This window comes from Mixophyes fleayi, chromosome 2 (assembly GCF_038048845.1).
Source record: "Mixophyes fleayi isolate aMixFle1 chromosome 2, aMixFle1.hap1, whole genome shotgun sequence".
In the NCBI taxonomy this organism is placed as follows: domain Eukaryota; kingdom Metazoa; phylum Chordata; class Amphibia; order Anura; family Limnodynastidae; genus Mixophyes; species Mixophyes fleayi.
In genome coordinates this window covers 196,757,765-196,887,196 of record NC_134403.1, presented here as the reverse complement: position 1 = coordinate 196,887,196, position 129,432 = coordinate 196,757,765, and the positions used below count along the sequence as shown (strand labels likewise).

General features: G+C 41.6%; 1 protein-coding gene across 3 annotated transcripts; it reads right to left on the bottom strand.

Moving 5' to 3' along the window:
* Window positions 1-39,728: 39,728 nt before the first annotated feature.
* Window positions 39,729-100,519, bottom strand: YPEL2 (yippee like 2). Of its 3 annotated transcripts, XM_075195289.1 has the most exons (8): window positions 88,560-91,291; window positions 88,335-88,460; window positions 88,157-88,240; window positions 87,923-88,066; window positions 84,430-84,742; window positions 46,262-46,305; window positions 44,059-44,167; window positions 39,729-43,472 (listed from the first exon to the last, which is right to left on the bottom strand). In XM_075195289.1, the coding sequence occupies exons 5-8, from the start codon at window positions 84,544-84,546 to the stop codon at window positions 43,383-43,385; spliced, it is 360 nt and encodes a 119-aa protein (XP_075051390.1). In that variant the 5' UTR covers window positions 84,547-84,742; window positions 87,923-88,066; window positions 88,157-88,240; window positions 88,335-88,460; window positions 88,560-91,291; the 3' UTR covers window positions 39,729-43,382. The 3 variants fall into 3 exon arrangements, with proteins under 3 accessions (XP_075051390.1, XP_075051391.1, XP_075051389.1); XM_075195290.1 differs by lacking the exons at window positions 88,335-88,460; window positions 88,560-91,291 and adding an exon at window positions 100,393-100,519; XM_075195288.1 differs by lacking the exons at window positions 87,923-88,066; window positions 88,157-88,240; window positions 88,335-88,460; window positions 88,560-91,291 and adding an exon at window positions 100,393-100,519.
* Window positions 100,520-129,432: the final 28,913 nt, after the last annotated feature.

Sequence of the window (129,432 nt, the reverse complement as noted above, 5' to 3'; positions counted from 1 at the left end):
AGGCAGCACAAACAGGTGTCAGACACTGGCGCAGAAAACCTATTGCTCTGACATAGGATAAGTGTGAGAGCCATTCTTATATAGGAGAAGGGGATTCAAAATCCCCGCCTATGGTGTCATGACCACAATGAGCAGAGCCACCTGCCTGAATGTTGACAGCATAGAAGGTAGTGGTCGGGAGCTGGAGCGTGGTCCAAGTAAATTTTCTTACAAAAGACCGGGTAATTAGAAAATAAATTGCCTTTATTCGCCGATGACATGCTGCTAATGGTCAGGAAATCTATCCCTGAAATATTGAACACAATACAGATATTTGGTTTATTTGCTGGCTATAAGATCAACTTACACAAATCAGTAGTACTTCCCCTCTCAAAGCAAAAACTGCCAGCATACAACAGGTACTGACCCAAACAAAGCATAAACTTAAATACTTGGAATGTACTGTATATTCCAGTCTTCCAATCATACTTATATAAATGTAACTATAGCTCAATACTAAAGAGCATTACTAAGACACTCAAGATGACAAAGTTGTCATCTCCGATAAAGCTGCTTCCATTCTGTATCTCTAAAACAGACACCTGCAGATGAACAAAACCTTTCACACAATTTCTATGGCAAAGTAAAAAGCCAAGAATCAGTAAGAACAAATCACACCTAGACAAGAAACAGTGAGGCTTTGGCTTCCCAAATATTAAAGCTTTTGCTCATTCAGCCATGTTTAGACACAGTGGACCCGATTCATTAAGGAAAGTAAGGCAAAAAAATGAGTACGTTTTCTCCTGGACAAAACCATGTTACAATGCAAGGGCTGCAAATTAATTTATTATTTTGCACACTTTTCAAAGTTACTATTTTTTTTGCTTTACTTTCCTTAATGAATCAGGCCCAGTATGTTTCAGGATGGCTATTAGGACAAGATTACTATGTCAACCAGGAATTAGAAACAGAACTGTTTGGCTCTTTCTCTGCAGCCGCCTTACTACACATACCCACTACACATATCCAGCAGGGGTGCAGCAGGTGCAGTGCACTGGGGCCAGGGCCAGATTAACCCCAGGGCTTTCTGGGCTGTAGCCCAGGGCCCTTGGGTAGCTGGGGGGCTCTAAGAAAGATTTCCCAGCATCCTTATATAATTTTTTCTCCCCTAATGCCAGCGTTCACTGTCAGTGCGGGCGTGGTGCGCCCTGCGCTGTCAGTAGGGCGTTGTGCGCCCTGCACTGCTTAGTAAGAAGGTCTCGGGAGACTATGATCTCACGTGACCTGACTTCACTAAGCAGTGCTCAGAGACCACACCCGCATGGGTGTGGTATCTGACAGGGCAAGAAGACAGAGGTGTTGCCCGGAGTCTGCAACGAAGAGCCGGAAAAGAAGAAAACAGAAAGTAGGTAAGTCTTTATTTTTCAACAAACTGAAAAAAATTGCAACAAAGTAGAAATGTTATACAATAGCAGACAAAGGCAGAGAATATGCAGGAAACAAATATCTGTACAACCATAATACAAAAAGATAGAGAATAACCTTACAGAGCCTGTTTTGCTTAATAATTCAAAGGGTTGTATATGCTACTATCATACATGAAGGTGAAGGACAGAACTAAGCAAAAGCATTCTACTGGCCATATACATATCATACAATTGTATTATGATCACATTTTGAAGACAAAATATATCAAGCCTCCTTTTTACTTTTGCTGCAGGTGGATAAAACCATCTGATTCATTTGAGGAGACTATTCTACCTTCTCCAGTAATATCCCTGTTAAAATATTTAGTTTTATCCTCTTTTAGTAAGTATGTCATGGGAGTAAGAGATAAAAAACTTCCATAAAAAAAAGTTACAACACACCCAGGCTGCAGTGAGCTTCACAATTCATACAGAAAAAGATAAGAGGAATAAATATTTGCAGATATCCCAGAGAGATTACATTGTCCAGGGGCAGGTACAGTAGCTGGGGTGTTTATGACCAGTGAAAACCATCACCACCACCACTAGGTGGAGGAGGTGGGCTGCACAAGTGACAGTACAGGTGACAGGAGACAAGCAGGGACATTAAAGGGTGGAGGGAGAACTCCCATTGCTCCAGCTGCCGGATGGAGACAGAGAGAGGAGCAGGAAGTGTCCGCTGGGTCCAGGACACACAAAATAAGTGACAGGGAGTAGGAAAGTTCAGAATGGTGTTATCAGTAGAGCCCCCCTCATGCTGACCTTTCCTGGTAACTTCTACCAGCCCCTCCGCTATTTATGAGACGGCTATCTGCCCCTCTGCTGTCCACCAGTTTTCCCCAGCCTCTTATTGCCTTACTTCGCAGCAAACATCCTGGGGAAAGGCATATCTATAGAGCGCCTCCTAGAAATCCCTCAGCAGACAGACAGTGCAGTTAGATTGGCCGCCCTCCACAGTGACCACTGTGAGGAAGTCAACACGCAACCGCCAGTGTGTGCGGCTGCATGTTGACATCTTTTTTTTCCTACCTATGATCGGGTGAAGAGGAGGAGCGGAGCCTCCGGAGGTGATACATTGAGGCTGAGGGGGAGAGGGTCATGTGAGAGAACATGTGTGTCATTTTGAGGAGGGGGAGAGGGCATTTTCTTTATTGCTTTTTGAAAATACAGAGTAGGTATATTAAAATAAACATTTATCAAGTGACTTAAGCCTAACTCGATATTACTGGGGGGACCCCAGTACTATTGGATTCAGCATAAGTCACTTGACAAATGGGGGCCTCACAGTACCCCAGGGACCTACAATGTCTTAAGCTGGCTCTGAGCACAAGCACAGAAAAAAAAACATTTTGTTGTTCCCATTCTGTTTGCCCAAAATGGGAAAAATAAAACACTAATTTATTCAAATATTTTATGGGAGTGTAGAAAGGTCACTAGATTCTGAAATAAAGTCTTCGCATTCATAAATGTGACATTAAGCTAGAGAAAGACCAGTACAGATGCTTTTCTGTAACTTCAACTTGAAAACAGATTTGCTGCATAGAGATGTAAAACCTGTCATAACTGTCATTCTTACAGTCGTAAAGAAAGCGATCTTGTGGAAGTAAACTTCTCTATCATCCTCCTTTTTGAGTGAGATAAAACCAGAGCTTCACCACACTCTATATTTTGATGGAAGGGCAATATTCCCAAATATGGATATAACGTGTACAAAATATTTATTTTAAAAATGCAGAAGCATTAGACAGTGTGATGCAAACTAAAAGCAAGTAGCTCTTTAAGTCCACAGATTGATATTTATATAAACAAATTTGTGAAGGAGATTGATGAGACAGGTGAACAATGCTCATATTTTTACTCATGCACAAATTACTTATACTGCTCTTCTGGCTAGGAGTCTTCAAACCAATACAAAAAAACAATACAAAATAGCCTCTGCCTTTCACAACACACGATACGGTTTACCCAGCATATATCAAGAAAATTCTTTGTATCTATCATTGTGAACTGCTTTACATTAATGTTTTTCTTTAACTTTTCCATTTGTTTTTGTGTTAAGAAAAGGATTTAACTTTTGTTTAATTATCCGGATCTATTTATGAAGCGCCTAAAACCGGCAAAAGTGCTCTTTCAGTGCTTCACCCCATTTAACAAAGGCTTCAGCAACTTTCAGCTGTTTAGCACTGTCCCCATAGACCTCTATGGGGACAGTGAACTGCATCAAGTGGTGAAAAGCTTTGCACTAAATATTTACCTTTTTCAATGTAGTGTGATCCTGCCGGAGAGGATCCACATGCTCCTCCCCTCCTTAGGGGAGCGTTGACTTTACTGCACATGCCCAATGAAAATTGGTGCATATGCAGTAAGTCAACTCTGTTTCTTCAATGGAGCCATTGCCTTACACAATGAAAGTTTTATTTCAGTGAGGGATTTTCACTGAGTATCGTACGACAGGTATTCCTGAGAAGCAGCGGTACATCTTTCTGCATAGCTTCGATCAGAAGCAATACAGATCCTTAAGTACTGCTGTCCACTGCCCACTTATGATAAATAGTCCCCATAGGGCTAGATTTACTAAACTGCGGGTTTGGAAAAGTGGAGATGTGTTACGATACTTACCATTCCACGCTCCCCCGCCGCTCTGTCGGACCCGGAAGCCGCACTACCGGGTTTAGCGATTACGTGACCGCTACCTAGGGCGGTCACATGATCACCACCAGGGCGGGGAATTCAAATGGGACTCTGCATAAAAACCTAGCTCTGACACTTGGAGAGTGTCAGAGCAACTTACCAGTTCCTGGCTCCTGATTCCTGTGTCCTTCCTTGTTCCTGCTTTGTGTGTGTTGACTCCCAGTGTACCGACCCGGCTTGTTAACTCTTCTGGATTCCATTGTCCTCTGTGTACCGACCCGGCTAGCTGACCTCGCTTCTGTTCTTGTGACCCGTGTACCGACCCGGTTTGATTGACTCCAAGACCGCTTCCTGATTCTGTCTGCATTGCCTGCCTGTGTACCGACCCGGCCTGTCCGACTACTCTCATCTTGCTCCTGCTCCGCTGTACTACACCTTGGGGCAAACCTGAGGACCGCTACCTGCGACTCCTGGCAGCAAAGCCCATCCCGCCTTGCGGCGGTTCTTGGTGAATACCGGGGAGGTCGTTAGACTCCGCACCTCAGGTAAGCCAGCGTTAATCAAGGTTAGTAGAGAATCCAGTAAATCCGTTACAGTTTGCTCTGACCATGGATCCAGCGGCTAAAGATCTACTGGAGCATTTAGTGGGTAGAATGGATAAACAGGAGGCGAACCAAGAGCAACTTTTAAAATTCCTTCAGAGCTTATCTACCCGGCTGGACGTTGTTCAGAACACCTTAGTGGCTACCGGACCTCCATCACCAGTGAGTGCGGCTCCGGACCCCCCTCCTGCAGCAGCAGCTTCTTCCTCCCAACTTCGGATGCCTAATCTGCCTAAGTTCGATGGAGACCCTAAACTTTGCAGAAGATTCCTGAACCAATGCTCCATCCACTTTGAACTGTTGCCAGGGAATTTTCCTTCTGAAAAGGCTAAAGTGGCCTATGTGATATCACTGCTCTCTGGTCAAGCCTTAGCGTGGGCATCCCTATTATGGGAGCGGAATGATCCTATCCTGTATAGTTTATCCACCTTTTTGTCCACTTTTAGGAAGATTTTTGACGAGCCCGGAAGGGTTTCCAATGCTGCTGCTGGGTTTTTGCGTCTCCGCCAAGGAAACCAGTCTGTGGGTCAGTATGCGGTCCACTTCAGAACTATGGCCTCGGAACTCCGCTGGAACGATGAGGCTCTTGTAGCTACATTCTGACAGGGTCTTTCAGATCGGATTAAAGACGAGCTGGTGTCTCAGGAACTCCCTGCATCTTTAGACGATCTCATCTCCCTCTGCGTTAAGATTGACTTATGTTTCAAGGAGCGTAGTTCTGAGAAGGAACAGTTCCGACGCAGTATGATCCGTCTAGCCCCCAATTTCCAAACACCTGTTCTTCCACCCGAGGAACCGATGCAATTGGGAAGGACTCGCCTATCGGCCGAAGAGAGAGAGAGAAGATTCCGAAACAAGTTATGTTTATATTGTGGAGAGAGCGGGCATCTTCTGAACTCTTGTCCCAAACGTCCGGGAAACAACAGAGCCTAACGTGTTCAGGAACTGTGTCGTTAGGCCTCCTTATTTCTTCTCCCTCAGTTCCTTATAATAATGATTGTGTCACTATTCCCATTTCTTTACAGTCTGGACAACATACCTTTTCTCAATCCGCACTCCTTGACTCCGGAGCAGCTGGGAATTTCATTTCGGCTGCCTTGGTAAAGCAATTCTCTATCTCCACGCTAACCCTAGAACAACCTATCTCCCTTTTAGCCATCGATGGGGGAAGAATCCCTGAAGGATCTATCTTTTTACGCACCTCTCCTCTTCGTCTTTAGATTGGAATCCTAAATCAGGAGAGTATCTCCTTCTTCGTCATCCATAAAACTACCAATCCTGTTATCCTTGGACTTCCGTGGCTCCGTCTCCAATCTCCTAACGTGGATTGGCAGTCCGGTCATATCTTATCCTGGGGACAACATTGATTTAATCATTGTCTATCAAAAGTAGTTCCCAAGGAGGATCCCAAACGCCACAGGAGGGTACCCTTGGCACTTCTTCCTGAACCCTACCAAACCTTTTCCGATATCTTTTGTGAACAAGAGGCCACGAAACTCCCTCCACATAAAATTTGGGATTGTAATATAGATCTTATTCCTGGCAAACCAGTACCCCGAGGCAGAGTTTATCCACTTTCCGTTCCCGAATCTAAGGCCATGGAGGATTATGTCCAAGACAATCTCAGAAAAGGCTTTATCCGGAAATCCTCTTCTCCTGCTGGGGCAGGCTTTTTCTTCGTAAAGAAGAAGGACGGGGGCCTCCGCCCTTGTATTGACTATCGAGGCCTTAATGCCATCACCGTAAAAAATCGGTACCCTTTACCATTAATCTCAGCATTATTTGATCGGATAAAGGGGGCTACCATCTTTTCTAAATTGGACCTCAGAGGAGCCTATAACCTGGTGCGCATTAAGGATGGGGATGAGTGGAAGACAGCCTTCAACACCCGGGACGGTCACTTTGAATACTTGGTCATGCCGTTTGGGTTATGCAATGCCCCGGCTGTTTTTCATGGCTTCATGAATGAACTCTTTCAAGACCTTTTATACCAATGTGTGGTCATCTACTTGGATGATATCCTCATCTTCTCCCAAGACTTAGTATCACATCGCAAACATGTCTTGGAGGTTCTGTCCCGCATTAGGAAGAATTATCTATATTGTAAATTAGAGAAGTGCATCTTTGAACAAAGGCAAGTTCCCTTCTTAAGCTATATCATCTCTGGCACTGGTTTGCAAATGGATCCTACCATGTTAAAAGCCATACTAGATTGGCCTCAACCCTCGGGCCTTAAGGCTACACAGCGGTTCCTGAGATTCTCCAATTACTACCGCCAGTTCATTAAAGGATACTCTACTTTGGTGGCTCCCATCACTGCCTTAACCCGTAAGTCTGCGAATGCCAAAATATGGTCTGGAGAGGCCATCCAAGCCTTTGCTACCTTAAAATCCTTCTTTTCCTCAGCACCCATTCTTCAGCAACCTGACTGTTCTCGCCCGTTCATTCTAGAGGTGGACGCATCATCCATAGGTACAGGAGCAGTTCTTTCTCAACGAGACGCTACCGGTAAACTACGTCCATGCGGATTCTTTTCCCGTCGTCTTCTTCCTGCTGAAAAGAACTACGGTATCGGTGATAAGGAGCTCCTGGCCATCAAATTGGCTCTTTTTGAATGGAGGCATCTTCTAGAGGGAGCCCATTTCCCCATCACTATCTACACTGATCACAAGAACTTGCTATATCTACGTACAGCATGCTGCCTAAATTCTCGACAAGCAAGATGTGACTTCAACATTTCCTTCCGTTCTGGATCTAAAAATATCAAGGCAGATGCTCTATCTCGCTCATTTGATCCTGCTGACTCAGAACCCTTGGAGGAGAATAAATTTATTCTGGACCCTAGTCGAATATTGGCAGCAACCCATATCAAGAAAAGCTGTCCTCCAGGCAAAACCTTAATTTCTGCACCTCTTCGCATCAAACTTCTACGATGGGCTCATCGTTCCCTCTTCTCGGGTCATGCTGGTATTCGCAAGACTTGGGCCCTGTTATCTCGCAATTACTGGTGGCCTTCCATACGGGAAGATGTAAGAAAGTTTGTGTCTTCATGTTCCATATGTGCCCAACACAAAACCCCCAGGAGGAGGCCTTATGGTCATTTACTTCCATTACCAATTCCTGAATACCCATGGTCACAAATCTCCATGGATTTTATCACTGACCTACCTCCCTCCAAGTCATGTACTGTGGTCCTAGTAGTCACAGACCGCTTTTCGAAAACTGCTCACTTCATTCCATTGAAAGGTCTTCCATCTTCCTCCTCGTTGGCTGATATTTTCATCAAAGAGATATTCCGCCTTCATGGTTGTCCTCATCACATTGTCTCCGATCGAGGATCTCAGTTTATATCCAAATTCTGGAGATCCTTTTGTCATAAATCTGGGATCAAGCTTGATTTTTCCTCTGCATATCATCATCATCATCATCAACATTTATTTATATAGCGCCAGCAAATTCCAGTCTAACGATCTCACAGAGAGAACCAACCAGCAGTTAGAGAAATCTTTAAGAATATTCATATCTGCCAATCAAGACAACTGGGTGGACCTCCTTCCATGTGCTGAGTTTGCCCATAATAACCATTTCCATGAGGCTCTCTCTAATTCTCCTTTTTTCGTTCTCTATGGCTGTCATCCTAGATTACCCACCTTTTCCCAAATTACTGCTTCTGAAGTCCCAGCAGTGGATGTATTATTTCGTAACTTCGCACATATCTGGGAACAAACCAAATCAAGTCTCAGAAAAGCCATCTCTCGTTCTAAGGAGTCCTATGATAAAAAGAGAGGAGCCGGCCCTAATTTCTCTATCGGGGATAAAGTTTGGCTATCTACACAGAACATTCGATTAAAGGTTCCCAGCAAGAAATTTGCTCCCAGGTTCATTGGTCCATTTTCCATCTCAGAGATCATCAATCCAGTAGCGTTCAGATTAAGCTTACCACATTCTCTACGTATCCCAGATGTTTTTCATGTATCATTGCTGAAACCAGTGGTTACGAACAAGTTTTCCACCCCTCCTAGGGCTCCTCCCCCTGTTATTATTCAGAATCAGGGTGAATATGAAGTAAAACAAATCTTGGACTCCCGTAAAAACAGAGGTGGTGTACAATTCCTAGTAGACTGGAAAGGTTACGGTCCCGAGGAACGCTCCTGGGTAAGAGCAGTCGACCTTCATGCCCCCCTTCTACTCAAACTCTTTCATAAAAGATTTCCCTGTAAACCTGTATAGGTGTTTGGAGTCCACCTTTAAGGTAGGGGGTACTGTTACGATACTTACCATTCCACGCTCCCCCGCCGTTCCATTGGACCCGGAAGACGCACTTCCGGGTTCAGCGATCACGTGACCGCTACCTAGGGCGGTCACATGATCACTACCAGGGCGGGGAATTCAAATGGGACTCTGCATAAAAACCTAGCTCTGACACTTGACTCCCAGTATACCGACCCGGCTTGTTCGGCTTGTTCACTCTTCTGGATTCCATTGTCCTCTGTGTACCGACCCAGCTAGCTGACTTTGCTTCTGCTCTTGTGACCCGTGTACCGACCCGGTTTGATTGACTCCGAGACCGCTTCCTGATTCTGTCTGCATTGCCTGCCTGTGTACCGACCCGGCCTGTCCGACTACTCTTATCTTGCTCCTGCTCCGCTGTACTACACCTTGGGGCAAACCTGAGGACCACGACTCCTGGCAGCAAAGCCCATCCCGCCTTGCGGCGGTTCTTGGTGAATACCGGGGAGGTCGTTAGACTCCGCACCTCAGGTAAGCCAGCGTTAATCAAGATTAGTAGAGAGTCCAGTAAATCCGTTACAAGATGTTACCTATACAAAACCAGATTCTAGCTTTCATTTATTTAGTGCATTCTACAAAATTACAGCTAGAATCTGATTGGTTGCTATAGGCAATATCTCCACTTTTTCAAACCCGCACTTTAGTAAATATACCCTATAGCAGGGTTTTGCAAACCCAGTCCTCAGGGCTCCCCAACAGTGCAGGTTTTCCGGATCACATGTGACATAATTAGGAGCACCTGTGGTTCTGCAATGAATACACCTGTGCTCCAGCAAGGAGATATGGAAAACCTGCACTGTTAGGGAGCCCTGAGGACTGGGTTTGGGAAACCCTGCCCTATAGTGTTTTTCCTCTAATATTGTATACTTTAAGAATGGAGAATAAACTGTTTAATCTGTTTAGGACATTGTTTGTCATTAATAACATTACCACTTGTTCAGTATGCAATCACATGTATACTGTGCTCTCAATGTTGTTGTCAAAAAATAATACAGACTGTTTTGTTATGAAGAAAAAAGTCAATAAATAATTTTTTTTTTAAAAAAAACCCTAAAATAATAAAATAAAATGAATTATTTTCTGAAAATAGGCTTTACTTAAATAAATAAATAAATAAATAAATAAAGCATTTATAATATAAAAATCATCCTGAGATGTTGGTAGCATTATAAGGGATTGCGACGGTACATGTACGCCCGCAATCCTTCTAAAATAGGCTTCCCTGTGTTTTGCTGGGGGAAGCTTTTGCCGGATGGGGGTAACCTTGTGATGGATAGGACGAAGCTCTATTTGGCATATGCTTTTGATTGAGAAATAGAATTTCTCCCTATAATAAATAGAGCCCATAGTCTGAAAACCTAAATGGCATTTAGCAGTTCTGATAATTATTCCGACAAGTAATTAGGTATTAATTAATAAAGTATAACGAAAAACCATAGACAGAAATAAAAACTTATGTCATCTTACCACTCAAATATATATATACATATATATATATATATATATATATATATATATAAAAACATTAAAACAAGTACTATGGGAGCAAAAACAAAGAACCACTCCAACTTTTACCATCAGTCAGTAAAAATCCTATCCAGACTTTCCTTACTGTGCTCTCAAACAGCTCCAGATTTTCAATTAGGATGTGATGCCTTGCTTTGTAGCAGCTTAATGTTAATAATGAGCAAAGATGCACTTTCTAGCCTAATGAGACACCATATTTTAATTACATCCATCAGCATGTCAACTTGGATAATTACTGTAAGTCTAAAATCCCCAAGCAGGCAAAATAGATGGGCTGATAAAAATAGCTGAACATTTTACTTCTGGCATCTGTGATGCCTAGGCAAGAGAGAGAAGTGTGTAATGTTATTTTCATTATATTCCATGCTATGGTACGAATGAATGTGCTCATTTCACACAACAACTGATAAAATCTGCATTGTACTCACCAATCTCTCCTCTACCTATAGTTAATAAACTCGGCTTTTCTTTGTTTCCAAACAGACTGTTTTATAAACGACAATGGCTGGATTCCACTATCCAAGATTGAGTACTCAGAAAATCTGCTGCTCATGGACCAATTGGCATTACACCTAATCCAAACATTTTCTAGTTTCTCTCCCAAATAGGTCAAATTTGTCCAGGCAACTCCGATCCGCTTAAGCTTATATGCTCCGATTCAGATGCATTGCGACACATACATAAATATGGGTCCCTATGTGTTTCAGTCCCTCTGTAGTATGTCTTGTGACTAGAGATGAGCGCACTCGGATTTATGAAATCCGAGCCCACCCGAACGTTGCCGATCCGAGTCGGATCCGAGACAGATCCGGGTATTGGCGCCAAATTCAAATCTGAAACTGAGGCTCTGACTCATAATCCCGTTGTCGGATCTCGCGATACTCGGATCCTATAAATTCCCCGCTAGTCGCCGCCATCTTCACTCGGGCATTGATCAGGGTAGAGGGAGGGTGTGTTAGGTGGTCCTCTGTCCTGGTAGATCTCGTGCTGTGCTGTTTAGTTCTGTGCTGTGCTGTTTAGTTCTGTGCTGTGCTGTGTTCTGCAGTATCAGTCCAGTGGTGCTGTGTGCTGTGCTCTGTCCTTCTGAGGTCAGTGGTGCTGCTGGGTCCTGTGCTGTGTCCTGTTCAGTCCAGTGGTGCTGTGTCCTGTGCTCTGTGCTTCTAAGGGCATAGTTATTTCCCCAATATTCCCCTGTGTTTAAAAAAATAAAAAAAAGTTATTTAAAAAAATACCAAAAACTAATTTAATTTTTTTTAATTACCACAAAATTTGCACAACCAATCCTGCAGTATAAGCCCATTGGTACTGCAATATTACCAAGTTCACACATTCTGCAGTATCAGTCCAGTGGTGCTGTGTCCTGTGCTCTGTCCTGCTGAGTTCCGTAGTGCTGCTGGGTCCTGTGCCGTGTCCTGTTCAGTCCAGTGGTGCTGTGTCCTGTGCTCTGTGCTTCTAAGGGCATAGTTATTTCCCCATTATTCCCAAGTTTTTAAAAAATAAAAAAAAAGTTAAAAAAAATAAAAAATTAAAAAAAAAAAAAAAATATATAATAATTATAACCAAATTTGCAAAACCAATCCAGCAGTATAAGTCCATTGGTACTGCAATATTACCAAGTTCACACATTCTGCAGTATCTTGTGCTACATATAATGGAGACCAAAAATTTGGAGGATAAAGTAGGGAAAGATCAAGACCCACTTCCTCCTAATGCTGAAGCTGCTGCCACTAGTCATGACATAGACGATGAAATGCCATCAACGTCGTCTTCCAAGCCCGATGCCCAATCTCGTAGTACCGGGCATGTAAAATCCAAAAAGCCCAAGTTAAGAAAAAGTAGCAAAAAGAGAAACTTAAAATCATCTGAGGAGAAACGTAAAGTTGCCAATATGCCATTTACGACACGGAGTGGCAAGGAACGGCTTAGGCCCTGGCCCGTGTTCATGACTAGTGGTTCAGCTTCACCCACGGATCTTAGCCCTCCTCCTCCTCCCCCCCCCTACAAAAAATTGAAGAGAGTTATGCTGTCAGCAACAAAACAGCAAACAACTCTGCCTTCTAAAGAGAAATTATCACAAATCCACAAGGCGAGTCCAAGGATGTTGGTGGTTGTCAAGCCTGACCTTCCCATCACTGTATGGGAAGAGGTGGCTCGGGAGGAGGCTATTGATGATGTAGCTGGCGCTGTGGAGGAACTTGATGATGAGGATGGTGATGTGGTTATTTTAAATGAGGCACCAGGGGGGGAAACAGCTGATGTCCATGGGATGAAAAAGCCCATCGTCATGCCTGGTCAGAAGACCAAAAAATGCACCTCTTCGGTCTGGAGTTATTTTTATCCAAATCCAGACAACCAATGTATGGCCATATGTAGCTTATGTAAAGCTCAAATAAGCAGGGGTAAGGATCTTGCCCACCTAGGAACATCCTCCCTTATACGTCACCTGAATAACCTTCATAGTTCAGTGGTTAGTTCAGGAACTGGGGCTAGGAGCCTCATCGGTACAGGGACACCTAAATCCCGTGGTCCAGTTGGATACACACCAGCAATACCCTCCTCGTCAACTTCCTCCACAATCTCCATCAGATTCAGTCCTGCAGCCCAAGTCAGCAGCCAGACTGAGTCCTCCTCAATACGGGATTCATCCGAGGAATCCTGCAGCGGTACGCCTACTACTGCCACTGCTGCTGTTGCTGCTGTTAGTCGGTCATCTTCCCAGAGGGGAAGTCGTAAGACCGCTAAGTCTTTCACAAAACAATTGACCGTCCAACAGTCGTTTGCCATGACCACAAAATACGATAGTAGTCACCCTATTGCAAAGCGTATAACTGCGGCTGTAACTGCAATGTTGGTGTTAGACGTGCGCCCGGTGTCCGCCATCAGTGGAGTGGGATTTAGAGGGTTGATGGAGGTATTGTGTCCCCGGTACCAAATCCCGTCGAGATTCCACTTCACTAGGCAGGCGATACCAAAAATGTACAGAGAAGTACGATCAAGTGTCCTCAGTGCTCTAAAAAATGCGGTTGTACCCACTGTCCACTTAACCACGGACATGTGGACAAGTGGTTCTGGGCAAACGAAGGACTATATGACTGTGACAGCCCACTGGGTAGATGCATCCCCTTCCGCAGCAACAGCAACAGCTGCATCAGTAGCAGCAACTACAAAATGGCGGCTCGTGCAAAGGCAGGCAACATTGTGTATTACAGGCTTTAATAAGAGGCACAACGCTGACAACATATTAGAGAAAATGAGGGAAATTATCTCCCAGTGGCTTACCCCACTTAGACTCTCATGGGGATTTGTGGTGTCAGACAATGCCAGTAACATTGTGCGGGCATTAAATATGGGCAATTTCCAGCACGTCCCATGTTTTGCCCACACCATTAATTTGGTGGTGCAGCATTACCTCAAGAGTGACAGGGGTGTGCAGGAGATGCTTGCGGTGGCGCGCAAAATTGCTGGACACTTTCGGCATTCAGCCAGTGCCTACCGCAGACTAGAGGCACATCAAAAAAGCATGAACCTGCCCTGCCATCACCTCAAACAAGAGGTTGTGACGCGCTGGAACTCCACCCTCTATATGCTGCAGAGGATGGAGGAGCAGCAAAAGGCCATTCAGGCCTACACAGCCACCTACGACATAGGCAAAGGAGTGGGGATGCGCCTCAGTCAAGCGCAGTGGAGACTGATTTCCGTGTTGTGCAAGGTTCTGCAGCCATTTGAACTTGCCACACGAGAAGTCAGTTCCGACACTGCCAGCTTGAGTCAGGTCATTCCCCTGATCAGGCTGTTGCAGAAGCAGCTGGAGAAAGTGAGGGAGGAGCTGGTAAGCCATTGCGATTACACCAAGCATGTAGCTCTTGTGGATGTAGCCCTTCGTACGCTTTGCCAGGATCCGAGGGTGGTCACTCTTTTAAAGTCAGAGGAATACATTCTGGCCACCGTGCTCGATCCTCGGTTTAAAGCGTATGTTGTGTCTCTGTTTCCGGCGGACACAAGTCTACAGCGGTGCAAAGACCTGCTGGTCAGGAGATTGTCCTCTGAAGAGGACCGTGACATGCCAACAGCTCCACCCTCATTTTCTTCCACATCTATGGCTGCGAGGAAAAAGCTCAGTTTTCCCAAAAGAGGCACTGGCGGGGATGCTGATAACATCTGGTCCGGACTGAAGGACCTGCCAACCATTGCAGACATGTCTACTCTCGCTGCATTGGATGCTGTCACAATAGAAAAAATTGTGGATGATTACTTTGCTGACACCATCCAAGTAGACATGTCAGACAGTCCATATTGTTACTGGCAGGAAAAAAAGGCAGTTTGGAAGCCCCTGTACAAACTGGCTCTATTTTACCTGAGTTGTCCCCCCTCCAGTGTGTACTCGGAAAGAGTTTTTAGTGCAGCGGGGAACCTGGTCAGTAAGCGGCGAAGGAGGTTGCTTCCTCACAACGTTGAAAAAATTATATTTATAAAAATGAATAATCAATTCCTCAATGAAGTACAGCACTGCCCTCCAGATACTACAGAGGGACCTGTGGTTGTGGAGTCCAGCGGGGACGAATTGATAATGTGTGATGAGGAGGAAGTACACACTGTAGGGGGAGAGGAATCAGAGGTTGAGGATGAGGACGACATCTTGCCTCAGTAGAGCCTGTTTAGTCTGTACAGGGAGAGATGAATAGCTTTTTTGGTGTGGGGGCCCAAACAAACCAATCATTTCAGCCAAAGTTGTTTGGTAGGCCCTGTCGCTGAAATGATTGGTTTGTTAAAGTGTGCATGTCCTATTTCAACAACATAAGGGTGGGTGTGAGGGCCCAAGGACAATTCCATCTTGGACCTTTTTTTTTTGCATTATATGACCAATCAACAGTCGTTTGCCATGTTCAAAAAGTAAAACCAAATTTAAAAAAATTCAAGAAATTAAACCAAAAGTAAAATGCCCTGTCATAATTTAAAACAAGAGGTATTGACGTGCTCTAAAACTACTGTATTGTTGTTTATATTTTATAAACACTACACTTGAAAGCTTGAGTCTTTCAATAAAAAAGTAACTGTCCATTGCACGAATATTTGCAACAGGGACAATTTTAGGGTTAAGAAAGTCAACTAATAACACTTCGACGCTGTCTGTCTTTATAAACACTACACTTGGAAGTTGGAGGAGGTATTGTGGCCCCGGCACCAAATTTACTACCGGGGCCACTCCACTGTGCAGTCCATATTTAGGTGTATCAGATATTAAACAACGGTGACAGTTGATGCCCAATTTTTTAATTATATTGTGGCCTCGGTACCAAATTGTGTACCGGGGCCACCACACTACGCAGTCCATACCCTTTTTTGGTGGAATTCTGACACGTGGAGGGTTTTTTAATTATATTGTGGCCTCGGTACCAAATTGTGTACCGGGGCCACCACACTACGCAGTCCATACCCTTTTTTGGTGGAATTCTGACACGTGGAGGGTTTTTTAATTATATTGTGGCCTCGGTACCAAATTGTGTAGCGGGGCCACCACACTACGCAGTCAAGATAGATAGATGCGTATCATAGATAAAGTACATTCAGTGGTGTGGGGCAAATTGAAAAATATTCAAAATGCACTGACATTATCAAAAACAAGAGGTTGTCACACGCTAAAACTCCAACATGTATATGATGGAGAGGATGGAGGAGCAGCCGTATGTGTAGTGTAATGCAGACCTGTTGAAGGTTTTTTATATATTTTATTGTGGTGCCCAGTGCCCACTCCTCTACGCAGTCCAGATACATTTATTGGTGCGAATCATAAAAGTTCAGGGTTTTTAATATATATTGTGGTGACCCACTCCTCTACGCAGTCCAGGTACATTTATTGGTGCGAATCATAAAAGTTCAGGGTTTTTAATATATATTGTGGTGACCCACTCCTCTACGCAGTCCAGGTACATTTATTGGTGCGAATCATAAAAGTTCAGGGTTTTTAATATATATTGTGGTGACCCACTCCTCTACGCAGTCCAGATACATTTATTGGTGCGAATCATAAAAGTTCAGGGTTTTTAATATATATTGTGGTGACCCACTCCTCTACGCAGTCCAGGTACATTTATTGGTGCGAATCATAAAAGTTCAGGGTTTTTAATATATATTGTGGTGACCCACTCCTCTACGCAGTCCAGGTACATTTATTGGTGCGAATCATAAAAGTTCAGGGTTTTTAATATATATTGTGGTGACCCACTCCTCTACGCAGTCCAGGTACATTTATTGGTGCGAATCATAAAAGTTCAGGGTTTTTAATATATATTGTGGTGACCCACTCCTCTACGCAGTCCAGGTACATTTATTGGTGCGAATCATAAAAGTTCAGGGTTTTTAATATATATTGTGGTGACCCACTCCTCTACGCAGTCCAGGTACATTTATTGGTGCGAATCATAAAAGTTCAGGGTTTTTAATATATATTGTGGTGACCCACTCCTCTACGCAGTCCAGATACATTTATTGGTGCGAATCATAAAAGTTCAGGGTTTTTAATATATATTGTGGTGACCCACTCCTCTACGCAGTCCAGGTACATTTATTGGTGCGAATCATAAAAGTTCAGGGTTTTTAATATATATTGTGGTGACCCACTCCTCTACGCAGTCCAGGTACATTTATTGGTGCGAATCATAAAAGTTCAGGGTTTTTAATATATATTGTGGTGACCCACTCCTCTACGCAGTCCAGGTACATTTATTGGTGCGAATCATAAAAGTTCAGGGTTTTTAATATATATTGTGGTGACCCACTCCTCTACGCAGTCCAGGTACATTTATTGGTGCGAATCATAAAAGTTCAGGGTTTTTAATATATATTGTGGTGACCCACTCCTCTACGCAGTCCAGATACATTTATTGGTGCGAATCATAAAAGTTCAGGGTTTTTAATATATATTGTGGTGACCCACTCCTCTACGCAGTCCAGGTACATTTATTGGTGCGAATCATAAAAGTTCAGGGTTTTTAATATATATTGTGGTGACCCACTCCTCTACGCAGTCCAGGTACATTTATTGGTGCGAATCATAAAAGTTCAGGGTTTTTAATATATATTGTGGTGACCCACTCCTCTACGCAGTCCAGATACATTTATTGGTGCGAATCATAAAAGTTCAGGGTTTTTAATATATATTGTGGTGACCCACTCCTCTACGCAGTCCAGGTACATTTATTGGTGCGAATCATAAAAGTTCAGGGTTTTTAATATATATTGTGGTGACCCACTCCTCTACGCAGTCCAGGTACATTTATTGGTGCGAATCATAAAAGTTCAGGGTTTTTAATATATATTGTGGTGACCCACTCCTCTACGCAGTCCAGGTACATTTATTGGTGCGAATCATAAAAGTTCAGGGTTTTTAATATATATTGTGGTGACCCACTCCTCTACGCAGTCCAGGTACATTTATTGGTGTGAATCATAAAAGTTCAGGGTTTTTAATATATATTGTGGTGACCCACTCCTCTACGCAGTCCAGGTACATTTATTGGTGCGAATCATAAAAGTTCAGGGTTTTTAATATATATTGTGGTGACCCACTCCTCTACGCAGTCCAGGTACATTTATTGGTGCGAATCATAAAAGTTCAGGGTTTTTAATATATATTGTGGTGACCCACTCCTCTACGCAGTCCAGATACATTTATTGGTGCGAATCATAAAAGTTCAGGGTTTTTAATATATATTGTGGTGACCCACTCCTCTACGCAGTCCAGGTACATTTATTGGTGCGAATCATAAAAGTTCAGGGTTTTTAATATATATTGTGGTGACCCACTCCTCTACGCAGTCCAGGTACATTTATTGGTGCGAATCATAAAAGTTCAGGGTTTTTAATATATATTGTGGTGACCCACTCCTCTACGCAGTCCAGGTACATTTATTGGTGCGAATCATAAAAGTTCAGGGTTTTTAATATATATTGTGGTGACCCACTCCTCTACGCAGTCCAGGTACATTTATTGGTGCGAATCATAAAAGTTCAGGGTTTTTAATATATATTGTGGTGACCCACTCCTCTACGCAGTCCAGATACATTTATTGGTGCGAATCATAAAAGTTCAGGGTTTTTAATATATATTGTGGTGACCCACTCCTCTACGCAGTCCAGATACATTTATTGGTGCGATTCATAAAAGTTCAGGGTTTTTAATATATTGTGGTGACCCACTCCTCTACGCAGTCCAGGTACATTTATTGGTGCGAATCATAAAAGTTCAGGGTTTTTAATATATATTGTGGTGACCCACTCCTCTACGCAGTCCAGGTACATTTATTGGTGCGAATCATAAAAGTTCAGGGTTTTTAATATATATTGTGGTGACCCACTCCTCTACGCAGTCCAGGTACATTTATTGGTGCGAATCATACAAGTTCAGGGTTTTTAATATATATTGTGGTGACCCACTCCTCTACGCAGTCCAGAAAGATACCTCGTTGCAACGTTTTGGACTAATAACTATATTGTGAGGTGTTCAGAATACACTGTAAATTAGTGGAAATGCTTGTTATTGAATGTTATTGAGGTTACTAATAGCATAGGAGTGAAAATAAGCCCAAAAACTTGATTTTTAAACTTTTTCTGTTTTTTCCAAAAAAAATCCGAATCCAAAACCTTAAATCCGAACCGAGACCTTTCGTCAAGTGTTTTGCGAGACAAATCCGAACCCCAAAAATAATGAAAATCCGGATCCAAAACACAAAACACGAGACCTCAAAAGTCGCTGGTGCACATCCCTACTTGTGACTGGTTGTAATTTCAGGTAATAGGCCCTCAATACCTCTTATAGGGAAGCTTAGTAGTTCTCATTGCCTTATAGAAAGTACTTAAACCATGAACCATCTAAGTCTTGTAACACAAAATTCTTTATTGTCCCCTATTGTTCCTCATAAACAGTGTCTGGTAAAGTGTGAATATAGATGTGTTAAAAATTCATGTGGCCAGGATTTGTTATATTTACTAGGATTTTGGGTGTAAAGCTAGTGGTACCACATATCTGAATCCTGCAATGCCCCAAGGTAGTTGGAAGATACCTTGGATTCTACCATAGCATCCTAAAAACTTGCTGTTGCTTGCTTTCAGTCTCTTAATCACATGCATTAACCTTCTCTTTAAGTCTCTCCTCATCTGTCTGCTACCTGCTATAAATTCTTAAACTTCTTTCACTTACATCCTAAAGAGTAGGGAGGTGATAGCAGAAGAGTTAGGAGGAAGATTGATAGTCTTCAATAATGAAATGAGTATTAAGGACACGCTTGAAGCATTGGATGGAAGAGGCTAATCTGATTGGGCTTGGGTGATCATTCCACAGAAGAAGAGTAGCCCAGGCAAAGTCCTGGATTCCTGGATGTGGGGTTGGGGAAAAGTAATCAGTGGTAGTGAGGCTGCTGTTTATGGCAGAATAGAAGGGACGGAAGGAGTGTGGGTTGGAAATGTAGGGGGAGGAACATTGAGGGCTTTGTAGGTGATGATGAGGAGTTAAAATTTAGTTCTGAATATATATCAAGAGGGGCATGCCTAGATGAGGGTGACCATTTGGGGTAAAGAGGGCCCTTTGTTCTGTCCTTGCTGTTGCCATCTCTATTCTTTCTATGGTAATCTCCACTGCCTCCTTGGTGTCACTGAACATTGTGAACAACAGTCCTCACTCTTTTTCCAGCAGTGAGGATGGCACTAGAGAAAAACACCAGACTGCACACAGTTACTCCAAAAGTCTCCTCTAGAACCAGAAGAGGAAGGACACTCTGTTGAAATAAATGGTGAAGGTTGGTTGTCAGCAGCTGTTTTAGAATTTCTAGAGTGACTGGTTCATGTTTTGTGTTTCTACCTTCTGCTTTCTTTCCTTGTTCCAACCGTGCTACACCACTGATAGCTTCACAGTCATGCCAGTCGCCATTGACTGCTTTATTATTGAGACTGATAATGCTGCTGTCTAACAATAGCTATCCACACTTTCCCCACCAGCAAATACGATTCCGCTACCTTACCTATCAACATCATCACCATTTATTTATATAGCGCCACTGATTCCGCAGCGCTGTATAGAGAACTCATTCACATTAGTCCCTGCCCCATTGGAGCTTACAGTCTAAGGGCCTGTAAGCTCAACTTTAAATTTCAGTGTACAAATAAGCTATCAAGTATTTGCGTGCTACATGAAAAAACAGGCAGTATTTAACTTATGTGCAAAACAGAACACTCATTTGCACCCCTTGCAATGTAACATGGTTTTGTCCAGGAGATTGAAATAAGAATCCTCTTCATTTAAGATCCTTAATGAATCAGGACACACACACACACACACACACACACACACACACACACACACACACACACGTTTTTTTGTGTTCCCCATACATCTTAGATTGGAAGCTCATTTGGGCAGGGTCATTCTTGCCTTTTGTTTCATGTTATTGTTAATTGATTGTGTCATGATTGGCTTAATGTACAGTGCTGAGCAATATGTCAGTGCTTCGTAAATATAAAATAATAATAGCATAGTTGCCTGCTCTCCCTGCAGCATGCTCTGTCTCTGCATATAACCTTTTCACAAGCTTAAAAGGCATGTAAAATTGTTCAGAAAGGCTAGTAACCATTGGCTTCTTGTTTTTTTGTTTTTTTTAAAAAAAACCTTGCTGTAGGATATTGCATATCTGTGTCCTTTCTAATTATCATCATCACATGCATTTATGCATTTTGATAAAAGCTTTAATCTCTTTATAGAATATCAGTGTCCATTAGCGGTTATTATTAGACACAGTCTCTGTAAACACTGTACATGAACAGCTGATATAACCTCTCCTTGCTGGATTGTTACTGGCATAGTCAATAGACTTATCAATTATTCAAATGTTGTTCTTGATTCGACTATAAATTGCCATACTCACTTGTAGAAAGGTTAAAGGAAAGATAAATAGATACAAAATGAGAAACAATCTTAGCCATTGCACATATGTGAAACGATGGGATGAAGTACTGATAACAAATAGTTAAGTAAAACTTCTAGTAACAGCACATCCTAAGCTTTACATTTCATAAAGATTTTCTAAAAATTCCTAAATTGGTGATGGGAGCTAATTTCTCCAGAAAGGTGTACAAGAAAAGCCCCTTCTCACCTTCCACAGAAGGGCGTCTACTTTATGGGTATTAATTGAGAGCATGGTTTGTTGCATTATTAACTCCTTAGTGTCAAGGCACAGGTCACCACAGGATCAGTACACTGCATCAGGAAACTCAGCTCCTGAAGCTCCATCATTTACCAACCGGGATCAACACCGAACCACATCCTCCAGACGTCACCTACCACACCCAATTGCATCCAACAGGGCCTATTTTCATAGTACAGTGGCCCAAAAGTTTTGAGAATGACACAAGTATTGGTTTTCACAAACTTTGCTGCTTCAGTATTTTTATATCTTTTTGTCAGATGTTGCTGTGGTATACTGAAGTAAAATTGCAAGCATTTCATAAGTGTTAAAGGCTTTTATTGACAATTACATTAAGTTTATGCAAAGAGTTAATATTTGTAATGTTGTGTTGGACCTTCTTTTTAAGACCTCTGCAATTTGCCCTGGCATGCTGTAAATCAACTTCTGGGCCACATACTGACTGATGGCTGCCCATTCTTGCCTAATCAATGCTTGGAATTTGTCAGAATTTGTGGGTTTTTGTTTGTCCACCCGCCTCTTGAGGATTGACCACAAGTTCTCAATGGGATTAAGGTCTGGGGAGTTTCCTGGCCATGAACCCAAAATTTTGATGTTTTGGTCCCCGAACCACTTAGTTATCAGTTTTGCCTTATGGCAAGGTGCTCCATCATGCTGCAAAAGGTATTGTCCATCACCAAACTGTTCATGGATGGTTGGGACAAGCTGCTCTTGAAGGATTTTTGGTACCATTCTTTATTCATGGTCAGAGTCACTGATATCCAGACCATTGATTCTGCAAACTGACTTTAGACTTCGGATGTAGAACAGTGTGAGTCCTTCCAGGTGCAATGTCTCTTTTACGTCTATCAAAACTGACAAATTTTACATTGAGAAAAGCACTCTTTGGGGCCTGAACATCTGGTGCAGGTAAACTCCTGATAAAGTCAGATAAGTGGAATTACTACAGAGGCCCAACCGTATGCCTCCGTGCACTCGCAGGGAAAGGCTGCTTCTTCTTTGTGATCAGCCTGGCAACAGGACACACCTTCCGCATCCCATTGCCAGGCACCACGCCGCCTCTTCCTACCCGATCTCTATGTGTCTGATTGCTAGATAACAGGATGCTTCCCTGACCCTACTACTCGCCCCTTCACATTAGCTGCCCTATTTAAACCTCACTTTGACACTTCTTCAGTGCCAGATCATCTATTGCTTTGAGCTCAGGTTTGATATGTATGTATATATATACTACATGGACAAAAGTATTCGGAACTTGACTATTACACCAACAGGGTGTTACGACTCTGCCTGTTCTTTGTATCTAGCAGCAGTACCTCATAGCACCAGAGGTGCGGCTGTTCTGTTCCTGAACTCTTCTACATGCCTGAAGGAGTTAATCTCCTTGCATTATGCCTAATTAGAACTGCACCTGTCGCACTGCTTCAAATACCTGCCTCAAGCTGTGCTCTGTGCAGTTCATCCGTTTATTCCTGGCTGCTGCTGCCCTGTTTCTGTGTTTGCTCCATTACTTCGTAATCTTCTGTTGGCTTGATTCCTGAACCCTGCTTGTTTGCCTGTTGCCCTGACCTTCGGCTAGACTTCTGAACTTTGCTTATACTTGTGTTGCTCAGACTTCTGCTTGGTCACTGGACTCTACTCCTCTGTTTGTTTCAGGGAGACAAGGTTTGACAAAAGTCTTAGTCTTAAGTTTGCTATTTTCGATTTCCAGATCAAGAAAATCAACCCTAGTTCTGCTTGAATGCGCAGTGAAATTCAGATTGAGGTCATTTTGATTGATCTAGGAATTGAAAGTGTCCAGATCTTCCTCGTTACTTTTACAGATACACAGAATATCATCTATGTATCTTTTACAGATACATAGATCGTCAATGAATGGTTTGATCTATGTATTCTTTTGTTTCCCTTCACAATGTATCCTTGATGTCCATATCATAATGCAATGATGGATATATATCGAGAGTGAACTATCAGAATTTGTTATCATTAAACTTTCGTGATTTTGAGGCTAATTTGCATGTGTAAAGAATGCGCATCCAAGCCTCAATTTGAAATAGATCTTCTCCGCTTTGTCTATCGAAGGAGTAATGTGACATCTTCCAAGCCTCTTTTTCGTGGAGGATTACACACACATGATCGGAAGGATTGGAGTTTAAAAGGAACGCCGGTTCTATTGCCCGCCACCTTGACAAAGACTTCTGTTGTGGAATCTAAACGCGTTGGACGGCTGGTGCTGTAGTACCTGCTACTTTTGGGACTTATTGTACTAACCATTGGGAGGATTGTGGACCCGGGTAACCTACTTTGCTCCTTTGTTATGTGCATTGAACTAAAGAAAATTCTTGGTACGCATATAGGAGGACACTAGTTCCTGCTTTTATTGGTTTTAGACACCTCTGGTGTTATTTATTTACTAAATGGTATTATGCTGTGTCTGTTTCATCTTATCATTCATGTGTGATGATCGTTGGAGATTTCTGGAAGCAAGTGACATGCACTCATGATTTGATGTGATTTGATGCGCTTTATCTACGAGGAATCTTGTAAGCAGATCCCCTGAGGGGACCCCTTCACGTGGTTCATGATTTTTAGAAGGCCACTTAGATAGGATTCACCTGGGAGAGGGTCCATTCCCACAAACCATATAGAATGTATCTGTTTACACCACTGTCATTGTTACCATATGTCACTGTTCAAATACAAAGTGCAGCTCAGGAGCCAGGAATGAGGTGAAAACACACAAAGTTTATTGCTGGAATAATAATCTGATGGTGTAATACTGAATATACAGGAAAATGCAGGAATAAATACCGGGTAGATGGCTGATGTAGGAAAGTGGTAATATGGAGAGCTCCCAGATAGCAGGTAAGCATTGATATGGAGAGATCCAGGCAGCATGAAACCACAAGCACAGCAGAGGGTAGGAACAACCGGATGGGACAACAATAACCAGCAATGAATGCTGGGAGAGACAAGTATAAGAAGGACACACCCAGGTGCAAGGAATAATTAGTGAACAGGAAGGTTAACTCCTAAAGCACAAGAGGCAGGCACAATTGCAGCACCTTTGCTGATCAGAGGTACTGCTGCTAACACATAAAATGAACATAAATACTGCACAGTGCAAAACAAACAGGGACTGCAGGATGCAAGCAGCATTCAAAAGGGAGATGATGCAAAGCAGATGGAGGCAGAACGTGACACCATACTACTCTAAGTATATATTTTTACAGTTTTGTTTTAGTACTCCTCTTGGAGAAATGTTTCTACTGTAAGGGACCATGTTTGTGCTTGATCCACTTAGCGCCATAAGGTAAACTTATTTTTATTGAATGAATTAGTTGTTCCCTCAAATATGCAAATCCTCCCAGTATTGTAAAGGTTAGCATAACTGGGCACGAAATTGCTACCCATCACAGTCCTCTGGATTTGTTTATAGAACTGACTTCTAAACCAAAAATTGTTATGGTCCAAAACAAAGCGTGTAGCATCAATAATGAAATCAATTTGGTTAGGTCTGATTGTGTGTTGATTGCTTCATTTACATGCTTACATCCTGCTTCATGATTAATCGCTGTGTACAATGAGGTCACGCCACAGGTGAGGAGAATATATTCTTTCTTCCATTCCAAATCATTAAAAACCCTTAGAGCATCTGCAGTGTCTTTCAAATAGCTCTGTTAGCTTTGTTTTACCACAAGCGGTTGGAGAAAACAATCAATGTATTATGAAAGGTTCGATGACAAAGATCCAACACCTGAGATAATTGGCCTATCAGGTGGTTTGTGTAAGGATTTTTGCTTCTTAGGTAAGATGTAAATAACCAGGATTCTTGGGTGTTTTCTCTAGAGAAAATCACACTCTTGTTTCTTAATGATGCCTTCTACTGAGGCCTTTATCAATAGGTTATGTAGTTCCCTATTGTAGATAACAGTCTGATCACATGTCAGGGGTTCATAAGTCAAATCGTCATTCAGTTGCCTCGTTATTTCATCCACATAGTCAGATTTGTTCAGGATTGCTATCCCTCCTCCTTTTGTCTGCTGGTTTTATCATGATATACTTGTTTCCCCATAGTTCTTTAAGGGCTCTTTTTTTCTGTGACTGTAAGGTTACATTTTCTTTGTTTGTCACTAAGGGAGAGTTTTTCTAAATCATCTATCAATCTTTTGAATGTATCTACATACAGTCCCTTTAGGTGACTGGGAAAAAGTACGCTCCCCATGCACACCAATGAGCCTTGGGTGTCCATGACTCTGTTGCCAGTTTACCGGTTGTCCTTCCTTGGACCACTTTTACTTGGTACTAGCCACTGCATACCAGGAACACCCTACAACACCTGTCACTTTGGAGATGCTCTGTATCAGTCATCTAGCCATTACCATTTGGCCTTCCTCAAAGTCGCTCAGATCCTTATGCTTGCCCATTTTTCCTGCTTCTAACACATCAACTTCAAGAAATGATTGTTCACTTGCTGCCTAATGTATCCTACCCCTTGTCAGGTGCCATTGTAATGAGATAATCAATGTTCTTCACTTGGTTTTAATGTTTTAGCTGTATATATATATATATATATATATATATATATATATATATATATATATATATATATATATATATACTGTGTAACTGTTCCCCTGGATTGTCTTCTGGTTTTGACCCCTGCTCCTTTCCTGACTCAGAGCCGGATTTAGACCTAGGCAAGATACTGGTTTCCAGCCCCTCTCCCTGAAACAATCCATAGCACTATATTTGTTTTTAGCATAGCATATATTAACTTTTAACACCTACTAGAAAAGATAGTGCAAACAATCTTTTACCAAAAAATCTTAACTTTGTAAATCCTTACCTAAAACAGAGTGCAAATAATGTTGTACAAAATTATTTCATTGCTTTAAATGCTTTATATCAGACAAATTGCAAACAATGTTAAGTTTTCACTTATAAGAACTATAGAAAAGAAAAAAATGTCCACACCTTCACCACAATGTGCCCTACTTCATCATCACTTTTATCACTTTTGTTCCTCCTTCACACAGTTTCCCCTTTAGTACTCTGTACCCCTTTTACCATCACACTGTGCCCTCCATGATAAATTTGCTCTTCTACTGTTTGTCCTCACATTGTGTCCTCCATTATTTGTTCCTCCACTTTTGTTACCCCTCACACTGTGCCCTGCATTATTTGTTTCTCTCCTTCTGTTTCCCCTCACAATGTGCCCTACATTACAGGTTCCTCCCCTTCTGTTTCCCCTCACACTGTGCCCTCCATTTTTTATTCCTTCCATTCTCTTGTTCTGTCCCCTTTATCATAGTATGCCATTGTTGTGCCTACCCTCCGTTACTTTACCTACCTTTCTATTGCTTTCTCCTCCTCTGTCTTCTTGTTTATTCCTCGCTGTTGTTGTCCATCACGCAAGCAGCTCCTCTCTGCTCCTCAGTGAGTCCTCACTGAATATGTTGTCGGGCGTTTATAATAAATTTATTTATTTCTCTTTAGTATGCCTGACTACTCTTTTGCCTACTCCCTGGTACCTGCTCTGGCTGCTTTGGTTTTGCCTGGTTCGTCTACTCTCCTTTTCGGTTATCACCAGCTACCTCCCTAGAACTGTCTATGAGGGCTATGACCTGCACGCTCCATGCAGTCAAGCCCATTCTTCCTTGCTGGTTTCCCTGGAAAACACCAGGGGCGTGTTAGACTCGGCAGTTTGCAGTTCAGTTTTGTCAATCTAGCAGACACATTGCCTTATCAGTCCTGATCTTCTAAAGAATTTTTCAAATCATAATTACTGAAATAAAGACATATTAATGAGAGATCCCAAGTCAGAGTCATTTGGCTCCAGCTTAAATGCAAACCACTTTGTTTTTAAACCAGTAAAAGAATTCTACAGCTAAAGAATTATGTTGTGGAACTTGCTCATGTTTACATATAACACAGATATGGGAGTGTGTTGCTCAGGAATAAGCTGCTTCTATTTGCATCATAACCTGTGTCTGACGTTCCTTCTCTTTTTTTCCCTCCTTCTCTTTGGAAGGGATTGATTAGAAGAGTGCCTGGACATCTGAAAAAATATAACCCATTTGTCTGTGCTGTTCAGGAATATTAAGGGAATTGAGATTTTTTAACTTTCGCCTTTTTGTTGATATTCACTGGAAGTGGTCTAAAAAAAATTAAATTGCATTCGGTCACTAAAGCTTAAGTTTTGCAGTGCATTTTGTATACAAAACACTGGTAGCTGGAGGAATGGAGGCAGCTGGAAGCAGTTTTGTGGATGTGTTTTGTGTGATTTGTGGGTGTGGCCTCAGGAAATTGAGGACATGGTTGATTGGAGTTATTGGGGGCAATGCTAAAATGTGTCATAATACTATTAATTGTTTTTTTAACTTTCAATATCAGGAGGTATATAAAACACCAACACTGATATATACAAAAATAGACCCTCCAGATTTAGCCATTTAGATGTATATTTAGAATTTTTCACAGCTGGCATTCACTGTTCGTGGACATAAAATCATTAAACCTGCACATATCTTTTTTTACTAACACTTTACTTCTGTGGTATATTCTTCATATACAACAATGGCAACATACCCCAAAATGTTTTCAACTACTTCTCATATTTACAAGGAAGTCACATGTACACATTTTACTTTTTGGTTGTGTATGTCATATGGCCCAAAGACCACAATGAACATTTTTACTGATGCAATGCAGCGATTTTATACAGGACATTACAGAATCATAAGAACAAAAATATACAGAAACTATATTTAATAATCAGTAATATTCTGAAATGTTGTAATATCCGCAGCTGGCCCAATATTAATATGATGTTTAATGAATTATGTTTTTTCTTCTTTTTCCAATACTGCTGCCTTTTACAAAAGGACAATAAAACCATACTGCAAGGCCATTATCCCAATGTTTGTGTTAATTACTACTGAGCTGTTTATGAAGGCCTGATCTCACCAAATGTCCTGAACTTACATGTTATACATTTAGTTAAATCTTCATCAGTTTTACTGTAATGTATTATTTTGGTGCATTTTGTTAAAAAAATAGGTTTCTGCACATTTATCTGAGGATGGCTGCACTGAGCAGAAAATACCCTTGTTAATTTAGGGCCTAGTAACCTGGCACCTAATTTTAACATGCAAATATTTCTGTAATGCAGACATGTACAGTCATGGCCAAAAGTTTTGAGAATGACACAAGTATTGGTTTTCACAAACTTTGCTGTGTTTTTAGACCTTTTTGTCAGATGTTGCTATGGTATACTGAAGTTACAAGCATTTCATAAGTGTCAAAGGCTTTTATTGACAATTACATTAAGTTTATGCAAAGAGTTAATATTTGTAGTGTTGTGTTGACCCTTCTTTTTGAAGACCTCTGCAATTCACCCTGGCATGCTATCAACTTCTGGGCCACATACTGACTAATGGCCGCCCATTCTTACCTAATCAATGCTTGGAGTTTGTCAGAATTTGTGGGTTTTTGTTTGTCCACTGGCCTCTTGAGGATTGACCACAAGTTCTCAATGGGATCAAGGTCTGGGGAGTTTCCTGGCCATGGTCCCAAAAGTTCGATGTTTTGATTCCCGAGCAACTTAGTTATCACTTTTGTCTTATGACAAGGTGATCCATCATGCTGGAAAAGGCATTGTTCATCCCCAAATTGTTCTTGGATGGTTGGGAAAAGTTGGTCTTGGAGAATGTTTTGGTACCATTCTTTATTCATGGTGGTGTTCTTAGGCAAAATTGTGAGTGAGCCCACTCTCTTGACGGAGAAGCAACCCCACACATGAATGGTCTCAGGATGCTTTACAGTCAGCATGACACAGGACTGATGGTAGCGCTCACCTTTCCTTCTCCGGACAAGCTTTTTTCCAGATGCCCCAAACAATCTGAAAGGGAATTCATCAAAGAAAATGACTTTACACCAGTCCTCAGCAGCCCAATCCCTGTACTTTTTGCAGAATATCAGTCTGTCCCTGATGTTTATCCTGGAGAGAAGTGGCTTAGTAAAATGTATTCAACCATGTTCTTGTTTATAAGAAAACTATTTTGGTAAGGAATTCTAAATTCCAGCAGATAAAAATTTCACAACTTAAAAATATATGTGTGGCAAACCTATAATCATTAATTACAACACAAGCGTCACATAGGAGGACAGAAATATCTGCAATAGCACTGGTAGCTTCTTTTATAAAATTAATCTTTTTTTTGTCAGCTTTTGGATTTTTAGTAGGGGGGAGTAGAGATGGGGAAATGCTTATAATGTAGCTGGTCTGTGACTCAGAGCTCCATGGGGTCCCTTAAAAGATGATCTATGATGGAAATTATTTTTTTCAGGTGTTGGAGGAATCCCTGCTTCCTGCCATTTTTAGATCACAGTGGCAGAAGACATATTACAACCTCTCTATAGCAGGGCCTAGTTTTACACAATACAAGGCTAGGGGTCAGAATAGTCCCAACATCCAATATGCCTTTTGGTTGTCCACTATACACACACAGGATTTTCCCTTTCACTTTGTGTCACATGCACCGCCACTGACATGGTCTCTGTGAGGATTGTACTTCTCATGAATATATCCTTTTTGTCTGGTACAATTGGCAGGCTACCTGACCTGTGACTGCTCAGTTCATGGCTGTGTCTGGTGGCCAAGAGACAAGTAGAGGATGTTCCCAGGCCGTTCTGATTGTATATGGCCCAGCAAATTAACATTTCTTAGCCTCCAAGTCCATGAGCTCTATGGCTGTGCAGATACTTTTGGTGAGGGCTTTGGTCATACCCAGTATATGCTTGTTCTCACTTTCAATGGGGGATGTCACTGGCCATTCACCAATGTCAGTAGATCCCCCACACATTGCTTGATGAATTACTGGAACTGTTTTCCAATCAAAATGCTGGGTATAACTGTGGACCAACAGCGCCAAACATCCCAGCATGCAGAGGGATCATATAGGCCTAAGGCCTTTCTGTATGGAAGCGCCTATATTGTTTATTAAGATGCTATTTATCAGTCATTATGATGCTTTCTGTATTGTATAAAGACTACTAGAATGCTCACTATAGTTTTTTCACTAGAATGCTTTAGAATGTTCTCTGTATTGTATATATATTAAAGATATTCCCTGTATTGTATTAAAATATTCATAGAATACACCGCTTGATCGTGATTTCATTCTCCTCCACTTCACATTGTTATTGCTCTGCCACTGCTCTTCTCCTTTTACATTGTCCACATTGCTTTCATTGCTTTGTCTCCGCTTCTAATTTGATCTGTTCCACTTCGGACTCCCTTCTGCTGCCCTCCTCTCTGTACTTCTCCCCCTCACCTCCCCGTTTCCTCCGGCCATTCTCTTATTCCCCTGTCTCTCATCATGCCGCCTCGCTCCTTTCCCATACCCATCCTCTCCCCCAGCCCCCGCCAAGGGCTCATATCTCTCTATCCTATCTCTCACCCCCCCCTTCGCTCCATCAACCCTGACAATCTCATCCATATCTCCTCTTCTTCATCCCTCCCTTTTTCGTGTGCCCTCTGGAACTCCAGGTCTGTCCGTAACAAACTGTCCTCCATTCACGACCTCTTCATCTCTAACTCTCTTAATCTTCTTGCCATAACTGAAACCTGGCTTACTTCTTCTGATACTGCCTCGCCTGCTGCTCTCTCCTATGGGGGCCTCTCTTTCACCCACTCCACCAGACCAGACGAGCGTCCAGGTGGGGGAGTGGGCCTCCTCCTATCCCCTAACTGCACTTTTCGGGTCATACCCACTCTACCTTCCCTCTCCTTCTCCTCCTTTGAAGTCCACTCCATTCGGCTCTTCTCCCCCATCCACCTCCGTGTCTCTGTCATCTACCGTCCCCCTGGCCCTACCTCTCTTTTTCTCGACAACTTCGCCGCCTGGCTCCCCCACTATCTTTCCTATGACCTGCCCTCCATTATACTAGGCGACTTTAACATCCCTGTTGACAACTGTTCTGACCCTGCCACCATCAAACTTCTCACTCTTTCCTCCTCCCTTGGCCTCACTCAATGGACCTCCTCCCCTACCCACTGTCTTGGTCACTCCCTCGACCTTGTCTTCTCTCACCTCTGTGATCTCTCTGACTTCTCCAACTCTCCCTTCCCACTCTCCGACCACCATCTCCTCTCCTTCTCTCTGTCCTCCTCCCCTTCTCCCACCTCGCCTAAAGCCACCTTCACCAGGCGCAACCTTGATGCCATTGACCCCATCTCCTTCTCCGCCTCTCTTGAAACTCTCCTATCACCCCTTCCCTCTCTGGCCTGCCCTGATCAGGCATCCTCTCTCTACAACCAATCCCTCACTACTGCCCTGGACACCATCGCCCTGGCCTCTTCTATCCGCCGTCGACGCCTTACTCCCCAACCCTGGCACTCCAAACTCACCCACTCCCTCCAAAAGTGCTCTTTTGGAGGAAATCTCGTTCCCTGGCTGACTTCCTTCACTTCAAATTCATCCTCTCTTTCTGCTCTGCCCTGTCCCTCACTAAACAATCCTTCTTCAAGTCGCTCCTCTCTTCTCAGTCCTCCAACCCCCGCCGCCTCTTTGCCACATTCAACTCCCTCCTCTCCCCCCCCCTCCCACTGTCCCGCCTTCCCTCTCGGCATCTGACTTCGCCTCCTTTTTCTCCTCCAAAATTGAAGTTATTAGACACAACATCTCCTCCTCCCACCCCTCTCCCCCCACTTCACCTCCCACCATCAACCAGCTGTGGTCCTCCTTCATCCCCACATCAGGTGAAGAAGTTCGCTCCCTTATTCTTTCCTCTCCACCCTCTACCTGTCCTCTTGATCCCATCCCCTCCCACCTCCTTCGCTCTCTCTCTCCTACTGCCTGCTCCTACCTCGCACACCTCTTCAACCTATCACTCTCCTCTGGTGTTGTCCCATCCTCATTCAAACACGCTCTTATCTCCCCTATCCTTAAGAAACCCAATCTCGACCCCACCTCTCTTGCTAACTACCGCCCTATCTCTCTTCTTCCATATGCCTCCAAATTACTTGAGCGGATTGTCTGCAGCCGTCTCACCAGACACCTCTCTGACAACTCCCTCCTTGACCCTCTCCAATCCGGCTACCGCCCCCTCCACTCCACTGAAACAGCCCTGGCTAAAGTTACCGATGATCTCCTATCAGCCAAATCCAAGGGTCACTACTCCATACTCATCCTCCTTGACCTCTCCGCGGCCTTCGACACCATGGACCACCCCCTCCTACTGCAAACTCTTCTCTCACTCGGCCTCTCTGGCTCTGTCCATGCCTGGTTCACCTCATACCTTGCTAATCGCTCCTTCTCCGTATCCACGTCTGGTTCTTCCTCCACCACCTCCCCTCTCCCTGTTGGAGTCCCTCAGGGCTCTGTTCTTGGCCCTTTACTCTTTTCGCTCTATACTTCCTCCCTTGGGGCTCTCATCTCCTCTTTCGGTCTTCAGTATCACCTATATGCTGATGATATTCAACTCTACATCTCTTCTCCTGATCTTTCCTCCTCCCTCCTCTCTCGTGTAACTGACTGCCTCTCAGCCATCTCATCCTGGATGTCCTCTCGCTTTCTTAAAATTAACATCTCCAAAACCGAACTCATTGTCTTTCCCCCACCCAGGCTCCCTTCCCACCATGACCTCTCTATCGTTGTTAACAACTCCACTATCTCCTCTGTCACCCAACTCCGCTGCCTAGGTGTCACTCTCGACTCCTCTCTCTCTTTTGCCCCCCACATTCAATCCCTTGCCCAAGCCTGTCGCTTCCAACTCCGTAACATTGCCCGCATCCGTCCCTTCCTCTCTCAAGATGCCACCAAAACTATCATCCATGCTCTCATCTCCCAGCTCGACTACTGCAACCTCCTCCTTACTGGCCTCCACTGCTCCCGCCTTGCCCCCCTCCGCTCTATACTCAATGCGGCTGCGAAACTCATCTTCCTCTCACGCCGCTCCTCCTCTGCCTCCCCTCTCTGTCTTTCCTTACACTGGCTCCCCTTCCCCTACAGAATCCTTTTCAAACTCCTCACCACCACTTACAAGGCTCTCTCTCAGTCTACTGCCCCTTACATCTCTAACCTCCTCTCCATTCACACTCCCGCCCGCTCCCTGCGCTCAGCCAATGATCGCCGCCTCTCCTCCACTCTGATCACCTCTTCCCACTCTAGAATCCAAGACTTCTCCTGTGCTGCCCCCCTTCACTGGAACGACCTCCCTCGCTCCATTCGTCTCTCACCCAATCTGTGCTCCTTCAAGCGGGCTCTTAAAACTCACCTGTTAAGGCCTACCAACCATCCACTTAACCTCTCACCTCTTCTGGTTCTCCCCTGCCCCCTTTCTCTCTCCCCGTTGCTTCACTGGCTCCCTTATGTACCTGATTCTGTTTACCCTCCCTTAGGATGTAAGCTCGTATGAGCAGGGCGCATCTTCCCTCCTGTCTCCATACCTGTTCTTCCACTCCGTCTCTACTGTATCTGCCTGCCTGGAGTTTCTGAAGTACTGGTACTTTGTGTTTATTGTTCTGTACTGTCTTACCCTGTATAGTCTACTGTTTGTACCATGTACGGCGCTGCGGAAACCTTGTGGCGCCTTACAAATAAACGATAATAATAATAATAATAATAATAATAATAATAGTATAATGGTCACTAGAATACAGTCTGTATTATATATAGTTCACAAGTATGCTCTCTGTATTGCACAGATGCCACTAGAATGTGTTCTGTATTGCATAGAGATCAGTAAAATGCCTTTTGTATTACATATATATGACTAGAATTATCTTTGTATCAGTGGTTGAAGTGGAAATTTAGAAGGGACGGTATGAAAAATATAATGGGAATGTTAGGGAATGGAATTTGATAGTTTTACAATAAAGGCAGTAGAAGTGGTGGTATGACATACCACCATATACTGGCCCACTTCAATCACTGCCACTAGAATGCCATATGTATCATATACACATACATTTCTTGGCTATCTCTACCTATTGTCCCATGTCTGTCCACCGTCTTGACACCCTTGTACGTCTGGTCATATATTTTGCAGCACCTCGCGTGATTCCCCATAGCATTACTCGCACCCATCTGTGCTACTTATATGTATTACACTATCTATTTGTTACTTGCTTCTGTACTTGGCGCTACGGAACCTGTGATGCTTTATAAAAAATAATATATAAACCACACCCACATGAGACAAACCACACCTGCATTGTTTTAGTCAGTCCCATTTTCCCATTGCAGAACACTGGTAGAAAAGCCTGGGCCACTTGTGAGTGCTTGCCCCCCCCCCACTAAAAGTTGCCAGCATCCCGAGTTCAACTGTGCACAACACTTCAGCTAGAGTTGGTCTCTGTGGATACTGAAAGAGCTGGGGCCCCATTGCCTGGGTGTGTGCTTAGACATACCTGTCCATAACTACCATTCACTTATGTGAGAGATCAGCGGTTTAACAAAAGTGTGCAGGACAAGTGTTCCATAACATAAATAGACTGGGAACCACCAGTGCTTTTTTCCCATTGAACGCTGGGAACGGCTTTCCGGGACCTTTTTTTTTGGCTTTGCGGCGGCTTCTCCGCCGGCCTTTAACACACAGAATAAAAAAAAAAAAAAGTAAACAATACCATCTGTCCGGCGCGGCCGCGCCCTCCTCCCTTCTCTATTTTCAATGGCTGTCGGGCGTGACGTCATCACGGAAGTCGCGCCCGACAGTCATTCACGGAGCTGTGAGGAGCAATCAATAAGAAGAGGAGCGCTGCGACAGAAAAGAAAACTGAAAAGAAGTGAAGAGGAGAAAGGAGGCAACAGAAAGCAAGGTAAGTTAGAAGAAAAAATGGGGCGCCGTTTAAAAGAAAGTGGTCAGAAAAATAAATGGTGACAAAAAAAAAGAAAAAGGCCAGCATGAGAGGGGCGGGCACGGGGCACGGCATAAAAACTCAAGGGGGACCAAAAAATGATTAGGGGCACTGGCACAGGATGAAAGCTGAAGGGGGACATACAATACATATAATACATTAAAGGTATGTTAAGACATGAATATAAAAAAAAAAATCATAAAATATTAACAAGATGTGAGTTCCACCAATTTTTTCTTTTTTTAACAAAAAAAGCACTGGGAACCACTGTACTAAATTACTCTTGTATGTCTTTGCAAACATTTCTGATCTCAACACAACTGTTTTCAAATGAGTCTGGATGACAAAGTTTTATTTTTAATATTTGAAAACTTTATTTTTTTTCTCAAATGAGCACCAACACATTGTAAATGACAGAAATAATGCACTTTCCTCTAATACTGAATAACTATGTACATTTACACGAAACATGAAAACAATTACATTTATAAACAAATGAAACAAAAAAAGAACATGACCTGATAAACATAGAAGCAAAAATAAGAATGAGACATTTTGTAAACACAAAAGCAATACACACAGGTATTTGATTCTTATTTCTTGTAAGATAAATTTGAATTTCTCTTACCTCACAACTGAATTACATTTGTAAAGAAGTTTTACAGGGAGGATAGATTCCACGTTAAGTTGCTACATGCATGAGCCTCACAAATCCCCTTTCAGCAATCATTTCAGAAAACATCACAATGCTTAACATAGAAATAAATTCATTTTATCCCTTTGCTTCCTCTCTCTCATTTCCATTAATAACAAAACTTGGTCTCCCCTTGATAACATCATCATCATCAAAAGTGGTACTCATTGTATAATAGAAGTCATTTTATTATCACTATGTGATGTGTTACAGATAGGAAAGCTGCAGGGACTGAAAACCTTAATGAACCTACTGACAGTTAACTATGTGCCTTCTTTCCCTATCTCACATAAGTGTTTACTGCTTGTCAGTGCCAGTTGAACCAGCTGTTGCCATTAGCATTGCCACGCTTGATGAGGAAATGATCTTTATCACCTGTAGCTGTGAATGTGTAAAATGGAAAGGGTCAATTGCAGAGATTGAGTCATAGCAGCCTCCCAGATAAAGTTATCAAGACTTTCATGGTGGGCTTAAAGATAGCACTTCCTGCTAGCATAATAGCGAAAGTGTAGGTCCTGGAACCATGTCTGTTAGCGAGATAGATTTCCCATCCCCTGCCGTCTTACGGCGCCATTACCTGGAGCATTTTAAAATCAATGAATATCTCCCTACAAGACAGAGTTTGCACAGATGTATATGGGTTTAACAAGTAGTAGTCTTTTCACTGCTCACTAAGCTTGCATCAATAATTCATAATAGTAATTTGGTGATTGGCTTTCAATTTAATAACACAACCAAAGGTTATCCTTCACTTTAAATCTGTCACTAGCAGATTCCAACCAGAAAAATGCAGCTTCCAGAATCCTGAGTAGTGTCCCATGGAAGGTAATGGTCAATTCAGCTTCCCAGTCACAGCAGAGTGCTTCACCTGTCAAATCACTGCACTCAGCATTTTGATAGCTGAAGCGCACAGAGGTGATTCTCATGTGACCTGGAAACCACATTTCTTTTGCACTTCTTGGGTCAGTGTTCACTCTTCTGAATGATGCATATTTCTGGCTGGTTAGAAACACTGTTCATAATCGCCTGTGTTAAAATGTAAACAAAGATGTCACAAAAAGACAATTTCTAAATTAGCCATCATGTATTTTAAATAATGTAAAACAGTATAATAATATCCAATTAAATGTGCCATTTTATGGGTGAATGACAGCTTTTAGCTTAAGGAAAATTGTCACATCCTCACAATTCATGGGACTGGGAGGGCCTGAATTAATAATTTACCATTTCATCTAATAGTGTCGGGTTTAGGGGAGCAGGAACAAACCCCACAACTGTGCAATACCTTTTCCTCTATGAAAATGGCAACATTTGAGCTACACACATTCAGTACAGTTTGGTGTGTAATATATCATCTTAGCAGCATTAGAACACCTTAAATAAAGATTACATCTCCCTAAAGCTTTATGAATTTACATGTTTAACTTTGGTTAGGACACCCACAATTAAATAAGAAATATAACAGACTGGGGCAGATACAAAACAAATAAAATAACCCAGTTTTTCTTTTTAAGTTGACTGAAAGATGAAAACAATGAAGCGCAAATCACATAATGTGTGATGCAACTATACATGAAGTAGAACATGAAAACTAACATTGTACTGGAAGCATGGTATTTATTATTCAGGCTGATGGTTAGTTCCAAAAAAAACAAACAATAAAAAAAGAAAAACTTCCACACTAACATTCTGTGATGTTGGTCCACTGAACAACTAAAATTATTCCAACAACCCAGTTAAATGATTCATACATGGTAACTGGCCCATATTTTCAACCATAAAAGAATAACCTAGTTTACACAGATCAGTAAATTATCATGTGCACAATAGCACAGGGTCTGCCTCTCCTAATGAGGTTATGCCTTAGCAAAACTACAATTGTCTATAGGGCAACTTTATCCTGACTTATTAATTCTCTATTATGGGCCACATCAAAAAACACGTTTAAAATCAAAATAACTTTCTAGTAGAGAGTAGAAACCTCCAATCCAGCTTTTGTATATATGCTATTGTTTCCCCCTAAAACTTCTGGCCATGGGCATATAGGTATTAATAGCTCTGGTAAAAGTTGTTAGGACTTTCAGTTTTAGTACAGGATTCATTATTTTAAGCTCTGAATGTGGTGAATGCAACACAAATGTGATGTGGCTTAAAGGTCAAACTTCAGAACACCTATGGGAAGATACACTGGCTGATTTCAGCTTGTGATAAGCTAAATGAACTAGACATGAAGTTCAGCAGTCTTTTAAACATGTCCTTTACATGCCCCATATAAGGTAGTCAATGCTGCAATTGCCCTAACAACAATTTTACCAGTGCAAATGGTTGGAAAACCCACTCAAGTGGAAAGAAAATTAATTTTCTTTCACATCTCCCCTACTTTTCTACATATGTTTTACTAGTGCTCCTGAAGGACAGGATATTGGTGCCCATGGAAGGCCCCATAAAGGTTGATAAGCACTTACAGCCCTTATAATGAATTAGGGAGAGGCTTCATAATCTTTAAGTACTTGAAGTACTGTTTTATTTGTATAGCAACTCAATGGATAATCCTTTCAAGATGTTTGTGTTTGAAGACAGGTCTCACACAACTCAAGCATTACAATTACCTGTTATCAGATGCTAACCACTACAATTTTCCAACTGGCAGCAAATGTGAAAATCAGTTACTGAATTTTGGCAACTACTATTCAGAAACAATGTTTGGCTACTGAATGTAATTTTTAATTTCAGTCTATCAGCATGTAATTAAGTTCTATTTTCTATGGTCGCAGCAATACAGTCACATCCAATATCACAATACCAAGTACAATGCATACACAAAAACAAATCAGGCTTGATGAATAATTTGTAATTATGGAAAACATTAGTCACGTCTAAAATCTAGTTTTCAGCGATCAACAAGAATCTCTGTCTGGCCACAACTTAGCCAAGTGCCTTGAATCATTAAGAAGGTCCCAATATGATTGGAAATGTCTTTGGTGCTGCAGTGTGTATGATGTGACACGTCTGGCCCTCCTTATGTCCTTATGATACTGATTCACTGTTGTTTTGGCATGGATCTTAAATCCTGCTTTTGATTTAAAAAATAATGGATAAAAGTTCTAATTTAATATAGCGTTATCATTAAATATGTGTGGGCCAACAAAACAGAGATAAGATAGACCTCAGAGCAGCGTGAAAGTAGCAAGGTTTAATGTTAGGGAGATACTATTGTACATAAGGTCAGGAAAATATTAATGTAGCTTAGACCCCCCTCCCCATTCCCATGCTAGAAAAGCAAAGAAATGTTTCTGTAAAACAGTATGTCTAGAGACAGACATTTGTGTTAAACAGGGCAACACTGTTAGTGGTTGTTAAATGAATGTGTATGACATGCAAGAATGTTACAAAGTAACTCTGTGTTTGTCAGTTTGCTGTAAAGCAGATATCACATGGATTCTACAGAATTACAGATTGTACACCAATGTGGCTTTGTCTAGGTTTCACTGTTGAGAGGAAAATGTGTGTTAAGTATATATTTTGTAAAAACCGGAGTTATTTTAGAATTATTATTAGTTTATTTCATTGCTCCATTTTCATGTATGTTTATAATGATTCATCTCTCACTTAACTCAAATAAGTGTATATGTACTCTGTATACGGTGGATGCAGCCTTTTTTTGGACTGAATCAATGCAAATGAGAGAACAACATATGAATTCACCCTGAACATTTTTTAGTCATAGTCTATACCACCATGCCTCATGGATATTGGTTAGGACCAGAAAATGGCTGCATCCAATGTATGTAGGCCACTTGTCCACTTTAAAAACAAAACCATTAATACGTGGCTTTCATTTGTCAGTTTTTCATTGTTCTATTAGATTGTGTTACTGTTGAGCATGAATAAAATGGTGAAGCTTTCCAACACTTGCACTGAACAGAGTAGAATACACTCAAGGCAGTAATTTTTTTGAAACCAGTAATTTAATTTACATTACCCACTCCTCAGGAAACCGTGTTAGCTAAAGCTATAGGTATGCAGTTCATAGCATGTTTAGATTAACAAATGTATATAGTCCAGAACAATTTGCATCAGGCAACAGGATGGCTTTGTGTTACATTTACAAGCACAAGAAAATTATGTAAACATGAGTGTGCTCATAGACAATAACTTACATTTAGTGCTGAATTCACATTGTTCTGGATGATGTATTTGCTATTATTTCATTATCCCTGTCCCACATGTGTGATTAGCTTAATTATTATTTTAGAGCAAGCAGAATTAAATTGTGCTTGATAAAAGCTAATTCCACATTTGTAATAATATCTTTCTTTAAAATGGGGAGTAGAGTTTCACTATTTTGCTTAACTCTGGAATAGGAAGGATGGGGAGGGCAAAAATATTGTCTTACATTCTTTAAGAAATCAGAAATGCTCTGTACATGATGCAGACTGGAGCCAGCGATACAACAAATAACATTTTATAATTAGCCATTTCAGCTTTTTGACCAATATCAGCATCTCTTTGGAAAATAATAAGGATGGGAAGTGTCCTTTGCCATTAGTGAAGAAACTGATTGGCACTACCGAACACTGCGCTATGTTTTGACAAATGTGCAGTGGAAATTAAGGTAAGAGTGATGCTTGTGTTTTAGATGTCCTGATCTATGTTTAGGGGCATATTCAATTGGTGGCGTTACTCGGAAAAGTAACGCGGCGTGCGCACTATTACAGTCATTATGGTAATAGGGCACGTAATTACCATTATTACGGTACCTTTAACGCTGGATTTCAGGGAGCTGAAATCCGACTTAGAATTACCGTAATAACGGTAATCTTTTTAACGCCGCGGGAAACGCCAACAATTGAATATGCTCCTTAGACTGTTAAAACAGCTCCAAAGTGACAATCTTTGTGACCATTAATGAAGAGGTGACAACACTGTTGATGAGGATTGTAGTAGCATTCACCAAAACAATATCTTGTTAAAATAGTTTGATTGGATAAATTACCATAAACCCTTTTCACATTTCTTATTCTACATAGCCTCAGACTACAGAAATTCACTTAACTGTCTCAACGCATTTGTGATTTGTCAAGACATGCAAGTTACAAAACAATACCAGATGATCAGAAATAGAGATAAGAGGTAAGGTGTCTGATATTCATTACCGTATATGAATGCTACAAGTGAAAGGGGTATACTTATGTGCAATATGTCCATTTAGAATGGTGAGGATTTGTCAAAACCCATGTACGCCTCGGGGCTGCAACAACTGATATCAGCACAGAATAGATAGCAGTATTTTAGTGGGGAATGAAGTTATGACACTACAGTAAAGCTCAAGGTTCATCAAACACTGAAATGTATACATTCTGCACAAGTGTATCTTCATTCAGTTGAAGAGATGTAAATACTATGCTACAAAAAAGAAAGCAATAAAAAAAGCACTTTCTTAATAAGTCCATGTCTGTTACACTGACAGCTAGTGTATAACAAAATGAAAAATTAATGCTTTGGTTTGCCTTTTAAACTTGCTTTCTATTTCAAAAGTACATCTAACTGAAATATAGAAGAATGAATTTGCAATCAAAAGGATTTAAACAAAAACAAACAAAAAAAAACAAAAAACTTATAGCCATAAACTGGGACCAGGGATGATTGTCCTAAAAGCTTTCTTTTTGGGGGATATAAATTGCCGGAAAACAATGGTATGGACAGTTTACCATGTCCTCCTCCACTCCAATGCTACATAGTAAAACAAACATTTGATTGGGAAACAATGCAGCATATATACACAGTATTGGTTGTCCTAACACTGTGTGCTTCCCTCCACCTTTCCTATTTGTAAAGAGAGGAAAGTCAATATCTCACCCCCCAAAATATGATCTCCCTAGCCACCAATAGTTTGCGGTTCCATTCTGGCCTTAAAGATCAATCTCATTGCACACAGTTACTGGAAAAAGAAAAAAACTTTTCAGATGTCTGTACCATGACAAGCCATTCTGGAAAAGTCGCAGAACATCAACAACTAACCATCCTAATTTTGGCTTTTAGAAACAAAATTGTGAAATACAAATTGTATGCTTATTACAAAAAGTATTGAAAAGGATTCCTTTTTATCCCATATTGTCAATTACTTTCAATTTAAAGATGTGATTTGCATTATTTTCTCCACATTTTCATACTTCCTCATTAATAATCTATTACACACTGGCATAAAACCTTCTCCTATGGCATACTACCATAACAGATGAAAACATATTGTTGTCACTAGATGTCCTTCTTCCTCACAGCTCCACGGAGAACAAGCACTGCCAAACTTGGTACTCCCTGCCCAACACCTACATTATAGCATCCAGGACTCTGTTCAGCTTTCAGCAACAGTGCCAGCATATAGAAAGCAAATGTAATCTTGACTGTTCATGGTCTATACATTTGCTATGATGTGCAAAATACAATGGGAAACCAACGGTATACGGAAAATTCTATTTTCCTGACAAAGTCCTGTATTTTTTTTTTTTTTTAAGGTAGACAGGCCAAGGGACATATAATCATGAACACCATGACTACATCATTGTACTATATCAACTGATTTTCGGGAGCAGTAGTACCAAGTACAGCACCAGAGCTAAACAGGGAGGACGGCCCAGCTTACGCATATTTCTAATCGTTTTTTGGTTTGTTTGTTAGCTTTTAAGCTACTTTGCTCAAGTTAATCCCAGACATCCTCCAAAAAGAAAGCAGTGAGGTGTTTCTCTGGTAGGAAACAGGACATCATCATATGTTCCTTCCTCTATTCATTGACTACACCTCCTTCCTGCTCTACAACACGACCCACAGTGTGCCACTTTCTTTACACTTGTTACACACAGCTTTAAATCAACTCTAACAGTAAAAGAAGTGACTGGGCTATGAGGCTCCTGATGCTTTTCTTTAGCCAACTCTACAAAAGAGCATAAGGCCAAGGGCAACTCACAAAAGGGATACAAAGCAAAGAGACAGAGTGTCAGAAATTTAGAGGCCATTCACCAAGAATGATGGATTAAGGGTGAGAGGATGTTCCATGCGGTACAGCCTCTGAATCATATGAAACCAAGCACTCAGTTACTCGCTCATTCCAAGGAGAACACGTTCAGTTGGATGTTCTGTTCAATCCCAGCCATTATCCTTGATCATGTGAGCTAATTCAATGATGTATTTTCCTTCTTTATACTTCTGGCTGCTTTCAAAAGCATGTTCCTAGCGTAAACAGAGAAAAACAGGGTTACTAATATGGAGTACAGACCATGTGTAATGTGTACATTTTATATTCCATTTACATCTTTTAGTATTGCAATATTACTTACAATATAGTAATAGTGACTCTCATTTATAAATGTATATTACAATGTTTGCCTAGTGACTGATTCAACTTGGCCCTAAGAATTAATACTACATTTATCATTCTGTTATGGTATCAGCAATGCCATAGCAGAGTGATAAGCGTAGATGGTCTCCTGCCTCACATAATTTCTGCGCTTTAGCTGGGGGAAGGAAACTACCATTATCCATAATGTATGCATTCATGAAGAATAAATAACTTCTTATATGATATTTAAAAATACATCAATATTAGGATTACAGGTTCATGTTAATAATAAACATTTTCCAAGTCAGCAAATATATACAACAATAACTAAATAAACTAAAATGAGATGTTTTGATAGCTGCTCTTTCTACCAATTTACTAGGCAATCACTTTTGATATTTAGAAAAGCCTGTCATAGTCTCAGAGATATTTACAACAGAGTCACATTATTTAGTTGCAACGCTATTACATACTTACATATTTCCAGCCCAATGTGGTTTTGCAATTTTCACAGTAAATGTCTGCTACAGCGTGGAGTCCCGTAAGTAACACACGCTCTTCTGCAGGCCCACAACCAACATTAACACTGTGTTGAGACAAAAAATTATTTTTAAAAAAACAATGCAAAACAAGCAATGCATACTGCACTGCAAGAAAAAAAATGTCATCAGAATGGGCAGCCTTTAGCACTGAATGCATACCTGTCAACAGAACACATTTTTCCGGGACAGTCCCAAATTTCAGCAGCCAAAAGGAGTGTGATCTGCTGGAAACTGAGTGTACCATCATCATCGGGAATGGTCAAATCAGAGTCACTATATATTTTATGCAGAAATTTCAATTGGGTACGTTGACACATACGGAATTATATATATATATATAGATATTTTGGCCACTACTACTAACCCCAGTATGACATGATCATTTAATATGGGCATTATGTGAAATTAGAATACCCATACTTCATTAAACATAATTTAGAATAAAAGCAAAATACTGAGAATTGCATCTAGTGTAGTACACAATTTTAGAAGGCAACCTTACAGTTTCTACAGAATCTGGGACTAGGCCTTGAAATTAGAGCAAATACAAGCCTTGTAGCCTTTTTAGCATTAATTAATTTTTATTCAAAAAAACATATGTGCTTTAAAAGAATGTGAATTGATACCCTACTTCAGAAAACCCTTGTTTCCTCTTGTTGTGGAGCTCCAGTGGGAACTCCACCACTGTGATTCTTACCCTCCTTGATAGCAGCCACTGGCCCATACTATTTCAGAGGACTAGATCTTTCAATGGTATTTAGATTTCTATGTGTGCAGAATGTGGAAGTGACACCTGCTATATTAAAGACACGACCGAGGAATTGATTTCCATACTGTTGCATTGTGTTGTCACTTCTGGGTGCAGGAACAGCAGGTACTAACACTGGAGATAGCGTGTTGTTTCTGGTTCCTCCTCCTGCAGGAGGAAGACCAGGAATTCTATCACCAACAATAAGTCCGGCCAGGGGTGTCACAACAGTCCTGGCAGCGCCCATGCAGCTGCTGTACAGCTCGTAGGCACAAGAGATCTGGCGAGATTCAGGCCCATAATAACATATGGGGTGCTTCAATGCCCATGTTTATTAGTCTAGGGAACGCTGCACTTTTATGTTGTGTTTTCCTGCATGTAGAAAGGTGCATAATTGCTTAATCATGGTTAATTAGCGAATGGTAGTGGCTAAAGTTTCGGCCTGCTTTTTACACTATTCACCAGGGGGTAGGTGCTAACAATAACTCAGGTATCCACACACTGGGAGGACACAGAACAATGGGATATCAGGGCAAAAAAATCCAGGCCTGTCTGCTTGGCATGATCTGGCATCATCTATCAGGTAACGGTGGCTATTCCAGGAGAGGAACCCACTGATTGTTACCCTGGCGGTACAGATATTGAACATAATGTAGACTAAGGTAAAAAAAAAAAATTACATCTCTTTAGCCATTAACAGGAAAGACATTTTATTGTCACTAACAGAAACGTTGGACTTCTGAGAATTATATAAAAGTAAAAAAGTAAATTACATAAACCAACCCAGCTTTTCCATACCTGGAAAATTTAAAGATTGCGTGCTTGTTAATAGATATTAAAGCATCCTTATTTATGTATTTAATGTAAAAAAAATTGATTTAAAAAAAACAGTATGATAACTTATAGAATTTAAGAGTTCTTGTATTTTATATAACAATTTTTTTATGCATCCTGATGGGACCTCACATTGTAATTTAGACTTTTGTGTGTCTACGTACCGCAAGTATGATTTACCCAGATTTAAATGGAAATGTATCTTGAGACCTACTTGGATTTGAATACGGGTGGAACTACGCACATGTTCCGTTCTCTTTTTTAAAACTTACATGCAAGTTGCGTTCAGACTTGAAATGAGACCCAGTGGGAACTTGGAACAAGCTTTCACAAGTTTATAGTGGAACAACCTCACTTTTTAGTGATAGATTCCTAGGTCAAATAATTGCTGCTAACCAAATACAATTAGAACATTTTTATACAGTTTACAGCTATAAATAGAAAAGTTTCACTCCAGTGGAAAATGAATGAACAAATATTCAGAGAACAAATGTACAGGTTCTACTTGGCATTCTAAAAGCAGTCCAAGAAATATTGCACTAAAAGAAATACTCACACAGAATTGAATAGATAAGCTCGACCTTGACTTCCTTGAAATGACTGTAAAACAAAGAAAATACAAATTACAAATGTATTTCTTGTTCTGTTATGAACTTATTTTTGTAACAATAACTGCTTTTTCTTGTTCCTTTTTTTTACTTCTGCATTAGTTGTAGTAATAGTAATGTGGTTACTGTCAAATCCCCTGTGGGAAGATCCCTATTGTTTTGCTTTAGATTGTTGGAAAGTAACAGAAGGTCTATAATTAGAATATCAAAGGAGACCGCTCTTCTCATCACACTGCTCTTTACCTCTTCTTTTTTTATTTGCAGTTTAAATGAGCCAACCAAGAGACAGAAAGGAGCAAAATGTAAAAGGACAGTGGAATCTAGTTGTCTTAACAAATAAAATACATTAATGTGCTTGCCATGTAAAACAAATAAACCAAAATATGCAAACATGTTTGATTTCTTTGGAGAATAATGCACTTGTACAAAAGGTTTACCTATCGAATTGGCTTTTTGTGGTTTTGTCATTTAATTTTTTTTATTTTTTACCCAGTGCACAAGAGCAATGAAAAAAACCCAAAAAATAAATAAAAAAAGCTTGTTGAAAGCAAAAACAAAACCTTGTACAATGTCCTAATTTTTAACAGAGTGATTAAAGTGTATAACATGCTACATACCAAGGGGGAGATTCAGTTCCAAAGAAAAATATTGCAGAAATATTCCTAATTTTTGCTCTCGCCCCGTAGAAAGAAGTACGAGAAAGAGCAGATATTGTTACCGTATAAACTTTAAAAATGCACAGCCCAAATGAATTTCCCCCTAAGTGTTAAAGCTACATACAACCAAAGGCAGAACTACCGTAATTGTAGGAGGTGCAGTTGCTACGCAGCCCGAACCAGTTGGTGGGAATTGTAGCAGCTGTACTCCATTTAACTATAGTAGTTTCACTTTTGAGCAGTGCCATAGAAAATGTGTGTGGTGGCAGGGTGAGAGAAAGGGGTGGGGCAATGGATGTTGTGGGCCTGAAACGCTTTTCTGATCATGTCCCTGTCTGGCTCATGCTTCACTGTGCATGTGTCAGCATCCACACATACTCACAAGTGCAGAACACGACCAAAATCACCTCCTAAGTTTTGCTAATGGCCCCTCAATTAAATGTTACACACCTGCAGGCACTTGGTGTGAAGCAAAGCAACGTTTGCGTGTGTGTACAGGCCCTTTCAGTTATATCATTTTTTGACTATCAGCAATAAAGGAGGTTCAGCATGATTTTAAAATGCATGTTGAACGCCTGATTTTAATTCCTGTGTATTGGGCTTATAAAATAGAGCTATAAACCAAACAAAACTATATAAACAGAAACATACACTAAACACCAGTAGACACAATGTATGTTCACAAAGAGTAAACCAGCAGTGCATAGAACAAAATAACAAGAGTGAAGTCATGATTTACACAGGGGGATTCTACATTTCCCTTTCACCAGCATTTTCATATTATCTGTTTATGCATATTTACAAAGTTATTGTGTCTTGCAAGTCTACAACTACTCTGTCTGGCAAAAAAAAAAGCTAATGCCGGGACTTCTGCAGTACTAAAACACAACACATTAGCTCTGTCTTCTTAATTTAAAACACCCTGATATGGAATTCTAGGCAACTGTAGCCATGCACTGGACTATTAAAATATGTACAGGTAGGAACATAATAATACAATAATAAAATACAAGGCTGCTGAAAATACCTGGGGGGGGGGGGGGGGGGGGGCAGTTGTGTGCATGCAAGGTACTTACTGCTGGTCCTAAAACAAATTTTGCACCACATAGATAGGAACCCATGTAATGTACTCAAAGACACCAGATAGCCATAAAAACAGATAGCAAATATGTGGTGTTTGTGTTTACACTGGAAAGCAACATAGTATAGACAGTACATAGCACCCAAAGACAAGATATGTGAAATGTGTACACAGTAATGAAGTGCAAAAGTGCTCAGTGTACATTGTGTAGAATGCATGTGCTCACAAATGCAATTTTCAGGAAATGAAGCTAATTTTCAGGTTGAGCTATGAAGATGGATGGGTATTGGGATGATTGGAGTGTGACCTAATTTGCACCAATGTTCCATTTGGGAATGTTGGCGGTAGGCAGGCATCTAAAACAAATAAACCAAAAAATATTTAATAGGAATATTAAATATGTAATCGTAATTACATAGTACACAAAACTCAAAAGAAAGATGCATGCACACAGTATGCAATAACAATGTAATATACTCTGTAGTACATTGTTTGGGCACCTATCTAATATATTGTGCACAACAAAAGACACAGCATAAGTATAAACCATATCAAATGTAATTTCCTGAGCGATATATATAGTATGTGTACACACAAATCTATAAGCACATTATACAAGGCAATCACATATCAGGTAATCTGAGGCATATGCTCTAGGGATGAGCGCGCTCGGATTTCTGAAATCCGGGTATTGGCGCCAAATTCAAAAGTGAAACTGAGGCTCTGACTCATAATCCCGTTGTCGGATCTCGCGATACTCGGATCCTATAAATTCCCCGCTAGTCGCCGCCATCTTCACTCGGGCATTGATCAGGGTAGAGGGAGGGTGTGTTAGGTGGTCCTCTGTGCTGTTTAGTTCTGTGCTGTTTAGTTCTGTGCTGTTTAGTTCTGTGCTGTTTAGTTCTGTGCTGTTTAGTGCTGTGCTGTGCTGTGCTGTGCTGTGTTCTGCAGTATCAGTCCAGTGGTGCTGTGTGCTGTGCTCTGTCCTTCTGAGGTCAGTGGTGCTGCTGGGTCCTGTGCTGTGTCCTGTTCAGTCCAGTGGTGCTGTGTCCTGTGCTCTGTGCTTCTAAGGGCATAGTTATTTCCCCACTATTCCCAAGTTTTTAAAAAATAAAAAAAAAGTAAAAAATAATAAAAAATTTAAAAAAAAAAAAATATATAATAATTATAACCAAATTTGCAAAACCAATCCAGCATTATAAGTCCATTGGTACTGCAATATTACCAAGTTCACACATTCTGCAGTATCAGTCCAGTGGTGCTGTGTCCTGTGCTCTGTCCTGCTGAGTTCCGTAGTGCTGCTGGGTCCTGTGCCGTGTCCTGTTCAGTCCAGTGGTGCTGTGTCCTGTGCTCTGTGCTTCTAAGGGCATAGTTATTTCCCCACTATTCCCAAGTTTTTAAAAAATAAAAAAAAAGTAAAAAATAATAAAAAATTAAAAAAAAAAAAAAAAATAATAATTATAACCAAATTTGCAAAACCAATCCAGCATTATAAGTCCATTGGTACTGCAATATTACCAAGTTCACACATTCTGCAGTATCAGTCCAGTGGTGCTGTGTCCTGTGCTCTGTCCTGCTGAGTTCCGTAGTGCTGCTGGGTCCTGTGCCGTGTCCTGTTCAGTCCAGTGGTGCTGTGTCCTGTGCTCTGTGCTTCTAAGGGCATAGTTATTTCCCCACTATTCCCAAGTTTTTAAAAAATAAAAAAAAAGTAAAAAATAATAAAAAATTAAAAAAAAAATAAATATATAATAATTATAACCAAATTTGCAAAACCAATCCAGCATTATAAGTCCATTGGTACTGCAATATTACCAAGTTCACACATTCTGCAGTATCAGTCCAGTGGTGCTGTGTCCTGTGCTCTGTCCTGCTGAGTTCCGTAGTGCTGCTGGGTCCTGTGCCGTGTCCTGTTCAGTCCAGTGGTGCTGTGTCCTGTGCTCTGTGCTTCTAAGGGCATAGTTATTTCCCCACTATTCCCAAGTTTTTTAAAAATAAAAAAAAAGTTAAAAAAAATAAAAAATTAAAAAAAAAAAAAAAAAATATAATAATTATAACCAAATTTGCAAAACCAATCCAGCAGTATAAGTCCATTGGTACTGCAATATTACCAAGTTCACACATTCTGCAGTATCTTGTGCTACATATAATGGAGACCAAAAATTTGGAGGATAAAGTAGGGAAAGATCAAGACCCACTTCCTCCTAATGCTGAAGCTGCTGCCACTAGTTATGACATAGACGATGAAATGCCATCAACGTCGTCTTCCAAGCCCGATGCCCAATCTCGTAGTACCGGGCATGTAAAATCCAAAAAGCCCAAGTTAAGAAAAAGTAGCAAAAAGAGAAACTTAAAATCATCTGAGGAGAAACGTAAAGTTGCCAATATGCCATTTACGACACGGAGTGGCAAGGAACGGCTTAGGCCCTGGCCCGTGTTCATGACTAGTGGTTCAGCTTCACCCACGGATCTTAGCCCTCCTCCTCCTCCCCCCCCCTACAAAAAATTGAAGAGAGTTATGCTGTCAGCAACAAAACAGCAAACAACTCTGCCTTCTAAAGAGAAATTATCACAAATCCCCAAGGCGAGTCCAAGGGTGTTGGTGGTTGTCAAGCCTGACCTTCCCATCACTGTACGGGAAGAGGTGGCTCGGCAGGAGGCTATTGATGATGTAGCTGGCGCTGTGGAGGAACTTGATGATGAGGATGGTGATGTGGTTATTGTAAATGAGGCACCAGGGGGGGAAACAGCTGATGTCCATGGGATGAAAAAGCCCATCGTCATGCCTGGTCAGAAGACCAAAAAATGCACCTCTTCGGTCTGGAGTTATTTTTATCCAAATCCAGACAACCAATGTATGGCAATATGTAGCTTATGTAAAGCTCAAATAAGCAGGGGTAAGGATCTTGCCCACCTAGGAACATCCTCCCTTATACGTCACCTGAATAACCTTCATAGTTCAGTGGTTAGTTCAGGAACTGGGGCTAGGACCCTCATCGGTACAGGGACACCTAAATCCCGTGGTCCAGTTGGATACACACCAGCAACACCCTCCTCGTCAACTTCCTCCACAATCTCCATCAGATTCAGTCCTGCAGCCCAAGTCACCAGCCAGACTGAGTCCTCCTCAATACGGGATTCATCCGAGGAATCCTGCAGCGGTACGCCTACTACTGCCACTGCTGCTGTTGCTGCTGTTAGTCGGTCATCTTCCCAGAGGGGAAGTCGTAAGACCGCTAAGTCTTTCACCAAACAATTGACCGTCCAACAGTCGTTTGCCATGACCACCAAATACGATAGTAGTCACCCTATTGCAAAGCGTATAACTGCGGCTGTAACTGCAATGTTGGTGTTAGACGTGCGCCCGGTGTCCGCCATCAGTGGAGTGGGATTTAGAGGGTTGATGGAGGTATTGTGTCCCCGGTACCAAATCCCCTCGAGATTCCACTTCACTAGGCAGGCGATACCAAAAATGTACAGAGAAGTACGATCAAGTGTCCTCAGTGCTCTTAAAAATGCGGTTGTACCCACTGTCCACTTAACCACGGACATGTGGACAAGTGGTTCTGGGCAAACGAAGGACTATATGACTGTGACAGCCCACTGGGTAGATGCATCCCCTTCCGCAGCAACAGCAACAGCTGCATCAGTAGCAGCATCTACAAAATGGCTGCTCATGCAAAGGCAGGCAACATTGTGCATTACAGGCTTTAATAAGAGGCACAACGCTGACAACATATTAGAGAAAATGAGGGAAATTATCTCCCAGTGGCTTACCCCACTTAGACTCTCATGGGGATTTGTGGTGTCAGACAATGCCAGTAACATTGTGCGGGCATTAAATATGGGCAATTTCCAGCACGTCCCATGTTTTGCCCACACCATTAATTTGGTGGTGCAGCATTACCTCAAGAGTGACAGGGGTGTGCAGGAGATGCTTGCGGTGGCCCGCAAAATTGCTGGACACTTTCGGCATTCAGCCAGTGCCTACCGCAGACTAGAGGCACATCAAAAAAGCTTGAACCTGCCCTGCCATCACCTCAAACAAGAGGTTGTGACGCGCTGGAACTCCACCCTCTATATGCTGCAGAGGATGGAGGAGCAGCAAAAGGCCATTCAGGCCTACACAGCCACCTACGACATAGGCAAAGGAGTGGGGATGCGCCTGAGTCAAGCGCAGTGGAGACTGATTTCCGTGTTGTGCAAGGTTCTGCAGCCATTTGAACTTGCCACACGAGAAGTCAGTTCCGACACTGCCAGCTTGAGTCAGGTCATTCCCCTGATCAGGCTGTTGCAGAAGCAGCTGGAGAAAGTGAGGGAGGAGCTGGTAAGCCATTGCGATTACAGCAAGCATGTAGCTCTTGTGGATGTAGCCCTTCGTACGCTTTGCCAGGATCCGAGGGTGGTCACTCTTTTAAAGTCAGAGGAATACATTCTGGCCACCGTGCTCGATCCTCGGTTTAAAGCGTATGTTGTGTCTCTGTTTCCGGCGGACACAAATCTACAGCGGTGCAAAGACCTGCTGGTCAGGAGATTGTCCTCTGAAGAGGACCGTGACATGCCAACAGCTCCACCCTCATTTTCTTCCACATCTATGGCTGCGAGGAAAAAGCTCAGTTTTCCCAAAAGAGGCACTGGCGGGGATGCTGATAACATCTGGTCCGGACTGAAGGACCTGCCAACCATTGCAGACATGTCTACTCTCGCTGCATTGGATGCTGTCACAATTGAAAAAATTGTGGAGGATTACTTTGCTGACACCATCCAAGTAGACATGTCAGACAGTCCATATTGTTACTGGCAGGAAAAAAAGGCAGTTTGGAAGCCCCTGTACAAACTGGCTCTATTTTACCTGAGTTGTCCCCCCTCCAGTGTGTACTCGGAAAGAGTTTTTAGTGCAGCGGGGAACCTGGTCAGTGAGCGGCGAAGGAGGTTGCTTCCTCACAACGTTGAAAAAATGATGTTTATAAAAATGAATAATCAATTCCTCAATGAAGTACAGCACTGCCCTCCAGATACTACAGAGGGACCTGTGGTTGTGGAGTCCAGCGGGGACGAATTGATAATGTGTGATGAGGAGGAAGTACACACTGTAGGGGGAGAGGAATCAGAGGTTGAGGATGAGGACGACATCTTGCCTCAGTAGAGCCTGTTTAGTCTGTACAGGGAGAGATGAATAGCTTTTTTGGTGTGGGGGCCCAAACAAACCAATCATTTCAGTCAAAGTTGTTTGGTAGGCCCTGTCGCTGAAATGATTGGTTTGTTAAAGTGTGCATGTCCTATTTCAACAACAGACCTCTCAACTGCAGCTCATCCCTCCTCTGCGGGGATAATGTCTCCTGTGCTCTGACACGTCACTCTGTGTACTCTCAGCCTCAGGATCTGACACTACAGCTACCATGCCTCTTGTAGCAGCCCTCACTCCAGGGCCTCTTCCATGTGCAGTGTCCCCCTCTCTCTTGGGTTCACTATAGTGGCATGGAGTTCTCCCCCTCATCCAGGGCACACATTCCTTGCCCTGGCTCAGTCACCACGCTCAGACTTCCAGGCAATGCTGGGGGAGCCTGGGAGCTTCCACCCCAGGTCCCCAGCTACAACTCTCCTCTCCTGTGTCTTCTCTCTCTTTCTGACACTTTAAAGATCGTGCCTTTAAATGAAAAAGTCAGTCTTCATTGCACGACTATGTGCAAGTGCAACAGGGACATTTTTTTGGGTTTACAAAGTCAAACAATAACACTACGACCCTGTCTGTCTGGGGTCTGTCAATGACGAATTGTCTGGAGCATGTTTGGAGGAGGTATTGTGGCCCCGGTATCAAATTGGGTACCGGGGCCACCCCACTATGCAGTCCAGATACTTGTTTGGTGGAATTCCGACACATGGAGGGTTTTTTAATTATATTGTGGCCTCGGTACCAAATTGTGTACCGGGGCCACCACACTACGCAGTCAAGATACTTGTTTGGTGGAATTCAGACCAGTTGAGGGTTTTATTATTATATTGTGTGGACCACTCTATCTATACCACACTACAACTCTATACCACTCTATTTCCTACTTTAATTCTATTTAATTCTATTTCCTACTTTAATTCTATTACTAATTAATTAACATAAAGAGGAACAAAAAAAACCAATTTTACCAAAAGTATAATATGACTTAGACTTACAAACACTACACTTGAAAGATCGTGCCTTTAAATGAAAAAGTAAGTCTTCATTGCACGACTATGTGCAACAGGGACAGTTTTTTTCTTTACAAAGTCAACTAATAACACTTGGACCCAGTCTGTCTTTAACATACTTGATGGGATCTCAATGACGAATTGTCTGTAGCATGTTTGGAGGAGGTATTGTGGCCCCGGTATCAAGTTGGGTACCGGGGCCACCCCACTACGCAGTCCAGATACTTGTTTGGTGGAATTCTGACACGTGGAGGGTGTATTTATTTTATTGTGGCCCCGGTATCAAATTGGGTACCGGGGCCACCCCACTACGCAGTCCAGATACTTGTTTGGTGGAATTCTGACACGTGGAGGGTGTATTTATTTTATTGTGGCCCCGGTATCAAATTGGGTACCGGGGCCACCCCACTACGCAGTCCAGATACTTGTTTGGTGGAATTCTGACACGTGGAGGGTGTATTTATTTTATTGTGGCCCCGGTATCAAATTGGGTACCGGGGCCACCCCACTACGCAGTCCAGATACTTGTTTGGTGGAATTCTGACACGTGGAGGGTGTATTTATTTTATTGTGGCCCCGGTATCAAATTGGGTACCGGGGCCACCCCACTACGCAGTCCAGATACTTGTTTGGTGGAATTCTGACACGTGGAGGGTGTATTTATTTTATTGTGGCCCCGGTATCAAATTGGGTACCGGGGCCACCCCACTACGCAGTCCAGATACTTGTTTGGTGGAATTCTGACACGTGGAGGGTGTATTTATTTTATTGTGGCCCCGGTATCAAATTGGGTACCGGGGCCACCCCACTACGCAGTCCAGATACTTGTTTGGTAGAATTCTGACACGTGGAGGGTTTTTTAATTATATTGTGGCCTCGGTACCAAATTGTGTACCGGGGCCACCACACTACGCAGTCAAGATAGTTAGATGCGTATCATAGATAAAGTACATTCAGTGGTGTGGGGCAAATTGAAAAATATTCAAAATGCACTGACATTATCAAAAACAAGAGGTTGTCACACGCTAAAACTCCAACATGTATATGATGGAGAGGATGGAGGAGCAGCCGTATGTGTAGTGTAATGCAGACCTGTTGAAGGTTTTTTATATATTTTATTGTGGTGCCCAGTGCCCACTCCTCTAGGCAGTCCAGGTACATTTATTGGTGCGATTCATAAAAGTTCAGGGTTTTTAATATATTGTGGTGACCCACTCCTCTACGCAGTCCAGGTACATTTATTGGTGCGAATCAAACAAGTTGATGGTTTACTTATTATATATATTGTGGTGACCCACTCCTCTACGCAGTCCAGGTACATTTATTGGTGCGAATCAAACAAGTTGATGGTTTTCTTATTATATATATTGTGGTGACCCACTCCTCTAGGCAGTCCAGGTACATTTATTGGTGCGATTCATAAAAGTTCAGGGTTTTTAATATATTGTGGTGACCCACTCCTCTACGCAGTCCAGGTACATTTATTGGTGCGAATCAAACAAGTTGGTGGTTTTCTTATTATATATATTGTGGTGACCCACTCCTCTACGCAGTCCAGGTACATTTATTGGTGCGATTCATAAAAGTTCAGGGTTTTTAATATATTGTGGTGACCCACTCCTCTACGCAGTCCAGGTACAATTATTGGTGCGAATCATAAAAGTTCAGGGTTTTTAAGATATTGTGGTGACCCACTCCTCTACGCAGTCCAGGTACAATTATTGGTGCGAATCATAAAAGTTCAGGGTTTTTAAGATATTGTGGTGACCCACTCCTCTACGCAGTCCAGGTACAATTATTGGTGCGAATCATAAAAGTTCAGGGTTTTTAAGATATTGTGGTGACCCACTCCTCTACGCAGTCCAGGTACAATTATTGGTGCGAATCATAAAAGTTCAGGGTTTTTAATATATTGTGGTGACCCACTCCTCTACGCAGTCCAGGTACAATTATTGGTGCGAATCATAAAAGTTCAGGGTTTTTAATATATTGTGGTGACCCACTCCTCTACGCAGTCCAGGTACAATTATTGGTGCGAATCATAAAAGTTCAGGGTTTTTAATATATTGTGGTGACCCACTCCTCTACGCAGTCCAGGTACAATTATTGGTGCGAATCATAAAAGTTCAGGGTTTTTAAGATATTGTGGTGACCCACTCCTCTACGCAGTCCAGGTACAATTATTGGTGCGAATCATAAAAGTTCAGGGTTTTTAATATATATTGTGGTGACCCACTCCTCTACGCAGTCCAGAAAGATACCTTTTTGCAACGTTTTGGACTAATAACTATATTGTGAGGTGTTCAGAATACACTGTAAATTAGTGGAAATGCTTGTTGTTGAATGTTATTGAGGTTAATAATAGCCTAGGAGTGAAAATAAGCCCAAAAACTTGATTTTTAAACTTTTAATGTTTTTTTCAAAAAAAATCCGAATCCAATACCTTAAATCCGAACCGAGACCTTTCGTCAAGTGTTTTGCGAGACAAATCCGAACCTCAAAAATAACGAAAATCCGGATCCAAAACACAAAACACGAGACCTCAAAAGTAGCCGGTGCACATCCCTAATATGCTCATATCTAATTCAGAAAGATACTTCCACAAATACCCAGATACATTCGGGAAACAATACAATAAATCTTTGTAAATAGTACCTTACGCATCACAACAGTGTGTGTGTAGGTAATCCTCAATATATGCAATGCAGAGATTAATCTAAGAACTTTTTCTATGGGATAACTGATTTACTTGTTTAGAAATAACTGAAGTGCTATAGCTACAAAGAAGTCTTGACTTGACTTGGCCCATCGTTTTAAACCGATTGACCTAATACATTGTGCCTACTCAGACAGATTAACAATAGGAAAGCTAAAGTGTATGTGCCCTTGCAATAAACCTTGTGTGGTCTAATCTGCCTACGCTGCTCAGTGGCACGTTCCATTGTATTAATTATGAATGACGACAAGTGTGTCAGCAATTGTATTTTGAGATTACATTGACGCCAAAAGTAAAGGGGAAAAAATAAAGAAAAAAAGTCTTTCAATTCTTAAGCCATCCACTACCCTCATTGAGTGTCATATTGCATATCTTTCTTCATCATAATAATTATATATATTATATACACATAAACACACACTTACTTATTTTGACAAATCTATACTCCTCCTATGGAAACATGACTTATTTTTTTTTTTTTTTTTTAACCTAATCAATGAGAGAAGGTCTACTGTGTGAGTATGGATTTCATTTAATATAAAAAGTGTAGTATGGCGACATATAGAGTACAGTAGTACTAGAGAGTAAAGCGTGATGTTTGTACAGGCTCAACATGTCCTTGTTGTGTGTGTGTGTGTTTTTGGGTATGTACATAGAGGAAAACCTCTCTTTGAAATAAGAAAGCATCATGGCATCAAACCCCAAGATTGTAGAACTTATAGATAAGTCCACTAAAATGTTCAAAATGTTGTGCTATAAAAACAGAAATTCTACTTACGGGGGCAGGCAGTCTCCCTGCGAGTCTCTTGAGGGCTCCAATGGCGGAAAAATGCGCTCCTTTTTAAAATATACAGCAATTTAGTCAATGCTCTGCCCCCCACCCCTGTGAACTTCCTGTTTTCTGTGACGTTCCACATGGAAGGAACTTCACAGAGCACCTGCATCGACAACAGTGCAGCCTGTCTGGACAGTCAAGCTGATGGTTGGAGCCCTCTGAAGACCTGCTGGACCAAGGGGAATCCTGGGCCTCAGCCAAGTAGAATAAAAAATACATATAAAAAAATATTGAAAATATATATATGTATATGAATGCACACTTTCCTGTAGCAAGCAAAACAAAAAACAAAGACAAACACAAGGTAATCTGCATGCTAATCACCTGGGCTAGCATACAAAATTGGCTGGGGGAGAAAAGGAGTGTAGGAGAAAGATAGAACTCTGTTCAGTATGCAAGTAACATGCTTTCTATTTGTCCTCCTTTGACAACAGGTTATCTTTAATTGCTCCTGCCTTTTCCCAACAGCTTAACTTTGCATCTGTAGCACCTGCTTAGTGACTGACTGCTCTGGCTCAGGTGACTGTTTAGTAGGAGGAACTGCATGCCAGAAAGAGATAATAGAACAACATAGGTACAAAAGCTTCACTCAATTTAAGTGCTTTTTATCAAAACAGAATTTGAGATACATAAAACAAATATAGAGCTGGAACCAGTGACTTAGCTAATGTTTGTGCTTTGGAACTTTTTAATTGTTAATATATTACCAAGAAATGGGTTTACTCATCCATGTTAGGTAGGCTGCAACACATGGTGAACTTTGAACAAGAGGACTGAGGGCCACATAGGCCCGACGAACGATAAACGCAGAGGGTGGACCAGTGGAGTCAATAAGCTGGGGTGTGGTGGGCTTAGTTATCTACAGGGACAAAATAATAGCTCTACTCCCCTTATCTTTTTCCCCTTACTATATTATGTAAACATGCTTAATAGAGAAGGGGTGGGAAAAAAAACAGGGGCAGGCCACTATGGGAACACAAAAGGGGAAGGTAAAAGAGGTAGGCCCCTCAATAGGGGCCATTTAGTGGGGCAGACAACTAGAGGGGCTAGCATTTTTGGAAGACTTTAAAATTCCCCCAACCACACAAAATATTTAGAATTGTTTAGAAAAATTTCGTTGCAGGCGGGTCACAGCCGAGGCGGAAAAGCACAGGGCCCAGCAGCCATGTGTGGCGCAAAAGGTGCCAAGTGGGCATGTCACCTTGCAATGCAGTTGAAGTACATGATACCACCCTCATGGGGGGTTCCTGTTGAACCAGGGAAGGGGCAAGTGGGATCCCCAAAGCCAATGCGAAGGAGGCAGAAGGGCGCTCCTGATGTAGACATTTATGGCTGTGCCTGACATCTCGCAGTGCTGTTCTTTGCCACCAATTTCTAAATGCTAATCAAAATGTAATAAAAGATGTAACCTTTTTTCACTACAATCATAAGTTTTTTTAGTCAGGAGGGGATCTTTTTTATATATTTTTACAGTGCTACTAAACCTAAAATAAAAGATGCTTGATATAAAAGTGCTACTAATAATATATTCAGATATTAGAATCAACATCATTTGCAATAATGTCAGTAGGCCAACTGAATAAGCTACTGAAAGCCCAGAATAGCTGCTACCTAAATACAGTAGTTTGCATACATAACAAGGGTACATAAATTGTGTACTGCCCGCATATGTGAACAAAATATAGATTTCTAAATGTTAAAAGATACCTTTGCATATTGGATCAATTAGAATTTTATGCTGGCCCATGAAATGTACAATATAGACACATTTGAGAAACAGTATTGACAAAGAAGTAGGCGGTACGATTTTCTTGTGTCAAGACTAGTAATAGGACATGCTTTTAAATCACCCCCAAATTAATTATTTTAGATATGAAGCATGAAAGCAAAATACATTGTTTAATGTTAACCTGGCACTCCACTACAGCTCTGTTGAAACATTAGAGCTAAGATCTGATCATGGCAACCTGCTGCAGAGGAAAGAAATCAAACTTATTTAGTGAATATTAACAGTCCCGTTATTTAATGTATATTATTCAGCTGAACAATGTACAACCTATGAGATATATTCATTTCAAATAGAGTGTTTATTCATTCTTTAAAAACATTGGAACATGTTCTATTTTTCAGAGAATTCTGAAGTCAGTAGATATGCCCATCATATTTATTCAATGAAATAGGGCTTTATTTTATTTACAAAAATATAATAAAATGTTATTTCCTGCTTACTTAATGGATGTGCTGTGTGCGTCTTTAACAATTGAGCGGTAATATTTACATTTATGAAGATTTGTTCAATTTGCATCTTAGACACAGACCTTTTGCAGATGCAACAGTCAGCTGTAAAATGTACCCATTGTCTATTTATGCAGTTTCATAATTTGGGGGTGGAAAGTGGAGGATGGGGTTTCAGGGTAGGTCTAAAACAAGGACTCATTTTGCGACTAACATAAACTGCATTAATGACACCGAAGCCCTAGAATGCTAACATTTCCTAAGAAGCATGCCTTGTTTAAATGTAGACAGGAAAATGTAATACATTGTAATACATTGTGTGCAGTATGTGGTTTCATAAGAGGCAGCAATGATTACATGGATTTTTCGTCTGAACACTGCACTTATACACTGGAATGTGTTCTTGAATTTCTCATTCAGTATATAGTCATATTTTAGTATTTTTGATGATGATGGGTCCCTGGGCGCATGGACAATGTAGTTATGTATAAAACAATTTATTGTAACATATATTGTATAGGTTATACAGTGCTGTACATAGATACATACATAAAATAGCGACTGTATATGACCTATTTGGTGGTAGATAACTACCAGCCCCTTACATGTAGCATCAATAGGTAACAGCTTGTAAAAGCAATATTAAACAGATACACATATATTGGATGTATAACAGCTGGTGGTATAAAGGGCTTTCCGTGTGTACAACAACACTGAGTAATAGCCAAATCGACAAAGACTAGTATTGGTTACAAATATTGTCCAAATGCGGATTCCATAAGTTCATTCCTCCTGAGTGAGGATATGTAACAGATAGGGTGCAGATACTGAATAATCCCCAAATAGGAATGATTTGGTTCAAAAACAAAGTCCTGGTTTGAGAGTGTGAGTAAGAGCCAGACAGTTCATTCCTCCTGAGTGAGATTATGTAACAGATATAAAGTGCAGACGCTGAAAAATCCCCAAATAGGTTTGATTTAGTTCAAAAACAAAGTCCTGGTTTGAGAGTGTTAGTAAGAGCCAGACAGGTCCATCGGATGAGCCCAGTTATGGAGGCTGGTTTAGAGACTTACCCTTAGTGAGGCAGATCGCGGATCACATAGTTGTGGATAGTCCTAACCCGAACGCGCTCCCTTGTGCTTTGGGCCCGTTGCCGTGGAGATGTTTGTCCCGTCCTGTTGCCTGGCGGAAGTGTCCGTCTCAGATAGTGAGTTATTGCGCATGCGCATGCGCCTGTGATGCCGCCGCTCGTAGCGGTGGGTTTGAATGTAGGTGTTCTCAGCAATACCTACAGAGAGCAGTGCTGTATTGTGTTCTGTGGTTTCAATCCAACGCGTTTCACCTTGGGGCTTCCTCAGGGATTGTGAAAGGGGGCCCATTAGTTAATCTCTTATAGGCACCCTTGTTCCGGGTAGGTTCCTGATAGGTCACATTTGCTGTCATGTGTCCTATTTCTGATGGACAGATGTCTTATCCAATGGGAGTAGTCGTGATGAATAAGTTTGTTTCTCCCTCATTTTTTTATATATCTTATTTTAGTATTATTTGCAGGCAAATATTTGTTCTCAGCATCCAAGTAATGCAAGTGCTGTATTACCAACAGCAAATCATGCTGCTATACTTCCAAGAACTAGTTTGCCTGTGTCAAAGTGTGCAAGTAACATCTGTGTGTTACAGAGCAGTGCTTAAATAGTATTTGCAGATGTTCACCAAAACAGCAGATATTTAAATGGACCATAAGCTACTTGCAAAGATCTGCACATTGATGGAATAAACTTGTGGTTTCCTTATAGAACCAGTTTAGAAATTAAGTTTTGTCTTTTTAAATAAAATGTATCAATGTCAAAAACTTGCCTATCAGGACACATTTTTACATCAGTGCCCACTTAATTTCGTCATGAATTGACTTGATTACATTTCTGTAAATATTTGTAAAATCTGAGTTTTTATTCTGTACACTGTTAGCTCATAATTATTTGTCTGGTTTCAAGTTTGGGTGGGTCTCAGAAGCTTGGATTGATTGTATTAAACCCATAACTTTAGCTAAGGTCATCTAATACTTGTACTACATGGAACGTATTGTCAAGTCTCCCATACATAGATAGATGTCCATTACAAATTGAGGTCTTTGCCTTGTTATGGACCACTATCATTAACGGAGATTTAGGTGGGTGGCAAATAGAGGCAGGCAAAATAGAGCACTGGTCTGTGGGTTTTCTATTAGACAGAAATCGGAAACAGGCAGAAAGGCAGAAAGGAAGACTAAATGACATGCTGTTTTGTGGAGAATGGGTGAAAAGACACAATGTAATTGAAAGTGTACCTATCGTAAACGATGACGTAAAATATATTTTTTTGCATAACTTCTCACCTATTTAAATGTGTCCTTCATGCTACATGTTTTTGTCTGCCTCCTAGCAAGGTCATCAGCCAGTTTACCCATCTTAGAAAGGAAAAGCCTGGTAGCGTGATTAGATAAATTAGGATGGTTGGCGGAGGCAAATATTCAAGTCAATGAGTGCTGTTTACAGACTAGAGAATTCAATGCTCCAAATATTATATTATAATATATATATATATATATATATATATATATATATATATATATATATATATTATAAATATATATATATATATATATATAAATATATATATATATATATATAAATATATATATATATATATATATATATATATATATATATATAAATATATATGTCAAAAATGAAAACTGTAAAATGGGAAAGGTTCTTTAATGTATTTCATAAAAATTATGGGTTAAGTGTTAATTGGAAAAAGCAAATATAGGAAACAGGAAAGCAGAACAGTCAAAGTAAGTATTCCAATTAACACAAACAATTCCGTATGCATTTCAAATAGCTACCTACCAATAATTCTGATTTTCACCGGCCAAAAGAGGGGCGGTCTTTCAGAAAATGAGTATAACACCATCCAAAATGAGCATGGCCTATTTTTTCCCAATTGGGAATGTATGCAGCTATGACAATATGATGTAGTGTATAGTCAGTGTTCTCAAAGAACTTCTGCAGTTCTTGTACTTACAGGATATTAAGGGAAGTTGTATATACAGAGAGTAAACAAAATTACTGCCTCCACCTTACGTGCTGTAAATGGCAGAACTGCTATTTCTGATGTTTCCTAAGAACATCAAGTCTTTTTTTTTGCTAAATAAGGAGTGGGTATTTCCTTTACTGCTGCATTTCGTGATGATGCCATTATTAAGCACCTACTAGATGTTGGTTATCTCTAGTAGTGCAGTTAGGCAGAGTGTGGGAGGGTCCAGGGAAGGTGCACTAACATGCATTAAGAATTATGGAGGGATGGAAAAATCCCTTATCCAGAAAAACCCAAGTCCCAACCATCCTGGATAATTATACTATGAAACATTAGAGGGAATCCTATTTTCTATTTACATCTGGGTATGTTTACATATTTGTACAAGAGTGTGGTGTCTATTCATCATTCATCAACAAATTTCGTCATTAAGTATAATTTTCTATCACCGCCAATTGCAGCAATTAAAAAAAAAAAAAAAAGTAACCGCTTCTATTCATGAAATTAGTCGAACGCCCAGCCTATGCCAGATACAGCAATCTGAACAGTTGAACGTGACTGGCATCACCTTAGTTAATTAACAATTTTTACACCTTTTCTGCCACGACCAAGGATTTATTATGATGTCCTTATGTTCACCAAAACCACTTATTAAAGTTTCACACTTAAATCACATACACATGTAACATGAGCCTCCCTGGGCTTTGTAAATTCACAAAGAATCACGGAGAGTACGCTAGATTAAATATGTTTAATCTGAAAAATGTTTCCAAGGCTTATTTACAAAAAGGTAATAAACAGACATACAATAGGTTTGCACAAATGAGTTTCAGAAAATAAAATAGGAAATAAAACCAGAATCCCTACTTACAAGTTCAGGAATTGGCATGTAAGACATACATGCTATTTAGAAGAATGGCACATTTCAGTCGTGGTAGACCCTCTTCAAAGAAAATGACAATCTGATGTCTGAAACAAGGGATTTTTAAACCATTTCTTGTTGGGCTCTTCATTCCCCAGGTGGATATTAGATGGATGCCAAAAATGACACAGAGTTTTCCCCCCAAGTAAATTATGTATCACTAAGATATATGTTTGGACACCTCAGAGAATCTCTCACTTCTGATCTCTCTGCCTGGCTAAGCCTAACTCCTCTGCATACACAAACTACTCAGAGATCTGTCTCTGGGCCTGGCTAGTTTCAAAAGACCATTGACACTTGCCTAGGTCAGACTCAGATCAGTTAACAAAATACACTTTGAAAGGTTACATAAAATATTCAGAGTGCTATACATAAATTCAACAGAAAATAACAGTCAGTCATTAGATATACTACATAATCACCACACCGGTGAAGACTCTTTTTCCAAGGGATAATTTCGCTGATAGCTTAATGTTTCTTCTAGTAGAGGAACAAAATAAAATGTGTCATGTGATGCAATATACATGGTATAGATTTGTAGGTTTGTTAAGGTCCTATCACGCATCTCACCAGTTTAGCTCTGTGTTGTTCATTGTGTGCTTTGGTTTCCCTTGGTTACCGCTATCTGCTGTTCAGCCTGGCGTTCCTCTATCAGCAAACGCCATCTTGCCCAGTTGTCTGCACAAGCGCTACCCCGGGAACCTTAAAATCCTCTGCTCTGCAGTGATTGGATCATCTGCTGCCAGTTCCCCTTATAAGGGCCCTCCTCCATTTAATGGGTGTCAGATCATCAGGTCTCTCTACCAGATAGGAGGAAGCATTCCCTCCGACTTCTGTTGTTCCTGACATCGTGGATGGTGCAGCTCATCGCTACTCAGCATAACCTGTGCAGCTCATTGCTAAACAGCAATACCTGTGCTGCTCACCGCTTCTAAGCAATTCCCTGTGCAGCTCATCGCTACTCAGCAAATACCTGTACAGCTCATCGCTTCTCAGCATTACCTGTGCAGTTCATCGCTACACAGCAAATACCTGTGCAGCTTATTGCTTCCCAGTATTACCTGTGCAGCTCATCGCTTCTCAGCATTTACCTGTGCAGCTCATTGCTTCCCAGCATTATCACCGCAGAGCATCGCTCATCATTGATCCTGTTACAGCATCATAACACCTGTGTGGATCTCAGTGCTTTTGCTCTCTGCAACTCATCGCTTCACCACCTTATTCGCTCAGCTTATCTTAGTCAAGACCTGCGACTTCACTGCAGAGCATCTCTCATCATTGATCCTGTTCCAGAGCTATACACCTGTGTGGATCATAGTGCTCCAGCTCTCTAGAGATCATCTCTTCACTACCACTTCTATTCTGCCTAACAGCTACTTGGTGGTTCTGCGCATTATCTGCTCCGCGTTCCCAAGAGGACCGCGAACTGCGGTTGAGAGCAGCTAAAACCATATTCCCTTGCGGAAATCCCTGGTGAACACCTCTCCTCTGTTAGACTCCGCACCTCTCTGGGTGTAAGCGGTCACTCGAGCAGAGATCAAGATCATTCCCATTATCTGGCTCTCGTGATAGGTCCCTTTCCTGAGCAAGAGCCTAACTAGTGGTTAGTGTCCACTCCCAGCCACAAAGCTGCATTTCCGACCTCGTAGGTGTAATTCACTGGCACCAGGACATATACAACAGAACTAAGTAAGCTACCCTTGCAACATTGTGTCCAACACCACAGACCCATCGCCTTCATAATCTCTAATTCTAGATGACCCAATCTAAGTGTTCAGCTCCAGTAACCTGCAGGCATGATCTAGATCTCCATCCTCCGAAGCAGAGCAGACAATGAGCTGGGATTGTGCACCCATAAGAGAAGGCTGTGCACAGACTCCAAGGCAATCACTTCTCAAAGAGGCGGCTGCAGCATGCCATGTGCAGCATCCTGAGCACTGCAAACGGGATGGAAGCTAATGAAGTAACTGAGTTCCAGATATCTTGATGGGGATGATGATAATCGGAAAAAAAATGGGTTAATGGCGGAGAATCTACCCTTTGATAAATTGAGTAAAGTGGTAACAGAGCCTCTCTTGCCAAGAAAACAGATATTTTTGCCAGAATTTAGGCTGACACTGATTGATTAATAGACAACTTAGTTTTCAGAAGAGGTGATTTAGACTTTATTTTCAAGGTTTAAATTTTACAGTATTTGTAGATGCAATCAGGATATATTGTACTCTTCATATGATATGAACGTTGTTGGCTCCAGTTTCCACCATGTTTTTCCACTGAGCTACTGAGAAATACAGGTTCTACTTCCAAAGGGATAGGACCACATGCAGTTTAGAGCAAGCAAAGAAAAAGGATACAATATAAAAAAAAAATACACCTTACTTTTAGGTTTAAATAACAACCATAAAATATAAAAGGGGCATTTCATCAGAGCAGAACTATAGGCATCTAAAACAATATGTTATGAAAGACATTTTAGGAAGAGAGCTGAACTCGGCCATATACAAATTTCCTCAGGCAGCAATATAAAACCGCTGCCAAGTGCAAAGCTAGAAAGTTTCCCATATGCAGCAAGTTATTACAGATATTTTCACTTCTGCTAAAATGCGGAAAGAACTGCAAATGCATATACAGTGCATCCGGAAAAGTATTCACAGCGCTTCACTTTTTCCACATTTTGTTATCTCACAGTCTTATTCCAAACTGGAATAAATTCCTTTTTTTCCCTCAAAATTCTACACACAATACCCCACAATGACAACGTGAAAAAAGTTTTTTAGCAAATTTATTAAAAATAAAAAACTAAGAAATCACATGTACATAAGTATTCACAGCCTCTGTTCAATACTTTGTTGACGCACCTTTGGCAGCAATTACAGCCTCAAGTCTTTTTGAATATGATGCCACAAGCTTGGCACACCTATCTTTGGGAAGTTTCGCCCATTCCTCTTTGCAGCACCTCTCAAGCTCCAATCAGGTTGCATGGGAAGCGTCGGAGCACAGCCATTTTCATATCTCTCCAGAGATGTTCAAATCAGATTCAAGTCTCGGCTCTGGCTGGGCCACTCAAGGACATTCACAGAGTTGTCCTGAAGCCACTCCTGTGTATCTTGGCTGTGTGCTTAGGGTCATCCTGCTGAAAGATGACCCGTTGTCCCAGTCTGAGGTCAAGAGCGCTCTGGAGCAGGTTTTCATTCAGGATGTCTCTGTACATTGCTGCATTCATCTTTCCCTCTATCCTGACTAGTCTCCTAGTTTCTGCTGCTGAAAAACATCCCCACAGCATGATGCTGCCACCACCATGCTTCACTGTAGGGATGGTATTAGCCTGGTGAGGAGCGGTGCATGGTTTCCTCCAAACATGACGCCTGGCATTCATGCCAAAGAGTTCAATCTTTGTCTCATCAGACCAGAGAATTTTGTTTCTCATGGTCGGAGAGTCCTTCAGGTGCATTTTGGCACACTTCAGGGGGCCTGCCATGTGCTTTTTACTAAGGAGTGGCTTCCCTCTGGTCACTCTACTATACAGGCCTGATTGATGGATTGCTGAAGAGATGGTTGTCCTTCTGGAAGGTTCTCCTCTCTCCACAGAGGAATGCTGTAGCTCTGACAGAGTGACCATCTGGTTCTTGGCTACCTCCCTGACTAGGGCCCTTCTCCCCCAATTGCTCAGTTTAGATGGCCGGCCAGCTCTAGGAAGAGTTCTGGTGGTTCCAAATTAATTTTATTTATGGATGATGGAGGCCACTGTGCTCATTGGGATCTTCAAAGAAGCAGATATTTTTCTGTACCCTTCGCCAGATTTGTGCGAGGGTCTACAGACAATTCCTTTGACTTCATGCTTGGTTTGTGCTCTGACATGCACTGTCCACTGTGGGACCTTATATAGTCAGGTATGTGCCTTTGCAAATCATGTCCAATCAACTGAATTTACCACAGGTGGACTCCAATTAAGCTGTAGGAACATCTCAAGGATGATCAGTGAAAACAGGATGCACCGGAGTTCAATTTTGAGCTTCATAGCAAAGGCTGTGAATACTTATGTACATGTGATTTTTTAGTTTTTTATTTTTAATAAATTTGTAAAAATCTCAAAAAAAAAAAAACCAAAAAACCTTTTTTCACGTTGTTATTATGGGGCATTGTGTGTAGAATTTTGGGGGCAAAAAGGGAACTTATTCCATTTTGGAATAAGGCTGTAACATAACAAAATGTGGAAAAAGTGAAGCACTGTGAATACTTTCCGGATGCACTGTATGCAATATTCTGTTGTTTTACAGTTCAAAAGTTGTTATTACACTCCGCAACCACTGCCAAGTTTGTAATATGCTTTTCTAAAAAATTCAATAAAAACCTTTTGGAGTTAAAAAAAAAAAAGTTGTTTTGACAACACTTTATGTAATAACATCTACTAAATTTAGAACCTGGGCTGAAGTGGGTGCAGAAAAGTTAGGTTGACGTGCAACTGCAAATACGCATACATAGTACTTCAGGAAAACAATCTTAGCATTTTGAATGCTTTTTTGTGTATGCTGCTTTTTATCATGTTAGTCATTGCTATTTACTTATGTTTGTAGCATTCACACGAACTGCATGTTCAGAATTAGAATATATAGAACTTGTTAGAGCATATAATGACATAAATGTTAACAGTGCTGTATACTTGTGGCATGTAAAAATGAGTAATCGTCGGTGGCCTATTGACACAAATCTGCTGCTAGTTCTGATTGGTTAATGACCTACTTTTAAACATTTATAATGGCTACATGGTAAGTGCATAGCTCTATATAGACATAAACCTATACAGACTGTATGTTTGAGTAATTCCTCGATTTGATCACTTCATATCTGAAGCAGACTTTAAAAGATATGATTGTGATGTGGAAACTGGAATTTCAATTTGCTTTTTTGCATAACGAGGTTTATAGGCCTCACAAACATCCAGTCTTTTAGAATTTTTAGTTAACTTTAAACCCATTATATACTGCTGTGTATACCCACTTTTATAGGAGGTAGACATTTTTGGTTTTGCTGAGCCACTAGAACACACCCTACAAACATTGTACCTCAGTAATGTCACTCTATACTAGAAAATAGATAAAATTAATATTCGGGTGAATAAAGCTTATGTTTTTACATGAGTGTTTCATGCAATAAAAACTTGTCTGTTGATGCACCAGTTGGCAAACTGCAAACAACAAACAACAATAGAGCAACCATAGGGTAATTGTTGCCTATGGTAAATCTTTCACCAACTTGAACACTTTGAACATGTATTAGATGGATTGGATTCACTTCTTTCTGTAAAAGTGAATCCCTGCTTATGACCGGGTAGGCAGCAGAAACTTGAAAAAGGAGGGGACGTTCAGAGTTGTAAAGAGCGGCATTTTTGTTGGTTGTGAAAAGCTTACAACAAACACCTCCAACTCTTCACCTCCTTTTCAAAATTCTGGTACTGATTCTTTTCAAAAGTGGAGATGGACATTTAGAGAAAGGGAGGGTGGTTCAACCCCTTCAACGTAATCCATTCTGCTCTGAGATCTTGCCAATTTAGAAACAAAATGATACATAAGTAATGGTGCACCCAGTGCCACGTCATTAACATGGCAGTGACCACATGTTACAGTACTCAGAGATCCAATAAGGTCGGTTTTAAGATTTAAAAAAACAAACAAAACAAAAAACACAAATAAGCACATACACAACAAAATTCTGTGAATAGCAACAAAAACTATATAGTTGCTATAGTAACAACGTTATAACTTCCACTATAAATATTACTGTGCAGTATTATTCCCTGCCAATAGGGAACATGACAGTTATATGTCTATTTTTCTTAAGATAGTCCTGTTCTTACCGAAGTGCCTGAACTACCATTGGTGCAGCATGTGCAGTGCAGCGAGGCCCATGGAGATAATGGGGAAATTATTAACAGGAAACTAGCTTCCCTGCATCGGGGCCCACAGCTCCCTAGTTCCACCTCTGTCTTACCAGATCAGCTTCATCCACCTCTATCACATAAATATCAAGTATATCCACAAATAAATCCGTTCTTTCTATAGCCAATATAGTGAGGTTAGGAGGGATGGCAAAAGATGGGGAGCACCACCATCAATTGATCCCAGATTTAAATGACTCCTGGGAGACCAGTATTAGGGCTAAGAGACATGCCTTTTAATGTCTGGTTCTGTAATAACTACACTTCATATTTAGGATGGATGCTATATGAATAAATGATGTGCCCATTCACATCAGCGAAAACAGTCTAAATAGACGTTACCTAAAAAAATACCTAAAAAGGAGGGAGAGTCAGGAAGAAGCAGGAGACTTGAAATAGGACTCCACTACTAGGTATACTAGCAGATCTTATAAAAACGGAATATAATAGAGTTATTGAGGCTTGTGACAGAGTGGTCCAATTAAGATTCCTGCACAATGTGTATTTTACACCCTCAGTCAAGATAAATCTAGTAGTCTCGCATTTATGCCTCAAATATTAAGCAGCTGAAAGCACTTTCTTATATTTAAATTGTTCCCGGCCAAAGGTGCCGACGTTCTGGAGATTAAGGGGTAAATGTATTAATGTCCGGATTCTTCAACTCCGACGTGTTCAGCGATTAAATTTAAAGCGGCGCTGCATTGCACAGGGAAGTTTCCCTGTACAATGCAGCGCCGCTTTATATTTAGTCACCGAAGACGCTGAACACGCTGGAGTTGAAGAATCCGGACATTAATACATTTACCCCTAAGAGTGGATATTATTGCTTATCTTCTTTGGGTACCTATCCTTCTAGATCCTAGGGTTAAAGCTATCAGAGTGGCTTCCTATTAAGAAAATGCAAGGAAATGTCCAGAAATAAGTGGATTTTTATGTAAAATCAGTACTTCCGCTTTATAGGTTAATGTACCAAAGCTTGAAGTGCTCGTTAAATTTGAGAAAGTGTGTTGGTGTGGACTGTCTACCTACTGACAAAGTCAGCCGTGCTGTAGGGCTTACTCTCCAACTAGTCTGAACAGCAGGTAGCTCACCATTGTATTTTTGGTGGTGGAGTCAGGATGCTCAATAGAGTGAATGTAAAAATGAGTGTGCACTCAAATATGTTTGGTTTATTGAAAATAAACAAATAAAACATTTTTTTTTAATGGATCAAATAGTAACTGTCTTGCCTGTCATAATAAGATACAGTTTACACTGAGCTTATTACTGCTGTGACTCACCCCCAAGGTCAAACACTATATGTTGTAAAAAAAATTCTGACCACTACAAAGCAAGATCTAGGATTTTTTGTTTATCTGAAAGGAAAAAAACAAAAAACAAAAACATGAAATCAGTTTTTAACTAAACTTGGCTAAATAAAGATTTCTGAAAATATAACAATTCACATAGACCAGCAGATAGGCAACCTGATACACTCAAGGAGCCTCTAACCAAAACAACAACAACAAAAAAGGGCCACATACAGTGGCGCACGCAGGGGGGGTTTCTGAGTCTCTAGAACCCCCCCCCTCCCTGCCCTAACTAAGTGACCACTGTCCTATACTGCAGCCGCGGCGCTGTCAAAGAAGCGTCCGCGGCGGTGCTGTATTGTATACAGCACCGCCGCAGACGCTTCTTAGACAGCGCCGCGGCTGCAGTATAGGACAGCGCTGGCGAAACGGAGCTTCTCAGTAATAAGATAAAATAATACATTTAAATCAAAAGAAAGTGCCACCTACCATTAATAACATATCAACAGGCAATTTACTCAAGTGTTTAAAGCTATACCAAACAAATCTGACAATAAAACAGGAAAGAGCTGGGAACTGCAGATGACGGCTCAGAGTGTCGCCTTTTGCCCATAACGGACACTGCATATGTAATAATAGACAAGGTTTTACCAAGATTAGCCGATTTATAAGAAGAAAAAAAAAAAGTAAAAAAATAGGAAGAAAACAATAAGTCCGTCCAAAGAAAGCGTACAGGGTTATGAAGTGCACTTGTTTCAACATCCAAAACCATTTCTTCATTGCATATTTTGTTGGCCAAGTAAAACAATGTTTAAACAGTTTCTAAAAGCTATAAATTAATGGGAAGCACTTTCTCATATAATGATGCTTCTCTGTATCCTACCAACCCATGTGTTCTTCTGATCTCCATAGCAACTGTATAAATGCACTACTGAATTATGAGGCAAGCAAATGTTAATGTTACAATTGTGAACAATGGGAGAACTTTGCCTGAAGGTGTAAATTTGTAGTTTGGAACATGACAGATATGCATTGAATAAATATAATGAACTGTCTCTTTTGAAAATAAATAAATAAAAATAAAATAAAATAAAAAGAAATAATAATAATAATAATAAAACAAAGCCTGAACAAATCATACACACTGTATGGGAGGTTTTTGTAACACTTACAGCCTCATTTCAGAAAACTCTAAGTGGGCCATATTAAAAGGGCTTGTTCACATGTGTGCTGGGAAAATAGATAAACACATGCAAACTAATATGCTCTTTAATGATACATTTTCCTTGTGTTGTACATTTACTAACACAATTTATTGCACTGGTATCACAGACTAATGCATGAGAAATAGGATGTGCGGCTTTTTAAATGCTGCATTCAAATTTTATAAGACAATGGTGGGAACGGCACCAGTGATTCTATTGTAAATGTGTTTGCTTTGTGTGTGAGAAATACTATGAAATGCTTGGCAAGTTTTCAAACCAGTTTTCCAGGACAATGTGACAAACCTGTACCTCTGTTTCCATCTGTCAATATTTTACCGTGGTATAGTATGCAATATCAAGACATGCATCTGAGAAGAATATTACATGCCCATATACACACAAATATACACTGCTTCATGCCAAATTTCCACTAAAATATTTATAACAGAGACAATAGCCAAAATAATTCCCAATGTAGTACTTAAATAGGAAACAATAACACAATTGTGCCATTTACAAGTACTATCATGTTTGTGTATGATCTATGTACTAGTGTGCAGAAAATTACATTCATGGCTTCCAGCTTTCTGAAATCATATGTTAAAAAGCCCTGCAATATTCTGTTTATTAATATAAAAATAAACCTCACAACTTTATTTAGCATATACTAATGGCCTTGTAAAGCATATACTGCTCTACCACCTGCTTAATCATCTTCATCATCATTAACATTTATTTATATAGCGCCAGCAAATTCCGTAGCGCTTTACAATTGGGAACAAACATTGATAAGAGAATACTGGGTAATACATACAGACAGAGAGGTAAGAGAACCCTGCTCGCAAACTTACAATCTATAGGATTGGGACAGTTGAGAGGTCATCAGGGCCGCCGAAAGGGGGGGGGGGGAGCGGGTACTAATTACCCGGGCCCGGGCATGTCAGGGGGCCCGGGCCCTCGCGCCGACGATTTATTTATTTATTTTTTTCAGCAGGGGGGGGCTCGGTCGTTGGTGGGGGGGAGCAGAGTAGTAAAAAAAAAAAAACCATACTCGCGTGATTGCGGCGCCGGCGTCCCTCCTCTATGCTGCTCTGTGCTCTATTGCTCCAGGCTGACTGAATGCCGGGTGTGACATCATCATGTCACGCCCAGCATTCAGTCAGTCTGGAGCAATGGAACACAGAGCAGCAGAGAAGACAAGAAGGAAGAGAAAAGTAAAGGTAAGTGAAGGGAGAAAAACAGGGGGGGGGGGGGTAGGCAGCATGACACAAAGGGGTTAAAGAAAGGAGGGACAATAGCAGTATGACACAGGGGTTAAAATAAGAGGGGCAATAGCAGCATGACACAAAGGGGTTAAAGAAAGGAGGGACAATAGCAGTATGACATGGGTTAAAAAAAGAGGGACAATAGCAGCATGACACAAAGGGGTTAAAGAAAGGAGGGACAATAGCAGTATGACACAGAGGGGTTAAAAAAAGACGGACAATAGCAGCATGACACAAAGGGGTTAAAGAAAGGAGGGACAATAGCAGTATGACACAGAGGGGTTAAAGAAAAGAGGGACAAGCAGCATGGCACAGGAGGTTAAAGAAAAGGACAAGCAGCATGGCACAGGGGGTTAAAGAAAAGGACAAGCAGCACGGCACAGGGAGTTAAAGAAAGGGGCAAAGGCAGCATGGAGGGCGCAGTGTGATCATAAGGGGGCATAGCGTGGTGATGATAATGGGGGCACAGTAATGTGTGTGTGATGGCACAGAGCTTTTGGCAATGTAGTGTGTGTGAGGTAGATGGTGGCTAATTAATGGCTGCTATTTTGTTTGCGGGGTAATGGGAATACTATTTTAATGTTGGCGCTGGAGGAAGGCCTAATTATTAATAATGGATGTTATTGATTTAACGGTGGGGCTGGCTGTAATTTTCTAAATGTAGCCATTTTTTTTCCAAATAGGTCCTCCAACATTCCATGATCCAGACAAGCCGCAACTAAAGAAATCTGCAGCCACATGTGGTAAAAGTGGGAAGAACAGGTAGGACAGAGCAGCATAGTGTGTGAAATGTTGTGATTCCTGTAGGGACAATGTCAATGTTTGGTGAGTCCAGTGGGCGCAGGCCAAGACTGAACTCTTTGTGAGCACACTGCATTCTTCCTATACTACACAAGGGTGCTAGATGTCCTGAAAGTCAGGAATGCTTGGAAAATGCCACGCTCTGTGGAATTCAGGACTATTGATTTTATTGTGCTAGACACGCCCCAACGGCGCATTGCCACGCCCCCAATTGTGCGACCATACACAAGAAATTTTTTCTTTGCTTACTCAACTATAAGGGGGGGCCCCATGAATTTGTTGTACCGGGGCCCTGAATTCCTCTTGGCAGCCCTGGAGGTCATAGGCAGATCTGAGGTGGGGGGGGGGGGGTATTTTGAGATGTATGAAGGAATGATGTTGTTGAGGGCTTTGTAGGAGTGGTAAGTAATTTGAATTGGATTTTGGTGGACACAGGAAATCAGTGTAGGGGTTTGCAAAGTGGTGCAGCAGATTTTGAGTAGCAAGAAATTGAAGTTCAGTCTTGCTGTAAAATTTAAGATGGATTGAAAATTGATAGATGGATGAGGGGAATGCCAGATAGAAGGTGGTTGTAGTAATCAAGACGAAAGAACATGATAGGATGGATAAGAGTTTTGGCAGCATATTTGTTAAGAAAACTGCTTTATTCCTCACATACAATATAGCCAAAATAAACAAAGTGCAGACACAAGTGTGACACTTGGGCAGCAGTCTTGGGATTCGGAGAAAAATATGGCGCTATTCATAAAACACTCCTGAATAGGAAACCATCTAAAACCATCTAAAAATATGAAGCTGTGATAATCAAGAAAATGTAAATTCTTTCCTTTTATCTACAATCAATAACAGAGGCACTAAGATTGCAATAAACTCCCCAAAAGGCAATATATTTCAAACTCAATTTTGGGAAGGGAGTGTGTACAATGTGCCAGTGATAGAAAATCTCATTTTAAACTGCAGGAAGTTGTAAAATCCAGAGTCTGTGGTTTAAAAAGTGGTACAGTCTTTTAAATAAAGGACACAGTTTCTTGCAAAACTTGGTACTTCGAGGGATTCATCGCTATGGTCACATGATATTTTGGACATTGCAACAGTTTCCTTCACACCAATTTTTATATGTTGGCCAACTAAAATGACGGCCTTCTACAAATCAACAACTCACATTTTCCAGAGAATAAGCCTAGACTTTAGTTAGCATAAGTCAAACTTTCCATGCTTTTATCCACATTTCTGCTGGCTAGGTTGTGCATTTAATTTCAGCTCTATTTTTAGCTTCTATAAACTAAGCCTGCACAGAAGATTTTGTTGCAGCAAGAACTGCAGAGACAAACAGACGAGAGTGAACATATGAGATGTGGGAGTATATATTTAGTTACAGGCAAGTCTTTCACAGCATAAAAACAAAAGAATGACGATTATCCCCTGCATCTCATCCTGTTTCCAAGACTCACAGCATCCCAAACCAGACATCATCCTGCCCAAGCGGCTGCCTATAAGGCAGATGTGGCCCTACAAGGCCACCTACCCTGGCCATATGCTCCAGCTTATAACAACACATGCATAATATATATATATATATATATATATATATATATATATATATATATATATATATATATATATATATATATATATATATATATATATATATATTACACACACACACATCTATATATATCACAGAACCACGTTTGAAGTCACTGAGCTCTTCAGAACGATCCATTTTGTATCACAAATGTTTGCAAACGGAGACTGCATGGCTAAGTGCTTGATTTTGTACACCTCTGGCAGCGGGTCTGATTGAAACACCTCAATTCAATAATTAACAGGTGTGGCTAAATACATTTGTAAAAGCAGCTCTGACCCATCAAAGCATGGACTCCATAAGACCTCTGAAGGTGTCCTGGTGTCCTGTGGTATCTGGCACCAAGACGTTACCAGCAAATCCTTTCAGTCCTGTAAGTTGCGAGGTAGATCTTGGGAATTTGGAGGCAGTACCTAGCTCTTTGTCATGTTCCTTTAACCATTTCTGAGCAATTTATGCAGTGTGGCAGGGAGCACTATCCTACTTAAAGACACTACTGCCATCAGGGAATTCCATGCCATGAAGGGGTTTACTTGGTCTACAACAGCGTTTAGGTAGGTAGTATGTGTTAATTTAACATCCAGATGAATGCTAGGGCCCAAAGTTTCCCATGAGGTACTTTGCCCAGAGCATCACACTGCCTCTGCCGGCTTGCATTTTTCCCTATAGTGCTTCCTGGTGTGATCTCTTCTCCAGGTAAATGATGCACATGTGAAAGAAAACATGATTCATCAGATTAGGCCACCTTCTTCCATTACTCCATGATCCAGTTCACGCGCTTATGTGCCCATTGTAGGCACTTTCAGAGGTGGACAGGGGTCAGCATAAGCACTCTGACCAGTCCGAGGCTACACAGCCCTAGACGCATCAAGCTGCAATGCACTCTGTGTTATGACACCTTTCTATCATATTTAAACAAAGTTTAGATCCACACTCAGCGCTGGAATACCAATTGCAGCAGATAACGGCTCCTAATACAGCTGCACACAAGCTGTAGGTTAGTTAAATAGACTTTTTGAAGTTGAAACACGTCGGTGGTGTCATACAGACTGGGGAGCTTTGATTGCCTGTTACACACGTTCGGTGATTATAACATCGTGATCCCAACCGCTGAAGTCTTCTGTTTTACACCTGATTTCATTGAGCTTGTGACCCGTTCACCTTCTGGTACGGGCAATTGAATCCCGGTCCAATGGATTTTTAATATGTGTTATTAAATTGTGTTTTACGTATTACACAAGCATGTCTTTCTTTCCTTTTTATATTTTATTTACAATTATGTGGAGAGGTGAAGATTGAAATAACGTCTGAACCACATTAGCCGCTGCTAATTCTAACACGGGAATCAGCTGTATTGCGGAGGACTGACATAGAACTCTTTGGGAAAAACTGCAGTATATCATCTGATACAAGTAACTGCTACGTGAACATCGTTTACTACTTGACTGTAAGTTTATTTCTTATAGTCTGCAACCTGAAAAGTTTCAATTTGAGTGTGAAGAATACAACTACCGTTTGAAAGTCAGTGATTGCTTAAATGCCCAGTCAAGTCTCCTGCATTATCTTTGATTCCTTACTGTTCTTTATATGAATGGAATAGATTATTGTCTGTGGGATAACAGTTTAAAATAGCTCTCTCTCTGTATTTTGGATTTATAGAAAACCCAGTAGCGCTGCAACGACTCCCTTAATATCAGTACCTTTCTATCATAGTCAACATTACCTTTTTCAGCAACGATTTGTACTACAGTAGCTCTTCTGTGGGATTGGACCAGACGGCCTAGCCTTCCATCCCCATGCACATCAATGAGCCGTGGGCACCCATGACTCTGTCATGGGTTATTCTTCCTTGGACCACTTTAGGTATGTACATACCACTGCATACCTGGAACACGCCACAAGACCCGCCGTTTCAGAGATACTCTGACCCAGTCTTATAGCCATCACAATTTGGTCCTTGTCAAAGTCGGTCAGATCCTTACGCTTGCCTATTTTTCCTGCTTCTAACACATCAACTTCAATAACTGACTGCATAATCTATCCCACCCCGTCACTGGTGCCATTGTAACAAGATAATCAATATTATTCACTTCACTTGCCAGTGAATTTAATGTTGTGGCTGATTGATGTATACAGTATATACATATATTGTTTTTTTATGTTTTAAGCCAGTCACAACATTAAATTGTACTTGTCATACAGATTTGAAAAATATAAGTTTAACAGTAAAGTAACTGCAGTGTACAGTTATTAGCACACATATTACTGGTAAAATCTTCAACAACATTATACACCTCCCATTCTGTGACACTAATGTGTTAGGAATTATTTAAATTAGCTGTTGGTGAGGGCAGAAGTTCATATGACACTTAAGTGATTATTCAAACCAACCAATGTACAGAAAGCTGGCAGCGAGATTATGTGAAGCTAGTAGTAAACAAACAGCAGATAGTAAATGAATCAATCAGTATGGACTAAGGGGTGTAAGAGCAACAACTAGCAGGCAGCAAGCATTTGAAAATAAAATAACATCACATTGTATCTAACTGTAATGTTAAATGTGGAAAAGATCTGAATGACTGGTGAGAATATAGAATAGATTTAACATTGTGCAATCACTTGAATTCACTGTGACACATCCCATATTGTGCATCTGAAAGATATGATTATGAGCAATTTATGAATAGGAATATCTGGTTAAAAATTACATTGCAATAAAGCTATTTCTTGGACTAACTCTTTCTGGTGAAGGCTAGATGTCAGAATATCATATAAATTAATACATCTGGGCCCTAAAATATAATTAAATGAAAATATAAAAGAAGATCCTTCTTCACTTAAGAGTGCCTTCAATAGAAATACACTTTTCTTCTTCATTTGTGAATATATTCAGGAGAGCATCTCACATAATAAATGAGATACAATCATTTATTGCGGGGTAAAATTCTACTCCAGTATGGGTATACTTTTGTTTTTCATGTGTAGGTAGAGGATGTCACAGGATGTTTATCAGAAGCTCAGTGAACATGCTCCCACCAGTACATGGAATGTACACATTAATATATTTACTGCTACCAAACAGATGACCAACTCCATGATGGCATGTAAAAGGTTAATACAAGAGAAACTATACAGCTATAATACAGTAAATGTAAACAGTTTAGTTCTATGTAGTCTATCCACATATCTATATGTACAGTTGTGTGTAAGTGGTGGGTAGGTTTTAATGCAGTCTTCATCAATATTTGGATAATACTGGCTGGCGTATATTATACCATCTTTCAAAAACTGTTGATTCCCCCAATTCCCCCTAATGCAGAATCCTTCCCAATCACTTTAAGTTGGAGTTAACCCTTCAACTAATTTTTAGGAGATAAATTAAAGATACAAATACAAATTTAGTCAATATATCAGAGCACGAGATATGTCTGTATAGAACTGCCTCAATGTCAAAGCTGCTGGTGCAAAAGCACCAAGACCCAAGGATTCTTCACTGGTAATCAATGAGTTAATCAATCAGAAGACTCCTCAGTTGAAAGTCAGTTTTTAAGAAATCGGATCCCTGGAAAGGCTACTGAAGTTCTCTGTTACAGAATTAATCACCCTGTTTTCAAAGCAGGCTCAGTGCTGTAGGGTAGCTTTGCCCAGGGGACAGGTTGCAGTGCTATGACAGCTGGAAATGTAGACAGACATGTCTTTTCAGAAGCACATATCTGCTGCCATAGAAATAGGTCTGACATTGGTTTATTTCTTAAGCATAACACTACATACAGAGGGGAGTACAAAAACAACTCACACTGAAGCAGAGGTAACTTGACCTTGTTTCAGAGGAGCTTTAAGTTGCATTCATTAAAAAGTCTTAAACCTGGGCTGCAGCACAGTGTACTATCATCATCACCATTTATTAATATAGGGCCACTGATTCCGCAGCGCTGTACAGAGAACTCACTCACATCAGTGTTTCACAGGTACACCTATATAAAATTTATATTTTACCAGGCAGTAACCATTTTCGAGAGAACAGCAACTTGCAATTGACACAACACAACATGAAGCGAGCACTTGTTAGAAAGAATGAGTGTATGTATGACTATTAAAATATTTTGGAGCCTTGCTGACGTCTTGGTTGCAGCTCGATAAATGCCTGGTTTGAGGTCAGCGTGTACAAGTCCTAACAAAACAAAAAAATGTCTTTAATTTTTCTGCTAATACTATTTTTCCCCTCTACTACAAAGGTACTCAACACAAATGTCATTGTATATACAATATTAGCAAAAACACTACCCAAAGCAGTGTTAACAGGCTGTAAGAGACATTGTTCAAGTCTAGAGGAGTATTTACCACAGCTGTGTGTAGAGACTTACTCTGATAATAACTTGAAGTTTCAAAGTCCCTCCAACATGACCCCTTCCACCTGATATTAGAGACTCTACTCTTGAAATTCCTACTTAATTCACTATTAGTTACCTGGGCTAAACTAAATTGATGAAAAATATGTTTTTGTAAACATTAATACAATTAAGACCAGAAAACTACAACTTTAACTATTTTATAATGGAAAAAAGCGGGGGTTTGGAAAGCATGTACTCTGTTGAAAGACTGTACGTGTCCTTTCTTGTGCATTTCATGGGAAGACTTTAACTGACCGTGTTACTCTGCAAAAGTACTGTGGCCCGCGTACCATTACCGTTAGTATGGTCATTTTAAGGAAGATTTCTGCTTCTGGAGAGCTGCAAGCAAAAATCAGTGTTGAAATTATCGTACCAACGGTAAAAATGAGTAGTAACGTTAATAGTGCGTGGGTCACGTTACTTTCTGGAGTAACGTGGTCAATTGAAAAGCATACATTTCAAATTCAGGTTGTTTTTACCTTCAGTCAAAATATTTGCAACAAATAGAAATGTTCAAATGAGAAATTCCTGACTCGCAGAGCTGGTGTCATGGGACCATTCCTCTAGAATGTAAGCTCTCAGATACAGGGTCCACTCAATCACATGCATCATGTTCATCCACTGTCCGTCTACCTCGTATGGCCATTGTCATGTCTTTTGCTGTATTTTGTGGGAGTGCTATGCTATTTGTTCACTCACAGACATGGTATTAGTGCCCATATTTGTATTGTTCGCACATAGCTTATTCTCATTTGTATCTAATATTGCTCTCATGTGTAATTGCATTCATGTATTGGCTATTATGCTTAATCATTTTCATGCTTCTGTTCATGCTTTTTATATTCATGTATGTAAGGGTAAGGGACTGGGGCAAGGAATAATGTAAATGTTTAAATAGTGTCAAAACATGGTGCATAAATATTTTGCAGCTACATAAATGAGATAAATAGTAACAGTAATAATAATAATAATAATAATAATAACTACTATGATAATAATAGCACCACCAGTAATCTAGGCCATTCAAACAAATGGCATCAATCACATGACAAGTCTGATGCCTGTTACTGTGAGCCAAAGCATAGCAAGTCCCACTGCAGCCAGAGTAACTGAAGAAAATGCCAGCTCAAATGCTCTCAAATATAGCATACACAGAACAGAATTGTGCCAAAAGATAATGAGAGATGTTAATAAACACTACTGCAAAAAAAAAGAGGAGATGTTGCTTATAGTAGACATTTCGATTTCTACATTTTCTAGTGCAGTTTAGACATTGAAAGCAAACATTCAATTGGCTGATATGGGCAACACTTTTCCTTTACACTAGTTTTCAGAAATCTTCGTCAGTTGACTAAATGGTTAATATGTAATCAAGTAACAATAGTGATATGAAAGTTTAATATTTTAATGTTAATAAAACAAAAACATCTCTCATTGTATAAGCACAAGTGACCACTTGCTTGATAGAAGCTGCCACAATTGAAGTTTTTGCTGAATGTACAAAAAGCGCCTTCAGATCAGAACAATTGTGCAATAGCACCAGCAATTTACGTAGCGCTGTACAACACAACACATGCATGGGAGGACACATACAGACCAATTTTAAAGGTAGAGAGGGAGCCTACATCTGAGAGCTGAAGCAAAAAATGGAGCAGAGACATATGGTTAGGGATGGGGGCAGTAAAATGGTGGCTGAAGTTTTATAAGGGGAGTTTGAATGGGAGATGAAGTATAGATAGCCTGGGATCACATGAAGTATGAAAAGCTAAGGAGAGCCCAAGCATGGTAATACATTCCATCAGCAAGGTACAGCCCTAGATATCTTGAAGACAAACATAAGAAAAGGAGGAAAAGCAGAAGAAGAATAAAACCAAAAAGAGAACAGTTCAGTTATTTGAATTGTATTAGAAGATGACAAAAAATATGCAGGAATGGGGTATAGTGATGAATAACTTTTCAAATTTAATTTGGCATTAAATCATGCTCTTTGTGGGTGGGTAAGCACTGTAGGAAGCACTTATTGAATATATTATACTACTGGAATTCTTCAGTCCTTTATTCTTGTGCATTAAATTACAGTGGACATGTCATCTACACACAATAAGGGCAGCTATTTTGTGGGCTGAACTTATATTTATAAAAATGTGGACTATTAATTCACTAGGAAGTAGGAACCAGTGGCTTATCATATTAGGCAGACAGTGCTCAGTGATGTCACTGTTTCCTAGCACATTGATAGGCTGCTTACTGATTCATGGATGCCTTCTATGTGTGTTAAGCACAGATCCACTTTAACTTGCGCCTGCACAACCAGGTTTACCAAAGGGGGCAGCACCTGACTTAGTGCATATAAATAGGGGATGCTGTAGTAGAACATTGAAGAACTGCAATACTGAATAGAATTTATAATGACAAAATAGGTTTTATTTATTACTAAAAAGAATGCAAATGTGTTCAAGGCAGATGTTACTTTTATGCAATTAGTTAAAAGAGACAGGAAGAAAGTAGAGAGCCGAAGAGGAGTATTAATGAAACACAAAGGAGGACATTAGATGATAATGTCAGTAGATACAGAGGAAATAGAGAGCTTTAAGGTTACCAACCATAAAGAGGAAAGGTAGTAAATACAGTCACAGAGAATCCTGACAGTGACAAAAAGGTATAAGGAATCACCAAATAATTGCAGAATTAAACAGTCTGGCATAGAGGTGGTGGTGTTAGGATTATGGGTGAACAGAAAAGTCTAACTAGGGATGTGTCCACTTTAAAAGTCAAGGTCAATCACTTGGTTACTGTCATAGATTCAGATGGAGCCAGAATTTGAAGAAAATAGTGTGTTGTGTGCTTGGTTGTAGCGACATCCACTGTACACAAAATAAACTAATGGGATTCAGCAAGAATACTGGTTTAGTGTCTACCAACAATGACGCATACATGTTCTGGAAATCTGACCAATATCCCTGTATGGAACAAACACACAGAGATCCCCCAGCACACTGCTATAACAGATCTGCCATTTCTACTGTAGATAAAAATGCAAAAGTCTTTGTTGCACACATTTGCAAATGTATGTTTAAGCCATCCGCCACGCCAAGGCGCTTTTGCTAATAGGATGGTCCTACTCTAAACAATGAGAGTCCCATATATTTGGGCCATACATATGTGTTTTTAAATTGAGAGTCAACTTACCAAAGAGGTACCCCAGAAGCCTCCAAATAGCAATCCAATGTCAGCACTCCCCCTATTAGCAAATGCGCCGTGGAGAGGCGGGTGGCTTTAACGTACATTTGTAAATGTGTGCAACTGAGACTTTTGCATTTTTATTTACAGTAGAAATAGCAGATCTGTTGCTGGCTATAGCAGTGTGATGGGGGATCTCTGTGTGTTTGTTCCTTTTAGGATAACCCCACCCTTTCACACACCTGCCTATAAATTGACTCTGTAGCCTATAAATTGATTGAGCAACTTTCACTTCTTTACAATATCCCTGTATGTGTGGGACAGATATTTAGAACTATGTTGACCTAGAGGGTAGTATGAAACACAGGACCAAAAAGAGAAGCTGGTCAGATTACATGGGCTTCAAAATGTGAAAATAAAAATGAAAGGGTAGCAACAATAGAAATATGCAGCATGAAGTTACCAGTCACTTTATCTCATTCCATGTTTTCGTATACATATGTATCATTAGGAAGCAATACAGAAGTCATGAGCGATTTGTTTTTTTTCCCTTACTTCAGTATATACAAGAGCAAATTGCTATTAAAAAGTAAATGGTATCATTTAGTACATGTGGTGTGTTGTCATTTTAGGTTTCAATAAAAGTGTATAGTGTACCAACTACAATACAATAATGTAGGTTTTTGATACGGAAACAGTTACAAACACCAGTCTGTCCACATAAAAACAACAACCAGAGAAATGAAACATTAAAATCCATCTTACCTTTGAAATTAGCTCATCGTGATTTGCCAGGTGAGCTCTGCAATGGATGCAACTGTATGTTCTGTGACATGATGGCAGGTAGGCCTGAAACGTTTTGGACCTCGTCATCTTCACCATTGGAGCCACTGACCGTTGAGTAAACTCTGGAGTGGCCCACGAGGCGCTCCCGCAGGAAGGATCGCACGGGAAACACCGGAAGACACAGGTAAAGGCCGTGGTTTGGCAGGTTACGGGTGTGGGGGCAGGCTCCACACTCTGAGGAATGCACTAATTTTTGTTAGTGTGTCCGGAAACCAATAAAATCTCCAATGACCTGTAAAAAAAAAAAAAAAAAGATTGCATCAGTTGTTTTGGATGGGAAATAATAAAAACTGAATCAAAAGATGGAGAGCCTAAAGATGGAGTTCACAAGATCAATATTCATTAAATCCATGATTCCAAATGAATAAATCACCAATCATCACACATAAATCAGATGAAGATATGCATGGAAAGACTTCAGGTGATTTACCTGTATTATGTTGGCCTCTTCCTGTTAAGTTCCTGTCAAGTGTAGTGCTACAATTTTACAGAGGTTCAATCTTAAAACCATATTATACAGTAAAATCAAAACTATTTTTTTTTAAATTAATAAATACTAAAAATTTGCTAGCTTGTTCATTATTTCATATTGAGACAAATCACTCCAGGATACCTACTGACATTTGTTTGCTCTGAGTAGTTAGATAGAGTTATTTGAATGTTAAAATTTGAAGAAGAAGAGAAGCGATCACATGTCGCTCTAGCGCATACCTCCCGATTGTCTCCATTTAGGAGGGATAGTCCAGATTTGATGGGATTGCCCCACAAGTTGTAAAGTTTGTCCTGACTGGTGAGAAGTGCTCCTGGCATGCGCAGAAATTAAAGGATAATTTTCGTGGATGGAATGGAGGACAGGCTATGGCCCAGTGATTTAATAAATAGGTCCCACACACACACCTCACTGAAATTTAAAAGTGGTCAACTAATTTGATTAGTTAGGGCTGAGCCTTGGAAAAGATAGGAGCAGTTCTCGGGGCTCTGGCTTTCTTTCCAAGTGCAGCAACATTGGCAAAATCAAGTAACTAAGCTCAGGTTACAGAAAGTAGGTTACATTGGTCATGTTGGAAGTTATGCAAGTGTTCTGTAATAACAAAAAATACTAATAGTAATAAAAAGAATGTATGCACACATGTTATTCTGCACAAGATTTTTGTTCTTGTATAATTGCCATGGTAATGCAAGCAAGTGGACAGGTAGGTAATTATCTCAGGTCACCTTTTGTTGCCGACACCTGGAGACAGCTGTACAGCACCAGATTTACAATAAGGCTTTAAGAGGTTTAATAGGGCCGTGATACCTGCATTAATGAATGGGAGCTGTTACACAGATTTGTGTGTGGAAAAATGCTGTAGTTAAAAACCTCAAGACATATGTAAGGAACGCACGGTTAAAAATTAAGAATGTTTCATTAAAGGTGATAATGGAGGCCAAAACAGGGGCTAGGGGCCCTCTACCTCATGCCCTCAATAACAGGAGTGTAGTTGAGCATTTAACCCAGCATCAGTGACCACTTGACTGCTTCCTGCTTCTGCTAAAGTTAGTGCACACAGAGTTCACACTGCATCAAGCATTTCAGCATCATAACTGAGCACTTCTGTGACATAGTATCACCACCAGGACAACCACAAAGAGGAGGGGAGGGCACGGAGACAGAAGGGAGAGCCAATGCAGCCCACCCTAGCCTGACACCACTGGATTTACATCAGACTTATTTGCGATGACAATAAGGGAAACTTATTAAAAGTGCTTTGTGATGCTGCCAGGTATTTCTTGCTTAACTTAAAAGTGTAAGAAAATAGAAAAATTGTTAAACTTAACAGAAACACAACAACAAAACAAAACTTTAGGAGTGCAGGGTACATTGTGTTCATGGACATGCTTTCCACACCATTGTCATTGCCCTTGAATATGATACACAGACACAGCCTCTGAATACAATTTTATCCAACGCACAGAGAACAGCAGAGCTGTTGTATTCATGTGCATCAATGGTACAAAAACATGGTTGAAAAGCACAGATGAAAGCCCAAAATCAATGAATCTGGTAAAACATAGCAGAAGAACATGCATAAACCAATATGTGTAAAGCAACCGAAGGTGGAATATCCATTTAAAAATAATACTCTGTATATATAAATACATAGTTATTTAGGCAGATAAGATCATTTGCAGAGCACAATGCAAAAAATAAATAAAAAGCTTTAATGCCACAATGAACTTGCGCAAGTACGCTTAGATTTCTGCCAAATGGCATGGTCTGGTGAGCAAGAGGGATGTTAGCAGAGAAGCCAAAGACTTAGCAGGCTGAGAGGAGACCGCTAGGCTGGATATACCCTACAGGTTTTTTTAGCCAATTATCGGGCTAAACACCCGATAAATGGCCGTTTGGCCTGATATTTCTTTAATGTGTATACCTGCACGATGAACGACAGTTGTTCCAACGTACCAATAATCGTTTCATTTGATTGTTTAACAGAACTATGAATCTCGTTCCAAACACCTACTGATCCTGCAGTGTGTAGGAAGTCACAACCATTTGCTCGACCAACTGCTGATAGTTTCTCAATCAGAGTCTCCTTTGTGGGCGTGTATATTTAAATTTATTATGTTGTCTCTACCTCTCCAACGTGGTGCGGTGTCAGAATGTCAGTGAAATCGGATTGATGTGCTTTTAACGGAGAAGCAATAATAAACCTGTTTACATGCTCCATATCACATTTATCTGTTCCTGTATGCAAGTGTACACAACATGTATTATGACAATACATAGTCTCATTAAAAGTATAATTCATTTCCTCATGTGACTTGTGTCCCATCTATTTGACTTCAGATTCTATTTAATGGTTTATAAAATACAATGCCATAATATTTATATATTTTTTTATTGTACATATGGCCAGTAAAACCTCTGTGTATAGGACTCTATTACAGTAATGTGTGAGCAGCGAGTAATTTATATAGATGTGTATTGCACATGTCTCCTTGTATAATTATACAAGTGTCCATCCTGTCTGGACCAAAAGAACAGAGCTATGTACTGTATAGATGTGTATTGCATATGTCACCTTGGATAATTTTCCACCTGCATCCAACCTGTACATCTCCCAAAGACCATAGATGTGTATTGGGCATGTTAATTGTTTTTTCCTGTATTTGAAGTTTATCTTTCTTGCAAGTGCACCAATTAAAACCACAACATTGTTATCAATAGCATTTATTTTTAAACAATATCCACTGAAATGGATATAAACCAGAAAAAAAAAAAATAATAAAAAAAATTAAAAAAAAATAAATCAGCAGAACTTCGTAATCAACAAACATATTTAACGTTTAACCTGGCTTCTGCATTATAACACATTACTCTCTCATATATTTAAAACAATTCCAGGTAATTTTCCCTCCGTTTATGAACCTTTTGCTTTCAATTCTTTAAAATATTCTTTCAGCTCTTCCATCTTCTCGACCACACCCTTCCCATCACCGGAAGTACTATTCATATTGGTGTGTGTTGCATCCTTCTCTCCTTCCGAGCTGTTGTCAGATATGACGATGGTATCTATATGAGGAAAGGATACATATTTTAAATTATGTTTAACAAAGAAACGGAACACTACATCGTTTTTATTAGTACTAGAAGGACTACTACCATTTGCTCGCCCTGGACACTGCTTGAAATCACTTTATGCTGATGCCCCTCTTGGGTCTGGTCAGGGCATGCTGCCGCGCTGGTCTGAAATATAGATGCATATTAAAAAAAAAAAAAAAAAGCAACGAACCAGGGTGTCCCTTACGTTTTCTTCAATTTTGTAACAGATTTTAATTACCTTCTTTAGGTGCCTCTATTTTTGCTCCAATTCCTATCTTTGTGACTTCTTTTATAGTCGCATCAGCATCTTACATTTTAACTTTTTCTTTAGCTACGCAGCACAACTCATCCTGCATTCTTCTTTCTATAAATAGATGTCAAACCTTTACTGATCATACTAATTGTATTGTTATTAATGACTAACACCATTTACTAACTAGTTTTGAACATTTTTCATACTCACTTTTTTAAATGTTCATTCTGATTCTCAAAAGCCTTCTTTGCCCTTTTTTTTTTTTTTTTTTTTTTTAAGGTCTCACCAAGCCATCACCACTTTGTTAACTTTGTCTAGGCGTAGATTTATAGCTGAATGAAACATTCTCAACCTGTTGCTCAAAATACCAAACACATTTTCCACCACGCTCCTAGATCTTGACACCCTATAATTAAAGATCCTCTTTTCTGTTGACAGATTTTGTGGAGAAGGTTTTAATACTTTGGTGTGTAGAGCAATCGCTTCATCAGCTAAAAATACAAAATTTGGTCCATATTTCATGTTGGCAAATTAAGTTCCTTGTTTTTAAGTTTGGCATGGAAAGGAGTCTGCTCTAATGCCCTGCCATCTGACACATTACCATTTTTTCCCAATGTGTACAAATAGGAATTCATAGTTGGCATCCACTATGGCCATCAGAATAATGCTGAAGAATCCTTTATAGTTGTAGTGATAGGATCCATTTTTTGAGGGTGCCATAACTCTAACATGTTTGGCATGCCACCGCCACAATGTGGGAAATTTCAAAGACTTTCAAAATCTTCCGCAATAATTTGCCATTGCTCAACCGTTGCAGGAAACAGAAAGAGAAAAATTGTCAAATGTTACATTAGTGCAGGCATGTAATGCTATACTAACTAGTTTACATTCCGTTTTCATTACACAGCTTGCTGTCGTACCTGAAGCCGCAATCTCTGATGTGGTAGAGCACCAAGGCACACCAACGCATGCCAGCCAGCTGACAGTCAGGACATAATAGATCTACCCACACAGCCAGAAGGCAATCTTGAGCAAAGTGATTCACTCACACGCACGACGAATTTGATTTGCTAGGAGCAACTCTCGCAAGTAAAATGAGAAATGCAGAGATGGAATGTTTGGTGTATGACATAGTTTGTAGTTCAACAAGGGGGGAAACTGTCACCAGACACTGTATTAACACAATCCCCCCAAACACAGGAGCAGAGACATTTCAGGCCGGCCCAATCATATACCTTTCGGCCACTACTACTCCACATGCAACAACCAGTCATGGGAGGACAATCTGTTACCCCGGCATCCTACAGAACTTCTATACCTATGGATAGAACAAGTATGCTGCAGTATACAGGGAGTCCATTACCATTTGAAAACAGTGAACATTTTCAATACGGACAACTGTGACACCTGTTTTTTTTATTTGGTTTTCTTATATTTTATATACTTTTTGTGTGCACGATTTATGTTAAAATATTTGTTCTGCTTCCCCTTCTTCTGCCCATCTCTGGTCTGCACACCAGAGATGGGTCTCATACCCCTGCAGACCCAAATCAAGCTTTGCCCTCAATTCTCAAATATTTGTTCCGCTTTCCCATTTTCAACCCATCCGTGATGAGCAAAGATGGGTTCCATATCCCGACAGCATATAGGCAAAAAGCAGTGCTTATACATCTCTACAGTTTTTTGTACTGTATATTTTGTTTGGGTGGTTTATAATATGTTTAGTTTCTATTTTAATAAAAATATATTTTTTAGATTAAATTAAATTTTATTTATTTTACCAACCTTCATATATTGTGCACACAGAACTTTTACGATAGCATCACAGGTCTCAGGTATGATCAAACCCACAGCTTGCAGTGAAATTGCTGTGCTGTCCTGGCCAAAAATCTCAGAGTAACAACCGATCTCTGCTCTGCAGATATGGGTCTTCTTAAATGGGTGTCCTTCAGGATCAGGGGGGGTGACTAGTTGGAGCAGTTCCTGGAATGTGGGTTCCTCATCCTCAGGATATTCCTGAAGTCATCAGGGTTGTTGTATGGTATCTCCTGTAGCAGGCGCATATGAGAGAATGAGTCTCTCCTCTGGAACCATTCTTTAGTCCAACAGGTCCAATTCTTTCTTCTTTACCTCCGGGTCTGTGCTTGCAGTGTTCTTGCCATAGCGAGTAGCAAAAGTCCATAAGCTGTTGTTGTTATGTGTACGTTATATTAAAATAAATCGTAAATGTGCAGTTGCGAACGAACATACCCTTTAAACAAAGATGTGTTATAGAATGAATGGCAATGACGTATTTACTGTTCCTGAATCTGAGTTTGTGGGAGTATTTTTGCCAATAATGTTCAGCCCTTTAAATGTCTTAGGCATATCACTGCCAGGAGTCCATATACCATTTCAGTGTGTACAGAATTACAATCTTTAGACGACGTTATGCCAGACAAAAATCGCTAGCCGGACGGTTAATCGGGCAAAAATCGTTTAAAACGTGTATAGTATGTACACATGAATCTACCAACCAATCGGAATTTCAGTTGTAGGTAAAATCGTTATAGATAACAAATTGGTCAAAAAATTCTGTAGCGTGTACCCAGCCTTAAGCAGAGAAGAAGATCCTTGTAACTGGTGCACACAGTTTTGCATAGCAAGTATTATTGAAAGCAGATAAAAGGGTAGTGTCGCGGTTCCGCGTCACAATTCTGCGACAGGAGTGGTAAGGAACGGTAACCAGGCCGGAGCTAATATTACTCCCAGTAAGGCGCGGAGTTTAACAAGGGAGAGGTATTCGCCAGGGCCAGTCGCAAGGCGGTTTGGACTTAGTTGCACCCCCTTGCAGGTCGCGGCCCCTACTGGAAGCGACCAGTTGAGATATGAGAGAGATAAGTCACAAGAGCAGCAGGTTACTCACGAATAGCAAAGATGTGTTACGGGATGTAGCCAGCAGGTTATGCAGGAGCAGAGAAGTGCAGTAGAGTGTCAGCTGTTTACCACTGGAGTGGCGGCAGGATTTCTATTCAGCAGTCAACAGGACTCACGAATGGTAATGATGAACTCGCAGGATATAGCCAACAAGTTATGCAGAACACGAGGAAGTGCTGTAGAGTGTCAGCTCTGCGGACAACTGTTTACCATTGGAGTGGCGGCAGGATTTCTATTTAGCAGGACTCGCGAATGAGCATTCAGCCAGTAGTTAGTCAGCTTTTTGGACGAGGAGTAGACTAGGAGCCAGGAACCCATGTAAGGTACATGAAGATCGGGCACTGAGAACAGGGAGGAAGTGCCTTTTAAACTTTGGAGCCAAAACTCCAACCAATAGGGAAAGGGAGAGAGAAATTGACAGGTCAAAGAAAAGATGGCAGAGCCCAGCCCGGACGGAGCGGATGGCAGGAGCAGGTAAGTAAGCCGGGGATCGGGGCATATACCCGATTACCCGGCACGTGATAGGTAGAGAGGGAACATTTTACAAGCGAGATTCTAGCTGTGTACAGCAAACTTGACTACGCAAAAAGATCTGAAAACTGCACCACCTGAGACCTTGCACCAACTCAGACTTTTAATGGGATCAATTTTATGCTTCCATGTTTTTCCTTCAGAGGGTGATGACGTTAATAGTGTAATTCCTCAGTGCTCTACTCATTACCCTCTGTCTGGCCCTAACTTTTAGGAGATTGTCAGATTCTTCTGCAATTTATGGGATATCACAACCTATTTCGGGTATCTCCCTTATGGGAGAGTTGGCTAATATATTGCAAATGACAAAATCTCCACATTTCTGTGTTTCATTTGACACAATACCCAGGTATTGTGTCAAATGAACTTTGCTTGCTTGATATTAAATGTTCCACATAAAGTAATTGCTTTGATGATGGCTTAAATTTACATTTACTAGCTTGGCTTGAAGCCACATACACCATACTAGCCATTATCTACTCCACTGCTATGTGTGAGATATGAGCATTATTATCTCACTACACACAGAACACAGTGATATTGTATGTAATTATTCAATGCTCACTGGGAGGTTTAATGAAATGGTCTGAAAATCCATCCAATATCTTTAAGCTATTAATGTATGTGTTTATTTATTCATTGTCCTTGTGGAGTTGCTGATAGCAGCTGTTAGAGCACTTTCTTCTTATCTTTCTTTGGCTAAATATAATAATACCACAGAGGTCCAGAGTAGTTTAATAATTGTGAATGCAATTTAGAAGGGAAACAGACTGCATTGCAGTAAAGCCTGTGTACATGTCACATGTAAATCCCTTTTGGGGGAAAAAACAAAAATAAAACAAAACAAAAAAACAGAAAACAGTTACCAAGCTCACCTATATCACAGCTGGCAACAGTCTGTAAATCAGTGATATTACAGACATCCAGAAAACGTACTCAATTTTTTGCTTATCTTTCCTTAATGAATCAGGCCCTTCATTGATACAATACAGTTCACCCCATGTGCGGTATATATAGAGCAGTTTTCTAATGCTCTGGCCAATCAGAGGCAAGTTGCTCCAATTGGCTAATAACAGAAAGGGGTCTTCTCATTCATTTATGGCAGGGCAAGTCCCGAGTTGTATTGCAGTGATTTATTTCATTTATTCTCCATTGGAGTACTTCAAAACGGAAAATAAGAAGATGCCAATTTATTAAGGAGTAAAATCCAGATGTATGAGGGAATTTGTGAGTGTTTCTTTTTTATTTTTTCACAGTGTCAATGTCTCTACCTACAATTAGTTTCCCGTGTGAAACTATAAGTACATGCAGACCCTAGCTGACAGGACATGCTGGTATTTTGTAGTTCAACTAGCACCTGCATGCTCAGGCAACCACATGCATGCTGGCACTTGTAGTTCTACATGCTCTAGTTTGGCCAGGGTTTACTGGGACCTGTAGTTCCAAATGGTAAACTACTGTTTTTCTAACTTCAACTCATTACCTCATCCCGCTGGTCAGTGCTATTCAGTATCGCTTGCATTTATTTTCCCCGCATGCCCGACTCCCCAAGTGAATTCAGCCTTGTGCTGGTTTCCATTATGACAGGGGGATCCTACACTGCAGGTTTCCTTGTTATAGTGTGATCAGCCCAGCCTGGCTTAGCCTGTTGTGCAGAGTAGCAGTGAATGGATTTACCTCCGAACATTCTGGCCCAAAGGTGTTCCAGAGCCCACAAATAGGGACTGTCCAGCCTAAATCAGGAAAGTCAGGAGGTAAGGTATTAGTAGTAATCAGCTCAGTCCATGAACACAGGAACTAGTTTCAATTTTCAGTGGGTGGCAATTTTTTACTTAAGAAACCTGCCCGATGATCAACAACATACGTGTGCACCGCCTAACTGTAAATATGTGGCACGCCCCTGATCCACCTCTCCATGCGTGGCGGGCCACAAGTACAATTTACACTACACTGAAAATTCCATGTTGCGTTACAGTGAATTTGCAGTGAAGCAAAGTGGAACTTTATGCCTGAAAGTTGAAATTACGTCCAACTCTAAATTAGGCCAATGTACTTTTTTATTTTTTGCCACACCTACTTTAAAATGACACTCCTCCAATGTCATTAGATTGTGTTCTGGGGAGATGAGTTATTGAGGACAACATATATAGTTTGTGATTTTCATTTGCCTTTTTCTCCCACTTTATAAATATAATTGTTAAATTAATTTGTATTTTGGTCCAGATGAAGGTGGCACTACCACAGAAACATGGCTGTATATGCTATAGTTTTAACATATAAAAAGAAGCCTGGAGTGTAGATATCACATTTCATAACTCCCAACCATCCTGATTTGAAGGGCTTTGTCCCGCCATTCTGATCAGGACAGCTTTGTCCCATGGGTGGGAAGGTTAGGAAGTATTCTCTGTTCACTGTTGCTATGCATGGCAGAGCATCAGTAAACAGGTGCATTGTTCACTGGTAAGCACAGCAATGAAGGTGTTTGGTGGGTAGGGCTAGGCAACCAATAGGGAATGGCCAAGTCCCCCATCATGATGTAGCCATGCCCCCATCTTGAAATGGCCATGCCTATGTCCCAATGCCACCTACCCAAATGTTCAGAGGTATGCAATAAAGACAAAAATTGAAAAATAACTTTTTTTTACCCCCCCCCCCCCCACCCCCTATGAAATGCATTAGGATGTTATTAATGTCTACTGTACATAAAATGCATTTTTACAGTTGCTCCTGATTGCAAACACATGTTCTAGCTTACATATGCCACAGTCATCACTAGTAATCGGTACTTGCACCCGACTTGAAGCTGCTGCAAGCAATACGACAGGAAAACATACACCTTTGAGATCCCCAAAGCCTGAATTGCTGCGTGCGCTCAAGCTTGGCACACCCTTACTATACATTGACTACGTGCATATGCCCAGGCCCCTCCCCATCCTGCCACTGAAATTGAAGACTGTAGTGAGGGTCCTTTGCACTTGAAGATGAATTAGATGTTACTGTGTACACCGGCGTATCGTCCAATTCTGGGCATGCGCAAAGCGATTTTACGGGCAATATGGCACGTATCTGCATTTACGTTCCTTAATGAATCAGGCCCTGTATTTTGTCTTTTAACACTCAAGCCAATTCCTTTTGTTCACAGGGCTTATAGTTTTGTAAAACGAAGAGTACCTGTAAGAAATTATTTGCAGTTTCCTTAAGAACTGCAGACATAATTATTTAATTCTGGCTTCTAAGTGGGTTTTCAATTGTTAGCGAGATCCCCGGAAAAACGAGAGCTCAAAAAATATTACCATTAATACGGTAATATGCGCGTAAATACCGTTAATACGATAGTTTACTCGCTGAATTTCATCTCGCAGCTCCCTGATGAAATTCAGCGAGTAATTACTGTATTAATGCTAATATTTTTCGAGCGCTCGCTAACAATTAAATACCCCCCTAAGAATGAGATATCCACAAAATATTATAATATGCACTAGCATCAATACAGTAAAGATATTGATAGTAAAATGCATTCTACAGGAAGATAAGACCAGTTTCAAGGAAAAAAAACAACTCAATTTCTACTAAGTCCTAATGCTTTATGGATTTCTCATATCACCATATCAAGCACACTGGCATTTGCAATGTATAAACATAATAAAATGCATTATTAAACCACATTGCTTTTATGTAGTTATTATGCCTTTGCAAGAGCATTTAATATTTCTATTTAAAGCATGCATCTTGGACAAAAATTATCTTGTTCAACAAAACGCATACTTCTTAACCCTATATGTTTACAATGTGCTCCCACTGAGATAAATGTAACATTTAAACTGTGTTGGCTTGCCTCAGACACAGTTAAAATTGAAAGAGCTAAAAAAAAACAAAACAAAAAAAAACAAAAAAAAAAAAACACACCCTGCAACACAAGTTAAAAGCACATACAAATATGTACTGCCTCATTTGGTATGACTTCTATTTCTCATGTGCATTAAAAACACATCTTAAAAGCACAGGATGTGACTATTTTTATTAAACATTTTCATGAACATTTACATGTATTATAAAGTGCACTATAGAAAGGCAAAAGTGAACTATGAAGTTACCTAGCAATCTAAGGATTGACTGCAATGAGTCCATTCAAGTATTTATAACCCTGACCTTTAACTGGTAAACAAAGATTTAAAGTAGCAATTTACATTTGCACACCTTTATGTACTTTCAGCTAAGAATACACAACTGTGCCTAAAAGACACTTACTTGTTGTTGAACACATACTCCATTTTTTGTCTGTTTATTGTCATATAGATTTAACATTTACTTATGTCTATCTTACATTAAAAGATAAAGCTGAAATACGTTGGACCACGGCTGAACAAATACGAGAAGCCACAGCAGCCTATTTGTTTCTGCTTCTAATTCTTGGACAATGGGTAAGCCACTTCCCTTATTTAAGCGAAGCTCTATATTTGCCTCATTGAATATAATTAGTTCAATATGTTCTATAAACCTAAGTTACCTTATGCAATTATAGGTTTAAAACCCCCAAAAACAAAACATAAAAACTCAAATATAATAATGACCTCATCATCCAACATAAAAGACTTGGCTTGATATATTTGTAATCATCATCACCATTTATTTATATAGCGCCACTGATTCTGCATCGCCTACAGAGAACTCATTTGCATTAGTCCCTGCCTCATTGGAGCTTACAGTCTAAATTCCCTAACATACACACACAGACAGAGAGAGACTAGGGTAAATTTTGATAGCAACCAATTAACCTACTAGTATGTTTTTGGAGTGTGGGAGGAAACCGGAGCACCCGGAGGAAACCCACACAAACAAACACAGGGAGAACAAACTCCTCACAAATAAGGCCATGGTCGGGGATTGAACTCATGACCCCAGTGCTGTGAGGCAGAAGTGCTAACCACGTAGCCACCGTGCTGTCCATAAAGTAGTTCTCCCATTTTCATTATTTAGGGCCATATTTTGATTACAAAATGACAGGTGTCTTCATGGGAGCTTCCAATGTGGCAAGAGAAACTAACGCCCCTTTTTTTTTTTTGTAAGGTTTCCTTTATTTGTCTAAAGCATACTTGCCAACTTCATTGCTCCTGAAGCATGAGGGCGTAATGGGGCGGGACAGGGCAAATACCGTCATTTTGGCACCGTTACGTGACTCAATAACGCAAAGTGGTTGTTTTGACACTGGAGGCGGGGCCAAAATGACAATTCACCACAAATTGCGTCATGGAGACTCCCATCTTGCCCACTTCACTATGAAGTTGGCAGGGTGTGGGAGAATGGCCTGCCCCGAATTCAGGAGTCTTACGGACATTCCGGGAGAGTGGGAGAATATGGTCTAATGTAAACATTAAAGCATGAAGATGTTAAAATATTCTTGTTATAAGACTTTACCTATTTTCTATGACAGTACCAAGTCTTCTTGCAGTGCTTACTATTTAGTATTCAGGCATTGGGGCACATTTATCATAGAGCAGAAAGTCCTATTGACCATGGAAATAAATGCTTTATTTAAATAATAAAGCATTTTGTCATTGATTTTTTTCTGTTATCACCATCTTGAGATGATCATAACAGAACAAGTATGAACTGCTGCAATGCTTGTTAAATAGGTTCCCATGCTTCTCTCCGGTGAAACATGGCGATTATCATCACCCGGCAGTGACCCCTTGATGTATAGGGTAAAGGCCCATCGCTGGTGCAAACAGCCATTTTTGCAGCCAGAGGTCATCAATAAAACAAATTAAATTCATCTTTTTGTCAAGCCTGATGCTTTTTGTGTCACACTGTTTAGCTGTGTGCACACAGCGCTAAATTCCATTTTATAGTTCAGCTTTGCAACATCATCACCATTTATTTATATAGTGTCACTAATTCCGCAGCACTGTACAGAGAACGCACATCAGTCCCTGCCCAATGTAGAAACATCCATTTTAAAGTTCAGCATTTTCTTACTTTTCAGGAAGATTCTTTTTGTCAACAACAAAACTTTGTTAAAAAAACACAACAACAAAACACTGAAAAACAAAAAAACCTTATTAAGGAGTGTAAATCGCTCAGAAGAAAAAAACAAATCACATGCCAAACTTTTTTAAACCATTTGCTTCCACTTAGCTTCTGACAAGCTTTTATGTAAAGATGAATTTCAAAACAATTATAACACTCATATATATGCAGCCTTAAGAAAGAAAATGATGATTAACATTTCGATATTAAACTAAAGAACACTAACAAAATGTTTTTAAGCAAAATTTCAAATCACTGCATGGGGATAATCAAAATTGTGCCACACAGGTAGGAAAGGTCAAGAACTATCCGTTAATCATACAAAACAATATTTCCTCTGTAGTCAAGTACACACAGAATGTTTGACAGTTGAATATAATGACAGCAACAGCACTTGAGCCACTGAAATTACAATACAAGTTCACACACTCTGCAGAGGCATCTTGCATAGTTTTCATATCCTGACAGGAGTAGATTTGACATTGTATGTAACCTTGTTATCTACCTCTTCTACTCTCAGTTACCAGCCATTTAAGGCTAAGATAACCCGATTGCAATTTCCTCCCATAGAGCTGCTGACATGAATCCTGATGTGCATAGGAAATATGCCTCCCTCATGTTTAAACCCTCATCTGAAATATATATACACATTTATTATAAGTCACTGAAACACATATTTACAGTTTAGTTTTCCATTTAAGGGAACATGACTTTTAGTGTGTGCATTTATTCTGTTTAATTCATAGGTTCCGATTTTACATTTACTCTGCCTTCCCCACTGTGCAGTACTGCGGAACACTGTGGCGACTTAGAAATCACCAATACTATTAATAATAAAATATAATAGTGGTGTACAAGCTGTCCTTTTAAGAAGACATATGTAAAAGGATCTGCACTTCAGATATATTAATAACCAATACTCACTTCTGCGCAGGAGATGGCACAGTTGGTGTTATTTTACTGTACACTATTAATATTAAACCATATAACATTAAAAAAAACCTCTTTAAATGTACCCACACCCACATACTTAAGTTATCATTGACTAATCCTTAAGACTTTAAAATAGTGATATATAGTTAAAGGGCAAAGACATCATTGTGTGTTTTCTCTACAAGTAAATATGGCAGAAACATTACCAACTTAAAAGGGGCAACTAAATATACAATTTAGGTTTATAGGGTAATATCCCAATAGTTATCAGCAATAATTTGACCTATCATAGCACTCACAAAATACCAATTTAAAATTTCCAGCACACAACAAACTAGTTATAGTTTAAAGCAAATTCACCCCATTTTAAACTTTTGCAGATGATCTGCTAATGTACATTTTCAAGGAAAATACACAAGTGGCCTCATTCTGTATTTATAGCAGATTGGTCGACCAAGTCAGATACAGTAGCTTATTCACTCTTTATTTCCAAAGGCACATAAAGCTTCAATAATATCTGTCTTGTAAAGCAAAACTGTACAGCCAACCATGAATTACACAAACCCACTTCCTCCTTCAGACCAACGCAGGAGGTGAAAACTCCTCCTTTTGTGTGTGTGTTGGTAAATAAGACAGTCACATGGACGTCTCCATATAGCAACCTTCACCATATCCTCCTTCAGGCTTTGCCTTTCAAAACAGGCCTAGCAATAAACGTACAGACTGAAAGTGGCACGTTAGGAATGCAATGTAAACACCACACACGACCAGTCTGACCAGCTTGTTAGCCAGCACTGCCCACCACTGTATGATCGCCCTGTACTATGCAATGGTCAATGCTTCACCAAAACCACAATTAATTACAATTTTGCAGAGAGTAGGGGTACGTGGCTGGGGTAGGCCAATTTAGTCAACTTCCCTAGGCGATGCTGGGGGTTTATTCTTTAATGTGCCCATGGCAAATATGTGCCACAGCCTAGTGTGTTTCGTAATAAGACCACCGCCTGCTCCTAATGTATTCCTATAGTTGTAATACAATTCAGGTGAGAATTTGTAGTTATGTTATTTCGCAATGAGCCCACTGTCGTGTCTGGCAAACACTTAGCGGAGATCTGCATTACAATAAGGCGTGTATTATGATGGATATCTGTCAGAAGAGAAACTGTAGCTGCATTGGACTCCAACCACAGCGGAGCCTGTAGAGCCCAAGCGTCCACTAAACCAACCAGCTCCTTAAATGCGCGGATAAAGGCGCAACACCGCTGCGTCTATACAAATAGAAATGCATATACATAAGACGCAGATCTCCAGCGCTCCAGCCCCGGGGTTACCGAGCCAGGTGAGCGCAGTAAGCAGCAACTGCTGCTGCCAGCAGACACCACACTGCTCACGTACAGACAGGGAAGCTCCTGCTACCCTAAGATCTGACGCACGATATTCGCATCAGGTTGGCATTTTTATCCGCAGAGGCCACAAGAGCTGGATGCGATCTCCAGCACAACTCTTATTTCTCTTGCGCATGTTTTGCTGGCTGACAAGTCACACTCCACCATGGCTAGCATCTTCATTGTGTACATACACACAGACATACATACAGTCCCAGAGCCTGGAGCTGCACAAAGCCTCCGCAACTTACTGAGCCCAGCCAGACGTAATAAAGTGTCCCGGGTGGAAATGGTCATGCAGCTAAAGTCACTTTCCAGTCAGCTCTGCATTTCAGCTCTATGCAGTTAAACACAAGAACAACCGAACCAGCTAACGGATAAGTGACACCTGGATCCACCTATACGTAGCAGCTAGCGGCTAGCAACACTGCAGTCATTGGCTTTAGCTCGACACGACCCTTTTACTCGGCCGGCCAATCAGAAGAGGGATCATGTGTCTGCCCCGCCCCCACAATGTAAGCGCCTTTGATAGCAGCGTATGGTTAGGTTGCAGGAGAGAGACAACAGCTGTACATCAGGCAGCCAATGGGTCTAGAGACTGAGCTGCCAGCATGGGAGCCCGTAGGAGGCAAAGCCAGCAAAACAGTAATCGTCATCGTCATGAAAGTCTGCAAGCGGCCGTACTATGTGGGAGCCTAGACCAAGAATACACTCACGAAACGGACACACAGTATAGCTGCTTTCTATGCAATGTAGATATGGATGTGATGTACATAAAGCAGCACAAATATAAGTACAGCTCAACAAGATAGATATTATTTTGCCTGTGTTTGATACTTTATCCACAGTTTTCATTATCATCGTAAATAGAGTTTAGTAGCCCCAGTGGCGGATCCAGGGGCGATCGCCCCCCCTAGCAGACACTTGCTGCCGACGGCTGCACTGTATGTGCAGGTCCTTGCAGCCGTGACAGGCAGGGACAGTGTGCTGCCCGGCTGCTCTGATTATGTTTAAAACACAATCAGAGCAGCCGGGCAGCACACTGTCCCTGCCTGTCACGGCTGGACGGACCTGCACATAGTGTGCAGCCGTCGGCAGACTAAGATTTTAGAAAGGGGTGGGGCCTAAATCACCCCCCTAAATCGCCCTGGGTACAGTAGTTTTCTAGATCCGCCCCTGAGGGGCCCAAGAGTAACATTATGCATAGACCTCTCTTTCTGCATGAAATCCTTTACCTCAGTTCTCACCCCATAAGCTTTAGAAGTAAAGGGGTATTTAAAATGTAAAAAAGTACATATTATCAAATTCACTAAACGTGATAAAATGGGTATTGTAGGGCGCCTATGGCTTCCAGCACAATATTGTAAGTATTCTGTATGAGGCATCTTGCAAAGTGACCAGGGCAAGCCCAGGAGGGGATTCCAACATTCAATTTCACTAAAGCAGGGGCTGGCTGGCAGACTTTAGTCCGGGGATGGAAGCACATAGCACTGGCCCATAAGTAGCCGCCCATCCTTAAAGGGTGGTTTTCAGTAGAATATATATTTATCAATATAAAAAAGATACTACTTTAGTGTTGCTTAACCCAGCGATACTTTATTATTATAAATGATACATTTTAAATAATGGAAACAAGTAATGCAACAAAAAACAAACCTCACTTTATATTGTATATTTATTTATATATTCCTTCTCCCTTTTTTTTAACACATACCTGGCTGATTATAATGGGGTATAAATCATATTATAGCAATTGATCATATAATAATGTTCAATCAAAGTATTGAACACAGGGGCTGATTTATCAAAATGCAAAAAGCCCTTTTGCTTTAAAAACCTGATGTGTTTTCCAGGAAAAGAACTTGTTTTTGCTCCACCCTATATACTAATAGAGTTATTATTTGTTTTAGGTTTAACGAGGGGTGATACTGGGAGGAGAAGCAGAGCTCTAGGTGTCAATCTGACACCCTGGCCCAGAGCTGGATTAAGGCTCTGGGAGGCCCGGGGTACTTTAGACAGGGGACCCCCTATGATGTAACATGGTTATCATTTTAGAATATACACAGACAAAACTGTGTGCACTATTGTTAGTGGCACACAGCTCTGCCTTCATAAACAGTACAGTGTGAAGCATGACATACCTTCCACCTGTCCTTGCAGACCAGTCTGTCACTCACCGGACCATGAGTGCCTCTGCCCTGGTGCGTGGTTCACTAGCCCTCCTGCCGGCACCTATCCTGAACCGCGGCCGTCCGCCATCCTGATGGTCTGCGCATGCGCAGCTCCCAAGAACTCTTGTGACTGTTGCTTTTAATCCAAATTGGTTGATCAGGCAACTCCCTATTTAAGGCACATGTGTGCATTACCTCATTGCCTGATCTTGGAGTCTCATTCCCTGTGAGTCTCTGAAGGTGTTCCCTGTGTACTACTAGTGTGTCCAGTTCCTGTGGATTCCCTGTGCTACTCATCGCTGGTTTCCATACCTGCTACAGTCTTCTGTTTCCTGCCTGTGTCAGCTGGACTCTGATTACCGGATCTACTCACCTGTGGTTCCTACACTCGTCTCTGCCGTCCAGCGTCTCTGCAGTTCCTGCATCTCCCTGTGGACAGACTGTTCTACTGAATAGCGGTATGCCTATCTGTTATTGACTTTCTACGTTTACTCTGCATATCCGCTAGGACAAGTTTCCACGCTCAGCAGCGGTATCCATACCCGCTATAGACTGTTATTGTTACGCTGCATACCTGTTTGGAATTAACCGTACTACTCAGTCGTTATATGCATAATTGTGATTGACTATCCATTATTGGCCTGCATATCTGTGCTGAGCAAGTCTCTACCAAGCAGCGCCACACATACCGTTATATAGACTTTGTTGGATACGCTGCATACCTATTGGGATCAAGTTCCTCTGTGCTCTGTGTCTGCATCCTATTATCTTTGTATGCTTCCACTCATCAACACTTGTACACATCCTCACCTATTAAGCAGTGGTACAACTTGCTATACGCAGACCACTGACTTCCCCGCTACCTACCTTTACCTGGACAAGTCTTCTCACCATAAGCAGTGGTACAACTTGCTATACGCAGACCACTGACTTCCCCGCTACCTACCTTCACCTGGACAAGTCTTCTCACCATAAGCAGTGGTACAACTTGCTATACGCAGACCACTGACTTCCCCGCTACCTACCTGCACCTGGACAAGTCTCTTCACCATAAGCAGTGGTACAACTTGCTGTATGCAGACCACTGACTTCCCTGCTACCTCCCTGCATCTACTCATGTCCATCCTGATCTCCGTGTTCAAATCTGCCTTTCCACTATATCAGCTATTTGCTGATTCATTGACCAAAGATTGCTGCAAGTCACTGACTTTCCTATTATCTATTGGCATTCTCTCTCCATCTGCTGTGATATATGTTCCGCTAGTCACCCTGCTACCAGAGGACCGTTGTGTGAACTTCACTACCCTGGTAAGCCCAGTCATCTGGTGAATTCCTGGGCAAGACTCCTAGTGCCTGTGACACAGTCGGACCAAATCCTGACGAGAAAGTCACCCAAATTCAGGACTGTCCCACCAGATTCAGGACAATTGGTAGACTGTCCTGCTGTCTCCTACCTGTTCTTGTCACTTTCACCGATTGTGGCTGCTGGTTTCTTTAGAATAGTTACTCCTTGCCTGGATCCTGGAATGTTGGGGGCCCTATTTGGAAACAAAAATGGGTACATGAAATTTAGAAAATTCCAACCAATAACAGTATTCACATTTAATAAATAGACCTGTTTTCCTCCAACTAGCCCTGACACTAAATTAATAGTATTCACATTTAATAAATAAACCTATTTGCCTCCCTCCAAACAGCCCCAGCAATAAATTAAATAGCATTTACGTTTAATAAATATAACCATTTCCCACAACCATCCCAGGAATTAAATAATTCATAATCACATTTAATAAATAGACCTCATTTCCCCCAAACAGCGCCACATTCAATTATTAGGTCCCAAACCCCAGCATTAAATTAAAGGTTCAATCACCCCATCTTAACTTCATAGGCCCCACTATTAAATAAAATTGTCCCATCACCCCACAAATAAAATAGCACCCATAATTAGCCCCCACCTACACTCCACCATTAAATTAAGACCCCTATCCCTCACACGTTATATTATTATACTGGCCCCCTCACACACACACACACACTTTATTAATATACTGGCCCCTCACTCACACACAAAATATACTGGCCCCTCACTCACATACAATATACTGACCCCTCTCTCACACACACAATATACTGGCCCCTCACTCACACACAAAATATACTGGCCCCATACTCACATATACAATATGTTTCCACAAACACACAATATGCTGCCACACACATGCACACACACACACAATATGCTGACATACACATATACAATATGCTGCCACACACACACATATACAATATGCTGACACCTATACAATATGCTGACACACACACATATAAACAATTAATATACCACCCCCGCACTTACCTTGTTCCATCCAAGCCGCACGCTCTGCAGTCTTCTGACATGGGACGGCACCTATCACATGGTGCGCATTCCATGTAACAGCAATAGCCGGCCAAACCATTAGTGGGATGGAGGGTGGTCGGATCTGCAGGCCAACGTGAAGGTGGTTGGTCCCGGAGGAGTTGCCAGCCACCAAGTAAATGAAATTAGGCATTGCGCCAGCCTAAAATAGTATTTCTTGGTCCGGCCCAGGGTGCATGTGCCCCCCAGCCTAGCCCGCCCCTGCACCAAAATATGTCAAAATAATGTAGCTACCATAAGTACATGTATTTTTCTTCACATTTCATTCAAGGCACCCTTAAGCCCCATGTGCTTACTTATTGGGATTTTAAAGGAACTGTCCACTTTGGAACCTCCCACCAACCATGTTGCCAATTTACTAGGGCCGCTCCCATAGGATTCAATGTTACTAGACAAGAATTTATAAAGTATGACATTTTTCTCTAACAAAGACCTCTTACAATAGAAAGACCTGCACTGTCCTAAGGATTCAATCTGATAGTATGGGAGGTGTCTCCTACATAAAATACCTCATTGGATAACTGCAGCCAATCAGGTGCCTCATTCTCTTCTAATTTCCTGCATGTTCTTCTGAAGCGCTGATAGAACTCTGTCCCTTATAGTGAGAAGTGACACTGTCTTCCGCTGACTGGTATTGGGTAACAGTAGAGTCCCAGGGAAGGACCTATACCAAGTTGCTACACAATAGAAACAATGTGTAAAGATGGGTTTGTCTAAAATATGTTGTAGAGTGAGTATACTTTTCCTTACAGTACATGAATTTGTTATTGTGTGCCAAATATAATGTTATAAAATATTTAAAATATTTGTCTTCAATATATGTTAAACATCTTGTCCACTTTCACGGATTGTAAGTTACCCCTGCCAGGCTCCATGTTATCTGGCCCTATCAGTCCAAATTTTGCTGCCGACAATGCGCCCACATTGCTGACCTATTTCATGTCTTTTGGACATGCCCGGGCATTCAACCTCTTTGGCAGGAAGTGTTTGATCTTATATCTGTGGTATTGAGAGTGTCCATGGACCCAGACCCATTGGTGGCGCTGCTCCATCTATATTCTGCCTCCGCCCTCAAGCAAGATCGGTACCTCTTAGCTCACATTTTGATAGCAACTAGGGCGGCCATAGTCCAAAATTGGAAAGCCATTGATCCCCCTGCTCTATCCAGGATCATAACCAAATTATGAAATGGTTTAAATTGCACGAATACACTACGGACAGGGTGGGAGCTACGATGGGTCCCACCTCTCCCACCCCGGCTTCATCACCATTAGCCTTACTCAAACTTTCCCCTCCCCCCCCCCCCCCCAAGATTCCTAATGTTTGTCATTCTGGTTTCCTTCATTGTAATTATCCCAACCATGTTATTGCTTTAACTCTTCCCATTGTCTTTTATATTTTTTGCTTTTATATGTTCCAGTCATTTATATATGGTAATACTTGAGCATCTCCTCCCCTCTGCGAGGTGGTCCCCCTGATCCTTCCCTCCCATTTGTTCCCTCCCTCCTTTTTTTCTGTATCCCAAATAACTTGTAACCTATTGTTCAGTAAAACATATTGATGAAAAAACAAACAAAAATGTATAAAAATCTATACCTTATAAGATCTGCTGAAACATGTCATTTCATATGTCATATTTATAAATGTTGTACTTTATTTCAGGATGTAAAAAGTTCTTTGTTTAGCCAGCTGAACAATGGAGCTTGCTAACCCTAGTTACAGCTCAGTTAGGGGAATAAAAAAGGAGAAACAGAAGATGGCAAGGCTAAATACCATAACATGCTCAATGAATAGGATGGATCAATGAATAAAGAAAAATGTGATTTCCCAATCGGAAGCTCCAGAGCCCCGATCTGGCTGGATCAGTTATAAATAACTTATTGTATAAGTTTATTTAAATGAATAGCGCAGGGCACCATTTTATGTAATTGCAAATGTACTGATTTTTTTTATATTTTGTCTTATTCGGTATAGGAAATGCATTGATTGCTGGGACAGTATACCAGGGGAGGAAATTTGTTTTTCCTAACACTTCTAAAGGAAACCTAATTAATTATTTTCATGTGAAGTGAGCAACATGTCTTTTTAGCCTGAATGCACCGCAGGAGGTCGTTTCCTTCCTTTCATGTATAGTTTTCATCCAGTATCTGAGAACCTGTCAGAATAATGCAAGTAGCAAGTTATGGATATAACAGGTTAGTGTGAATTTTGTTAACTTTACATTGCATTTAAATACATGTTTGGAGAACATATTGCATCCTGATACTAAAAATCTGATGTAATATCTCAGTCTGTGCGGCGCCATCTGGGATCGTGGGCGGTACTATCCCCTGCTAACGTGTGTCGGAATGTGTATAGAAGAAGCACTGTCTTACCATGTAATGTATCATACCATCTGTAACTTCTGGAAAGATCGCTAGTATCACAAACTGGCGTATGTAACTGTCTTCGTGTGTAACTGTCTTTTTTAGGGGTGTGTATGGTTTTCTCAGCTCTGAAAATCTCGATACACCTTAGAGCGATAGGAAAATAGCGAAGAGTATAAGAGCAACAAGCAGAAAATGTACACTTACTATTTAACAGACAGGCGCTATTTCCGCCAAGTTGAATGAGCGGCATGTAAAATGGGACTTTAAGAAATCTCTCCAGGAACAAATTACGTCACTTGTAGTGGCCACAGTAAAAGTGTCGTTCTAAAACGGCAATGTCCGGACCCACTGCCTGTATAATGTGGAGTTTGCCAACCTGCTGCGGGAGTTCGTCAGGAAGTAGGTGCACGGAGCTGGTGCACAAACAATGGAGGAGATAATAGACTTAATGTGCCAAGAACAGTTTTACCGCCGGTGCGCACCGGCGAATGGGTGCTGGACAGGAAGCCAGCCACCTTGGAAGCAACCGCCCAGTTGACGGATCAGTATGTGGCTGTTAGGCAACACTGGCAGAAGCATCAGGTTAACAGCCAACCCCAATGGACTATACAATTGGGAGAACACCCCTCTTCTACTCGCCCCCAAAAGCAAGTATCCAACCATTCGGATACTTTTTGCCAGCCACCACCCTTCCCTGTCCCTGGGAGTTATCAGGGACCACTGAAGCCCAGGCTGGAGAAGAAGTGCTACAGCTGTGGGAAAATTGGTCACCTAAGGATGGACTGTCTCACACCCCCAGCACCCCAGACTGCTGTCCCTAATCCGAGTCCTGGAGCCCGGATGACTTGCTTAGCTGGTGAAGGTGAACCAGTAGAGACTGTTCCCACTCCTACAGCCCAATGGAGTGTGACATGCCTAAAAGTGACTCAGCTGAGAAAGTCACTTGTTTGTCCAAAGACCCCCCCAAAAATATGTGGAAAAACCTGCAGCCCGTCCAAGTAGAATCTCTGCAGGTGGAAGGACTTAGAGACTCAGGGGCATCAATCACTGTAGTGAGTCCCCATCTTATTGATCCTGCTGCATGTAGTAAATGTAAACTTACTTTTATTTTAGCTTTTGTACTAACAATTGTACCTTTATACTTAAGGGGGCTATGCACCAGGTGTTCGCATAGCCCCCTTAAGACCAGCAATTTCACTGTCGGCAAGTTAAGTGACGAGAATCAGACTGTCGGCATTGACTCCTGTCACAAATCTTTGCTGTCACTTTTTCTGTAAGTCTACATTTACTACATGTCACTATAATACCCATCACCATTTTAGTGTCTATATGCCTGTTGACAGAATGCTGCTCATCGGTAATTCGTACCCACCCATCTCTGGCTAGTATGATTTTGTGGGGGTGCCCGGTGATTCTCCTGCCCTTGGTAGTATGCCAGCTTATGCTGTGAGTATAGCTGACCAGAGTGGCCTCCCTTTGACAGACTCCACTTTGACTTACCCTAGTAACCCCAACTTTGACCCCCCTGCAGAGTGTACTGATAAGCAGAATAAACCACGGGTGTCAGGATACCTGGTTTACTCAAGAGGCACAAGGCACCAGAAGAACCATGGATGACTGGACTTCAGGTTACACAGGGTGCACAAGAGGAGTCACAAGTGTCAGGACTCCAGGTTACTCAAGATGCAGGATGCACCAGATGAGTCACGGGTGTCAGGACTCAAGGTTAATCAGGAGGCACAAGGAACCGGAAGATCAGCAGGCAAAGTGTAGTGGTCTGCAGTGCGGGGTACTCGGAGGTCCAGGTACGCAGTCAGTCAGGAGTCTGAATCAGACACAGAGGTGTAACAACTGCAGACACAGGAGCTATCTAGCTCGATAGCTGGTGACACTACAGACTGTAGATGCTAGATTGCTAGAAGAGCAAACATAGTAAAGCAGAAGGATCAAACAAGCCAAGGGTCAAAGCCAGACGGTCCACCACGATACCAGGGAGAAAGCAGTAGCAAAGTCACAACAATGCCGGGTCATGGATCAAAGGAAAAGGTGCAAAACAGAGGGACAAGCAGAGGTCAATACCAGGAAATCAATCAGGAATCACACGCAGGAAAACCAGCAGTAGTTAAGGCAACAGATGTACTGGCAAAGACTGCTGAGAGAGGCAGTCTTTTAGCGACCAGAGACAGGTGCTAAGCATCCCGGAGGAACGAGATTAACTCTAGTAGGTAGGAGAACAGTCCAAGTGCCACAGTGGCCCCTTTTGTGGAACAGCGTTATTGCAAGCTGGATACATATATGACAGAGTCCAGATATAACCCTTGCAGGCAAGATCAGGGGAAGACACAGCAGCATCTAGATGCAGGGTTGCAGTCAGAGGCAGATCATAACAGTACCCCCCCTCATAAGGACGGATTACAGACGGCCAAAACACAGGAAGATTAGGATCGGTCAAAAAGTCCATGGACCATGAACCATGGATGACTGCTCCAGGTTACTCAGGAGGTACGAGAGGAGTCATGGGTATCTGAACTCCAGGTTACTCAGGAGGAACCTGATGATCAGCAGGCAGAGAAAGTGAAGTGGTCTGCAGGGCAGAGTACTCAGAGGTCCAGGTAGGCAGACAGGCAGGAGACTAGTGAATCTCCAGACACTTCATCAGACACAGGCTACAGGTAATGGAAACGTATAAGCCAGCATACAATGCCAGAGGTCATTTGGGGCCAGTCCCACCGGGGGACTGCAACGCTAGGGGAGCACCAGAGGGGGTGTGGCCAGCCATCATAGAGGCGAGACCAGACACTAGAGGGGGAGTGGTCAGCCCACGAAGGACAGCTAGCACCATAGTGTAGTATATAAAAAAATGCAGTGTGTATATAAAGAGTACACAGTCTTGACCTGACCCCAAGATTGGATGGAACAGTCACCAAAAATCGGGATTGTCCCACTAGAATCAGAACATTTAACAGACTGTCCTACCTGTTCTTGTCACTTTCACCACCTGTGGCTGCTGGTTTCTTTAGTTGTGGCTTGTCTGGATGCTGGAATATTAGGGGCCCTATTTGGAAAAAAAATTGGGTACATTTAGAAAATTACAACCAGGCCCGGCGTTAAATCAATTGGACCCACAATTAATACTTGTGCCTTCCCCCTCTCTTCTTCATCACTCTGTGCCTCCCCCCTCTTCTTAATCACTATGTCCCCTTCTGGCCCCCATCTTCTTTATCACTCTGTGCCTTTCTGCCCCCCCCCCTCTTCTTCATCACTCTGTGCCTTTCTGCCCCCCTCTTCTTCATCACTCTGTGCCTTTCTGCTCCCCCTCTTCTTCATCACCCTGTGCCTACCCCCACCTTCTTCATAGCTCTGTTCCCCCCCCGCTTCTTCATCACTCTGTGCCTCGCCCCCCTCTTCTTCTTCATCACTCTGTGCCTCCCCCCGCTCTTCATCATTCTGTGCCTTTCCCTCTTCTTCATCACCCTGTGCCTACCCCCACCTTCTTCATAGCTCTGTCCCCCCCTCTTCTTCATCACTCTGTACCTCCCCCCTTCTTTATCACTCTGTGCCCCCCCTCTTCTTCATCACTCTGTGCCTCCACCCCCTTCTTCACCACTCTGTGCCCCCCCTCTTCTTCATTACTCTGTCCCTTTCTGTTTCCCTCCCCTTGTCTTCGTTCTTTTACTTACCTTCCTATTGGCTTCTTTCATCTCTTTTCTTCTCTTCTTGTCTTCTTTCTTCTTCCGTGCTGGGTCCTCTCTGCGCAGCTCCTCAATCAATGTCGGACGTGACTTGATGACGTCACGCCCGACATTCAATGCGAACAGAGCAGAGAGGAGGGATGAGGGGCACTGGCGCCGCGACGTGGTAAGTATATATATATATATATTTTTTTAAAACAAAACTCCCCCCACTGGGGGATAGCCCAGCTTCCTGGCAGGCCAGTTTACCCAGGTTGCGGCTGCAGACAGAGGACAAGCAAGGATACAGTGCCAGGGATCAGATACAGTTTGCGGTTACAGGATAGATTTAGGTGTAGCACCTGCTCACATTGCCAAAGTATAAAAAGAATATGAAATGAAATTGCAATAATTAGAAAATTACCATATAAAGATAAACTACTAAATATTCTGTGCTATACTCCTTTTGTTTAATCAAAGGATAGCCATGATTCAATGCCAGAGGTCAGGTGGAGACTAGGACAGTATAGGACAATCAAGACAGCAACAGCAAGCTCAGCAGTATGAAAACTACAATCGGGAGAACAGAGTCTCCCTGCCCTATAAAGGACCAGCAACCAACAGGAACGCTCTCAGGAGAGGAGCCCTCAATCAGCTTCCTTCTAATGCGGTTGGTGAATACTGGCTCTGCCTGATGCTATTGCTGGGTTTTACTATATAAAAACCAGAAATACATAAGACAGCAATAAATGGTCAGACATCAAAACACTTGTCTCTCACAGCAAATCTATGTATTCAAACTTTCTTTAAAAAAACAAAACAAAAAACAAACTATTAGAAATAGATATATGAAATGGGCACCTCTTTCCATATGTAGTGGAAAATACATTTCCCTTAATTCTTAATGTCAACAATTGTTTTTGTCTCCCCAGCGAGTGATTTGTAATACCTGACACAATGCCCCCTGTTACCTGTGTCTGGGAGGAAGGTGGTTGGAGTTAAGAATTTCCACTATGCGATTAACTAATAGAAGGCAAGAGAGTACTCCCCACTCACAGGGGTTGTACAACTATAGCCCCCTATGTTTTCCTGACATTGTTCTTACTAACTATCCAACTCGTCAATCTAGTAGGATACTGAGGGGGGAATTAAGAGATCCCCATCCCCTGAACCAGCCACTTTAAGATAAATCCAACCACTACCACCGCTCCCCTAGGGGAATCTAATGCAATTGTCTATGCAGATTAGTATTTGAGACTGAAGGGTGTATGAGAACTTTCCCTGGAGAGATAAAGGGATGTGCAGTCTAGTATTAGAGTACCTAGAGTACGCTTCCTGTTGGACTTACTGAGTGAGAAAAGGAAAGTGGGAGCAAAAATGTGAGGAGGCATAAAAGTGGCAGGTGGCAGATGAAGATCGCATGGAACTTTTGTCACATTGTGGTGATTGACCTGGATGTTGTTTTACCATGTGGAATGAAGGGGAGTGCTGGTAAAATCATTTCAGTTTTGAAGACCTGTGGTAATAATTATGTGTTAAAACATGTTTAATTCACTCCTTTTTCCTCACACCTCCTAGGTAGGAAGGAGTGGTTTTATTTGTTTGTGTGTGTCAAAATGTTTTTGTCTGGAAAGAGAGGTTAGTGTAAAATACAATTTTTTTGTGAAAAAAAAATGACAGATATGCATTTGACTAAATACTTACAAAATACAAAAAAGAAAAAAAGAATATGTTTATCTAGGGACACACTGGGATGCGTTGCAATAGTAAATCATATCAAATCTTTATTCTTTTCCTCATTAAAAAATATATAACCTCCTGGACACCAGCAAAATATTAAAAATTAGATTTATAGATTGTCCTCTAATGCTATAATAGTGAAAAACTCAAATGGAAATAAAAATGTAGAATAAACTGCAATGTCTCTGTTGTCTATTCTTATTTTCTTCCATAATTACAAATGTTTAGCCATATATTTTAAATCCTATGTTTCTGTTAACCACATTGGATGTTAGTGTTTTCTACACATGAGGGGGAATTCTGCGGAATATATCGCTAGTACAGTAATTTCAACGCTAATTTTTACTTGCAGGTCTGAGTTGTTAAAATTACCGTACTAACGGTAATAGTGTACTCACGACAAGCAACTCTTACAAGTAACGTGGCCAATTGGAATTCTCCACATAGACTGCTTAAGCTATGTGAGCTTGATATCAGCTGAGTTTGCATAGGTTTTCGTCTATTAAGTCTTATAATAAATAGAATTAGATACGCTGTTACAAACTGTTGGTTTGTCTTTTGTTCAAACCTGCAAGGATTTCTTCCTAACTAGCCTTGCAGCAGTGGTCGGAGTGTGTCGGTATACAACGGTTTAGCATACCGCCACTTCTGCCACTGCTTTCAATTTAGCCCCAGATGTGCCGCCTGTCAGGGTGGGGTAGGTTTATGCGGCTGCCAGAATGCAGACAAAGCTTAAAGCGACGTAAAAATAGCAATTCGTATAAGGCCGACAAGCAGTAAATCTAGACTTACTATATAACAGACATCCAGTATTTCCCCCACGCTTAACTGCCGTCACATGTAAAATGCGACTTTGAGAAATGTCTCCAGTAAGAATTGACGTCAGTTCAGAGTGAGATTGCCGGTTTTAAAGCGACAATGGGCAGACGTGCCGCCTGGATTACATTATATGATATAAATATTGTGGGTTGAATGGTATTGTTAAATGTGGCTAGAGATTAAGGAAAGTAAATGCCGATACACACCATATTTTGCGTAAAATGGCTCTGCGCATCCCCAGAACCGATCATATGCCAGTGAATGCAAGAACATCCAAATCATCTTCGAGCACCAAGCACCTTACGACAGCCTACGATTTCAGGGAGTGGAATGGGCGTATGTATGTAGTCAATGTACAGTAAGGATGTGCCAAGCTCAAGTGCATGCAACAGCGCCCGATTCAAGCTTTGGATATCTTAAAGATACGTGTCTTTCTGTTGTATCACTTGTCCCAACTACATGGCAGGTGTAAGTGCCGAGTGATAGTGATGACGGTGGCATATGCATATTAGAATATGTGTTGGCAATCAGCAGCAACTGTAAAAATGCATTTTATGTACAGTAGACATTAATAACTTCCTAATAAATGTATTTTATGGGGGGGGGGGGCTATAATGGGGATATAAGATTCCATATATGTATTAGACGTATCCTGCAGTATCTTGTCTGTCAGAGCAGTGCACACCTAGACTTGTATTCAACAAGAGACAATTCTTCAGATCAGGTCCTTATGGAATACCCATGTACATATACAGAATTATGTGCGTTTTTAAAAAAACACCCAAAAAAACTAAACAATGTACGTTTGTTTTGTGTGCCTTAATGAATCAGGCTTGATATGTTTACCCAGTACCATCTTCATTCATACAAATCATTCATACACATATATGTAAGTAGCTTTCCTTCCTATAAACAGTAGATTCCAATCCCTGCTTGACAAATCTGTAGGAAAATTCCCATTCATTGATCCATATAGTGCATAAAGGAGCCGAACAGAATGACAGAGCAAAACGCTGATGCACGTTTTGCTAATGTTAGCTTGTTCAAGGCAAAAGAATAAATACCTATCATGTAATTTGGTACGGGTGTGGCTGATGATAGGCTATACAATCAGAATTTTAAAATGCGGTACTCCATAAGATGATAACAGATATTACATTTGTCCATATGATATGAGTAGAAACATAACAAGTACTGTTGTTATAATAAATGTTATGCTTTAGCCACTACAAACTAGTTTAAGTTAGTTTACTTAGCTTTTTCAAATGCCCATTTTGGTGTCTGTGAACCACAGGCATACGTTTTAGAAACAATAAAGCACACTTGTAATATAACTTGGTACCAAGCAGAAAAAGGAGTTTAAGTATTATGTTCAAAAGTAATAACCCCATATTGTATATGTTTAAGATATATTTCCTCCATTCTGATGAGTATAATTGTTTTCCACATGAGGTATTTTTCTCTGATTTTTTTCCGCTGACCTACATGCTTTTCAGATCAAAATCAGCATGCGGTTTGAAATAATCGATTCGATTAAACATTATTGTGATATAACTATATTTATAGCTCTAATAGGACCAATACCACTAGCCTAAGAAAGCAATACTATGTTAACTGTAAGATTTTCAACAAGCTATAGCTGGGTACACACTAATGCAATCTACTTCAGATGTGATTTCTGTTACGATTTTACCAATGACTGAAAGTCTCGATGAGCATGTAGATTTATGTGTACACACCTACATAATTTACCTTCAGATCTGTAATCTTCATCTCTCATAACCATCTGCTGAAAAGATCGTGACTACCTCGCTTTGTCTTGAGTGTATACACACTTCCACATTTGCCTGACATCGTTCCATTGTTGATTGTGATTTTTAGGAATTTTATAAAACCACTCAACAGATGCGATGTGCTTTGGTACAACAAAACATGATCGTGGGACCGTACACACTCTATGCAGTATATGACCAAACAGTCGTTTATCGTGTGATCTACATGATTATTGCATTAGTGTGTACCCAGCTTATATAAAAAATTTAAGCACAGGACAACAAGACACTGTCACACTGACAAAGTTCACTGGTGCTGTTACCATATGTAGCCATGGTAAGGGGTCACAGGCAACGACTGTAGGAACAATTAGACAAACTCAAAACTAAGGAATCAGGACAAGACAGGGACTGGGTTTGCAACACATGGCCAGGATATAGATGCACCTCGCTCACATGTTTGTAAATTGTTAATATAATTGCAGAGAAACCAGGAAGAAGTAGATAGGCATATTTGCGCACATGCAAATTTATGCTCAATTTTGTGCAATTAAATAGGCACAAACAAAATACACAGAAAGGCTCCTGCTTTCATCATCATCACCATTTATTTATATAGTGCCACTAATTTCCCAGCGCTGTACAAAAAACTCACACCAGTCCCTGCCTGTCACAAACTTACTTGCTCCCGTGCTGTTGATTTCCCTGCCTCTGTGTACTGCAGCACTTCCTGGTTTGGGCGGTCACATGATCGTGGCTGGGAGGCGGCATTTAATATCTGCAGACTATATAAAGCTCACCTGGTCAGGTCAACCACTTAGCATCTGGCTCTCCCTGTGTATCCTGTGCTGCATTCTGGTGTTTTCCTCTGTATCCGACCCGGCTATCCTCATTAACTACTCTGCTGCCTCTGAACCTGGGTATCTGACCTGGCCATCCTTATTGACTACGCTGCTGCCTGCTCACCTGTGTATCCGCTCCGGCGACTCTCCTGAGTGTGGTGTGTCCTCAGTGTATCCGACCTGGAGTTCCACTGTATACGGCTTGGATTCTTCTGCATGTGCTGTGCTTCTTCAGCTAACAGGCCAGCTACATTACCTCTGCAGAGTCTATATTCCTTTATTCTGCCGGACCTCTTACCAAACGTCTGTCACCTATCATGTCAGCTAACCTAAGGGCCGCGACCTACAAACCCCTGGCATCAAAATCCATCCCACCTTGCGGCGGTACTTGGTGAAGACCATGGGGGTCATTAGACTACAGACCTTAGGAAGGCCAGCCCTAACATTGACTGATAGAAAACTCCTCAGAACTGTAACACTGCCCCATTGAAGCTTACAGTCTAAATTCCCTAACACGCACACACGCAGACACACAAACTAGGGTCAATTTGCTGCCAGCCAATTAACCTACCAGTATGTTTTTGGAGTGTGGGAGAAAACCGGAGCACCCAGAGGAAGCCCACGCAAATACAGGGAGAAAATACAAACCACACAGATAAGGCCATGGTCGGGAATTGAACTCATGACCCCAGTGCTGTGAGGCAGAAGTGTTAACCACTTAGCCACCGTGCTGTCCATAAAGTTAATATAATTGCAGAGAAACCAGGAAGAAGTAGATAGGCATATTTGTGCACATGCAAATTTATGCTCAATTTTGTGCAATTAAATAGGCACAAACAAAATACACACAAAGGCTCCTGCTTTGTGGCTGCCATATTGACATATCTTTTTTCAGAGCAAGATTATCCAAAGGAGATAAAGCAGCACGTTGTCAGAGGCTTCCCTTGCTGTGCAAAGAGACACTTGACCATTTGCACTCTGCAAAAGGACTTGAATTTTGCATTAGCTCACAGGATGGTCTTCGTGTCTCATCCTATTCTTTTAGTGGTTTCCATTTTGCCCCTACATCAGCAGAGAAGTGCATTCCAAGCAAAATAATAAAAAGTATCACACACAGGGGGCATGGCTTGGACGCCATCACGAGCGGTCGCTGCATGGTAGATCTCCGCTCTATGCAGCCCGTCTCCTGCGCTGTACTGGGCAGTTTTTTATCTGCCTAATCGCACTGCTCCTGTGCATTAGACCTCGGGGCATTTGTGGAGCCACTCGGGACTGAGGAGGACCTACCTCCGCTCAACCATCCAGCATTGCCCCAGCCACTGATCCTGGGGCTGGTCCCCGCCGCCTCACCGACACCTCCTGCTGCCACTGGCTTCTTACCTGTGCTCCAGCGCGTTTTCACCCTCAAGGGCCCCTCCTTTGCAGCAGGTTTGCAAACTCTCTGGCTCTGCTGCTGTCGCCGCCCGCGACCTCCACTCAGCACTTCAGCCGCGGTCTCCACTGCCATCTGTACCGAATAGCCAAATTTCCGGTTTTCGGAAAGGGACTTCCGGTTTGCGCGGCTCCACTAAAATCAATCTGAGGGGGTAAGCTGAACATCCCAAGAGAAGTAGTCCAGAAACCGATGGTGGTACACACTGCATTTACAGGATAAAAAGGGCATAACTGGGGCTTCCGGTTTGCGCGGCTCCACTAAAATCAATCTGAGGGGGTAAGCTGAACATCCCAAGAGAAGTAGTCCAGAAACAGATGGTGGTACACACTGCATTTACAGGATAAAAAGGGCATAACTGGGGCGTGGCTTGGATGCCATACTGAGAAGAGCACATATAGTGGAGCTTTTGTGACCCAGCAACAAGTCTGGCACCCTCCCTGGGACAAGGAAGAAGGGCCCCAGCAGTTGAGAGGTTAATCACAATCAAAAGCAGCACTCTATCATCCTTCCTACCTAAGATTTGCTGCCCTCTGCTGGTTCCTCTGAAAACTACAGCTGAAATTACTATCTAACTCAGCACCCCTGGTCATAGACCATGTATCAAAAGACAGGGCCCTGTCTACCCACAAAGAACTTTAACATAGTGCTAAGAATCGGTTAGATGGCGAAATAGTCCACCCACTGGGGGGAGGCGACATGTGACAAAGCGGATCATTGTTTTAAAGCTAGGCTATATATAACCTCTGTACTTATATTCTATACTGGGAGACTTCGGTATATACCTCTAATGGGCAAAGATAAGAAGAATCAGTCCAAGCGGAAACCTACGGAAACACTTAGGCGTCAGGATCTACGGCAATACCTTCATTCTGCAACTACTCCTTCAGAACAAGGTAATAGCTCGCCGTCCTCACCAGAAGTGGCTAAGGCTGCAGAAATGGCCAACTCAACTGAATCCGCCTCCACTGATTGCTCGACGAGTACAAATCAAGACATCGGGGCGATTTTGCAATTAGTAAAATCCTTACCTACAAAGGCGGAGCTCCCCTCTAAGAAAGACTTTGAACATCTGGAGTCCAGACTTAAGGAGACAGTTAAGAAGGAGTTAGCCACTCTACAAGCAGACCTGGCCCGACTGTCATCTAGAATGTCTAAACTAGAGGATTTCAGAGAGTAATTTGCGGCACGTCATGATACTCTTAGCGACACAGTAGCTCAACAAGCTCAAGAGTTACAACTGATCAACAGCAGAGTTGATGATCTCGACAATAGAGGACGCAGGAACAACCTACGAATTTTGGGTATCCCTGAGGACATACCCACTCAAGACCTAATTGCCTTCCTCACTAAGGTCTTCAATGAGATCTTAGAAAAAGACCCTACCTCCAGTATCCTATTTGACAGAGCCCATAGGGCCCTCAGACCACGAGGGTCTCCGTCTGATCGCCCAAGAGATGTGATCTGCCGCCTACATTACTATGTACAGAAAGAAGCTATTCTCCAGAAATCTAGGAAACTGGATACTATTGACTACGACGGCAATAGACTTCAGATCTTCCAAGACCTCTCGTGGCAATTCTTGCAGTTACGCCGGATGCTTAGACCTTTGACAGACATACTGCGTTCTAAGAACATTAAATACCGCTGGGGGTTTCCTCTTAGCTTACAAGTGTCTAACAACGGAAGGATGGAGATCTTGAGAACACCTCAAGACATTAAACCATTCTGCTCACACTTGGGCCTACAGGAGGTAGCACTTCCGGACTGGCATCAACATTCCGTCCGATTACATCCAACTAGCAGTGAAACTGTCACTCACCGGACCGTGAGTGCCTCTTCCCGGACATTTAGGAACCGTGGCCGTCCACCATCCTGAGGGTCTGCGCATGCGCAGCCCTTTTCTATACTTCAGTGTATACCCCTTTAACTTAATTGGCAGATCAGGCAACCTCCCTATATTAAGCACCTGTGGTCACCACCACGTTGCCTGATCTTGGAGTCTCATTCCTCATGAGTCTCTGAAGGTGTTCCTGTATTACTTGTGTATTCAGTGCTGCTGATTCCTGTGGTTTCCAAACCACTTCTACTACTGTGGTTCCATACCACTTCTACCATCAACTGTATCATCATGACTGTTTGCTGATTCCTATCCGCTGCCTCCGTGCACTACAGTCTTCTACACCACTTCAACGTTATTTTATATCAATGTGACTGTTTGCTCATTGCTATCCGCTGCCTCCGTGCACTCCAGCTTTTACCTCACTCACCTGCTTCTCATCAAGTCTGTTTGCTGATTTCTATCCGCTGCCTCTGTGCACTACAGGCTCCTGCTTGCAACTCGCCTGTGTTCAACATCGTGACTGCCAGCTGACTACTATCCGCTGCCTCTGTGCACTACAGTCTCCTGCTTGCAACTCGCCTGTGTTCAACATCGTGACTGCCAGCTGACTACTATCCGCTGCCTCTGTGCACTACAGTCTCCTGCTTGCAACTCGCCTGTGTTCAACATCGTGACTGCCAGCTGATTACTATCCGCTGCCTCCGTGCACTACACTCTCATCTCATCTTTGCTGTGACTTCCTCGAGACTGCCACTTTTCATTACCATCTGCTACACTTCGTGATCTACAGTTCCTGCCCTGCGCTGCACTCCTGTTTCCCATCGCTGTTGGTTCCTGTGGTTGCTACTGGTTACCTCCGTGTGCCGCTGAGTCCTGCCGCTGTGGTCAGCGCTATCGTCCATCTCCTGCTGATCCACTCTCCACGCCTTCACGTGTTCCACTGGCCTCTACCCTCCTGTCAGCATTGGATTTGTATCTCTTCTACTACCCTCTGCTGGATCATCTCCATTCTCCTGGGTTTCCTATGAGTCCAGTTCCACGTGTTGCTGACTCCTGTGGATTCGTGTCCCTGTCGGTCTACTCACCTATGCGCTGCACCTGCTAGACCGCTGCTTCTCCTATCCAGGGACTTCCTATCCAGTCGGCCTCCAGCCGCTCAGGTACCGCTGCAATCCCATCTGACTGCTACTGCTGAACCACGGTATGCATACTTCTCATTGACTGTGCTGTGTATTGCATATCTTGCTGGACTGTGTTTGGTTCTCTCTGGAGTCTGCTATCCGCTGAGTCTATTGCCATCATTGACTGTGTTATCATTGTGCTGGACTACTTCAAGAGACTTTCTAGATTGCAGACCTGATCAGTCATTTACATATATATATACCTATATTGTGCATATTACTGTGGATCGTGTATAAGGTGCCTGTGTATATCCTGTGTTGCAGTCTTCCCCCGTGCACCTCCTTTCATATATATGCAGTGGTACAACTTGCTGATGTCAGACCACTGATCCCTGTTTCCGGTATCACCTGTTCCATTATCCTCTCACATAGCAGTGGTACAACTTGCTACCGCAGACCACTGACTACCTGGATACCTCCACTTGGATTCCATTCCTTCACTCAGACAGCGGTACAACTTGCTACCCGCATACCGCTGACTCTCATCACCTCCTTGTTTCTGTTGGACATTCCTCCTCACTATAGCAGTGGTACAACTTGCTACCGCAGACCACTGACTACCTTCACGTGTCCTTGTCCATACAGTTCCTTGTGTATCATTACCTCATTATTACCAGTGTTGCTAGTCATAGACTTTCCTGAGCATCTCATCGGCCATCATTTCATGTTCCGTGATCACCCAGCTACCAGAGTACCCTATTACCATCTACATTGCTCTGGTAAGCCTACCATCTGGTGATCCCTGGGTAAAGACTCCTAGTGCCCGTGACAGTAAGATCAGGCCATGACAGACCCAGATGTGGAACCTACCGCCAAAGAGATGCTGCAACATCTGGTTAGCCGTGTGGAGCAACAGGATGCCCGCCAACAGCTGTTACTTCAGTGTTATCAGTCATTAACCTCCCAAGCAACATCTGGACAGACTGTGACAGCTACTACTGAAGCTCCTGTGCTTTCCTCCGTTTCCCCATTGCCATCCCAGGTGTCTATAGCTTCCACGCTTCACCTGCCTACTCCGTCAAAGTACGATGGAGACCCCAAAACTTGTAGGGGTTTCCTTAACCAATGTTCAGTCCATTTTGAGCTCCAACCTCAAAATTTTTCTACCCATCGTTCCAGAGTGGCCTATCTTATCTCTTTGTTCTCAGGACAAGCCCTGGCTTGGGCCTCCCCTCTGTGGGAGAGGAACGATCCAATATTACAAGATAGTGCCAAATTCATTTCTACATTCCGAAGTGTGTTCGATGAACCAGGTCGTGTGACCTCCGCTGCTTCCAGCATCCTCCGTCTGCGACAAGGATCTCATACTGTAGGCCAGTACGTCATTCAATTTAGGATCTTAGCCTCTGAACTTCAGTGGAACACTGAAGCCCTAGTTGCCGCCTTCTGGCAGGGGCTTTCCGATAAAATTAAAGATGCACTGACTACCCAAGAGCTTCCTTCGTCACTTGAAGATTTGATCTCTCTATGCCATCGTGTTGATATGAGATTTCGTGAAAGAGAGGCTGAGAAAACGACTTCTGCTAAAGCACCTTTTCGCTCTAACCCTCAATTTCGTCCAGTGTCACCCGCTGTGATTCCCATGGAGATTGGACGTTCCAAGTTATCTTCTGAGGAGAGGAAACGAAGAGTCAAGAATAGACTCTGTATCTATTGTGCTGATTCCACTCATGTCCTCAGCTCCTGCCCTAAGAGATCGGGAAATGCCAGGCCCTAACTAGTTCTGGAGAGGTGAAGTTAGGGTCCCTGGAGTCCTCTCCATCGTCTATGAAATCTAAAGTCTGCGCTTTTGATGTGACTATTTCCTTTGCTACCAAGACCTTTGAGTCACAGGCATTGATTGATTCCGGAGCAGCAGGAAATTTTATTTCCAAATCGTTAGTTAATCAATGGTCTCTACCAATGATTACCTTAAAAACTCCCATTACTGTGACGGCTATCGATGGATCACGTCTCATCAACGGTCTCATCACCCAGAGTACGTCTCCAGTAACCCTTCAGATTGGTGCTCTGCATCATGAAGAGATATCGTTTTTAATTCTTCCTGTTACGACAAGTCCGATTGTCCTAGGCCTTCCATGGCTTCAGTGTCACTCTCCCCAGATTGACTGGCGCACCCCTCAAGTCACGTCTTGGGGGCCTGAATGTCACCATCATTGCCTTTCCCAAGTCATTCCTCTCAAGGTACAGCAAGCTTCCATTTCAGCTATTTCACCGGGACTCCCTCCTCAATATGCTTCATTTACCGATGTTTTTGATAAAGCTCAGTCTGAACGTCTTCCTCCTCATCGTTCTTGGGATTGTCCGATTGATCTTCTTCCTGGCAAGACTCCTCCCAGAGGCCGGGTCTATCCACTCTCGTTACCTGAAACTCAAGCTACATCTGAATATATACGGGAGAACCTCCAGCGTGGGTTCATTCGACCTTCCACCTCGCCCGCTGGAGCTGGGTTCTTCTTTGTCAAAAAGAAGGATGGATCATTACGCCCTTGTATAGATTGTCGTGGACTCAATGCCATTACTATCAAGAACCGGTATCCCATTCCGTTGATCACTGAGCTATTTGACCGCATTAAGGGAGCCCGTATTTTTACTAAGTTGGATCTTCGTGGTGCTTACAATTTAATCAGAATCCGTTCCGGTGACGAATGGAAGACGGCGTTTAACACCAGAGACGGGCATTACGAATATCTGGTAATGCCTTTCGGGCTATGTAATGCCCCCGCTGTTTTTCAGGGCTTCATCAATGAGATTTTTCGGGACTTATTATATGTATGTGTCGTCGTCTACCTGGACGACATATTGATTTTTTCACAGGACCTGCCTTCTCACCACCAACATGTGGCAGAAGTCCTCTCCAGGCTACGGAAAAATTCATTGTTCTGTAAATTAGAAAAATGTTCATTCGAATTACCCCAGATTCCATTCTTGGGGTATATTGTTTCCGGAGTTGGTCTGAAGATGGATCCTGACAAAGTAAATGCTGTACTACATTGGCCCCAGCCAACTACTCTTCGTGCCATCCAGCGTTTTTTAGGTTTTGCCAATTACTATAGACGCTTCATTCAAGACTTTTCTTCCATTGCATCTCCTATTGTGGCCCTGACTCGTAAAGGGGCTAATCCTAAGCAATGGTCTACTGAGGCTATTCAAGCCTTTCAAACATTAAAAGAGTCCTTCTCTTCGGCTCCAATCCTTCGTCAGCCTGATGTGACACTCCCTTTTTTCCTAGAAGTAGATGCCTCTAATGTGGGCTTAGGAGCTATTCTCTCCCAACGCTCGGAACAGCAAAAATTCCACCCTTGTGCCTTCTATTCTCGGGGTCTCCTACCCGCAGAGAAGAATTATACCATCGGAGACAAGGAATTACTGGCTATCAAAGCCGCATTAGAGGAATGGAGATACTTGTTGGAGGGAGCTCGCCATCCGGTGACGATCTTCACGGATCATAAGAACTTGTCATATCTCCAGTCTGCCCAATGCTTGAACCCTCGTCAAGCAAGATGGTCTCTTTTCTTTTCCCGTTTTGAATTAATAATTACCTTCAAACCAGCTGCCAAGAACAAAAAAGCTGATGCCTTATCTAGAGCCTTTGCTACGTCCTCTGATATAGAAGAGGTTTCCAACCATACCATTCTAGACCCCAAATGTATCTCACTGGCTGCTTCATCCACCAAAACGCTACCATTTGGGAAGACCCTCGTGCCTCCTACTCTAAGGAGGAAAATCCTTTCGTGGTTCCATGCCTCTCGTTTTTCTGGACACGCCGGTGAACACAAGACTTTTGAGATCCTCTCTCGAAGTTACTGGTGGCCTTCAATGAGGAGAGACGTCAAAGAGTTCATTGCTTCCTGTGAATTATGTTCGCAATTCAAATCCTCCCGCAGAACCCCAGCAGGGTTGCTGCGACCACTACCCATTCCGTCCAAACCATGGACCCATATTAGTATGGATTTCGTTACTGACTTACCACCTAGTAAGAACCATAACACTATTTGGGTGGTAGTGGACAGATTTTCGAAGATGGCTCATTTCATCCCTCTGTCTGGTTTGCCTTCCTCGTCTATCCTGGCTGAACATTTCATTAAAGAGATCTTCCGTATCCATGGATGTCCATCTGAGATTGTGTCTGATAGAGGAGTACAATTCGTGTCCAGATTCTGGCGAGCCCTTTGTAAAACCTTGGGCATACGATTAGCACTCTCATCTTCTTACCATCCACAATCCAATGGACAAACCGAACGCGTCAATCAAGATCTTGAGACTTTTATAAGGATATTTTCATCAGCCAATCAAGACAACTGGGTAGAGTTACTCCCTTGGGCTGAGTTCGCCCATAACAACATGTACCATGAGTCATCATCCAAAACTCCATTCTTTGTGGTCTACGGTCACCATCCGTCTTTTCCGGAATTTCCTGCCCTCCCGCCCACCCAAGTTCCTGCGGTGGAGACTGTTTGTCAGACCTTTAAAAATATCTGGTCTCAGGTTAGAACCTGTTTGAAGAAGACATCTGTCAAATATAAATCTTTCGCTGATAAGAAGAGGCGGGCTATTCCACCACTAAAAATTGGAGATCGTGTCTGGTTATCCACAAAAAATATTCGTTTGAAGGTTCCATCCATGAAATTCGCCCCTCGTTTTATTGGTCCATATAGGATCATTCAAGTTATCAATCCAGTATGTGTGAAACTCCTTCTTCCTAAGAGTCTTCGGATTTCTAATGCCTTCCATGTATCTTTGCTTAAACCTCTTATTATCAACCGTTTTTCAACTCCTCCCTCAGCTCCGCAGCCAGTTCAAGTCCATCAGGAGGAGGATTTTGAGATTACCGAGGTACTAGATGCAAAAATTTCGCGAGGAGTCCTCCACTTCCTCGTTCATTGGAAGGGCTTTGGTCCTGAGGAGCGCTCTTGGATCAAAGCTGAAGATCTTAATGCTCCTGCCCTTTTGAAGAAGTTTTACTCCAAAAATCCGGACAAGCCCGGTTCCAGGCGTTCTGTGCCCACCTTTAAAAGGGGGGGTACTGTCACTCACCGGACCGTGAGTGCCTCTTCCCGGACATTTAGGAACCGTGGCCGTCCACCATCCTGAGGGTCTGCGCATGCGCAGCCCTTTTCTATACTTCAGTGTATACCCCTTTAACTTAATTGGCAGATCAGGCAACCTCCCTATATTAAGCACCTGTGGTCACCACCACGTTGCCTGATCTTGGAGTCTCATTCCTCATGAGTCTCTGAAGGTGTTCCTGTATTACTTGTGTATTCAGTGCTGCTGATTCCTGTGGTTTCCAAACCACTTCTACTACTGTGGTTCCATACCACTTCTACCATCAACTGTATCATCATGACTGTTTGCTGATTCCTATCCGCTGCCTCCGTGCACTACAGTCTTCTACACCACTTCAACGTTATTTTATATCAATGTGACTGTTTGCTCATTGCTATCCGCTGCCTCCGTGCACTCCAGCTTTTACCTCACTCACCTGCTTCTCATCAAGTCTGTTTGCTGATTTCTATCCGCTGCCTCTGTGCACTACAGGCTCCTGCTTGCAACTCGCCTGTGTTCAACATCGTGACTGCCAGCTGACTACTATCCGCTGCCTCTGTGCACTACAGTCTCCTGCTTGCAACTCGCCTGTGTTCAACATCGTGACTGCCAGCTGACTACTATCCGCTGCCTCTGTGCACTACAGTCTCCTGCTTGCAACTCGCCTGTGTTCAACATCGTGACTGCCAGCTGATTACTATCCGCTGCCTCCGTGCACTACACTCTCATCTCATCTTTGCTGTGACTTCCTCGAGACTGCCACTTTTCATTACCATCTGCTACACTTCGTGATCTACAGTTCCTGCCCTGCGCTGCACTCCTGTTTCCCATCGCTGTTGGTTCCTGTGGTTGCTACTGGTTACCTCCGTGTGCCGCTGAGTCCTGCCGCTGTGGTCAGCGCTATCGTCCATCTCCTGCTGATCCACTCTCCACGCCTTCACGTGTTCCACTGGCCTCTACCCTCCTGTCAGCATTGGATTTGTATCTCTTCTACTACCCTCTGCTGGATCATCTCCATTCTCCTGGGTTTCCTATGAGTCCAGTTCCACGTGTTGCTGACTCCTGTGGATTCGTGTCCCTGTCGGTCTACTCACCTGTGCGCTGCACCTGCTAGACCGCTGCTTCTCCTATCCAGGGACTTCCTATCCAGTCGGCCTCCAGCCGCTCAGGTACCGCTGCAATCCCATCTGACTGCTACTGCTGAACCACGGTATGCATACTTCTCATTGACTGTGCTGTGTATTGCATATCTTGCTGGACTGTGTTTGGTTCTCTCTGGAGTCTGCTATCCGCTGAGTCTATTGCCATCATTGACTGTGTTATCATTGTGCTGGACTACTTCAAGAGACTTTCTAGATTGCAGACCTGATCAGTCATTTACATATATATATACCTATATTGTGCATATTACTGTGGATCGTGTATAAGGTGCCTGTGTATATCCTGTGTTGCAGTCTTCCCCCGTGCACCTCCTTTCATATATATGCAGTGGTACAACTTGCTGATGTCAGACCACTGATCCCTGTTTCCGGTATCACCTGTTCCATTATCCTCTCACATAGCAGTGGTACAACTTGCTACCGCAGACCACTGACTACCTGGATACCTCCACTTGGATTCCATTCCTTCACTCAGACAGCGGTACAACTTGCTACCCGCATACCGCTGACTCTCATCACCTCCTTGTTTCTGTTGGACATTCCTCCTCACTATAGCAGTGGTACAACTTGCTACCGCAGACCACTGACTACCTTCACGTGTCCTTGTCCATACAGTTCCTTGTGTATCATTACCTCATTATTACCAGTGTTGCTAGTCATAGACTTTCCTGAGCATCTCATCGGCCATCATTTCATGTTCCGTGATCACCCAGCTACCAGAGTACCCTATTACCATCTACATTGCTCTGGTAAGCCTACCATCTGGTGATCCCTGGGTAAAGACTCCTAGTGCCCGTGACAGAAACCTGGCAAACAGTTGGAACCCCCAGAAATGTGACGAAGAGACGCCGAGACCCACTGGAAATCCTGGACCCTTAATCTTACTCTTGCTTTAGGTCCTCTTACAAATTTCTACACTATGCAACTGAAAATTCTTAGTGACCTTTGGACTATCTCACTTCACTTGGACGTTCGCTACAAAGGGGTTCATGCCCGTCCCTGTATCCCTCTATTCTGGCAAGGCCAGAGAAGTTGAACATTTAAACTAAGTTTCAGGTCAACAATAGCCTTATACGCTGACTGTTCTTTGTAGTCACTCAAGTCTTTTATAGTTAGAAGATATAAATCCTAATGTGACGCCACATCAAGCGGATATGATAGTTCAGTATTCCTGTTGTTGACCCAGATCTCTCTGGTTTACACCTGCTGGAGGTCTTTCCACTAACCATGAGACTTGCTAAGTTGTTATTGTTATTGTCATTACCACTTCTACTGGTCTTGCTGTTCAGGCCATTACAATTTTCTGATATACTGATAAGATGACTGTTAGTCACTGTCGTTAACCCCCCCTTAACCCCCCACCTCTGGAAGACACCCGAGAGATGGTTGTGGCTCCTCCACACCCGTCTCCCTGGAGCGGTTCGATGGTATACTATTTGTTGTGTTACTTTCTGTTTGTTTGTTGGTGTCTGTCAGTGTCGTGTCCTCCCTCATGTGGCTTCCCTACCCCCCCTTCCCGCTAGTCTCAACTCATATAACACTTTACTTATTTGCAAGGTTCAAGGTCATTTATTGCTTACAAATGCCAACCCAACTCCTCAGCTATGAGATTGATAGAAGCGCGTTTCTGAGATACTTAGATCCACCATGACAGATAAATTTAAATTGGTCTCAATTAATGCCAATGGTCTTAACCTCCCTGAAAAAAGATCACGGGCATTGAGAGAAATGAGACATCTGGGAGCAGATGTTATCTTTTTTCAAGAAACTCACTTTAAGCAGGAATCCGCCCCACGGCTCTCGGATGGCTTCTACACTTCCATATATCTTAGTAACAATAGAGAGGGCAAGACGCTGGGAGTGGCTACCCTGTTCTCTTAGAGATTGCCCTTCTCAGATTTTCAGAAAATTTGTCTGGTTGAAGGAAGAGCAATTCTGATAAAATGTTGATTATTTGATGTTATATATACTTTTGTGAACTTATATCTGCCTAACCAAGGTCAACCACTGTTTATTTCACAGGTATTAGATAAAGTCGCAGAATATGCGGAGGGAATTCTGCTTGTGGGAGGCGATCTCAATTGGACCCTTCATCCAGAAATTGATATCTCTAATAGCCGAACCGGGGTGCGCAGATCGCAACATTGTAAGGTTAGACGTACACTTCATGAACACCAACTGGTCGACACATGGCGCCTGCAACAGCCAGGGGAGAGGGACTATTCCTTTTTCTCCCACCCCCATGAGGTATACTCACGGATTGACTATCTGCTCCTTCCACAACGGTTCCTCCCTAACCTCCTAACAACATCTATTGGCCAAATAACTTGGTCAGATCACGCCCCCATTTCATTGACTTTTCAACTCTCTCATCTAAAGACTAAAAAATGCACTTGGCACCTAAACGAGCTTCTCCTCCAAAATACATATTGTAGGGACCAACTGACTGCTGCATTAGATGACTATATATCTGACAATGTTACTCCAGACGTCTCTAGAATTACTATCTGGGAGGCACATAAATGCGTTATCAGAGGGAAACGTATCGAGTTAGGCTCCCGTATGAAGAAAAAAAACATTGCATATCGAGATCACTTACTTCAGCAGATTAGGGACTTAGAGACGACACATAAATCCAACATGTCTAGGGACCTGTTGAACAAGCTTACGGAGACGAGGGCGGCACTTAACAAATTACTTTATGATAAAGTGAAGCTTGACTTCCAGTGGTGTCGCCATCGCTTCTTTCGCTGGGGGAACAGGCCGGGAACAATGTTGGCTAGGGCTCTGCGTAAACAGCGAGCTAAGGCCTACATTGCCATG

Excerpts from the sequence above, each read along its gene's own strand:
- YPEL2 (XM_075195290.1), bottom strand. The coding sequence starts at position 84,546 with ATGGTGAAGATGACGAGGTCCAAAACGTTTCAGGCCTACCTGCCATCA. Across the intron at positions 46,306-84,429 it reads ACGATGAGCTAATTTCAAAG|TCATTTCAAGGAAGTCAAGG; the intron begins GTAAGATGGATT and ends TTTGTTTTACAG. Across the intron at positions 44,168-46,261 it reads GCTTATCTATTCAATTCTGT|TGTTAATGTTGGTTGTGGGC; the intron begins GTGAGTATTTCT and ends GTCTCAACACAG.